General features: G+C 38.5%; 2 protein-coding genes across 8 annotated transcripts; one reads left to right on the plus strand and one right to left on the minus strand.

Annotated features, from left to right (window-relative positions):
• Positions 1-37357: 37357 nt before the first annotated feature.
• RAB27B (RAB27B, member RAS oncogene family) lies at positions 37358-50067 on the plus strand (the record flags this gene model as incomplete). The annotated part of the gene is made up of 6 exons (XM_082640911.1): positions 37358-37510; positions 39349-39434; positions 44050-44153; positions 46656-46779; positions 47879-48103; positions 48193-50067. 5 exons carry the CDS (start codon positions 37358-37360, stop codon positions 48066-48068), a joined length of 657 nt encoding a protein of 218 aa, XP_082497037.1. The 3' UTR covers positions 48069-48103; positions 48193-50067.
• Positions 50068-59275: 9208 nt separating this feature from the next.
• CCDC68 (coiled-coil domain containing 68) lies at positions 59276-110319 on the minus strand. 7 transcript variants are annotated; one of them, XM_082640152.1, is made up of 13 exons: positions 110181-110319; positions 104282-104426; positions 92897-93025; positions 91679-91765; positions 89972-90112; positions 88845-88970; positions 87175-87303; positions 81311-81393; positions 73383-73488; positions 71992-72075; positions 62664-62740; positions 60168-60246; positions 59276-60033 (listed from the first exon to the last, which is right to left on the minus strand). In XM_082640152.1, the coding sequence occupies exons 3-12, from the start codon at positions 93011-93013 to the stop codon at positions 60189-60191; spliced, it is 1008 nt and encodes a 335-aa protein (XP_082496278.1). In that variant the 5' UTR covers positions 93014-93025; positions 104282-104426; positions 110181-110319; the 3' UTR covers positions 59276-60033; positions 60168-60188. The 7 variants fall into 7 exon arrangements, with proteins under 7 accessions (XP_082496278.1, XP_082496276.1, XP_082496275.1 ...); XM_082640150.1 differs by having other exon boundaries at positions 59276-60246; positions 104282-104407; positions 110231-110319; XM_082640149.1 differs by having other exon boundaries at positions 59276-60246; positions 110231-110319.
• Positions 110320-144179: the final 33860 nt, after the last annotated feature.

The following is a 144179-nucleotide window of genomic DNA, read 5'->3' on the forward strand; positions in this document are numbered from 1 at the left end:
AATAGCTTTTTTCTAGCTCTGCTGTGTCTGATTTATGACGCTTTTAACCTCAAGATCTGCTTACGAAATCTCAACAAAATGTATCTCTATGTTCTAAAAGAATTAAAGAATAATTATCTAGTAATGATTACTTTTGAAATTTCCAACCTATATAAAATATTGTTAAGTAATTGACTTGTAAATATATGTCTAACTGACCAAGTTTACGGAAAGTTATTTTCCCTCTCCCACCTCCTCTTCCCCACCCTATCTCCATCCCCATGTTAATACTCTTTCCAGTTAATTGTTTGAAAAAGTTTGGGAAATATTTTATTACATTTAAGAACATTCCTTATACAACCATCTGGCTGCCTCTCACTCTCCATCAAAGTATTTCTGATTATTAGATTATCAACATGAGAATATTCCACATGAGTACTTGTCCAATTGAGACGTTTCTCTCTGTTCCTTCTGGATTCAGGTGTTTAAAGTCTTCTTTGTTATGGATGCATCATTTCAGACATCTAGTTCTGAACAAATGTGTTTTTCCATAAAAGCTTCTTGTAATATGCCAATAGCTCAGTTATTTGTGTTCTGATTATTATAGATGGAGAAGGAAAAATTCTAAACAACATATTTTAATGACTCATCTATGAGTTACACACATAATCCGTGTCTACAAATATCCCAGTCAAGATTTCTAATTAAAGCCATGTTGACTTTAGTCCTTTTTGTTCTCCAGCATTTGGTTACTTACATTATTTTTTTTAACAATTTTTAAAAATAATTTATTTTATTTATCTATTTATTTTTATTTTTGGCTGCGTTGGGTCTTTGTTGCTGCATGCGGGCTTTCTCTAGTTGCGGTGAGCGGGGCTACTCTTTTTTTTTTCTTTTAATTAGTTTCTGCTTTATAACAAAGTGAATCAGTTATACATATACATCTGTTCCCATGTCCCTTCCCTCTTGCGTCTCCCTCCCTCCCACCCTCCCTATCCCACCCCTCCAGTCGGTCACAAAGCACCGAGCTGATCTCCCTGTGCTCTGCGGCTGCTTCCCACTAGCTATCTACCTTACGTTTGGTAGTGTATATATGTCCATGCCTCTCTCTCGCTTTGTCACAGCTTACCCTTCCCCCTCCCCATATCCTCAAGTCCATTCTCAAGTAGGTCTGTGTCTTTATTACTGTTTTACCCCTAGGTTCTTCATGACATTTTTTTTTCTTAAATTCCATATATATGTGTTAGCATATGGTATTTGTCTTTCTCTTTCTGACTTATTTCACTCTGAATGACAGACTCTAGGTCTATCCACCTCATTACAAATAGCTCAATTTCATTTCTTTTTATGGCTGAGTAATATTCCATTGTATATATGTGCCACATCTTCTTTATCTATTCATTAGATGATGGACACTTAGGTTGTTTCCATCTCCAGGCTATTGTAAATAGAGCTGCAATGAACATTTTGGTACATGACTCTTTTTGAATTATGGTTTTCTCAGGGTATATGCCCAGTAGTGGGATTGCTGGGTCACTCTTTGTTGCAGTGCACGGGCTCCTCACTGTGGTGGCTTCTCTTTTTGTGGAGCACAGGCCCCAGGTGCACAGGCTTCAGTAGTTGCAGCTCATGGGCTCAGTAGTTGTGGCTCACTGGCTCTAGAGCACAGGCTCAGTAGTTGTGGTGCACGGGCTTAGTTGCTCCATGGCATGTGGGATCTTCCTGGACCAGGGCTTGAACCCATGTCCCCTGCATTGGCAGGCGGATACTTAACCACTGTGCCACCAGGGAAGCCCTACTTACATTATTTACTAAGCTATTATCCAACTGTGATTGTGAATCTTCTAGAATCTAGATTATTCCATTCTGTAAATTTATCAGTATTTCATAGTCTCTTGGGAAATATCAGTGTGTTTTTTTTCTTGTATGAGGTTTGAATATAGGTAAGCTAACATTAGGGACACAAATCTCTTGTTTTTGGCACTCCTACTTGTGTGGGAGTATAATAATAAATATGAAGAAAAGACAAATATCATTACTGCAAAAAATCCTTTGTATAACTTATGATGAACATTTGTATATCACTATAAATTATGACTGTTTGACATGGTTGTCAAGGGTAAAAATTTGCACTGATGTTTAACCTTGGATTAAAGACTGACAGCAAGCATCCTCATTTTCAGCTTTGAAATATCATCACCTGAAGAATGCATTCATTGAATGCACCTATTTCCAAGTCTAGGCCATTGTGGAAGAAAATCAAAAGTTTGGTAATTTTTATTTTAATGGGTACAGCTTTACAAATTCTACTTTCTCTTACAACTGCTTCCTGTTTGGAATAATTTTTTGCATGTAACTTGTTGAGATTTCAGGACACTAATACAGGCTACATGCCAAAGTATGAAAGAGATGAAAGAAGGTTAAACAAACGTTTTTCCCATTCTATCCATAATCTTTATGAGTCTAGTTTCTTTTAATATGATTGACAAATTTGGCCCCAGGCACATTTAAAGGCAAAATTGAACTGAGTGACCCAAGCAACAGGGACGTCTTCTCCAAATCACAGAGTCCCAATGAAAGGGGTATATATAGGCAGAAATAGAAGTTTTTATCTATTTAGGGCCTTTCCCTTGTCCTGATACTGAGAGCATATATAAAATCCAGTACTAATTAAGAAAAGCCTAAGGCGTAGACTATATCTTAAATAATATTTTTTGTTTGTTACAGCAAATATCACTTAATTCTGATTACTTTAAAAATATTCCTGTTTAACCGGATCTGAAATGAATTTATATTAGAATTAAATAGAGTGAATATTTTTATGATATCCATTCCAGGAGTAAGTTTCCAGAACTACATTTATACTGTAGCCATGATGTCTATGAGTAAATCTATAACATTCTTAACAATAGTAGGTTTTATCATGAAGCTTTATTAAGGGAGAAACAAAAGATGCTTTTCTGCAGACTTTTTGTAAACATGATATATCCTCAGCTTCTCCTATGTAATTGGAAATAATGAAGCTTTTTTTAAGGCCATATATTCCCTACAGCCCCTAAACTCCTGTCTAGGCAAATAATTTTATTACATGTCTATTATATCATGGAGGGAAGACTGTCTCCTTGAATCTTTTTTCTTTGACATTTATTGAAGGTGAAGCAAGGAATTTTCTCTTTAGTACAAGTCATGGGTAAAATTGATGTCTCTCAGAACTTTATCTCAGAGCCCCCTTTTATCTCTTTTGATACTTTTCTACAGTGCTAGTACCAATTTGTTGCTACCAATTTGTTGTAGCTGAAAACAGCTAATGAATCACTCTTCCTGGTAAGCATGTTTGCTTTAAAATGTAGCAAAAATCCAAAGGTATGCCTAATGTTAGGAGTTCCAGGCTTAAGAATAGAGTTGTAGGGGAACAATTTGGTGCAAAAAGAACTTTATCAGTAAAAGCTAATGTAGCCTATGTGGATGGTGACGCCCTGGCTGAGAATTTCTGGAGCAGCCACCATTTAAAATCTTCCATTACCAGGGCAGAATCATGGGTTAGCTAGATATTCAAATCCCTAGTTCTGAAAGTATGGTCCCTTTGTAGAAAGGATGGCCTTTCGGTAGAGCCTCTTAAGTCCATTCTCGGAAAGGTTCTTTCACAGAGTTTGAGACTTGATCACCAAAACTGTTCGAAACACTTAACTGTGTATCCTTGACAGTAAGTTCTTAGTTTCCTGTCTTCTGGGTGAACATGAAAAGTATATGTAAATAAACTCAGTTGATAAACTGGCAGACATCCTGGTTATCTGCAGGTTAAATTAATAGTAACTGCCTGAGTATTTTTCCATCAGGAATGGTGGCATTTTTCTTAGGTAACCTCAGCCAACTGCTAGTATAAGAGGTGGGCTCATAAAAAACTGTAGTTTCTCTAAATAGATTCAGATCCACAATGGCAAACTAAATAGCCAAACTTATAGACGCAAAAGATCTCTTTTTTTTTAAAATAGATCTCTATTGGAGTATAATTGCTTCACAATACTGTGTTAGTTTCTTTTGTACAGCAAAGTGAATCAGCCATATGCATACATATAGTTGTTTGCATCTTGGTAATTTTAGAGTAATCCTTAACACCATCACTGCCCTCAGAGTTGCTACCTTCAGAAATGGATACCCATCTACTGTTCAGTTCATTTTCTAGCCTACCAGCCTAGAAAAACAGACTTATTACATAGAATAAAATGGTTCAAAACTGAGGATTTCAACAATTCACAGGAACCACAAAGAGGTAACAATTTGATTTTCCTTAGAGACAGAAACATACGTTATGGATCACTGTAAGCAAAATGGAGTCCAGTATTTGCCACATAAAAATATTTGGAAGCACTGTCAAGTAACAAGAAAGGTCAAATGTCAGATGGCAGAAGACCTCTATGGAAGAAATAGCCCTAAAGTAAAATTACTTAGTTCATCATGGGAAAATTCAGCCCTGGTTTTCTGTCTGTACTTGGCTTATTTCCAAACAATAATTAATTTTAAGTCAGTGATATTTAGAAAACTGTCGTGAAAGTGGTTGACCCTCTTGTTTGAAAGAAGTGATATGTAAGCAGTTTCTCATTTATTCCACTATATGGAAAACCTATGTCGGATAGCTACTGAAATTTTTAGAAATATTTTATGGATTTTTCTTTGCAGAACTAATAGAACATGTAAACACACTGAAATAATTTCTAGTATCTTTTCAAGGACTTGAGGTTTGTGAGCTATTTTTCAGAAAGAGAGTTCTATAAAGCTTTATGTTTGAAAGGAAATTTATAGATATTTTCAAATAATTTTTAAGCGTAACACAGTTTATCGGGACATTATCAACTCCATCAAAGCTTAGATGATAATATCAAAAAACCAAAGAAAATATCCACTGAGAACATATCAATAGGCTAGGTAGAATTCCTTTGTCCTGTGGGTCAAAGCAGAATTCAAAACACTGACTGCAATATATGTTAAAACACCAATTACCATTAGGTTTTATCTGTCTCTACTTCTAAGAGCAAAAAGCCTATTTAAAAATATTCTTAGTTTGGGCTTCCCTGGTGGCGCAGTGGTTGAGAGTCCGCCGGCCGATGCAGGGGACATGGGTTCGTGCCCCGGTCCGGGAAGATCCCACATACCGCGGAGCGCCTGGGCCCGTGAGCCATGGCCGCTGAGCCTGAGCGTCCGGAGCCTGTGCTCCGCAACAGGAGAGGCCGCAACAGTGAGAGGCCCACCTACCACAAAAAAATATATATATATATTCTTAGTTCGGAGGGCTGCTGCGACCAAAAATTTCACCTTAGATTTTCTAGTTTCAGGCAAACATATCTTGAATTCATGCATTTATATTATCTTTTCATGAGCTGAAACTGTAAACTTCTATAAAGTCAGTCACTGTCCTTCAAATTTACTTGTACCCTTGTCACTGGGCATTGTGTCAGAAAGTAATATAACCCGATGAGAGTTTGTGGTTAAACTTTTTCTGGTGATTGAGGTTCAGGAAGGCATTAAAAGAATTAGCACCTCGTACCGTTGATATTTGTTAAAGCTTTGTGGTAATAGTGTACCTATAATTTTACATTTTCAACAAAATTCATTATTTTGTTTTAGCAGTGGTAAACTACCCTATATTAAGAAGATGTTTCTGACAGGAGAACTTGCACTTGTGGTTTTAGAAATAGCGTCAGGGATGTATTTGCACTCATCTTTCCTGTTTCCTCTCCTGATGTCCCAAGGGGCTAGGGGTTTGATATTAAACACATTAAACAACTGCCATGGCACCTGCTGACCAATAAGAATAACAGGAACATTTAAGCCACACTGCTCTGTACCTGGTGCATATCAGCTGGGCCGGGGGACCAATCTCAAACTATTATAAAATAAAGCAGAGCAAACTGGCTTATTTGGAAATAAAACACATTCAAACTTTTAGCTCAATCCACTTGATTCTAATGCTTTAAAATATTATGATAACAAGATGATTACTTCTATTCTCATGAAATATAAAATGTGAATGATAAAGTCTTCTTTGAAAGGTTTCTTCAAACTCTATAAAGTTTGGCCAAACTCTAGCTATACATTTTTCTCCCTTTTCTGATAATCAAGATTAAACTAATTTTTAAAAACATGAATATTAAAGAAACCATTCCTCATATACTGGATCTGTATGCCAGTTGCTCATCCAAATAGATTTAGGACCATAGTCCAAAGGAAGCACAGGAAGTATAAGTGTCCCAGAACTAGAAAAGCCCTTCCTTTACCCTGAGATGGCTTTAGTGAGCAGAGAAGGAGTATCACAGTAATCAGGGTGGGGTCTGAAATAACAAGGGCGTGACTTCAAGAACCAAGCCAAGTTCATGAATAAAGCACAGTGTACAATTATGGTTTATCTATGTATCAATATCTTCTACAGACAATAACTTTGTGAAAAAGGCATTCAATTAGCCATCAACCATGACAAATAGCCATGAGTTAAAATATCTACAGAGCCCTGTGGTGCTAACAATCTCAATAATTTTCGCTGAATGAAATATCCAAGAGGGTTAATTAGTGTTGGTGATAAGCCAAGTGCAGGCAGAAAACCAGGGTGAATTTTCACTTCATGAGCTAATAAGTTTTAATTCAGAGCTACTTCTTGCATAGTTGATCCCTGGAGGACTTCACTAGGTGCAACAGCGTAATTGAATGGACTGATCTGCTTTACTACTAGCCCTACAAAATTCAGAAGAATCTTTCCCAGTCAGCCTTTCTGCCAGTTTTTGCCTAGTATGTCTTTATGTTGGTGTCACTGGGAAAATGGAGGTTTGGGGGAGGGGAGTGGCTGTTCCCGGTTTAATTCTGTTTCTCATCATCAGCACTAGAAAGAGGGATCTTCCCTCTGAATCTGGTATTATGACTTTTACTAACAATTTGGCCAAAATTAACTAAGTACATATGAAGCTGCTTTTCCCTCAGACATTTTAACATTGCAATACTTGGTCATATAGTCTGATACATGTTTCTAACTTTAGGGTAGGAATCTATTGGGGAAGAAAAGAGGTTCCCCTGAACTCCCCTAGGTAGGCAAGAAGTTCCCCTGAATTCCCCAAGGTAGGCAATAACGGATATAAAAAAAGGATCACTGCAATAGGAAAAAAGTAAAATTGTGAAATAGGTTAATGCAATCTCCTTTTTAGCCTCATCTTGTTTCTCCTATACTTTTCCCAGAGACCTGAGTCCCTTGTGGGACTCTCTGGTTGCTCCCTTTGCATCCGCTCCTCTTGTCTTTACCCTTCTCATGTTTCCACAGGATCAACAAAAAGTACCTGTCCCTGGTTGCATTCCCTGAGGGCCCTCCTTTCTACTCAATCATTTAGTATTCTAATTGTTACTAATGTGCTAATTGGCCAAAATATAATAAGATGTTCACCTTGGGAAAGCATACAATCCATCCTCATGATTTACTGATTGTGTATTTGTGAATTTGCCTACTGGCTGAAATTCCTTTGTAACCCCCAACTCAGTACTCATGGTAGTTTTGCAGGCGTTCACAGACACGCATGGAGTGGGGAAAATTTCGTCCAAGTTTCCAGTTGAGGTCAAACAAGTTGACACTCTCCTTTCTTATTTCAACTCTCATACAGTAAACAAGTATCCTTTTCATGGTTTTTTTAGAGCCACATTTTTTGCATTTTTGTGCTTTTAGATGGTAGTTTTTCTGTTTAAAATGGCTTCCAAGGATATTGCCGAAGGGCTGTCTAATGTTCCTAAGCTCAAAAAACTGTGATGTGTCCTGTGAAGAATGTATGTGTGTTAGATGAACTTCATTCAGGCATGAGTTATGGCACTGTTAGCTGAGTTCAATGTTTTTGAATCAGCAATTTATATTAAATAAGGTCTCTTTAAACAGAAATACACATAAAACAAGGTGACGTATTGATCACTTGGTGAAACTATTGTGACCAGAGGCTCACGGGAACCTCACCCTGTATTTTCCCTAGAAGTAATTCTTCAGTGTTTGCTAATTCAGTGTTGGCAGTGACTTTATAGAATAAAATTACCATAAATAACAAGAATTGACTATGTTTACTTCTTCCCGTAAAAGGATTTGCAGTACTTAAGGGCTAGTGATAAAAATGCAGTCAAGTAGCTAAAGGAAGAATAAAAAACAAGCAAAACCTGAGTCCTGTAGTTCAGAATTAAAGAGAAGTAAAATAGCTTAAAAAAAGAGAAACTTGATGCTTATTGTATTTAAGCAAAAAAAACCTGAACTCTGATCTTCCAGGCAAAAAAGACAATGAGTACCACAGCTTTTCTTATCAGATTAAAGAAAGTATATCAATTTATTGAGAAGAGACTTTTTTTTCTATTATTATGTTCTAAGAGTAACTTTATGGCACAAGCACAGACTAGATAATGTTTCTAATGGTAGTTTTATAAGTGATGTAGAAAAGGACTTTATGTGATTGCTTTCATATTGACAGCAAAGCCCAAGGCACAAATACTATTTCATTGTCCTAGGAAGGATTTCTAAAGGGACCTGAATGTTCTGTATATTGCTGGGACACTGACATGGAATGCAGTACTATCACAGGTATTATGCTGACATTTACATTCTAAAGAGCTTCAGATGAAATGATTGTAATAGTGGATTTACCCAGTTCTCTGGTAAATTGGAGGAAGAGATATCTTTGAGCAGGTGGCTGTTTTGGTGCCTCTAAAATCACTGTAGAACAGGGTATCTTCATTTGCCTATGGATTAGAGAGTCAACAGGGGGAGGCCAGAAGAATGAGGAAGGCTATGGCCTCCAACCCACGCCAGACAACTCCAATTAGGAACATGATGTTAACTAGAAATATCATATTGATTGTGAGCATAAATATACCTGAAACTGTCCCCTCCAAGCTTTGACTCCTTTAAATAACAATGATCATTTTTATTTATTAATTAATACTACCACTGGTGCTAAGAATTTTTTGGTAAGATTTGGAGGAAGGTATAAATTATAGGCTTAAGTAGTGAGTAAAGAAATGTTAAGAAAAAAATTCAGCAAAAGCTTATAAACTCATTTAAACCTCCCAACACATATTTCATGATTGTTGATGTCCAAAATCTTGAGCTTGATTTGTCCTGATTTGAATATTAACCCAATTCTTGTCGGAATTTATAAAAATAGGTGTTTATGTCTGTTTCATAACCCTATATTATCAGCAATTTTTATATAGACTTTTTTTTAATTGAGTGTTGGCCTTCATATTATTAAAATATTAAATGGGAAAAACTCATAGAACTTATTCATACATAAATGTACAAATATTGCCCCAGACCCTAGATGAGGAGACATTTAAGGAGGAACAGGCTACTAACCTACAGAGAAAAAAAAGAAAGGCCTTCAGAAAACTGAGGGAAAAACATTTTTAAACCATTATGATTTATAAAAGATGTAAACCATTCAATTTCCCTATTTTTAAAATTAAGAAGAGTAAACAAAAAACTTGATTCAATTAGATGTAACAAATAGAATTAAATGGAGATGCGATTTGATTTGTTGGAAACTATATGAGTTTTTATGCAGGTTAATTCTTGGTAATGCCTTACCAGAATGTGATACGTTCTGGAAAATATCTACTAAATCAAATATGTGTAAATATGTTAAAAAGTAAATAAATTTCATGGTGCTGGCTGGGGTGGTAAAAAATAGGGAGATGGAGGGATATCTGTTTCCATGGAGTAAAAGTAATGTAAAATTCTCGATTACTCATGGCCTTTGAGACACAATCTTTGATGGTGTAGATCTAGCATTTTATACATATCCTTTAATTTTGTTCTTTCAAAGAAAATGCTCACTTTTTAAGGAATAAAGAAGAAAATAAATAGAATATTCAGATGATGGCACAAACATTGCTCTACAAAGATGGCGACCAACACTGACAAATGGAACCATTGCCCAGCCAACAGCACCTCTGGGGCATAGTCTTAAATGTTCAGTCCAGAGTTGATTTTTTTAAAGCCTGAATTTGGAATTGTAATACTGGCTGCTCAGAAGAGTAAATGTGTGATGGGAGAAAGCACAGTTTGAACAGGGGGACGTCAAATCTTTCCTAAACCTCAGCTGCCCTGCTCTGGTTGCACTTGGGCTGGAGAGGACGATTACCTGCCTCACCACCACTCCCATCCCAATATCTGACAAAAATCCCGACAACTATTTAAGGAGTCTGTGGCTCTTCTCTCAATGGAATGATAGTTTTTGGTCCACTGTTTTTAAAACTGCTAATTTTTTAAAGACTAAATGTTAGCTTTCAATTTAGCTTTTGGTCAACTGTTTTTAAAACTACTAATTTTTTAAAGACTAAATATTAGCTTTCAATTGTCATATCCAACAGATAGACTCCTTCATCCTGCTCACCACACCCTGCAATATAAAGAGGACAGATCATTGGGAAATGTACAGAGGGTGTAGACCAGAACAGATTTTGGAGAAGTCGTTTAGAAGACTTTCTAGTCATTCATGTTAGAAAATGAAATATTCCTGTGTCTGATAAGCTGCGAAGATAGTACAGGTTTGATAAGTGAAGTGATGTTCTGCTTCTCCCTGGCAAATATTTTTTTTTTTTGCAGTACACGGGCCTCTCACTGTTGTGGCCTCTCCCGTTGCGGAGCACAGGCTCCGGACACGCAGGCTCAGCGGCCATGGCTCACAGGCCCAGCCGCTCCGCGACATGTGGGATCTTCCCAGACCAGGGCACGAATCCGTGTCCCCTGCATCGGCAGGCGGACTCTCAACCACTGTGCCACCAGGGAAGCCTGCCCTGGCAAATATTTACTCATACTTTTTAGACATTAAATCTGCTAAAGGTAGGCTCCAGTTAGAAACTTAATTTAACTAGTTAAATCCTTTGTCATTTAGCAAAGTACCCTCTCCATACATAGACCATGCATCATGTTTTGTATTAGGACCCCTAACTCCAAAGGACAATTATCAAACTCCGAGAATATCCCATTCTGTACCTTGTCCAAAACCAACTGAATCTGGGTCAGCCATATTACAGAAATAGCTTCCCTTCTAAAAAAGAATTTAACAGTTTATCTAAAAAGTAGACTCCCAATTGCCCTCTAAATATGGTTACATTAGCATAAATGTCATTTATAAAAATGGCTGTCTTGGAACAGCAGGACGCATAAAGTGAAATGTACCTGCATATTTACTTAGAAACAAACATGATACTTGCCCGTGTGTCCTTTTTCATAGCTCAGTAACTGATGTTAACATATGAGAGTGCTCATTCATTGCTCTTCCTTTTTGCGTCAGTTTTCATGCCCAAGTACAAATGTCCTGACTTTAGGAATTCATATTCTTGAAGACAGTACAGTGATGTCTTGTGTTTAAAAGCAACAGGCTGTGGATACTGAAAAACCTGGATTCAAACTCCAGGCCTGCCAGTCATTAAATGTGTGGTTCTGGGCAAGTCCACTAATGTTTCTGTTTTTCAACATTTTCATTTGGAAAACCCCCAAAGATTATTGTGAGGATTAAATTAAATTAACATAATAGCAACTCAACAGGATGTTACTAATATTAATTCCCGTTATGGCCTGGCAACTCAGCAACTGGTTGTTAATATTCTACTTACATCTAACTACCAGAGTATAATAGAATAAAATATTGGGGTCAATTTCAGTCAGTTTTATGTTCTAAGTGTATCATGTGTATTAGTTTTGTCTCCCTATAATGAGTCTTCACTCCTTTTAGAACTTATTTACTTTTAAATTTTATAATTTTATGTTTTAAAAATATGTAATACATTCATATGTTTCAAAATTACAAAGGCACAAAAACTAAACAGTGAAAAGTATCTTTGCCTTCCTTGCCTCCTGTCTGGGTTTCCTCCCCAGAAGCAAATCTTCCAAATCCATTTTATGCATATCTAATTAAACAATTGGATTCACATATTCTTTTTTCTCTCTTTTTTTGCACAAAATTAGCATACTATTTAGCTTTGCCAAATGAAATACATGACATCCAGTTAAATGTGCAATATTTGAGACACACTTACACTAAAAAATTAACTGGTGTTGTATCTGAAATTCAAATTTAACAGTGTCCTGAATTTTATTTGCTAACTCTGGCATCCCTAAATCACTATTCACATTGTTTGGCATCTTGTTTGTCTACTTTTGTTTTTTTATTTTTTTCATGTTAGAATCATCTGGAATGGTTTTAAAACTTCCTGTATCCAAGTCATACACTTCAGACCAATTTCGTCAGAATCTCTAATGGTTGTACTTGGGCAACAGAATTTCTTTCAGTGATTGTCTTTAATTGAGTAATAATTTACACCCAAAAAATGCACCCATTTTAAGTGTACAGTTCAATGAGCGTTGACAAATACACACACCTGTTTTTACTTAACAATATATATTGGCAATCACCCAAAAATGATTTCTTAAAGTGTAAATGCTTTAGAGCAAGCATTGTATTTTATGCTACTTTTCTTCCTTAGCACTTGAGCATTCATACGTGTTTCAGATAAATGCAGGTTGATTAGCCACAAAGTCCTTTATTGCAATCATTATTTAGGTTTAATACACAAAATGAGAAATGTTATTAATGAGTGTTTGCAACGCTAATTACAAAGACACACAGAAATTGCAAAGAAATAGTTTCCCCGCAGTGCTTTATACAAAGAGATCAACTCCACCTGCTTGCTGTCTCCCCATTGGCTAGGTGGTGAGACAGGGGCTTTACGTATACTGTATGACGATGCCCACCGCCCGGCCCCCACCCTTACACTGGCGGGATCTGAGACCCAGGTTAAATAAAATAGAAGCCAGGTCGCTAGTAATTAGAGGAGCTGGGATTTGAGCCATGTCTGACCTCAAAGTCTTGCTCAGGTCACATCCCAATCTGGCCTAATTTTGAGATTCCAGCTCTCTTAACACTCTTCAAAAACTCCTATTTTTAATTTGGAAAAAGATCTAGAGCAGCAGTTTCTGTTTCTCAGTGGATGACTGTCTCAGCTAAAATACCTTCTTGAGAGAACCAGCCGGAGAGAAACCAAACAGGAAAAATTCCTTCAGGCTCAAGGCTCTTTCACGGCTATTAAATCCTTTAAGGTCGTTCTGGATTTTGTGTTTTTTGGTTCACCTGCCTTGTATCACTTGAGCGTGATGGACTTGTGAAAAAAGAGTTGAACAGACATAATGACAAGTTGTGAATTAGGGGGAAAGGAAGCAGTGTCTTTTGCTAATGAACCTTATCTTTCTGATCAAATTGGGTGTATGTCATATCCATGTCTGGATGTGTGACTAAATGAAGGAATTGAATTAAAACACTGGCAGTGTATATCTTGTCCTGCACATGGTGAGTGAATTCTATTCCTGGCTTAGCTGCTTTCATCTGTCTCCATATTTACGACACTTTTTTGTGGGAGGGGGGGAATGAATCTATTTATTTCAAAGGTTATAATAGTGTTGTGAGACGGAGGAGTTAAAAGATGAGGAAAACACGCCAAATAAGACTCATATGGAACTGATTATACAATGAACAGTTAGGTCATATCACACCACCAGTCTCTTCATTGGAGATTGATGGTGGGAAATTCCATCACAGTACAGATATTGGCACTTAATTTTCTTCATTTATTCCTTCATTTTTTTAATTATTTATTTTTGGCTGCGTTGGGTCTTCGTTGCTGTGCGTGGGCTTTCTCTAGTTGCAGCGGGGGCTGGGGGGGCGTCTACTCTTCGTTGCCATGCACGGGCTTCTCCTTGCGGTGGCTTCTCTTGTTGTGAAGCACGGGCTGTAGAGCACAGGCTCAGTAGTTGTGGCACACAGGCTTAGTTGCTCTGCAGGATGTGGGATCTTCCCGGAGCAGGGATCAAACCCGTGTCCCCTGCATTGGCAGGCGGATTCTTAACCACTGGGCCACCAAGGAAGTCTCTATTCTTTCCATTTTAATTGAAGCAAATCTTGCACACTATAATGTGAAGAGATCATGAATATACACAGATTAATGACTATTTCAATATATAAAAATGTAACCAATGTCCAAATCAAGATAGAAAAATCCTAATTCCCCAGAAGGTCCCCTCATGTATACTGTACAACCACCACTGCCTCCACCACTGCCCCACTCTCATTTCCTTCTTACTCCCCTCTCTTGTACAACCGTTCTGATCTCCATCACTACAGATGAGTGTTGCCTGGTCTTAACCTTCACATAACGTAAACGATAGAAGGGTTCTGTGACAGGCCCCCTCTCCTCGTGCGCCTTCATGAAGATTCACCCATTTTGTTGCCTGTAACAGTAGGTTTTTCTCCTCCCTAGTGTTTTAGTTTCCATTACATGAATAAACTACAGTGTCTATATGTACTTCAATATCGGTGGACTTTTGTTATTTCCAGTTTGGATACAGTTTATTTGTGGGCTAGCACAAGGGCTTCTGTATTAACTCTTGTTCATTATCTCTTGAGGGGATGTAAATACTTACATCAGGAGGAGAGGAGGAGAAACTTTAAATACAGTTCTGAATTTCTGAAGACACGCAAAAAACACACAGGACAATACAGACACTTTTGAAAGTCTCTTGCATGTAGCTGATGTCCAGTAAATGTTTGCTGAACTGTCTTGACGTTCTTTTTTAAAACTGAAGGTATACTATGTTCTGGGTATTTTGATACTGTGGAGACAACAGTGGGGTGGAATCTGAAAGCATAGTTATGGAATCAGAGACCATAAAGCTGCAATGGGATCTTAAATTCTTTTAATTTTGACAACTTCAATTCACCTAGAAGCGTCTTTAGAAGTTCAACTAAACTTGAAATCTTGACATTCAGCAAAGAGTAGATGAGAAAGAACTCTTTAAGGCCCAGTGAATTTCAGAGAAAACCTGATGCTTGGCAGTCTGTAGCAAGTGTGGATTTGCTTAAAAAAAAAAAAAAAAAAGACATCCATGAAGCCACAGTTTGAGTTATTCCAGTAGTTTGGAGTTGGGTCTCAGCCCAGAATCCAAAGGATAATGCTGTGATAGCATCAAAAGAAATTGTAAGTCGTTTTCTCTAAAGACTATGAAAGAAGAAAAAAAATGGAAACCAGATCAACTTCTTAATTTTTATTAATTCTCGTAGTGTTTTATTTTTTAAGTTTATTATTTTTTAAAATTTTTTATTTATTTATTTTGGCTGTGTGGGGTCTTCGTTGCTGTGCGTGGGCTTTCTCTAGTTGTTACTCTTGGTTGAGGTGCGCGGGCTTCTCATGGCGGTGGCTTCTCTTGCTGAAAAGCACCGCTTCTAGGCACGTGGGCTTCAGTAGTTGCAGTATGTGTGCTCAGTAGTTGTGGCGCACGGGCTTAGTTGCTCTGCAGCATGTGGGATCTTCCCAGACCAGGGATCGAACCCGTGTCCCCTGCATTGGCAGGCGGATTCTCAACCACTGCGCCACCAGAGAAGCCCCTCTCTTGGTGTTTTATTAATTTTATGAAGTGGCCTGAAGTCTCCTGACTCTTTTTCAGAAGTCACAATGGGTGCTTTGCCACACAGTGGGTTCTCTTCATGTGTATTACTGTTAGTGCACCTTCTTTTCGTTGAGGGACTAGCCTTTATAAGCTCAGAATGATATATAGCTCTTGCTGGAAGTTTATAAAATCTCTTTTGTCCAGGCCAGGCCTATCATTATCTCACATCTAACATTTTCACCTCTCTTTCTTCAGGCCACTTGCATTTGAATGTTTGGTAGCCTTTTGCCTGTGGCTTCTTTTGCTTCTGGAATCACATAATACACGTACGTCTTTATAAATTCTAGCTGTGAACGATTTGGTGTTTCCCTTTGACTCCTCTCCATTTTACTGCATCTTTTGTCAACACACAGCTTTAGACTTAGTATGTTAGTAAAAGTTCAGATTATTATAGATTTAATTAAATGCCACCAGTAAAGGGCAGAGTGGTTTTCCCAAGTTAATTATTTACAATAGCTTTTAGAATCCGAAGAGCTCAACAAATGTGGGCTGAGACCATTTACAGTACAGATATTTAGGATGTGTTATGACATCTTTACGGCCAACTAGGAGCAAAATTCCAAGTGGGGAGTGATGGGTCCTTGGCTTTGTCCCCTGTCCCCCATCCTTTTTAGTGTCCCTCCATCTGCCCGTGGACCTTATTCTACTAAGTTTCTTCTCTACATTCCCATTCAGGAATTTCATTAATACAAATATGTCCTGTTCTGATCTTGTCCACCTTTTCATTATCCATTCAACAAAGTCTGTTACATCTCTTTTTACCAGGTACACTGCTAATGAAAACTTGCATTGGTGACAGTGGGAGGTAATGAGTTTAATGAGTTAACTTAGTCAACACTAAGAAGGGAGCTAGTTAATATATTACTTCCTTGGTGACTTCCTGCCCTAATACAGTTAACATTACTTCTTTTACTAGACTCATTATGAATGTCTGTTTCACCCTGATTTCATGAGGATTTCAGTCACTGTGGCTGGGCAGATGCTGGGGTCCAGGACAGTCTCAGTATACCTCAAAAAACAAAAACAAAAACAAAACTGTCCACAGAGGCCACTTGTAGAGAACAACTATGGGAACGCACAAGATACAGTTTGCATTTGCATCGCACAAGGGAAGATCAACCGTAAACCTTATTTTAAAAATATGTGGAGGTTGAAAAATAAAACAGATAAATTAAGGAAAAAGTTTCCTAATCGTCCATAAGATGTCTATAATACAGGTTCTGAGGGTTTCAACGTAGCTGAAATTTGTCCACAGGCAGACCTGCCTCCAGAGTCTAGTCCCTTACTGAGCAATTAATTTATTCTCTTTCCAAGAATCAAGTCCAAAGTCAAAACGGTGGCTCAGTAGCAAACTTCATTCTTCAGTTTACATATAATATGAGTTATTTGCATGCTATGGTGATAATGTTTTCTTGAATTTTCCTGAAATACTAGCCATTTTTATACATTTAAAACATGGTCTTGGGCTTCCCTGGTGGCGCAGTGGTTGAGAGTCCGCCTGGCAATGCAGGGGACACGGGTTTGTGCCCCGGTCCGGGAGGATCCCACATGCCTCAGAGCGGCTGGGCCCGTGAGCCATGGCCGCTGAGCCTGCACGTCCGGAGCCTGTGCTCCGCAACGAGAGAGGCCACAACGGTGAGAGGCCCGCGTACCGCAAAAAAAAAAAAAAAAAAAAAAAAAAAGCATGGTCTTGCTTTTACTTGAAGTACAGACTACTTTTATCATATATCCTCAAACTTGGATATCCAAGGTAGTGTGTTGCTCCATTAAGAACCTTGCATATGGCATGGTAGAAATGAGGGCTTGAGCCAATGATTCTCTTGCATGAGATCCTGTGATATTGTGATTTGTAAGAAATGTATATATTTGGTCATTCAGATGATCAAAATATATTTCTCATATGTATTTGATGTTCATCCACAGTTCCTGGCCCACAACTCCCCGAACCCTTGAAATTTCCTAAGTGATAAGAACAGTGGGACATCTTTTATTTTAATATTTGGTCTCTTGTCCTCAGTTCCTGTGCTTCAGAGCCATAAGGGCAAAATGGGTGTCTTGTTATTCATAACAAACTCCTTTCCACCACAACTGAGTTTATGTGAATGAGGTGACTTTTGGAAAGCACCTAAGGATGGTGCTGGTTACCAAGGGGACCAACCATGAATAGGGGGTTACAACTTTCAGTCTCTCCCTTGATTTGGGGGGAGGGGGTAAGGGCTGGAGGTGAATCAATCACCAATGGCCAATGCGTTAGTCATTCATGTCCAAGCAATGAAACCTCCTTAAAAACCCAAAAGGAGGAGGTTTGGAGAGCTTCCAGGATAGGGAATCGTAATGGGCCCACATGCCACCATGCCTGGCCCCAAGCTCCATGAAGACAGAAGCTCCTTTGTTCAGGACCTCACCATATGTATCTCTTAGTCTGGTTGTTGGTTTTGTATCCTTTAATATTCTCTGTAATAAATCACTAATCTAGTGAATAAGTGGGTTTCTTGAGTTCTTTGACCTACCCTAACAAGTTAACTGAACTCCAAGAGGGGACTGTGGGAACCTCTGATTTACAGCCAGTTGGTCAGAAGTTCAGGTAACAACCTGGGTGTGAGATTGGCATCCTGAGTAGGAGGGGGTCGCTGGAACCTCCGATTTGTAGCTGGTTGGTCAGAAGCAAAGGGCTTGTGACTGGCCTCTGAAGTGGAGGGCAGCCTTGTGGGACTCAGCCCTTTACCTGTGGAATCTGATGGGTGGATAGTGTCAGAATTGAGTTGAGTTGAGTTGATTTCTCAGACACCTGCTCATGTCTGAGAATTGCTTGTTGGTGTGGGGAAGGCTTCACACACATAGACACACACGTTGGAATTAGGTCCGGAAACCCAAAGGAGATTCCCTCTTCCGTAATCTACCCTTGGAGCACTTAAATCAGACCCTTCCCAGCACCTCATCAAAATCCCCCATCACTTATTTTTCCTGGACATGGCTTTGAGAATCAAGGAAGCAGAGGTAGGTATTAAGCCTTTTACCCTCTTAAAAATAGGTATTAATAGAGTTGGAAACTATACATTCACCCGTCAGAGTCTTTAGTTCTGTAGCTTTATACTCAACTTGTAAGTTTTAGATTGGTTTCTTCTTAAGATACAAGGTAACTTTGTAGGTAAAGATACATTTTCTTATACAGAGTATTCAGGTTTTTTAGTGCACAACCTGAAGCTCTCCAAGACCAGCCATCTTTATAACAGAGCTACACTAAATGAGATCTAACAGGACATATATTAGTGCATCCAGCAAACATTTGTTGACGCCTATTTTTAGCTAGACCTCAAAGTGCACAAGGCCTGTAAGAATTACCCCACCCCACCCCCCGCAAGAGCTTGCATTCTAGAGGGGAAAGTGAGTGATAATAAACAGGAAGACAGATATCTGTGGGGCAGAAGCGCCATTCAACAAATTAAAATGGGGTGATGCCCTGGAAGGTGAATGGGAGCCTTCTACATTTGGGGGCCCTGCAAGATCTCTCTGACAAAGAAACATTTAAACTGAGAACTGAATGATAGTAAGGAGACAGCTTGTGAAAACCAGCAGGGGGAACAGCCAGTGTAAAGGTCCCGAGGCAGGATGAAACTTGACTCCTTCAAGGAAAAGAGAATCGGTAGAGAAGAGTCAGAGGCAGGTCACGCAGCACTTTGTAAGGCAGAAGAAGGACTTTGGATTTTTCGATTCAGTTTGATGCAATGCCATTGGCAAATATTAAGCGGAACAGTGACATGGCCTGTATTACATGTTTAAAAGATAACTCTGCCTGTTATGTGGAGGATGGGTGGGGGCAGGGCAGAACTGGAGGCATGGACACAAGTTTGGAGGCTCTTATTAGTTTCAGAGATCATACAGTTTGTTCAGACTAATATCCTTCTGAGAGTGAAAGGGGAGACTATTAATAGAATAGCGGGGAAAAACTGGGCCCTGCTGAGCCTACCGGGACCAGTGGTTGCTGTAGCTCTTACAGTTGTCCTGGGAGGGTGAGAGTAGCAGAACCTGTTAGGTAACTTCATTTGATCCCCACAGAAAACTCTCTGAGCCCAGCGCACAGTAGGTGCCCAAGAAATGTCTGTTGAGTGAGTGAGTAATTGACCGAATCTGGGAGAGATTAGTACCCTTTTCTTATAAATGTTGCTGTGCTACAAGTATATTGTGAAGTCTAATTTTGATTATAAAAACCACACTCTTTTTTTCAATTTTTTTACATAATACCTCACTGTTGCTGCTCTTTAAATATTTCTAAACCATCTCACACATACTTCCATTTTCTTCCTTCATCTCCTCCTCTCTCCTGGGTTTAGTGTCCTACATACAGAGGTTCTGTAAATGTATTTGCTGCAGTAGTTTTATCAAAGGCAGGAATCCGAGAGGCATGGACAGTCTAAGCATCCCCAGGCAACTTTTTGATCTTTTCTTTGAAGCATCCTGTGCCATTTTTAATGCCCAATCTCAGAAGGCCCCCACCTGGGCAGTCTGTCAGGGCTGGTTTACCAAGGCTGATTGTCCGTGGTGCCCTAACCTTCCACTCGCTCCTTTGACAGGGGACCCCGTCCTCCGTCCTATTCTGCTCCTCCAGGAAATTAGTACCACCTTTTTCCCAGATAAAGAAACCTAGGACTCATGTCCATAAGACCACCTCCCACTCTTTACAGGTAGAGACGCTTTTGCGCGCTGTATAACTTGCACCAAATTCTCAACATGAAATATTATCTTGCTCTCGTACTTTGATTTATGGACATAGAAAAAATTCAAACTGCCTTATTTTATAAAATTTGTATTATAAATTGTACATGTTTCTGGCTTACTCCATTAATATTCAAAGCAGGCATGTCTTCTGACAAGGTCAAGTTAAATAGAAGACTGACTTTAGAGGGTGTATACACAGTCGTAATGATTCCGTGCTTGATGTGCCTGCATGCATGTGTGTGTGTGTATGCATGCTTGAGCATCTGTGTGCATATGTGTTCATTACAACCCTGCCAATCCTTTATAATCAATACCTCATGTAACCCAATCAGTGCTGTTATGCTGGAGAAAAAATATTCCAGCTTGTATTCTTATACTCATTCCTCATATTTTATCCTACGTATTTGAGATAGACTATATCATTTGCTGACATTTCTGATTATTCAATGATGACACCTTACCTCTAGCTGGATTGATAAAACTAGTTTCTGTTTCAGATCCTAGGGAAATTCAGCTCCTTCAGATGACATTGGAAATTTCAAGGTGTATACTATCATAGTCCCACCCTTTGCTTAATTAGGGGAAAGACAAGGAACTTAGTATTAACCTCTGTTCGTCATTATGTAAATATGAACTAGAAGGTTAGCCACTGAGTAACATTATCCGAGTAGAACAGAGCCAACTTTATCCTAAAATATAAACCCCCGAATAGTCACCCACGGTGGTGTGTATATTCACCTTAATATATTCAACAGAAATATTTAGAAAGAACAAATGTGGAACTTCTCTCTTTTGCTATTCTATGTAACCAGAAGTGATACTCCTGAAATTTAATATGCAAGCGTTTAACTTTCATAATTTTGCCTCTTATTGTAATAATAAAATCTACCAAAATGGGCACAGATTTCAGCAGAAAAACCTTTAGTTTAACTGTAACAGAAGCCCCCGCTTGCAGTTAAAGCTACTGGAACCGTAAGAAACAAGACAGTGAAAGCAAGATATTTGAATTTTCCTTTTTAAAAACTTGATGGAAATGATACAGGAAGAACATTCTTTGATGTTGCAGAAATTGACTGATTGCCAAGGATTTCTTCAAGACACAGACCTTCTATAAACTAGAAAGTGTCAGATATAGCAAATGTATTCTTCATGTCAGATAGCTTACTGTGATGTTTTTCCACTAACATGCTAACATTTATCTTTCAGTATTTTGACTTACTGTAGTAGATTATGACATTTGTCCTTTTGGCCAAAAATACCAGAAAGTAGAATGTAAATCTTTAATGGAAAATATAATCATGTTTTTCCCTGGGCAGGAGTGGATATCAGGAAGGTGATTTTGCAGAAATGAGATACAACATAAGCCAGTCTGTGTCCTCCCAGCCTCCCATGAGCTTTCCTCTCATTTTAGGTCAAATCTGGAAAATACAGACCAAGCTAATTTCATAAGAGCTGTTTTATCACAAATGCTAGGTTATTAAAAGTCCAACTCTCCGCCCTTATTTCTTTGCTAAAACCGTGATCCTTTTACTGTGAGAACAGTTACTATGGCTAGGAGCTACGGAGAGAGTAAGTTTCCACACGAAAATCCCTTTTTCGGTTTAAGGAAAAGTTAACCAAAGGTATAAAGCAAAGTTCTGAGGAGCAACCTTTTCATAAGCGTCGTTTCAGCAAACCACTCACACTTTTGAACATTTCATACCTTTTCTCAGCCCCAAATTGTTATTAACCAAAAAATGTTCACCTACTGTAACGTTAAAGAATATTGTAGAAAGGAGAAGCACACGGCCCTGTTAGGACTCTCTCTGTTGTCAGAACCTTAGCGGGCTCTGAGCAAGGCACTAAATAAGCTGCCTTCTGCTCTATTCTGATTAGTCTTTAAAATGCACCAAACAGCAGGAAAAGGAGGGCATTGCTATAAATGTCTTTGTGCCCATGATGACTTTTCTTTTCACACCAGTAACAGCTGGGGGTAAAAGTTATCCAATTCAAAATTATAAATATTTGATATTGGAAAATGCTAGGTGAGTTTAAGACATGGTTAGTTGATTAGGTTACCGCCAAGAAGTAAACAATAGACTCATTAAAGTTGTAATTAGTCACTGTTGACATATTGTATTTTTAATCAGAGCTCCATCAGGGGATAAAGTGGCTGAAATAATCTAGTGCTTTGTTAAAGAGAAGTAAGACCGGCTTTTAAAAATGCAGCCATGCCTTTTCCTTGGGATTTCTACACCACCTTTGTTCTGAGAAATTTGGTGACTTCATGTTAGGCTATAAAGTGACCCATGTTAGTTGATTAATCATTTTGTGTTTTGTTACATTGTGTCATCAATCAAAACAATTTTTAAGGTTCTCTGCTTCTTGGCAAGTCCAGAGTGAAGGGGAATTCATGGTGACTGAATGCATCAAGCCAGGTATTTTTACCTACTTACAGCTGCAGATAAAGACCCTAAGAATAAGGGGTTAAGTAATTTGCCCATGGCCACATGGTTGGCAAATAGCTAAAACTGAACTTGTAAACAAGGGCTGTGGACTCCAACGCTTACCGTTATACCTCTTACAGTCAACACTTGATTCTGCACATCCCACCACATCAGCCAAGGCCCCCAGAAAGCTGCTTCTGCTTCCATCTGAGCCACGTTTCCTGTAGCCAGGGCTCCACGGTGCACATGCTGCTTCCAGGACCAGTGCGTGTTCTCCTCATCCCAATCACTCTCTCTCCCCTTTCCCCGTCAAACTCCAGCTCTCATCCCACCTCCTCTATGAAGCCCACCTGATTAATTCCGGCCCCACCTGCATATCCCTCTTAATGAGTTTTTCTCTCTCCTCCGAACACCTATCAGACTTAGAGCCCTAGATTTTCTGATGTAGACCTCATCTCAAATAACTTATCAGAGGAAAGGGCTGAACATTTGTTCATTTTTTCTCCCCAACCACATAAGTGTTAAGAACCACGTGGAATAGCTTTTTAAAAATTTTCTGTTCAGCCTCCGATCACATCTATTGCAGAAATAAAATTCCGATTTAGAAATTTCAATTAACATATGCATCTACATAATGTGTAAAGAGCCCTTGTGAGACAAATAAGCACTTTCTTTGGACTACCTCCATTCTTTGTATATACAATCTCTCTTTTCCCCGCATTTATTAAGCTAATAAAATGCATCTTGTTAAATATTGGCTCAAATAATGACCAGCCAACATTCTTTTCCTAAAGAGGCCTTGGACTTTTTATCTGTCTTATTCTTGGAATTGTGTGGCTCTGGGAGTTATCTAGAATTATGTTTAAGTGAGAAAATTGTAATAATATGGCCCTCATCTTATTTTCATAGATATTTGCCTGTGGACTCCTAGATGCTATCTAATTTGGCTTCCTCACATGTCAGAGAGGCAGACGTTGTGGGCAGATATTTTGATTAGTATGTCCTTTCTCAGATATTGAAGAAAAGCAGTAAAAGTGTGGCATGACTTTCTCAAAGCAGCAGCCAGCTGGAAAATGAACCCAATCTGCAAGATTATTAGGCCAAAGTCGGAAAACTTAGTAAAACATCTTATTCAACAAACATCTCTTTAACTTAAAATCATGTCTTTTGTAATGTGAAGACATGGTTTAAGAGTAGAGGGTTCAATTTACATATATACACTTAATGTCCTTTCATATATCACATAACTCTACAGAGAAAAGATATGGATTGACCGCTAACATAGAGGATGACATGTCCTTGTCGTGATAAGGGAAAGGAACACTCCTGTGACTGGTGCTGGTTGTCCCATTGAGCAGAGGCCTATAGTGGGAAAGGACCATCTTTCCAACAAGCCACTATCTTAGGGAAAGAGATGTCTTTATGAATGTGGTCCACTCTGCTCTTCTGTTAGCTATAGGATGGGGCTGAGGTTACTTCCAGATTAGAAATCACTCATTGGCAGTGAGGAGTCTCTGGACTAGGAGGTAGGGCAGTGGTTCTCAAAGGTGGCTGCATATTGGAACCATCTGGAGAGCATCAAAAACTACTAACACTTTTGTCTCACCATCAGGTTTCAGATTTACTTGGTTTGGGATGTGGCCTAGGCATCAGGGAATTTTAAATGCATCCAAGTTTGAGAACCACTAAGTTGGAAAAACCTATTTTCTGGTCTTGCTGATAGATTTTAGGAAGGCATTGACCTCTTTGGGTATACTTACTAATCTGATTTATTGCCTCACAAGATTTTCCAGCCTGGAAGAGATATATCAATAATATGTCAAAGATTCTTTCAATATAAGGCTTTGCAGAATTTTAGGGATTTACTTTTTTTTTCTTGCTCCTGGCTGAAGTTCTGGAGAAAAGAACCTAGGAAAGCATTTTTTAAAAAGTACGACTCTCTTAAAAAAACTAAGTCATGCAGTCCATTTATGAAGCCAAATAGAAAAGCTTTCCAGGTCAAATGTTAAATCTTGCAAAAAATTCTTGAAGCTTAATTTATTTAATCCAAATATTTATGTAACATCTCAGTGATATAGTGTATGTGTTTAGAGCAAGTAAAGTATTGATTTGGGGCTACTAATTTGTAGGGAAGCAAAATTTAGGATATGTGAGAGAACGAAAGTATGTAGCTGGGAAAGCATATTAAGGGCATTGTCATAATGGGTTTCAGCAAAAGAAGGAATCCACTATCTTTATACCGAGCTTTGCTGATGACAATCAGCAAGAGGAAATTGCTCTAAACTGTAACAGGATCAAATTAGATAAACTGACTCCTTTCCTGACCATTGAGTTTTTCTATACTAGAATCAGTTGCTGAAAGGGGTTACAGAGTCTCAGGAATATACTTCCTTGAGTATATACTACAGGCCCTTTCCCTTACGTTGTAAGAGGGTATTGTTTGAATACACAAGACACTTACTAGGAAGTGGCTCCATTGTAAACAAGTATTAATTAACACCTAGCTAGAGGAGCTAGGCCCAATCAATTATTTTTAATATAAAATATAGTATTCTTACACTGTTGGGTTTTTTAAATAGTAGCTTTATTGAGATATAATACATATACCATAAAATCCACCCTTTTAAAATGTATAATTCGGGGCTTCCCTGGTGGCGCAGTGGTTGCAAGTCTGCCTGCCGATGCAGGGGACACGGGTTTGTGCCCCGGTCTGGGAAGATCCCACATGCCGCAGAGCGGCTGGGCCCGTGAGCCATGGCCGCTGAGCCTGCACGTCCGGAGCCTGTGCTCCGCAACGGGAGAGGCCACAGCAGTGAGAGGCCCGCGTACCGCAAAAAAAATAAAAATAAAAAATAAAATAAAATGTATAATTCAGTGGGTTTTGATATATTCACAAAGTTGTGTCACCATTAATATCTAAATCCAGAACATTTTCATCATTTCTTTGAAGAAACCTCATGCCCATTAGCAGTCATTCCCCATTCTTCCTCTCTGCATCCCCTGGCACATGCTAATTTACATTCTGTCTCTACAGGTTTGCCTATTCTGGACACTTCATATAAATAAAATCATAAAATATGTAGCCTTTCTCTCCTGGCTTCTTTCACTTAAAATAATGTTTTCAAGGTCCATCTGTGTTGTAGCATGTATTTGTACTTCATTCCTCTTTATAGCTGAGGAATACTCCATTGTATGGATACATTCATCCACAGATGGACATTTGGGTTGTTTTCAATTTTTTGTGTGGATGAATGTTTTCATTTCTTTTGGATATAGAGCTAGGAGTAGAATTGATGGGTCTTAGGATCACTGTATGTTTAACTATTTGAGAAAGTGCTAACCTGTTTTTCAATGTGGCTGCACCATTTCACATCCCCACCAGTAATATGGGAGGGCTCCATTTCTCCACACCTCCACTAGCACTTGATGGTGTCCCTATTTTTATTATAGCCACCTAGTGCTTAGGAAGTGGTATTTCATTGTGGTTTTGCCTTGTACTTTTCTAATGATTGATGCTACCTTAGCATCTTTTCACATGCTTATTGGCCATGTGTATAAAATCTTTGGAGAAATATATTCAGATCCTCTGTCCATTTTTCTAAATTGGGTTATTAGTCTTTTTATTATTGAGTTGTAAGAATTCTTTACATAGTTTAGATTCAAGTCTCAAATATGACTTGCAATTATTTTCACCCCAACTGGGGGTTGTATTTTTACTTGTCTCATGGTGTCTTTTGAAGAAAAAGGTTTGAAATTGTGATGAAATCCATTTATCTATTTTTTGTTACTGGTACTTTTGGTGTTATATCTAATCACTGTCCAATTTAAGGTTATGAATATGTACTCCTATGTTTTGTTCTAGGAGTTTCATAGTTTTAGCTCTTACATTTAGGTCTATGATCCATTTTCTGTTAATTTTTATATATGGTATAAGGCAGCAGTCCAAATTCGTTCTTTCGAATGTGGCTGTCTAGTTGCCACAGCACCATTTGTTGAAAAAACTATTCCTTCCCCGTTGAATTGTCTTGGTTCCCTTATCACAAACGACCATAAATGCATAAGTTTATTTCTAGACTCTCAATTTTATTCCATTGATCTATATGGCTACTCTGAGGCCAGTGCCACACTGTATTGATTACTATAACTTTGTAGTTAGTTTTGAAATTGAGAAGTATGAATCTTCCAACTTTGTTCTCCTTTGATCAAAATTATTTTGGCTATTCTATGAATTTTAGGGTCGGCTTGTATTTTCTGCCAAAAGGCAGCTAGATTTTGATAGAGATTGAGTTGAATCTGTGTGTTATTGGGTTATGTTAAAGATTAAATGTGTTAATCCTTAGTACTTAGTCCTTAGAATAAGTGCCTGATATATAAGAAGGCAATATAACTTGTTAGATATCACTATGTTATCATTTGAATTGTCTCAAGTAATCCTTTCTGTTTGATACTTTTGTATTTTATACTGCAATTGTCTTCTGTGTGGCATTTTTCTCTTCATAGTCACAAATTGCTTTCCTTGGTAAAAATTATTATATTTATATGAAAATTATGTTAATTGGTAAAATCTATTAGAATTGCCTGAGTGTAATTCTTACCTGTCTGGAGAAGCAGTCATAAAATCCTACATTGTAACGTTGTAGAGAAGCATCTGTGAAGTTTCTCATTACTATTTCTGAATTTCACGAAGTCTTAAACTTAAGAATAATATCTACAAATGCTCTTATTCCAATCCATAAAATAATTATTTTCCCATTGGCTTAATACTCTGTAAATTGGGCTAGAAGCCAACTTCTGCCTATGTTTTCCTCTAGGAGTTTTATAGTGTCTGGTCTCACATTTAGGTCTTTAAACAATTTTGAGCTTATTTTTGTGTATGGTGTTAAAGAATAATCTAATTTCTTTTTTTTTTTTTTTTTTACATGTAGCTGTCCAATTTTCCCAGGACCATTTGTTGAAGAGACTGTCTTTCCACCATTGTGTAGTCTTACCTCCTTTGTCATAGATTAATTGACCATAGGTGTGTGGGTTTATTTCTGGGCTTTCTATCCTGTGCCATTGATCTATATTTCTATTTCTGTGCCAGTAACATACTGTTTTGATGAATATAGCTTTCTAGCATAGTCTGAAGTCAGGGAGCCTGATTCCTCCAGCTCCGTTTTTCTTTCTCAAGATTGCTTTGGCTAGAAGCCAACTTATTCCTTTAAATCACCAATGTGAGTTGAAGGCTAATGTGTACATTTAAAGTGAAGTTCGTCTTTGATTCACTTGCTCATTGATTACAGACATGTCAGAATCCACTGGGCTTTTTTTGGAGATTTTGGTGGGAATTGCCAAAACCATGTCTTAGAGTTGAGTAAGTTAACGTTAAAGCTAAAAACTATTTTGCGGTGGATATAGAAATACTGTAGGACAGTGCACTGAAAGACCCTCTCAGTTGTTTATCAGGATATCTAAGCAATGCTTAATGTGGTAATTATGTGGCTCTCTTTCAAAACTAGAATTTATGAGTTTGAAGTAAGTTATGCAGGAGATCTGATATGAAATAGGTATCCTTTCCATGCCACTATTTTGGTTATAACAATGTCCATTTAATTTTCTAAACCTTAAAAAATAAAGTGAAATGAGATTCTCAAGATTCTAGAATTTGGTATCAGTGAGGGTTTTATCAAAAAAGCAGAATCACTGTAAGTGATACAGAACATGCGATTTATTAATCAGATTGGCTTTTTCACAATTGTGGGGCTGGCTTGGCAGTCTATGTAAGCCTATTGCTTTTCTGTGTTGTGTTGTACCTGAAGTCATCCGAACCAGGGTCAGGAGAGAAAGATGGACATAAAGTCAGAGCAAGGTCAAACAGGAAAATCCGTGAGGACAGACTGGAATCCAGGAGGATGCCTGGAACTAGCCTGCATCTCTCACCACCTCTAACCTCAATGGTGCAGATGACCTGCCAAAGAGTGTGTGCCTTCTCTATGGAGCTGCACACACACCCAGCCTAGGATTCCGAGAAGCCAAACAAGGAGATCTTGTCAGAGCTAGAGAAACTGAATGCCCAGTTCTTTCCTGTGCCAACAAGGTGAAGTGACAGATCAGTGACAAATTATGTGAGCTTCAAGGCCTGTGCCCTCAGTATGACCCTGGACACACTTTGGGACTGCACACATTTAAGTTTCTAAGAAGACTGTGAGGTATTTCAGTTTATCAGCATTTATAAATATAAGTACAAGCCTTCAGAGGTTTCTCTGAATCTGAAACAGCAACTCTGTAAAGTACTATTTTGTTCCTGTTGATAATTGACTCATCTGAAGCCAAAAGCCTGAATTGCTTTAACTACCCTGAGATTTGAGTCATGTCTGCTAAACAGTGTTTTTAAGCACACATCAGTTAGGGGTTTCCTTTCTCTCCAGGGGTACATGTGAGCTTCAGAGATAATGCTAGACCATTGCTCTCATGTCCTTTTCAGAATGATTCCATAGAACATCTGTCAATATCATGCTGCAACTGGGGACAAAATACCTTTGTGTTTTGCTGCCTCCTGCTGAGTCATAATGATCCAATGTTAGGGAAACACATGAAAAGCATTGATTCTGAATGGATCTATATTAGTGAACCAAATGATTTAGAAGCTCTTTCAATTCAGGTAAAAATTTCTCGGATCAGGGAGCAGCCTTATCCTGACCCTGATTGTGAGAATTATTGGCAAGCTACAGTGTTCTCAGTAAGAATACTCATCGAGCAAAGTTGGGTTTTAGCAATTTCAAGTCCAGAATTTCAAGGTCTGCTAGATCTTGACCCCAGAGTACTATGCCCCTTATGCATACAGAAAAACTGGAATAAAATTGGAGAAGTGTAAGAACTCACGAACAAGGAAAGTGTGGATATGATTTGAGTTTAGAAGGTAAAGAGTAGGGGTAGAGAGGACATTCTAAGGGAAAAATTAATGATAGTAGAAAATAGGATTACTGGACTATGGGCTATAATATGAAAATTAAAATAAACTCTTGAGATAATAAGACTGGTACTCTCATTGATTTTCTAAAGCCTTACACAAATAAGTACAATACAATTATACAGAATTAGAAATGTCAGGTGGAAAAATAAGTATCAAAACAGCGGATTTAAAAAATCATATGAGAGTAGTTTGTACAACTCTATAAAGTACATTTGAATTTCTAGATGGGATGATTAATGTCCTACAAAAGTACAACTTTGCAAAACTGATCCTACTGGAGAGACAGGATTAAAGGGACCAATTACCAGAGAAGAAATAGAGAGCAATTTAATCCCCCCCAACAACACACACATATCACCTGGACAAGATGGTTTCATATAGAAATTCTTTCAAACATTTAAAGATCAGATAACCTCCATAATACTTAAACTACTCTAGCGCACAGAAAAAGAAGGAAACTTTTCATATCCTTTCAATGAAGTGATTATAATGTAAAGCTCAAAACCAAAGATTGTTGCAAAAGCAAGACAAATCTTACTTATTAATACTGATGAAAAAGTTAAATAAAATGTAAGTAACATAACCAATGGTACATTAAAAGATACTACATCATGAACAAGTGAAATTTATTTCAGAAACATAAAGATGTTGCTATGTAAGGAAATCTATTCATAAAATTAAGCTAAGGAGAAAAACCAGGAGATCATCTCAATAGAAGAGGAAAGAGAATTGACAAATTTAATATCCACTCATGTTAAAAGCAGCCAGCATCTTCCTTAATGGAAAACCGCTAGAGAATTTCCAACTAAAATCAGAAACAAGGATGTCCACTGTCTCTACTACTCTTTAATTTTATAGTAGAGGCATCAGCCATTGAAAGTAGACAAGAAAAAACAAGTAGAAACATAAAAATTTGAAAGGAAGAAATAAAGTATACCTATTAATCAAGGATATAATTGTACATCTGGAAAATTCAAAATATTTAATTGAAAAACCACTAAAAAAATAAGAAAATTTGGCAAAGCACTGAGTAATAAGCCAATATACAGAAGTCAATAATCTTCACATAAACAACAAAACAATAATAGGCCAAAGTTGACAGATGAACCCCAAGTTACAAAAGCAAATAAAGAAAATCATATACTTAGTTGTGAACTTAACAAAAATATCCAAAATCTGTATGAGGAAAACCATAAATTAATCCTGGAAGTCACAATAGATGACTTGAACACATGGAAGACATATGATTTTGGATTAGAAGACTCAATATTGTAAAGATGTTAAGAAAAGAACAATGAGGAGGGGATAACTTTTTCAGATATTAAACATTGTATACTTAACTGGTGCTGCATGAAGAGACAGTTAGACCAGGGGAACAGAAGAGAAGAATCCAGGAATAGGCACAACCATGTATGAAATTTTACTATATGATAGAGGTAGTATCTTAAATCAGTGATGAAAAGATGAATTTGTATGTAAGTTGTATTTGGACAGCTATCATGAGATAAGTTTGGATCAATTCTTCATAACATATTTATAGTAAATTCCAGGTGAGTTAGATTTTTAAATATAAGTTGAAACCATGTAAGTAGCAGAAGAACACATAAGTGAATTACTTTATTATCTGGCATGGGAAAACCTTCTTGTGATTCAGAATTTGATTTCTCCTCCCCCAGACATCAACAATAACAATAAAAGTCTTTGGGTGGCATAAATATCACAAGCAAAGAGACAAATGGGAAAAAGTATTTGCAACTTAAATAACAAGGTTTTAATGTCCCTAATACACAAAGAACTTCTAAAAATAGGAGAGATAAACCATTTTTTAAAACTGAACAAGAGATATGAGCCTTCCAGTCACACAAAAAAGGAATACAAATAACCCTTAAACATATGAAAATATGCTTGACCTTGATCATGGTAAAGGAAACACAGGCTAAAACAGTATTAAGATATGGCTTCAGACCTATCAAATAGAAAGCCAGATGTTTGACAGTCTTCTCTATAGGTAAGCACAATGTAAATGGTAAGTTGAGAAATCTTCAGAGATATATATTGAATTATTCATGAAAAAAATGTTATGATGCCTGGAATTTGCTTCAAAATAATCTGGTAAAGGGAGAGCTTTGGATACATGAAACAAAGTTGCCCATGTATTGGTAATTTAGAAGCTGGGCCATCAGTATATGGGTGTACACTACTATTCCCTCAAATTTTGTATATGTTTGAAAGTGCTCATAATAAAAAGGAAAAGGAAAAAGGGGAAAATTCATACAGTTTCAAAGGATACCACAAAATTAAGCTAAAGGGAAATTTTTACCTTATAGAAAAAAGAATTTTAGAGAAATAAAATTATACATTGGCTTAGAAGTTCACTTAATATGTGAGAATAATGATACATCAATGGAGAAAAAGCAATTTAAAGCTGACTTGTGTTGGAATTTTTACCCTTTATTTTCGGGGTGAGTAAGCTCAATGAATTCTTGGTCTATCTCTATTATATTATATCCCTTGACCATAAATTGAAACAAAATGAACACATTTAAAAATAGATTTGATTGCTCCAGTAGACACATTGACCACTGTCAACAAATAAAAGTTCAGTTAAGTTGATGTTGATTTCTATTTGCAGTTTAGTTTGAATGTTCCATATAGGCTCACATCCATTAATTCTAAATAGCATTTAGGAAGTATCGAAATAAAAATTATCTTTGATAAACTTTGCTAACCGAACAAAATGCTATGGAATACACTGAAGAGAATGTTTTTTTTTTTTTAATTTACACCCTCCCCCCCAACTTCCCTCCTTCCAGAAAATGCCTTCTGTTCTGATGCACAGGCTACAGGCCCCTAGAGTACTTCAGCCGTCCATGATTTAACTGTAACCTCCTGGACATGAATGTGGTGGTAGGAAGCCGTATTTCAAGGTCAGTTAATGAGAACCACCTTTAGGCTATCGTTCAGATAATGAAGTGCTTGCTGTGAGAATCCCAGACCTCAAATGCTCTTACTGGAGCCCATCACAAGCCAATCAAATAAAGATAAATGAGGAAATATTAAACATCTGTCCATTTTATGCTTGATAGTTTTATTTTATTGAAACCATCTACACTGAATGCAAAGTAGTATCAGTGATATTTTATTTGTCTACTATTTTAAGCTTTCTGAAGTACCTTAAGAATGGTTTTATGAATTTAATAAGTTCAAGTCACAAGGTCATAACTTGTCATGGCATCCTTAAGATTGTTACTTGGAGAACTAGCAAAGTTTGCATGGGTTAGTCCCTCTGTGTAGTAGTCATCCACACATATCTGTAGCATTTGTTAAGCTCCCTACTAGACAAATCGGAGTGTATCCTCAGAGCCATGCAAAATGTCATGCAAAACAGAAGGTGCCAATGAGTGTTAGATGGACAAATGGATGCTTTCATAGGGGATCCCAGTTCTCTGAGCTCTGACCTATTCAACTGACAAGTTTATATGCTCTCTGCCAGCACAAATCTCACTTGCAAAAATTATAGTCCCTCTGTACTTTCTCTTTTCCCAGGTTATTTGAAATTGCTCTTCTGAAGATATAAACATTCTGCTTTGAGGAAGTTTTTACACTCTTGTGCAACTTAAAATAGAAAAATGAGCTCAGGAAGCCAGACCTGGAAAGTACCAAGGTCATTATTTAGTCTAAACATTCACTTTACAGATGAGGAAGGAAGGAGAATCCAAGCTCTGAACTTGGAGAGACACCACTTCCACCAACTGCCCAAAGACAAATTTCATTAATCATGACATTTGCATGGCTCTGAGAATATTAAATATTAAATATACACTAACACATATGTATTGAGCTTCTCCTATATGCCAACCACTATACTGGGCTCTGTGGATCCAGCAGTGGACAAGGAAATTAAATTCCTGAGCTAATGGAATTTATGTTGAACAAGAATGAAACAAAGCAGGGTAAAAAAAAAAAAGAGAGAGAGACAGTATGGGCAACCTCATTTGAGATATTCTAACTATGAAAATCATGTTCCCAGAGAAATTCCCTTCCCTCATAGAATGAATATATTTCTACTTTCTACCTATCTAACCCAGATTCCATTTCAAATCATAATGAACACCAGTCTTGGGGTTTCCTCTATTAGAAATGTCACCCCATAAATTAGGTAACTTCCCTGCATGTGATTTCTCATCTGTAAACTAAGGGCTAGACCACATGATTACTTAGATTTCCTTCTACCTTTAAGATTCTTCATTAAACAGAGCCTCCTGGGCGTTGTGAATTCTTTTCCCTACTCTTTCCAGCCTCTTACCTTCCCACGAAAGGCTCTGAGGTCAATGCTGCGGTTTCTGTATCTAAAAGACCTTCTGGCTCTTGTGGTATAGTTTGTGACACAGTGATAATGGCAGAGAGTCAGACACATTTCCTGAAACATTTCCTGAAACATGGCAATCCTCTGGCTTTTTCTTCCCTTTTAGATTCATAGAACCAAGAACTAACAATCCCATCAATCATTGCGTGGGAATAAACAATACTGCTAAACTTGTCAGCTTTTTGATCCTTACCAGATCTTTTTTTTTAGCCCAGTTCTTGGAAAACAGCCTTTTTTACCAAGGCTTTTATTTTTCTTTGTGGTGGTGTATTTGCTGTGCCAAGGATAGACTATTGAGGTCACATGATTTTAGGACTCAGAAAATCACATAGTAATAAAAGAGGAACGAAGCTAAATACAGAAGAAATTTCTTTAAAAATTACATACTAAATGCAAAAGAATTGTATATATAAAATAATTCATTTTTAAAAGAAACTTGGAGGCAAACTATCTCATACCCAGCTTAATATGTCAATTTCTTTAAATAGTCTATTGAAGACACTAAATAAATGGTTTCCACAGTGCCAAGCTTGCATTCATTTCAGGTGGAATTTATGTTCAGTGCCACAAAATCTCCACCATCTTTCAGTTAAAGAAAAGACCCTGTGTGGGCTGCAGTAGAATTGATCCGTGTTAGCCAGGATTGTTGACTCCGGATTAGAGCCTGATTGGGAGGCAACCCCAGGCAGTTTATGTACTGCAGATTGGCTACAGGTCAGAAATACATGGTAGGGCATGTAGTTGGCAAGTAGTGATTGTCTCATTCTGTAAGTGACAATTAATCTCCCATGCGATGGTCCTGAATCTCCTCTTGTACCTAATTCCTCCCTATCCTGTAAGGTTAAATCCAAGTTCATCTTATTCTACAAAATCTGCTCTGACCATTGCATTCCATGAAGATTATTGTTTTGTTTGAACTAAAAGCACAACTCTTTGACTCATTTATCAGCTAATCATGTTCCATCTTGTAAAATTATGTTGTATTTTCTTTCATCCTTATTCAACTTTTAAGTGTATGCATGCCTTGACAGAAACTAGATTACAGATTACATTTTTGGAATTTTCATCTTGGGGCCTGATACTGTATATTGGAGGTATTTAACTAGATTTGCTCAAGACTTAGCCTTTTGTGACACTGTCATCAAAAATATTGCAAAAAGCATAGTTAACTGTAAGCAAAGTTTTAAAATGTGCTGATGTATCTTCTAGATTCTATTCTTTTCATTTTTCCAGAAAACCACAATATCCTCCAACTTTATCATGTAGTTAGGTAACCAGTAGCTTCAGTTTCTTCCCTCTGATTATCAAGGATTGTGTCCAGGGAAGAATTTTGCTTTAATTACTTAACTATCTTAGAATATTTAAATTTCATCTGTTTTGTTCACAAGAGAATTAACAGTTTTATCTGATTTTACTGGTGAAATGACAGACTTTATCACCCTTCAGAGGAGTTTCACATGAGCAAGTTTGGAAGGGAAAGAGAGATTAAGGTAGAGTGATGGTGGTGATGATAGACCTTAGATGGGGGAAACCTTACAACTTTGACAGCAATCTCCTCTAGCAACCCATTTGGCTCAAAGACTAGGAACAGCAACATCTTCAACCAAAAAGTCCTGGTAAGGTATTTGGCACCAACCCAGACGCAGAACTACTCACTGCCAGGGGGTTGATCAATGCAGACGTTTTCTAAGAAGAATTTCACATCAGTAGTGGAGATATCTGTATCCCTGCATTAAGGAAGGCTGGTTGTTGATGGTTGCTATGCACCTCTTCCTGAGCAATGGTTATACTTTGTATAGATCTTAAAAAAGAAAAAGAGTACATTCACAGTCAGCTAACATCTACCCTGAGAGTCCTACTCCGTGAAGAAAGGATGTTATAAGAGAGGAAAGCTTTCGTGCAAAAATATATATTGGCAGCTCTCAAAACACCTGACCTCAAAAACCATTCATTAATTAAAGAAATATACATCCATCGACCATAATACATTTAGGAGAATTTAGCATCAATAGGGTTCAAATTTTAGAAAATTCTAATGTAAAAACATTGTAAATCTTCCAAATGATGTAATAATACTGGCTGGCTAACTACCTAATCATCATCTTCATCATTATTTATCCAAAGACATGGAACCTTTTAGTTTAGACCCTGTACCAAAATGCCAATGTAAAAAATAAAGTTTTGTTTAAATTAATGAATATGTGCATCATTTTCTTACATGTAGAAAAATGATTAGAATTATGTAGCAGTTTTCAGATATGTCCATGGGGCAGCCTGTTGTTGACATTTAATTTTGATCACCACAGAACTCCTGAAGAGTACAATGTTTTCCAGATTGTAGAGGTGAGGAAATATTCCTCCTTCTCCCTAATAGGAGAGACATATTTCTATTCTAGGGATGTCTTCATAAGCCTTCCCTTATCCATCTGTATAACCCACAAATCAGAAAGTTGTACCAAAAGGCAAATCATTTTGCTAACCTCAAGGGTGGAAAGTACATCAAGTATTTAGTGGGTGATGGTGTAATTCAAAGGTATGTGGTGGTAGTTTTCATGTCATCACTGTTTTGGGCATTAGCCCTTGGCGTCACCCAGAAGAATTTAAAACCAACAAGAAATTAAAACCAAGGCAGGAGAGGTTAGGGCAGTGGGTGAAATGGCAAGTGATGTTCCTTCAGGAGAAATATTAGAAGAATTACCATAGTTATGCCTCTGAATAGCTCTTCCCTTTTTTCAAGGCCAAGAAAATATTCGGCAGATTTGCCAAATACAGCATATTTGCCGTTGGAGAACAGAGGGTTCACTATTTCAGAACGTAAGGTTTTAAAACATTGCTTTTGAAATGATTTCAAATCAGTGTTTTTAAAGGTTGTCATTTCAGCTGTGAAATTTTTTAAATTAAAAAGGAATACTTTGTATGCATATAATAGAAAGCTCATCCTGCAGGATTACATGCAGAATATTATTCCCGTGGGTTTTTCTCTTCCATTACTCATATATAATTTCAGTCTCCCTCTAGCACACCTGCAATCATCTTGGACAGTTTTTTTCTATTCCCTGTGACTCTTTCCGAGCACCACACTCCTGATTCCAACAGACACTGGCTTAAAAAAAAAAAAGGCTATAACTCTTTAAGTTCTACTATTGCTATGGCCATGGTGGGTATCACATAGCTTTTTGTTCCATATTACCTGACATGATATAAAAAGATAGGTACTAAGTGAAATCATAGAAGAGTCCTTACTTCTGAAGCTGCTCTGAACTAGTTAACTCACTGAGTTACAGAATAGAGGCATTCCAATTTTTTACCCTTGAAAGCTAAATTTACATTGCTTTGCAGGAAGGCAAAGGAAAACCAATTTTAATTATAAGTACTTATTTTTCCTCCTACACAGGCCCACCAAGACCATCACTATGACCGATGGGGACTATGATTATCTGATCAAACTCCTGGCCCTTGGAGATTCGGGGGTGGGGAAGACGACATTTCTTTATCGCTACACAGACAATAAATTCAATCCCAAGTTCATCACGACAGTAGGGATAGACTTTCGGGAAAAACGTGTGGTGAGTTTTTAACCAAACTGTTAACTGGTTGCTGATCCTACTATATAAGATAAGGATTAAGAAGCTATGTTTATTGCATTGCAAGGTGACTGTCTTTTATCACATGAAATTCATAACCTGTCACTTTAATCCAATTTAAATATTATTTTTTACTGTCTCAATTATAAATAACATTTTGCTTAGAAAAAAATTGAGTGGCACTATGGGTTTGTATAGTGTGTTTTCTATGAATTCTTAAGGAAACTTTCAAAACATGAATTAGTATCTAAAATCATTAACTCTTGATCTGAGTTCCTCAATAAAAACAAGTGTTCAGGGCTTCCCTGGTGGCGCAGTGGTTGAGAATCTGCCTGCTAATGCAGGGGACACAGGTTCGAGCCCTGGTCTGGGAAGATCCCACATGCCGCAGAGCGACCGGGCCCGTGAGCCACAACTACTGAGCCTGCGCGTCTGGAGCCTGTGCTCCGCAACGGGAGAGGCCGTGACAGTGAGAGGCCCACGCACCGCAATGAAGAGTGGCCTCCACTTGCCACAACTAGAGAAAGCCCTTGCACAGAAACAAAGATCCAACACAGCCAAAAAAAATAAATTAATTAATTAATAATAATTTTTAAAAAGTGTTCATTTCCCTATGCTTACAAGAAAAGTTAAAAGAATGATTGGCAAATAGCTGGACCATGAGCTTTGTGAGTTCTTGCTGCATTTTTATTTGTGTAGACTCCGCCATCAATCACTAGCTTCTTATGAGCAGAATGTGAGACCAATCCATGCTATTTTTCAAGATAAGGGATTTTAAGTGAGAATCACAACCACTTCCTTCTCCTATGCTAGACGCTAATGACAGGAATAAGGATATTGTGACATGTGAGACGTGTAACATAGGCACAGAAGCTTAGCCAGATTTACTGCCACCCAAGGTATTCTTGATTGCCAAGAGGGCAGTGGCTTCCAGTTGATATCACAAATCCAAAAAAAAAAAAACAAAGAAAATGATGTTGAGAAGTTAAATCATGGTTCCTTATAATGTCCTGTACCTTATCTGAAAGTCCAGTAGTATAGTCTTAGCAAACTTGCTCCCAACCCTTCCAGGGTTTTTCTGTGCCTTCTCCCCTCCCAATTCCCCACCCCCACCCCCAATCTAGGTATAAATCTTTGCAAAGTTTTTCCTTTAAAACATCTTCATTAAGCCATAAGTAAAAGAACTGAATAAATATTAAAATTGCTATGCTTTGTTTAAATAAGAAGTCAAAAGGAATTTAAACTTTTCTAAAAAGAGCCTTTGAAGGGACGACTAGTAAGGAAATACTTGAAATATCCTGTGTAAACTTATTGAGAAATTCCATGTGTTTTTCATTTTGAAAGTCCAGTTCACAGTAGAGGATATTCAGGTATTTGTAAAGCATTTTACTGTTTTAAAAATGCCTTCACATCTGCTATTTCATTTAAGTTTGCAGTAATTCTGTAAAGTAGGAGGAAATGATGGGTCTCAATTTGCTAAAGGAAAATAAGATTCTGTGAAGTTAAATGAAGAGTCTATATTTGAACCTAGAACTTGGGTCCTAAATCTAATGTTTGCTGCCTCCATGAGGAAATGACAGAAGGTGTCTAATTTAAGTTTGCAGGATGCCTAAATTGTTTTGAAAACCATACTTATACTTGACATTTAAAAGTGAGAGTATATGTGATACTTCTGGGGAAGAAAAACAGAGCAAATATTTATTTTGCACTATGAACTTTGATTATAATAATGAAGAAAAAATATGCTGAGTGAATGCAGAGAATTTGAATGCTGACAAAATCCAAAGCAGTATCAACTGATGACATTTGTATTTTTTCAGGTTTATAACACACAGGGACCAAATGGGTCAACAGGGAAAGCATTTAAGGTGCATCTTCAGCTTTGGGACACAGCAGGACAAGAGCGGTAACAGTGAATTACTTTGTTTCTAGCTACAAATATCTTAGGAAAACTTATTTTAATGTGAATGCTGTATGTGGTATGTGGACTTGTAAGGATATGCAACTCTCCTTCTGGTTTCAAAATAAACATTTGTATCAAAAAATAAATTATTTGTAGTTAATCGACCATAACTAGCACTGTGTATTTGGTACAGATTTCAAAAATCAGATTTTCAGAAATCTCTGTGAAAATTCTTATGCATTGTCTTTGTACTTTGTAATAGGGAAAAAAAAAACTTCTCCAGAATTTAATTAAATTGAGGTGGGAAATTGACATTGTTACAAGTACTACTTGAAGAGGAAGTTGAAGAAAAGGGTGTTAATAGCTTTCTCATCTCTTCCTGCCCTTACACACAGACTCTCATCCTGTGCCGTTTGACTGGCTTTACTCTGAGATTTTGGTCTCACCATCAACCTCCAGCTGGAATGTTTTACTCCCTTTCCACCTTCCCTGAGCCTCTCCTTTCACCAGGCCTGGCTCACATTACACCTGCTTGGTGGGGCTCTTCTGAACACCCCAAGTGAAACAAACTCCCTCTTTTCTTGAACTCCTACATCTATTCTTCCATCCCTTAAATTACTCAATTAATTATATACCACCTTGCAGTAAGGTGAATCTTTTATTTTTATCTCTAACTGCTGGTCTTTGATTCACTTGTGACCTTCTCACCCCAACACAATTGTGAGCTTTATAAGGACAGAGGCCATACTCGGTTTTCCAGCCTCGTCTCTGGTACAACGTCCAAGTCAAGAGACACTCAGTAGACAGTAGTGTGGATTGTTTAGAGCTGGAGGTGCTATGCCATTATTTGATGAAAATATATTTCTTTGAGATTCAAACTTCCGGAGTGCAAAAGACCCCAAGCTAGTGAAGCTTTTCAATATTAGATTAAACAAAAATTGGCAATAGATTGTCAGAGAAGATATTTAGAAGGCACATACCTCCCAATTCTACATCACATGTCTTACAATGTTTATGCTGGTAAACACTTCAGTCTTTGAAATGAATCCAAAACATTCTCACTTTCAGTGAGTGTAAACGCCAGGAGAGGTGCTGGGCCCTCTCTGTGAGCTTTTTTGACTGTGAATTCCATTTACACACATCCTTCAACACGGCTGGTTCTTCTGAAGTCATTCCTTACAAGAATCTCTGTTCATATGTCAGTTTTGTTGTCACAAAGATGTATGTTTTATAGACAGATTTAATTCATTTTTGAAGAAGAAATATGAGAAAATGTGGTTCCCATATGTCTTCGCACACGATATGTCAGCCTAGCATGATGGCAGGCTTCTCTCATCTGCCCCCTTAAGACAGCTGCTCCAGGAGTGAAATAGGAAATACTAAGGACAGTCTTAGTACATTAAAGTTATTCATTCCTTGAGAATTTTGCATTCTGTATACAAAAGATGCAGCTAAGCAGCAGGATAAACAATGCCTCACACCTCAACCCTATACCTGAGGATGGCTGGCAGTATAACCCATGTAAGATCATGATTATTGATAAAAGTCACATTATGGGAAGGAGGAAAAAAATCATACCACTTATGTAAACCTAAAGGATGCAGGGCACAGACTTAGTTCTCAGTGAGGGAGAAAGAGCTATAATGTGCCCTGGGATCTGTTTTCTCATGGGGTCCTAGCTTTCCCCACCCTGGGGACACAATGAGGTTGGTGGGTGAAGCTAGAAATCAATAAGCTTTCCCCTGGGGTAAACCCTGGAAAGTAAGGGGGTTAACAAGGGTACTGGGCTGAGTGGTCCAGGGTATGAAGCTGGTCCAGAGCAAGAGTATTTTACCCATGTTGCTGTGGATGCAGAAGTGTTTGCTCCAATGAGATCTTATCCAGCAAGTATGTTTTAAAGTAACCGTCATGTGCTGTGGACAATGAGAGGGGGATAAGGCACAGTCTTATCCTCAGATGAGACACACACACACACACACACACACACACACACACACACTCTTCAAGAGAGGACAGAGAGCAGACTGTTGTGGCTGAGTTAGCCACACTCTTGTGGTTTGAGCAGGAGACAGTTTTGGGAGTACAGCTAGTTCCCAAAGACAGAGAAAGAATCCTTCAATAAAAGCCCTGTAATCTCTGAGCTTTTAGTGACTGGTAGGAACAAATCCACAGGAAGAAAACTGAGTAAAACTTTTGGTATTTCATAATCATCATAAGTATGTCCTACCAAGGGAATCTTATTTTGGAAATAAAAAGTCATTAAAATATCTCTTCTCCCTGCTGTGGTATTGAAAGTATTGTTCTCTATTGAAGTCGTTTAACACTTTAATAATTTATATCCTTTGCTATTTTCTTTCTTTATTTCTTTATCTAAATTTGACAAGCATTTAGCAAGCCAAAAATATGCTCAGGGCCATAGAAACACAATGGGTAGCAAGTTAGAAACACAGCTCCTTGTTTCTTGGAGCTACCGGGGTAGAATTTGGACAAATAAACAACTGCAATAATAGCTTTAGGACAGTAACAGGAAGACAAAGAGTGGTTACCAGGTGCACCAAGAGGACCCCATAAGCTACATGAGGGTGTTGGGAAGTCAGCGTGGGGAGGTGATACTGTTATCTGTAAATACACATACTCATACACAATGTGTGAGTGAATCTTACCCAGGCTAAAAGGATAGAAGGTAAAGGAAGCATGAAGGTGAGGCTACCCACAGGAATAACAGCATGTGTGAAAGCCCAGGGGAGAGAGTGAACTTTCTAAGAACTAACAGAAGATCAGCATGCCTGTGGGTAGTCAAGAGATGAAGCTGGATAGATGAGCAAGAGTTAGTTCATGCAGAGCCTTGACGGACTGTTGAAAAGTTCAGTCATTATCTTAAGCAAAGTACCATCATTTAAATATTTGTAGCAGAGGATTTATATAATCAGTGGGAAGAAATCAGGGAAGGGGAGGGTCCCACACAACACTGGAGACGGGAAGCCTGAAGCCTGTTGAGAAGGCTGTTGAAATTATCCAGGTGGAAGATAATGGGTCCAAAACAACAGTAGTGGCAGGGTACGGGGACAGAAATGAGAAAGTCAGGAGATATTTGTTGATTGCTTGTGTATAGCAGGTGAAGTAGAAAGGCTGTGGTGACCAAGGAGGATGGTGATGTCATTGACAGAAAATCAGGAGGAGGGGCCAGTTTGGTTTTAAACACATGAAGTTGAGGGTACCTTCGTTTCCTCCAAGTGGAAATATCAAACAAGTAATTGGGCATACGGTGTGGAGGGCAGGAAAAATCTAGACCTATAAATTTGGGGTTCAACATATAGGTGATAATTGAGCCAGGGAAGTGAGTGAGATTAACCAGTGAATATATGTAGAGGAAGAAGGGGTCAAGAAGAGAACCCAGAGGAAACCCAAGAATCTACAAATAGGCCAAAATAGGAGATCAAAAGTTAGGAGGATGGGCTTCCCTGGTGGCGCAGTGGTTGAGAGTCCGCCTGCCGATGCAGGGGACACGGGTTCGTGCCCCGGTCCGGGAAGATCCCACATGCCGCGGAGAGGCTAGGCCCGTGAGCCATGGCCACTGAGCCTGCGCGTCTGGAGCCTGTGCTCCGCAACGGGAGAGGCCACAACAGTGAGATGCCCGTGTACTGCAAAAAAAAAAAAAAAGAAAAAAGAAAAATTAGGAGGACATTTAGGATAGGAAGTGATAAGCTTCTCTGTTTCAAAGTCATGTGCCTTTCTAAAAATCAATTGCCAAATTCACTTCTTTACCAGGATAACCCAAACCTTCTCTGGACCTTATGTGTGATCTCTTGTTTTGCCCATTGCTGACATTGAAGTGGACCTCAGAGCATCTTCAACTTCCCTGAGGATGTTGGGTAGAAGGGGTTGGAACAAGAGAAAGTCTTTACATCGCACGTGAAGGAGTGCATTCTTCAAAATCCTCCATTAAAGATGAGACTTCTTGCTTTCTCTCCTCAACTACCAAGTCTCTCTACCCTTCCGTCATTCCCCTAACCAATGTCCTCTTTTTCCTTTCTTCACTGTCTTCCTTCTCCTTAAGAGACATGCATGCCAGCCTAAAGCTCAGTTTTACCCCCGAAGAGTGCTTATAAAAGGGTTTTCTCACCAATGTTGTTCTTCCTTACAAGAGAACCCTAGTTCCAGCTGCTAGCAAGTTGTGATTTTCTGCATGTAATCACAGGCATTCATTTTCAGGCTACCATGTGCCAAGCTTCCTTCTGGGCACAGACAAGAAATTTGAAAAGTATAAGTTAAAGTCCCAACTCTAAAGTGGCTTCTATTTTAACTGTGGGCCACGAGATGCCCGTGAGCCAATGAGAGAAAGATTCCAAGGGGCTGTGTAAGCGAGCGTGTGGTTGAAGTTTACAAACTCTTGCACGCATACCTGCTATGGAACATGAAGCCGGGACGTGATCTTAAACAAATCTACAACCAGGTGTTCTCCCCGACCCTTCAGCAGTCTTTCTGCCCATTCGGCAGAATAATCCAGAGGGATGCCATGGAGAGTTCATATCTGAAAGGGAAATAGTGTTGTTTGTATTGTCATCAGAATTTGCATGTCTACTGACTTTCAGAACTATCCACTGTGCTTTTTTGGCAGATTCCGGAGCCTCACCACTGCGTTTTTCAGAGACGCCATGGGTTTCTTATTAATGTTTGACCTCACCAGTCAACAGAGCTTCTTAAATGTCAGAAACTGGATGAGTAAGTGGGACTGAGTAACTTCCGTTGGCCACGTTGCTTCTCTGCCTCACAAGATGAAACCAGATTGGGGACCACAGATTAACTCTGAAAAGTCACAGCTTTAGTGTTTCCTGTGTCACCTTCAAAGCGGTGGCTTTTATGTGGCTCATCCAAAGTGGCTTAAAATTGTGTTTTCCTTTGACACATTAGAAGAATCACCACCTATACGTAAGGACTTTATTGTTGCAATTGGCAGGCCATTAATTCCACTTATCCAGTAAGTCTTGAAGGACTTCTTAAAACTAAATGAGTGGTCACATCTGCTCCATCTAGCCTGGCGGGGACACAGAAAAACAGCAGCGTTTTCTGAGGGGGCAACTGGTACCTACAGTGTGTGCCCTTGCACGTGGGTTAACTAAAGTGTTCATTAACTAATGGGTTAATTAGGTGAGAAATTGTTTCAGAGAAGAGCAGCCACATGAAAATACGGTAGTGTGTCAGTCAACAAGCTCATGTTGAAATTTTACTTCTTTTTTGAAAAGTGTTCAAATGTGAGGAAGACTGGTATAGAAAAATCTCCAGCCTTCATGGCAATTTAAACATAATATAAAGTTTCAAAGTAGCCTAATCAGTTATTAAAGCCAGATTGATATGTCAGCACAGAAGTGTGGTATTTGATTTTTCCTTTATTTTTTAACTGATGTAGCACTAAAGACAATATTTCATTTGCATGTTTTAAATTACGAATACCAATTTTGATCCTAGTGGGACATACCAGCAGTTGCATGGGGCTGGTGCTACTTGTCATTTCTAGATTTGTCAGGGCTGTCTGTGGCCAGAGTGATATTTTTTAAAAGACTAGATCATATTATTCCTCTGCTCGAAGTCCTTTTGGGATTTCCCATCTCACTTGGAATTCCTCTTTAATTCACTTTTACTCTGCCCCAGCTCACTGGCCTCCAGCTAAAGGTCTCTCCCCTGAAAAGCACAATCCTGCCTTGGGGACTTTGATTTCTGTTCGCCTCTGCATTGATTTCTCTTTTCCCATTTATAGCGTGTGTTAGTTCTTTCATCTCCTTCAACTTCTTGTTCAAACCTTATTTATCTCTTGGGAGAAGCTTTCCCTGACAGCCCCATCTAAAACAGTGCTCTTTATCACTGTATATGCCCTCAATACACTTTCTATTTCATTTGGTCACTGCCACCACCTGACATATATTATATTATATTATATTATATTATATTATATTTATTATATTATATTATTTCTTTGTTTACTTGTGGTTTTGGTTCTTTCTACCACTACAATATAAGCTCTATAAAGGTGGAGACTTGGTCTGCTTTGTTCCACTGCAATACCCCAGATCACCTGGCTGAGTGTCTGGCTGTGTAGATTCTCAAATATATACATATCTTATTATTACATATTATATATAATTAATAATATATATAAATGCTTTAAATGTAAGTTCACTAACAGTGGGGAAAAATACCAACAAATTCTGACTTAACTGCTTCTCCAAATGAGTGTTTATCCTAGGATCTGTCTCCGTTTTCTTTTGCTATTACATTTCTTTTTCCAAGTTTTGGTGTTATTATTAGATTCTGTGGAGATAAGGAGATAATAAGATTATTCAATTCTTTCAGAGACTGATTCGTTCATCATTATTCAAGGTAGATGAGATGCTCCCTTATTACTAAAATTTCCAGAAAGATACAGTTGGGATTTAAGATAATTAATTGCCATATCTAATAAGGCTTTAATTTCTAACATCCAAATAATTGGTGTTATAGAGTAAGCCTTTGTATTCTTCCTCTGACTTCAGCAAGGTTGCACATAGCTTGCCTTGAGGTAGACCGTAAAATAGTCCCGTAACCTTGAAAACATAGATTGACAAGTTTTTTATCGTTTCCTTCCTTCCTCCCTCCCTCCCTCCCTTCCTTCTTCTTCTCCTCCTTCTTCTTATCTCCTCCTCCTCCCCCCACCCCCCTTCTCTTTTAAACAGTGTCTCCTGGAGAAAAGAGAAAAACAAGTGACCTATCTTAATATTGTTTCTACATGAATTGGTGGTGGTTCAAAAATGTTCTGCTCTTATGGATCATCACCTTGAACTTCAGGAAAGGGAAATGTAGCAGCCTCCTAAAGGAAAGAGCAAACCTATGTACTTTAAGATCACGTTCTATTATCTCCACTTATATTTGAAGAACAGATGGAATGAAAAACAGTATGTTCATCTCAAAGGGCATTTCCCCAGATATAGAGGAGCACTGATAGGTATTCCTACAAGTGCTCCATATACACTCTTATTAATCTTCACAACCTGCAACCTGTGAGGAATTATCTCCATTTTCTAGATGAGGAAACTGTGGCTGGGAAGAGTTAAGCAACTTGGCTAATATAACATAACTCGTAAGCAGCCAAGCTGCCGATGAACAATTAGATTAGGACTCTGAAGTATGAGCAGTCATTTGACATCACTTGTTTATAACTAACTTGCTGTTTCCATCTGTTTTCTTTCCAAGGCCAACTGCAAGCAAATGCTTATTGTGAAAATCCAGATATAGTCTTAATTGGCAACAAGGCAGACCTGCCAGACCAGAGAGAAGTCAACGAACGGCAAGCCCGGGACCTGGCTGACAAATACGGGTAAGTCAGTCACGTGGAGATGTCCTCTAAACTTGCACACTGCTGCTTAGTAATGGGGTAGGGTCACGAGATTGGTATTAGAAGGGATACCTTTGATTCAGGAATGTCGCATGAATGAAAAAGATCTTCCAGAGGAATAGATGTGATGTTTTTAAAGAACTATTTCATAATAATAGCAGCTAACATTTACTGAATGCTTATTATGTGCTAGCAACTGTTCCTAGGCTTTAACTCATCTAACCCCTCATAATCATATATAGGAAATCTAGAGTTATCCCATTTTATATATGAGTCATTGAGACGCAGAGAGATTGAGTAACTGATGGAAGGCCACATAGACAGTAAGTAGTAGAGCTAGAATTCAACCCAGGCAGACTGAGATCAGAGTCCATGCTTTTCAACACTGTACTCTACTGCCTCTCAATCAATAACTACAAAACTCTAAGGAATAATACCTGACCTGGACATAATATTGCAATCATTATCCTAGCTGAGCTTAAATGGCAGCTTTTAAAATTTTCTAAATATTCCGTGTAATTGTAAATTGACTCCCAAGGCAGAAATGGTCATTCTTTTTCAAATGTAAGCATCTTTGCCAAATCTGTCCATTTTTTACTGAAGGATTCTCCTTGAGAGCTTTATAAATGTACGTCTTTTTGAAACTTTGGATTCCAAATAAATATAGACTGTATTCACATAAATATCCTATACAGTGCCTGCTTAAATTCTAAATCAGACTTCTAGATAATTGATTGGAGGGAAGTAATAGTTTTAATGGTAACATTGATCACTAGTTTAGGCATTTTTACCCTCTTAATTTTTAAGAATCAGTGATGATGCTTTGGCTTCAAGTCCCTGATTACCTCCTGTATCAGTTTCCTTGCCCATAAAACTTCTTACACCCATACTAAAAAGAAACCCACCAGCTTTCACTCACTGAGGGAAAACAAGGATGTTTTCCAACTCAGCCAGCAAAATCGTGATTATTTCACAATCTCTCAGCCAGCCATGTTTTTGCATGTGTGACTCATTGGCACATCTTGTTGTATCTTTTCTGGTTCCTTCCTCTCAAAAATATTTGTCATCTCTTCCATGCTAGCATACCATATTTTGAAACAAGTGCAGCGACTGGCCAGAATGTGGAAAAGGCTGTAGAAACCCTTCTGGACTTAATAATGAAACGAATGGAACAGTGTGTAGAGAAGACCCAAGTCCCCGACACTGTCAATGGTTGTAGTTCTGGGAAGCTGGATGAGGACAAACCAGCAGAGAAGAAGTGTGCCTGCTAAACTTTACCCCACGAACTGATCATCCAGAACCCCACGTAAGCATCACTTCCAAAAAAGAGTGACAAACCACACAATTGTTGTTGAGTAGACCATGCATAATAGCATGTCTTTCTTTTTCTGCCAGAAAATCTATTTTAAGAAGTCAGAGTAGTCAACGGTGTTCAAAAGAGTTGACCAGTTGTCCCTAAGGCCCCTCCAAACAAGATCAAAGATTTTCCATTGTCATCATACCATCATGGATGCTCAATTTGTTTTCCTTATAAAGAAGATGAGTATATAAGAGTATACAAGAAGAAATATCAGGGAGTTTTCAGTCAGAACCAAAGGTACCTTGTCACATTGGGGACAAGAATAAGCTTCTAAAGGGATAACATAGAAAGATGACTTTTTTAAATAGTTGGATTTACTTCTTGTATAGAATCTGACTTGTACTTTTATAGGTTTGCATTGGGGGAAACATTAGCTAAAAATGCGTATACATAAAAAAGAATTCTCAGTGGTTCATTAAGAGTGACATTACTATGTACATCTTATAAGCTGTGCTAGAATGACTACCTTATGAGAGGATGAATGTCAGACTTCTGAGAAAATGTAGGAGACTGTGTAATAATGCCATTTGTATATTCTTAATAAATGGCAGATAGACAAGAATAGGACTGTGAATGACAGAGGACAAGAGAAATGCCCAGGGAGAAAAATGAAGGTATGGGAACATGGCATTTGGGCAACTGAAATTAAATGTATCTGTTACAGATGTCTGGGAGAGATACTTAGCCAAATTTCACTCAAGCCAATTAGAAGCTGACATTGTCAGTTGGGATTAAGAGAGTCTCCAGAGGTTTGCATTTCCAACAAAATTTTAGAAATTGGTGTAGTGTTCAGCTTCACATTTCATATTTCTTAGCAATCGTGATAAAAAGTCACAAAGAGAAACTGAAGATTGCTGTTTATTAACTATCTCTTTATGCACTCAAGAAAAACTATTTAGCCTTAATTTTTTTAGATAAAAAAATTTTTAGATAAAAATGTTGGTGATATGAAATAAAAAGTGACTATTAATTCTAGGTTTCTTTCTGATTTACAAAGTACTGGAAACTCTAAATCACATTACTCTCCTCCAACCCACACCCACCCCTGGCTTGGAATCAATTGTAAAAATAGAGGGATGTCACTTTGTAGATCAACAACTTCAGAATAATGATGGATCGATTTTATGGTCACTCTGAATTTTCATGTCGTTTATCACATAAAAATTGATGATACATCATGCCATATTAAGTGTATTTAGCATCTGTTTTTATTTTGCCTAAGGCAAAACACCTATGCTTGAACTATATTGCGGGGTTGACAGAGATGGAACTGTATTTTATCCAAGCAAAAATTTTGTTAATGGCTTTATTTTTCACATAATGCTGTCTTTTCTTTCTAAAAATGATCACAAAGGTATTTTCCATTGGCCTATTAGTATTGCATCTAAACATTGGCTTTTGATTTAGTTTCTGGTAAGCGTAAGCCACTCCTATTACTATTATTTATGTATTTCAGTCAATTTTGTCAATAACAAAGTCATCATACTTTAGGTTTTCTCTTTTTATTGTGAATATATGATTTTTCTACAGGATAGTTCCTCTTTGTAGAAAAATTTGCCAATTAAACTTCACTTTTCTAGACTCTCTGTATATTTTTTGTTAAGTTACAAACATAGGAAACTCTAAATCCCAGTCTCCCACCTTTAACCTCCATCTACCAACCTCCACTGGGTGTCAATCAGTTTTAGGAACACAGATCCAAGCGACTGTCTAGTTACAAGGCCCAGAAATGTGCCATAAATCCAGGTAATTTGGAAGCTTTAATGGAGTTAGTCCTTAACAGATTAACAAATTCTCACTGTCAGCTGCCCAGGTCCTCTGATTTCTGCAGCACAATGCCAACTTCTAAGGTTGGTCATGAGTGGGTATTCACTCCCAGGATGCTTTTCTCTATGATGCTATTCATGACCTCAGTGCCTGTGCCAGGAGGATAGAAAGCTATTAGCTATCGTCAAAGATGTTTCTTCTGAGACGAATATGAGCAAAAACAATGTAACCATTGGTGTGGCAAAATTTAGTGAACTTTTTGGTCATTAGGTCGATTTCTCCTTTGGATTCAAATTATGATGCCCCCTGCATTTCCACAACAGGGAATACTTAGCCTTTCTAAAACCTAAAAGCATTTTATTTTGGATATGCCTTTTTGTTTCTATTTATTTTCCAGTTACATGATTGATTTACTTATCCAAGATTCTGTCACTGTCAGTTATTTAACAAACCTTTATTCAGGGTCTATTTTAAGATCATTATTTGATAGCCATAGCATGAAGCAGAGGGTGATGATGTGTATAATTAAAGAACTATTCCTATAAAAATAACAATTATTGGGTAATAATCTCAAGAGGAATGAAATTTAAAACAGACAAGAAAATTAATTTAAAATAGTATTCTACTTATAAATAAACACTTAATCTAAAAAAAATGTTTTCTCTGTCAAGTTTGAGGTAAGACCCTGAAGTCTATGTAACCATTACTAGTAATCATTACTCTTTCGTTATTTCAGAATTAATTATTCTGTATAATTCATTTTACAATTTCAGATTGACTTGGGGTCACGAAGTATACAGACTGCTTTTAAAGAATTGCATACACCCTTTAATACACAGCAATATGTATTACTTATTTTGTCCCAAATTCTTTAGTTAACCATATCATATTTTGGAGAATTATTTAAAAGGTACACGAAGTTCCTTTCTGATATAGAAACCATTTTGGAAGTGTTTACACTGGTTTAATGTTTACATTGCTCTAACACAGTGCCTCAGAGACCTCCTTGACCAAATTTGTCTCCAGCCCCATAGCTTATTTCCTATAATACCATGTTGTAGGAAGGCCTCACAGAGACACTAGTGCAGCTAAAGGTATTCTGAGGTCTTCAGCAAAGGGTATAAGAATCTTATTCAAATCTGGAGATTATTACCACCATCTCCTGGTCACTTTTTGGGGAGTGGGCATTATTTGAGACTCTGTGATTAGGTACAAGGTTACCTTTTAATGTAAAAAAAAAAAAGTCCTTTGAAAAATGTATCAAATATAGTTGAGAGAACATGTTTGTCTTGGTGTGATGAGGGTAACAAGTCACAAATTGGCAGGAAAAAATGCTAAATGCTGGGAATTGAGCTTGTGGGTCTCTACATAAGAATTTCAAAACTCTGGCCAGTCCCACTCCAGCCAAGTTGCTATCATTTCCATATTATCAGCTAGCACGCTGCAAAAAATTTGAAACCAGCGTTTAATAAAGTAAATATTTTGTTGTTTTTAACCTGTTGTTTTTAACCAGATGGGACATTCTATGTATCAGTGGGTGTCTTTGTTATGCTTCTAGTATGTTATTCTCTGCCAATCTGTACAGATAAGAGGAACGGGGCAAGAGTTTTTATCAGGTGTTTCTTGTCTTCTTTATAAGAGAGAGAAACTTGACCATAGAGCAGGACTCACTACATTAAAAGATAGTTTAATAACAGCTGAAATATTCTTTAAAGTGTAAATTTTGTCCACTGGGAATCAACAAATTTGATGAAGCTCATATACATTCTCACCAATGGAGTGGGTGCATCGGTTGGAAGGAGAAGCAATATGTGTAAAGAGATACAGTGTATAACTAGGTGTAGTATATAACCTGGAACTAAAAATTTGAGGGAGAATCCTCATCCATAAGGAATTTTTGAGATTAAAATTCTAATTGTAAAGAGATAATGTTGAAGTTTCTGGTGTCCTAAGATACTTAATAACTCTTTAAAAGGAAGATCTGGGAGCTACATTAGCCATAGTGATAGAAAAGTTGTCTTTCACCTTCTACTCCCAAGCTTTAAAGCGTTAAAAGAAGTCTAGTGTATGTGAATATTTTAGGGAAAGCTTTATCATTTTTAAAGATTCCAAGATACTGTCTATATTTGAAAAGCTTGCCTAAGAATTCACCAAAAGCTGTATTTTCTTCTTGATCTTTGACCAAAGTGGTATAAGTTTATTTCTGGGGAGAGTGCTGAGCTCTTAAATATGGAAAGTAGATAGAGAGTATTCTCTGAGATGAGTGTTGTCTCAATGCTTTATAAATCTATGGAGATACTTGTCTCATAAAGTAGAACTGATAAAAATAAAACATTGTTAGCTGAATAGGGAATTTTATAAACTTATTGCCTTGGAGTTTTGGGGTAGAGACTCAACCACATTGACATTGTTGAGCAAGAACTATAGAGATTAAAGATTAAAGTTGTCTAAATAGAGTTTCTAACTATGGCAGAACATGGAGAAGACCATACTTACAAGGTTGATTTTTAGGCAGGAAAAAAAAAAGACTGACAGAACAATGTTTGTAACCAGATCTATGGCAAATATTTATCCATTATTTTTATCTACCAACTAGAGGTTTATGCCCTTAGAACTAAGCTAATAAAGATATTTAAACACTAAATATTTCATGATTGGCATCAAAATTTGGGAAAATTAGAAACATTTACTCTATCTGAATCAAATTTTCTCATAAATTGCACTTTAATTTTTTAAGAAGTAGCATCACAAAGATGTCTTTCTGCAGAGCTCTTTTTACCAATAGCCTATGATTGAGATATTTTCTAAATTCATATTTAGAGAGAATAACAAGCAAACAAACAAAACCGTAAGTACCAAAATAATGGGGTTATTTTAAAAGGTGTTATCTTTTGAAGAAAAAGAGTACAAAGAAGTTGTCTTTGAATTGAGTTATTTAAATCTGTTTCCGAGTTCATTTTCTTTCCAACTGGTCGTGGAAGTCATGGCTATTATCCCTCAGTCGACTTAGTCATTAGCAAGTTCTGTGGGAGCCGCATGTCTGTTCTTAACCTAATAGATCCCTTATTTAACCAATGGCTGTTGTCCTTATGTCTGTTGGCACGTCAAAATAGTATCTGTCCCTAGCAAAGTAATAACATATGCTTATCCTTACTCTTCTCCAGGTTATTTTTTCAAATGTTCTTTGAGAGGAAGCCTAGTATTATAGAAAGGAAAGTGGCCAAAAGAACAATTTGGGGGCCATGGGTATGTCATTAAATACGGCTTCTCCAAGTAGGAGGCTTCTAAATCCTACATGCCTCACAGGGTTCATGTCGGGCCCAAATGAGAACATATATAGAAGCTGGTTTGTAAATTATGTTCCATTTCATAAACTGACACTATTATCCCAAGCTAAGAATAATAAAATATCACAGTCATACTTTCACAACCATACTTTCACAAGTGTTATAGCAGGGACAAAACACTAATTTTAGTAGAGATATTGGAAACTTGAAATGGGTAGTCAGCTCACTGTCATTGTATTTGATTGAAAATGTTTAATATATCTCAAGTTATTGAAAAAATATGAGTTCTATTTCATTTTGTATGTCATCTTGTATTTCTTTCGAGGAATCCAATTACATTCTAGATAGTATATTACAATCTGGCCGAAATCCTCCTTGTATAAATAGGGCTTCTGTGTCCACAGCCTTATAAAAGATACTGACTGTATCTGAAATTATTTGGGGAAAATAAGTTATCCCACTTAATGTGTTAAAAGTAGACAACGTTCTGGCATAATACTGAAGTGCTGCACTGTACCCCAATGGTCTACATTTAAGTGATATTATCCTCATTTTTAGGCTAAGCACGTTCGATTGTTTTGTCTGTCATTTACTCAGATCTCTGTTTTGTCTAGTGCCATGAATGTAAATTAAAACCTTAAACATGGAGTTTTTATTCTCTGTGCCCCTGAATAGACTGTGGTGCCTGACAGACACTGTGAGGTCAGTATTTTGTTGTACCAAAGTTCTAGTAGCTTCAGAAATCAGAGCATCCAATGATTTTGTGGTGTGTGGGTTTCAAAACTATGGTTGAAAACTGTATTCAGTGATTGTTTCTGCACACTTTTCAAATAAAAATGCATTTTTATCAATTATTTTGTATATTCAAAACAATCTTATTTCTGTGCTGAAGTTGAATGAATGGTGGATGGGGAACATTAAATCAGTATCAGTATGGGAATTGTCATACTGATGTCATACTGATGTCATGGGAATTAAAAATGATATCCATCAAGAACTAGGAAAGAAGTGATTTGGATTTGGCCAAGTGGTTTTTATCCATCTCTCTAAACTTTCTAATTTATTATTTGTCTAAAGGCTGGAATTTTCAAGGGACCTTTTCTAATAATTTTAAATGATACATTTATAAAGTTAGCAGTTAGCATGTTACAGTATTCCATGGTATGTCAACACCTCAATGTATTATAACCTATTTCTTCACCATAATAAAATGCTGAGGCGGGTGGTAATATCTCCTTTAGTTACAGACTGGTGACAGGACCAATGTTCAAGGCCAATTCAAGACCACAACCATACAGCTTCCTCTTAAATGTTCATTTGCAAAGGCTGCCTTGTTCCCAGAGTTGTTCTCCCTCCATATGTTACTTAGATAGGCTTTGCCAAGATAATGATGAGTTTTTAATTTAAAGATAAACAACTCTCCCACTGCAAGCAAATAAATCCTTGGCACCGTTCTCTCAACTTTACTCCATGGTATCAGTAATGCTGTTTCACACAGGCAGAATCTTTTGCCTCCTGGATTCATCTTAAATAATTCAAGTCAGTAGAGACTTGCTTTTCCTAATGGTTTATAGGGTGTAAAAATAGTCATAACATGCCCCCTATTGAGGAAAAAATAAGGCCATCTTGTAATGGTAGGATTTCTCTTTTTAAAACTGTATGTAAGGTATTTGTATGATCACAGTTCTCTATACCAAGGAAAATTTCGTTTCTAATATGGATTACTACTTGTGGAGAAAGAATAGCTGTAATAAGAGTGTGAGCATTGCTCTTCTGTTAGAAACTCATTTAGGGGACTTGCATTATGGTTTAGGAGGCCAACACACTAATTATAATTTGACTGAGGCTATATTGTAAGTAATAGAAAAAATTTGTGATAAGAACCAGATTTTTGAAATTATCATCACTTTGGACCATTTCTGTAGGTCTCTGAGAGAATGACTCTCTTAAAAAAGACTCTCTTTTTTAAACCTTTAACCAGAAGGTTTAAAAAAAAAAAAAAAAAGCAGATTTCAGTCTCTTTCATTGATTCCCTAGAGAAACTTACATCATGAGTTCATTCACTCTCATGAAAAAATGAACCAGAAGGAGCAACTTGGCATCATGTTAGTCAACACACTGGATTATGAAACCATATCACCCAGCCTCACGGGCCCCCTTCTCCTCCCCTGACTCCCAAGAGCAGTTCTGCGTGAGTCCTCTAGGCCAACAGGGTAGGTCAAAACAAGACTTCTCAAATGAACCTTTTAAGGGCAGTTTTCTCTTCACTGCCCCTTCCACAGAACATGAGCTTGCTCAGTATGTCAGGGAAACATGGGCAAAGGAGAGGATTGAGATACAGATTCCTGAAAATCATTAGCTTACCACCACTAGGAAGTCAAAAAAGAACTTGAAGGATAACTTAACTAAACAAATACAAGGGATGAGTTATACAATGGAAATGTGAAGGAATACGTTGCGTGGAGAATAATTTAGACAGTACTGGGGCTTATTCTTTACATGCCCGTCCAGTTGATGTCCTGGCTATTCTGGAATACACCTGGCCTGCCTGCCCCTAGGGACACATGCACTTGTGCTTGCCTCTGCCTGGACCCCTCTTCCACCAAAAAACATCTCCTTCCAGTCACTTCCCTAGCATTCTTCCTATCTTTGCTTAAATATTACCTTCAAAGAGAGAGGTCTTATTTAAAATCAGTATCCTATGTAACTGACCAATCTATACACAGTTTAGTTTCAATTATCAGTCAGATAAAAATTGCTGCCACAGCCTTTCACCCCTGGTAACTCCTTTTCCCTATGTTCTGCTTCACTTTTCTTCATAGTCCATAGGACTTCCCTGAGTTTATCTGTTCCTCATCATTGGAAGATATTTCCATGAAGGTAGAGATTTTCCGCTTTTCTTTCTTCCCTGCCAGATGCACCTCTTCCCTCTCCCCACTGCTGTCGCCTTGGCATCTAGAACAGTGCCTGGCAAATAGAGAGCCCCAATAAATATTTGGTGAAAGAAGAAATGAATGAATCTTGTGTGAGAAACGAACTGGGTGGATTGTAGAATAACATAGTGTTAACTTAAATTTTTTATACTACTTTATTGAAGTAAATGTTTAAATTGTACAATTTATTGATTTTTTGTCATAAAACATACCCACGAAAATATGACCATTATCAACACACTGAACATGCTATTACTTCCCAATGTTTCCCTGTACTCCTTCACACTCTCTCCCTTTACTCCGGTCCCCAAATACTGATTTGCTCTCTGTCCCCATAAAATAATATGGTATATCCTCTGTTTTTCTTTTGGATTTTTTCAAGTGTAATAATTTGATATTTATCCATTGTTGTAATATTTGTGGTTTATTTTTATTGTTGAGTTATATTTCAAAATGAAGGAAGGAAGGAAGAGATGTAGGAAAGGAATTATAATGTTTATGATATTTGTTTAAAGAATTTTTAGTTATTGATAGGTTGAATTCCTACTCTGATATTGATAAAGATTCTATAATTATCTTCAGATCAGAAGATTTCAGGTTAGGTAAGAATTTTCAAAGTGAAGCAGTATGAAAGAATTCGATAAAGTGTGTGTTCTTAATTTTATAATGCTACCATTTTTTTCAAATTTAGAATAAAAACATAATAGATTACTTTCACTGTTAATTTGGATTCACAGAAAATTCGGAGAAAAATTCAAGGAGCTATCTAAATATCTGCTCACTGACAAAAACAATCTATTTATTATGGGTTATATTGTCATTAACAGTCAAATAACAACTACTTAATTCATTTATGCATAATAATTTTAATGTAAAAAGAAACAAAACCCGCAAAATATGGCATCAATTTTCTTTATTTTAAGGCATATCATAAGCAATTATTAAAATGGTATATATTATACCAATTGTTTAAACATTTCTTAATAATTTGTAACAATATATGTAATCAAAGTGAAACTAAGTTTCTTTTCATCTCCCACCTCCATGTAGTTACTTCATAGCCCACCTCAGACCTTCTTATCCAATATTTTGATTAGTATAATTGTAAGTACAAATACTTTGACTACAATTGAGGTTTTTGTTTTTGTATTTTCTGTGTGGTACTACTTTTAGACTCATAAATTTCATTCTCCATTGTAGTGATTTTTTTTATCACTGAAAAATGTTTATTTAAAGAAAGAATTCAAATGATGAAGCCGAAACGATGAGGAGATAGGAAATAATCCATACGTGACATATAAATTATCTACTGATGTTAGTAAAACAATACTCTTGTATTTGAAGAGTTCAGATCTTTTTAGGCTTCTGAAGCTGCTTATTCTTATTCTCAAGAGATCCAAACACCATCCCAAAGTGAAGCTGGAGACCACATGAGCAGGTCCTACCTGTATTACATTGAACTGTACTTCTGTGTTCAAAAATGAATATAGTGAAACCCAAATAAAATTCAACAGTGTCCTTCCATTTTTGATTTGAAAATACATTATTCTAATGGAAATCATCCAGGTTGTTAGGTCAGTTAGATGGGTCCATTCCAAAAGCTCACATTTATTACAACCCAGCATGATGGTTGGGGTATAAGAGGAATCTAAGTGATCTCTAAGTGAAAGGTGAAATCTCCTACCACACTGCAGATGCTTAAAGCAGAATTCATGATCCCAACACCCCTACAGATGTGCCAGGAAATGCATTACCAAAAATCTTCAATGTGGCATAAAGGCATGAATAATAAAGGTAAAATTAGCAGATTTTTAGCAGGAAGCTTTTCTGTACTAAGTACTCACGAGGGTAGACCAACAGTGAAAGGCCAACTCATCTCAGCAAAATATTTACCTGATTAGTAAGTGTTGTTTCTGACTGTCATCCACAGTGTGGTGCAGAAAGCCAACAAAAAAGCTGTGTTTGTTAAAGTAGCAAAAAGAGAGACATTTCTATAGCTGGGAGGTGTCTCAGACCACCAGGTAGGAGTATCAATAGCCAAGTCAAAGGTTCAAATGTTCGCTCCATAGTTAGCAGTTAGGAAAATTACTTAATCAATGACAGTATCCTCCTCTGAAGAATAGGGATAATAATATGACCTATTTCTGAGGGTTGTTGGGAGGATTAAAGCAATTAATACAGGTGAAGTACTTAGAACTGTTCCTGGCATAGGGTGACTGTGTCCTAAATATTATTAGATAACTACACCTTAAAAACTACAAAGCAATAGAAACAAGAAGTATGAAACTCACACACATAGTTACGCAACACTGCAAGGATTACAGTACTCTGCTGAATTTAGAAAGATATTACTTCATCTCATTTGTAAATACCTTTAAATATTTCATAGATCATACAGATGTTTCACATTCCACCTTGAAAGGCATGAAGCATCTTTCCTGAGAAAATGTTTAGAGTTATACACCAAAGAGAATGATCAAAAAGCCTACAGGTAATTCACCTTTTAGGATGACAAAGGTCTCCCATTATGCCTTTCGCTGAAGTGTGTTCTGCTTTCCTGAGTGTCAGTATGTTTGTATTTCTACAAGTTAGAGTTTTCTTTTACTTATAGCAATCACAAATTCCACCTGTAATTAATGCATTTATCAAAATTTAAGTCACTTTCATAAAATCACTAGACATATAATTCCAAGTTCATGAATTCAGATTCCTCCTGGCTGCAGACAGCAGCCACTGTTCCTTTGAACCCAGAATGAATACCTTTTTATGGAGGTATGAGCTAACAGCGCTGTGGTCTATACTTTCCCCTAAACATTCTACTTAGATAATATTAATAAAGATCAAGAAGAAAATCAGTCACAAAGGCAGAATCACAAAGTGTATTTCTTTGTGCCGATGTGTGGGTTGCCTCTAGCAACCGAAGTTCAATCCCAGCTGAAGAACAGCAGCCTCCTAAGGTGTTGTGAAGCAGCCAGAATTCTCGACTTTGGAGGGTTGTTTGGTTTGGGGAATTAGCTAAAAAGAATCTACTCCTTTTTCTGCCCTTAATTCAGTAGAGAATAACTCTCCCACTAACCATGGGTTAGGAGATGAATTTATATCATGGTAAGATATTTCTTATTATCCAAAAGTCAACTTTAAAATATATAATTTATTCACACACACACAGATATCGCAGGTTCAGTACCAGAGCACCAATCTAAAGAGAATATCACAATAAAGTGAGTCACATGAAATTTATGGTTTCCCAGTGAAACTAAAAGTCATGTTTACACTATATGGTAGCCTAAGTGTGCAATAGCATTATATCTAAAAATATATATACATACCTTAATTTAAAAACACTTTATTGCCAAAAAATGCTAACCATCATCTGACAATGCAAGGTTGCCACAAACCTTCAATTTGTAAAAAAAAAACCACAGAGTCTGTGAAGCACAGTAAAAGGAAGCATGCCTGTATATTCTTCCTTATATTTATGTACAGTCAGCCCTCTGTACCTGCAGGTTCCACACTGACAATTGATTGAATCCATGGATGTGGAAACCATGGATACAGAGGGCCAACTGCACTCTGCCATTTTATATATGGGACTGAGCATCTGAATGGGTTTTGGTACCCGAGGGGGCTCTTGGAACCAATCTCCTGTGGATACCTAGGGATGACTGTACATAAAAACCACTATCAAAAGATCAGAGTTGACAACCTTAACCAGTTCCTTCAGCAAAAATCTGCCAAAAAAAAAATTCAGTTTTTTTTTTAAAGTTTAAAGAAAAATTCATCTTCCATCATGGGAAACCATCTGGTTTCTTCATCCATTAGTAAGTTTTGAAGAAAGAGTTCCTTTCTTTGAACATATATTGGTTTGATTTTCTGAAATGTCATCTTCCTGAAAAGTTAGTGATGTATAAATTAAATATAATACAATATATTCCATTAAATACTGGCATTGAGCAGTTTTAATATGTAAATTTAGACTGTGTTTCAAGGAGTAAATAAGATGCAGGTAGTGATCTTTCTCACTCAGATCTTCAGCCAGGCGGCTCATTTCCGTAGCCTAACCAACATCAAATATGGGGTCACGCCTTCAGTCTTCAATTCACTGTAGAAAAGACCACACAATTATCAAAATCGAGCACATAAAGCTTTACTGACATAACTGCTGTACCACCTTCATTACCATCTCCACTACTGCTGTACTACCAAGTCTGAACGAATTGCTTTAACTGAATTGATGATGGTTAATCGATTGATTCTAATTCCCCATGAGGCACAGTAGAAGCACGTTAGGGCTGCATTAACCTTAGGTAAATGCATCTGGTTGTAAGAGGACAGGAGTGAGGAAGAGTGAGAGTGTGTCTGCCCTTCTACTCAGTGAAGACATGCACCAGAGTGACTTGGAGATGGGACACACAAATCAACTGTTCCGTCAGGATGTTTTAGTTCTGTGGGTTTCTCATAGCCTAAACTTCTCTCCTCACTGTGTGAGTCTAGTTAAAAAAATATGTACACACACACACACACAAATATACACACACACACATCAATATGTGTGTGCACACATATATGTATATATGTGTGTTTTATTGTTGCTGTTTTCTAACAACCTGATCCTTAATATCCAGCAAACCATTTCTCTGGTGTTCAACATAAGAAACATCTATACGTTCTAATGCTTGGGGGAAAAAAAACTTTTTTTTTTTTTTTGCATTGACTGAGAGAATTCTATTTTATGAGTGATTTAAGAGATTTGCCAAGATAATTTTTAAATATATGTGATGCTTGTTTTTCTTTGCATTAACAGCTACTTTTACATTCTAATTCCTCCCGGGAGTTATAATTCCATTCTACGTTGGTGAATCTAGACTTACCAAACCATACTACCACTTACATTCTCAAACGGCCAATTGGTCAGATTTCATTTTGCAAACATGAGACCTACCATTATAGATATATCATTACTATTGGAATTTCTACCAAAATCATAAAACAAAGGGCATATTCATTCCAGTTACCCTATTTCAGTTAGGAAAATTTCCCATTTGACCTTTCCTCAGTCATAGGGAGAAAAAAAGTCTTTAAAACTACCTTTATTAATGAACTGCAGCTAAAGAACTGGCCATAGAAGTCATTCTCTCAAACTCATCCCCTCTGTACCAGCCTGAGTCTCATCACGCAATACTGGAGTCAGTACAATATGGAGACCACGTGTTGCTCCTTCCTCTCCTCCACTCTGGCTCCATTCCCTCCAGGGTCAAAACAGCTGAAGTTGGCCATGATACCTCACTACCCCAAGAGGATGTAGCTGGTAAAGGAGCTAAAATCGACCATCCTCCCTTTCCTTGGAAAGTCATGCTTCCCTTTCTATTCTAAACGCTTCATCTCTTCCTGCTCTGAAGTGTCTGCTTCTCTTACTGCTTCTGAAATGTGGGCATTTCACTTCCTCTTTTAATACTTCTCGGGCTTAATTTTTCTTTATTAGACGTTGCAGGGCTATTGGCCAAAAAGTTAATGACTTAGCCTCTGGGGGCCCAAAGATTTTAGAAAACTTGATGCATAATGCTTCATCTCTAGTCTCTAATTACATACATCATTAGCAAAGTGAAGCATGGTTGCAGGGTGTCTTGAAGAGGGAGAAAGATCTACTTGAATCCCTAGACTGGGGCTAATCATAGGGGACCTGATTCTCCACGTCAGGCACTGTGCAGAAGAGAGTTTCAGAAAATGGGTTTCGGCCCTAGAGAGACTAGGCTGGAAATTTAAAAGTTGCTAGAACAGGAATTTTTTAATCACTTTCTAAATGATTCATGTAATTACAGACTATGTTTTCTTTTAAGTGATAATTTCATGGAATTTTATGGAAATGAGACTTGAGCCCAGAAGTCTTTTTTTTTTTTTTTAACAAACCTGTCACTTCTGATTCTGTCAACATTAGAAAGTGATTTGATGGTTTCAACTATTATTTCCATTGCTTTAGGGGTCATTATCATTGCTTCATTAATTCGTTATTAGGTAGTTGTTGAAGACACTTGTCCTTAACAATGCAGGAAATAAAGTGAAAAACAAGGAACTATTCCTGCCCCCTTGACATTTACAATTGACTTGAGAGACAGACATGGAAACTTAAATAAATACACATGATTTATGATTAAAATGCCCATCGGTAACACAGAAAATATGAGCAATGGAGGAACAAGGATGGTGGAGGAGATAATCTGTACTGTTTGGATTAAGCGTTGAAGCCAAGACTGGGCTTGTTTTATGCCAAAGAAGAGGAAAAAAATATCTAAATTTGTTCATTCATTTACTCATAAGGTAAGAATTCATATATCAGGCTTCAAGGATTCAGTGGTTAACAAGATTAATAGAGTTCCCACTCTCAAAGAACTGGGAGACAGACCGTAAACACGTGATTACGTAAGTATTAATTGAATGGATAATTTCTCAAGTGGTATAAATGTCAACCATGCTCAACAGGGGTCGTGAAGGCAGATGGTGGTGGGGGAAGAGAGGCCTTACCTTGTAGAGACGGCCTTGGATACCTTCGGCCTAGGAATTTCAGACCAAAGTGCCACCTTGGTTTTTAGTTCTTTGTTCTGAAATAGAAAACAAAAATTGTGCAGAGATCACATGTGTGTTAGCACATTTGCTAGCCATGTGCTTAGTGTTTCTGGACGACCCACCATCTACATCCCTCTTTAGCAGTAAGTCTGTTGTTCCAGTCACTGTATTAGAACACAGAATGTAGCCAGTTGCGAGTCCCCAAATATTACTTCTGAAAATACAAACACTCCTTGAAAAATGCATAATTTACCAAGGGATTCAAATTTAGTATTCTGACTTAGCCTCTGAAATTCAACAGCTGAACTCTCTGTTTCAATGTACAGTTTCTTTTATATGGACAGATGCGAAGAACTTCATGAAAGGACTCTATTAAAGAACCTTTTGAAAGACATGCACGATATTTATTACACATTTGTCTTTCTTGTGCAATCTCTTGATTAGAAACTCCATGAAAATAGGCACCATCTGTTCTTTTGGTTCACGGCATCCTTAGCCTCAGTTTTCTCATCGAAGCCTCAGTTTCTTCGTCTCTAGTAGTAGTGGTCCTGACTACCATATATAAGGTGGAAGAAACAGATATCATATGACCATAATATTTTAAATCTGGAAGCACCTTGGAATTCTGGCAGATAATGCAATGGCTAATAACAGGAAGGGAAAGCGTTTAAGTTTTCAGGTACAAATCCTAGCACAACCACTTGCTACCTGTGTGACCTCATTTAGTTTACTTATCCTCTGTGCCTAATTTCCACATCTGTATTAACAGATATGATCATAGTCCCTTCTTCACAGGTTCTGAAATGAAATAAAAGTACGTAAACTACTCAGCTCAGTGTCTGGCACAGATTTTAAGACTGAAAGGCAGTTGGTTATGACTTTCTAGTCCAAGGACCATTATTATATCTAAAAACTGAGGTCCAAAGAGTTTAAGTGCCCAACATCTTGTTCAGGGCAGAACTCAAGATTCAAAGTCAGGTCCTCCGATAAATGGGAAGGAAATCCAAAAAAGAGGGGATATATGTATAAGTATAGCTGATTCACTTTGCCATACAGTAGAAACTAACACAACATTGTAAAGCAACTCTATTCCAATAAAAATTAATAAAAAGAAAAAGTGAAAGAAAAAAACCTCACAAAGTCAGGGCCTCCCAGTCCAGAGACAATACTTTCTCTACAATGCAGCCAAGCCGAACAATTTCTTTTTACAGATCTGGAAAGTGAGACTTTCCAGCGAAGACTCATGCCCAAGGTTGACTTGCCAGTTGGCTGCATGGGCAGGCCAGAAGTCTTTCAAGGATACATCTGCACAGAAAGTTCTGGGCCTGAAAGGTAACCGTGGGAGGAAGGCAGAAGAGGAGCCATGGCTTTCAAAGAACAGCAACACACCAGCTCCCTTCCCTTGTAGGAAACGAAGGACTTAAAAAGTCATATAATTGAAGTTTAAAAGTTATTTTGTAAGACTCCAGCTGCTGGTTTGGAGTCAGCCAGCACCAGAATGCATGGTTTGGGGAAATAGACACCAGAATTTTGATGGAAGAAAAAGAGTTAATAATTCTGAGTACCTAGCAAATGTCAAGACTTTTGCCTGGTGTTTTCCAGACATTCTTTTCTTCGATAAAACTCATCTCTGAGGAGTAACTTTCATTGTTATGTGTGTGAAAGAAATAAGGCTGGCAAAACTCAAATTGACGAGGAATCTTGCCTCCAATGACCCACAGGTAGTGTATGCAGCATGGGTCTGCAAATGTGCAGCCCTTATGCAGGCCCGTCTGACTCCAAAGCTCATTCTCTTTTCCCTGCAAGATGTTATTTTTCTGTGACCAGAGTAATTTGCCCAGCCTCGTTATATTACAAATAAGCAATCGGTGGACCCCAGGAGATAAAGAGATTCAGTGATTTCTGAAAGGATTCCAGGTATGATATATAGGAAAGAGAAGACAGCAAACTGTCAGGGAATTAGTCAACAATGAATCTACCCCAAACATCCAGCCCCCTGCAATACACCCAGTTACTCAGTCCCTGCCATGTCTGCAGCACCATACCAGGAGCAGAGGGAATGTGACACAGCACAAGAAAGGATAGTATCTTCCCTTTTAGTACACGGGATGCACCGTATGGTGGAGGTGATAAATATGTGACCATTCAAAAATTAAAAATAAATAAATTAAATGCGATTCAAGAGATGCCATAAGGCAGCCAGTAATTCAAAGGTATAAACAGAAATCAGTGTGACTAGAATAATTTTCCTACACAAGGACGTTTAACCTGGACCTTGAAGACAAGGTGAAATGGGTTAGGTGGAAAATAGGGAGAGAAAAAAGATGACGGCACAGTTCTTAAAGTGTAGTCCTGGAATCAACAACTGGAACATCCCCTGGGAACTCATTAGAACTACAAATCCTCAATTCCCAACCAAGCCATTGGGCCAGAAACCCGGGGTGGCCGGGTGATGTGTTTTAAGATGTTCATCAGATGATTCTGATGTCTGCTCACATCGGAGAGCCACTGGACCAGAGTAGTTTTAAATGTTGGTTGTATATTGGAATGACCTGGGAGATTTACAATCTAGTGATGCCTGGGTCCTACCCCCAAAGGTTCCATTTAATTTGGTTGTAATCTAGGTTCAGGAGTTTTCAAAACTCCACAGGTGATACTAATGTACAGTTAAGATGAAGAACTACTGAACTAAGGAAAGCAGAGACAAGATGTGAATTTTGTACCTTCTTATCCCTCAGCATCTACACGGAATAATAACTAAAAGATGGAGCAAAAATCTTCACACATGAATCATTTCACTGTGATATTTCAAGAGTTAAGCACTTAAGTCTCACTCAGGAAATGTACTTCAGATTTGACAAATGGATGATATAGTTGTTCCTTGTATAATGGAGATATATCGAATATACACTCCAAACAAGTGCAGGCATATATCAGGGCCAAGTACGTGGCTAAGAAAAACTCCCCTCTGTACAGTACTTTACAAGTTATGAAGCACAACTTGAAACACAATATCATGATGACAACAAGCATTGGAATAAAAGTATTTTTGTGGCTGGACAAGTATGTAGAAGCTATTTGGAGTTTTTCCAAAATAAACTCCTACTTTCTCAAGTTGTTGCCTTCCAAACAATGCAGAAGCATAAGAGTTATCAGTTTAGACTATCTTTATTTTCATATATTTCAACTTCTGTGATGATTTATTTCATCTACTGGATTTAGGTCTTTATTTTTTTATTTTATTTTTTTGCAGTACACGGGCCTCTCACTGTTGTGGCCTCTCCCGTTGCGGAACACAGGCTCCAGACGCGCAGGCTCAGCAGCCATGGCTCACGGGCCCAGCCACTCCACGGCATGTGGGGTCTTCCCGGACAGGGGCACGAACCCGTGTCCCCTGCATCGGCAGGCAGACTCTCAACCACTGCACCACCAGGGAAGCCCTAGGTCTTTATTTTTGATTCATGGGCTTTCATATGCTTTTCTTTAACTAGAACAACCAAATGCATGAGTTTTCATCATTAGTTTACAAAATTACAAATCAATGACCAGACTCAGTCCACCATTATTATGATTCTATCCAAGGATAGTTCACTGACACAGTTTTCCAAAAGAACCTAATTTTTGCATACTTAAACTTCTAGCAACATGCTCTTGGAAGTATATTAAATTTTAGGGATGATGGTGATTACATAAAGTAGAATACTCTTCAAAGTCTAGAAAATGGAGTCATTTCTGAAGATGCATTTTCATATGAGCATGTCATTAGTGAAGAAGTTAGAAATGTGTGAAATGTGAGATGAATTTCAGAGCTGTAAATTAAGATGATGAAAGATATGCCAAAGTAGAAAGAAAAGTAAATAATTTTGGCAGAGTTAAGCAGAAATTTTCTGGTGATACTTAAAAGAGGTTTAAAATCCTGAAAGATTGAAAAGAAAAAAAAAAGGACAGAGTTAGATGAGTGAATTTTATCCCCTTGTGTGTGTGTAGTGGGGGGAAGTCCTTGGTAGGATAGAAAAGAATACACAGAAAAAAGTATTCATTTCCATGAGTCAAAAAACTGGAAAACAGAAAAACATTTAATGTAGTAACTGTGACAATGGCTAAAATATATACAAATGATCCTGCAAATTTAACATTATATCTGTTCATTTCTAAATATATATCTTTTTTTTTTTTTTTTTTTTTTTTTTTTTTGTGGTACGCGGGCCTCTCACTGTTGTGGCCTCTCCCGTTGCGGAGCATAGGCTCTGGACACGCAGGCTCAGTGGCCATGGCTCATGGGCCTAGCCGCTCCGCGGCATGTGGGATCTTCCCAGACCGGGGCACGAACCCGTGTCCCCTGCATTGGCAGGCGGACTCTCAACCACTGCGCCACCAGGGAAGCCTGAAATATATATCATTTTTAAATACAACTGTGTGTATATTGACACACATGCATATCTGCACATGCACACACTTATTTGATCACCTAGATAAGTAGATATTGGGGGATGAAAAGCATGTGCTTCAAAGTCAGGAAGACTCAAATGCAGCCGAGTGATTTTGGACAAGTGTCTTAACTTCTCTGAATCTCAGTTTAATCCCTGAGGGAATAAATAATAACCTTCTCCCAGAGTAGCTTTGAAGATTAAACAAAATGAAGTATGTAGCATGCCTTAAAAGAGATGAGTTATTATGGATGAGAAAACTATGCTGTCTGTATGGTTTAGAAAGTTGATGTCTTTAAAAGGGTTATGCAGCTCTGGTGACCAATTTTTCACAAACTGAATCGGCTCACACTGTTATTTCAAAATAGGATAGTCCTAAGTTTGTGTGCAAGGTAGTATACCCCTGCATATGTCCTCCCAGTTTAAGATCTTCATAACGAAGTATCGACTAGGGCTAGACTAGAAACAGGTTCACTCCAGCTCAAGCACTTACTAAATTCAGGTACCTGGTCCAAGATCACAGGCTCACAGATGCTCTCCCCGACTCCCATCACTTTATAACTGTCACATTGTTTTACTCTTCTCGGAGCAGTTACCCCTCCCTAATTAAGTTGTGTACTTACTTGTTTATGTATTTACTGTATGTATCTTCAATTAAAATAAAGCTAGATGAAGTCAGGACAGTGTGTCCTGTTCCTACCATGTACCTACCACTTAGAACATTTCCTGGTACATCATAAACACACAAAACTATTTGCTGAATAAATAAACTAATGTGGCTTGGCTGGGCTTTTTAAAGCTGAAAAGGGCATTGTAACATTCCCTGCAGTGAAGGAAATGATTTATCTATTGAAGACAATAAATTTTGAGGTCATAAAAGTCATTCATCAATACTGCTATTATTTGAAGACTTTTTTAAATAAAAGAGAATGTTAGAAAATAGTAGTTTGAATCAACTTCATACAGAGAATCTTAGGCAGTACTGAGAGATGCTGTCCCATCAACGTGGGCAGACTGCATCCAACCAAGAAGTTTCCATGAGGGGAACACAATCTATTGCTTCCTCCTATCACACTGAGTGGCTAGTCTGCAATTATTTGCTAAATTTGGGGATATAGAAGCAGTGCAATGGAAGCAATACATTATTCTGGTCTAGCTATTACACCAAAAGGCCAATTGGATAATGTAGTGTATAGGTTAAGTTGCCAGTTTACTTAGGACAATAAAATTACCTTTGGGGATGATATAAATAGAGACACAACTAAAAATATAAGATTGAATTAGAGGCAGTAGCACCATTGATGCCCTGACTCTGTGATGAGGGCTAACACTTAATTAGACATGACCAGAGCCTAGGATCATAACGAAAGATCAGAGAAAGACAACAACGTCTCCAATTAAAATGTATTATAGATGTATGATAATTAAAGCAGTAGGGCATTGGAGCCAGATAGGCAGATACACCATTGGAACAGATTTCCAGCATAAAAATTTAGTCTAGGATATATCGACATTTCAAATTCATGAAGGAAGGCCAGACTGCTCAATAAAGTGAGACAGCTAAAAAGTTAGGCCCCTACCTTACACCGGACTGCCTTGAATTACAGATAAACTTGAATCTAAATGAGAATTCCGCCTCAAAATAGGAATCTGAGCACGTGTGTTTTTCATCTCTACTTTCTTAGATTTCATTAGAATGATACCAAAGGATTTTTTTTTTTTTTTTTTTTTTTTTGCTGTACGCGGGCCTCTCACCGTTGTGGCCTATCCCGTTGTGGAGCACAGGCTCTGGACGCGCAGGCTCAGCGGCCATGGCTCAAGGGCCTAGCCGCTCCGTGGCATGTGGGATCCTCCCAGACCGGGGCACGAACCCGTGTCCCCTGCATCGACAGGCGGACTCTCAACCACTGTGCCACCAGGGAAGCCCCCTCAAAGGATTTTTAAATATTGAAATCCCTTAATAATAAAGAGGAAAAAAGAGGGCTATTAGCAGATCAGAAATGTCAGAACTGAAAGACCAAAAGTGAGTAAAGAGTTAACTGCAAGAGCAGAGGCAGCTGCAGGTGAAGCTGTGGCAGCTGAGGGAGATGTCTGATCCAGCAGACATGGAAATTCAGAGAACACAGATCAACAATCTTAAAGATGGATAGTCTTCGAGTTACCAATTCAACTTCTAAAAATGTATCTTAAGGGAGGAAGTAATTATACAAATAATCAGTAATGTTTGTAAAAGTCTGTTGAATTCATTGCTGTTTACAAAAGCTCTACTGGAAAACAATCCAACAGCAGGGATTAAGTTAACTAAATTATTTCATAGCAATACAGTGGAAACCTTGGTGGCTCTTTAAAAAGATAATGTAAATTTAATTTGCCTGGTAAGCAAAGACTTTCTTGTTATACTGTTCTATAGAGAAAAAGAGCCCTTAGCATGGCCTAAAGGCTTTTTATGATCTAGCACCTTCCTACATTTCCAATGTCATCCTACACTATTTATAGCTCTTTTAGATTAGAAGCACCCACAATGGCCTGTTGTCTGGCTACCTGACATGCCCTATGACCCAGTTTTCCACAAAGGTCATACTGAAATTCATTTTCTTAGAGAGATTGTTCCCACCCACCAATCTAAATGGTCCATATACATTTCTCCATCCAGGTATTATTGCCCAGAGTATTTTGTCCTTTTCCTGCAGAACCTTTCCAAGATATTATTAGTTACATATTAATATATTTGTATCTGTCTCCCTCACCAGTTAGTAAATTCCAGAGAGCAGGGCTCATGTCTATTTTGTTCAACATCGTTTATCCAAATTTAGTGCCTACACCATAGTAGCCACTCAATAAGTATTTACAGACTTAACGTAACTAGTGATATGAGAAAATTGTTGAAACAAATAAAAGTTTAAAAACACAATAAAATGATGCCATATATAGTCTGTATCTCTAATATATACACACAAGTATGTAACAGGCACAAAATTCCCACAGAAACAGAGATATACACAACTGTGCTGAATAATTGCCCTTGGATGGTATGTTTGAGTGGTTTTCTTGTTATATTTGTTCATCCATATTTCCTAATTTGTATGGGATGAATGACCATGTTAGTTATGTAAAAAAATAAAAAATAGTTATTAAAATATTATAAGAAAAATATTTATAAGAAAAAATATTTTATCAAGTAACATTTGTCAAAAGGCCACTACATAAGAAAAGTTGGGAGGAAATGCCTTTAAAGACATTTCTTAAGAGGAGGGGGCTCTAATGCGACATAAATCACATCACCTGATGTAAACTAACCAACTTACATCTTACTTAGGTGAGAACCTAAGGAAAACCCAAGATGCGACGAGCTTACCCTCTAAAATAAAGAGAACAGTGGTCCCAGGAAGGTAGAAACGGCAAAACTGGGGGATGGTTACACAACTTAAGTTGCAAAATATTTACAACCTCTTTATGTTATTATGACTTTTTTCTTCTGTTTGAGGAAAGCAGAAAGAATGTGGTGGTAGAAAGACTGGTGAGGCGTGTGCTGGGAGTCCGATCATGGAGCTCCGCTCTGGTCTGTCCTGGGGAAGAGAAGAGCTCCAAAAGATGAGCAGATTTCCATGGAAGACAGAGCATCTCTGTACTCCACAGGACAGGACAACGTGACACACAGAGAAGTCACAATGCTGAGGGATGAAGTAGAAAAGGTGACCCGGTCTAGGCAGTCTGTGATGAGCTATTCAACAGAGACAGAAGGGGTGACACTGAGCACAAAGCAGCACTGGGCTGGAGACACCTGGGGGTCATCAGGTGCTCCAATAACCACAGGGCTTCTCTGTACTTCCTGTGAGGCAGGGGTACCACCAGCCTAGGACTGCAGCTCAAGGCCTGAAAAGGGCTTCCCCAGTCAAGGCGGGGATGAGTGGGCACAAGTAAAGCACATCTTACCACAGTGTATTCTAAAGGTTGATGATAAGTTTTACAACACTGAAGCATAAGAAAATCTCAATTGGCTTCTTTTTTTTTTTTTTTTCTTTTGCGGTACGCAGGCCTCTCACTGCTGTGGTCTCTCCCGTTGCGGAGCACAGGCTCCGGACGCGCAGGCCCAGCGGCCATGGCTCACAGGCCCAGCCGCTCCGCGGCATGTGGGATCTTCCCGGACCGGGACATGAACCCGTGTCCCCTGCATCGGCAGGCGGACCCTCAACCACTGCGCCACCAGGGAAGCCCCTCAATTGGCTTCTTGAAGTAGGTGAGCCCTGAGGCAAAGCTTGGAGGCCCTGATAAGTATGGATGGAGAAAGAGGAGGAATAGGACGCCTCAGGACGGGGGAAAGAAACAAAGACAGGAGACAGCAAACCCGGCTATCTGGCTAGAGCTGAGTTCACGCAAGAGGGGCCTTGACCAAGCTTCTAACTCAAGTCCACATCGAGAGATAGTATCACTGGTCTCCCCAGTAGAGAAAGTATTCTGGAACATTTGAATAAACTTTCAACAATTATTTAATAATATTTAATATTAATAATTTAATAATATAAAATTATGTTTAATACTTAATATTTTAATAATTATTAAGAGTACCTCCCCCACAGAGCTATAATTCTTATACATAGAAGATGCACACACACACTCACAAAAAGACATTCATACCCACATAGAGACACATGCATGTCCTCACACATACACATAGACACAGTCACACACAGACACACACATTCACATACAGACATACTTGGACACAGTGTCACAATGGCACACCATTGCACACAAGCACTCACACACACACAGGACACATTCATACACAGGCTCACAGATATACTGAACACACACTCACTCACATTCATACTGAAATATAGAGCAGATTCCATCCTTACCTGGGCTTCAAGTATGTTAACTTTTTCTTTCAGATCTTCAATTCTTTTATCTTGTTCTTTTAAATTATTTTTTAAGCCTTCCATCTAAGATTTAAGAAACACAAATGCAAAAATCTTGTCAGGCAACAGAGAATAGTTCCTTAAGTCAGAGACTGTACAGGTTTCTGTGGTCAAGTAATGCTTATCAAATCAACAAAATTAAATCCCAAGCATTAGCGGACTCAGCAGGCTACAGAAAATAACAGGACAAATTGGCACCTGGGGACGAGAGCACACAGACAGTGCAATTAAACACTTTCATCTTTAGAAAACCTGTTTAAACCAAACTCAGCAGGAGTGCATCCTGTGGGAAGCAACACTGGTCCTTGCTGTGTGTCTCAGCCACTTAACGTTTTCATCCTGCACAGGCAGAGGCCAGGGGACATGATGCAAGGCCGTGGTCTGGTATGGGGAAGCTCCCTGCGGCAGAGATCTGGTCAACCAGCAGTATATTAAGGTGAGCCCACTTTGCTTTGGAAGAAAAGCATGTGTTAAGAGACAACGTGGAACTGGGGGATGTGGGGTGATATCCAGGACGGTGCCAGAAGAGAAGAAACACGTGGATTCCAAGGCTAGCTCTATCATTTAACTGCTGTGGGCCTCGGTTTTCTCATCTGTAAAATGAGGACACGGGATTCCCCCTGTCCTCCCTGACTCTCAAGGGCTATGACTCAATCCTCTGGCTGTTTGGTGAGGTCCTACTGCAGCAAGCATGAATGTTACATTTATGTCAAGAAGGCATTTGAGTTAGTTGGGAGGACTCCTTTTAGAAACAAATATTAGGTAGTTTTAAAAAAAAATGAATGGATGAAGTTCTGGTTTTAAGTCTAAACCAGATCAATACAAATCTTGATGTAAACTGTATGAGTATGCAATTCACCATCCATCTGGCTGCCATCGCGATGACCTCTTCTCTTTCACCTGCCAAGATGTTCCCAGCAAAGAAGGGCCAGGTTACAGCCCTGTGCTAACACACCCTCTACGTAAATTAACCACTTATGAGGTTATGAAAACAGATCATTTCTTCTTCAAGAAAGGGCTGAATCTCCTAATCTACAAAATCTGCTAAAGAACAGTGTGCAGTATCTGGCTCAGAACACTTAAAAAAAAAAACACCAAAACATCTAAAGAGCAAGCACAATTTCCCAAATATCTTCGTTGAGAACATCACAGGTGTCGGCATGGAGACAAAAGAGGACACTGAAAACAGAGCCTTGTCATATGGGGATAAAAAGGAAATGTCAATGAGGAGAAGAATCTCCGTGCTCGTAGAGTCCAGGCAAGCCACGCGTGTTTGGTCTTCTCACTGTAAACATACTAGCTACCAGAGAAACACACTTGATTAATCTGACCTCCTGGATGACACTGCGCAGGTTCTGATGCTGGGAGTGAATCACAAACTGCAGATGAGAGATCTGCTCCTGGAGGAGGGATATCTCCTTTTGAAGATCCTGGCAACTGGAAATGCAAAGGAAAAAAGAGAAAGATTTGCTAAAGCATTATACAGCTATTTTTACAGCTGTGCTACCAGGATCTCCTCACACATGACTCTGCTACTGGGCAACATGTGGGTAAGATGCCCAGGGTCCCTTATGCCAAACAAGACACACTGAAAATAAACAGTCATGAAGCATGCTCTGATTAGCTCAGACATGAACTTGAATGAGAGGATCAATTCATGTCAAAAGCTCCTCTCTGGCCACCCATGACTCCCTCCCTCCAGCAAGTAGTTGAGTCAAGTGGCATCAAATCAGTGATGCACTTATATATCTAGTCTGTCTCACCTAAGAGCATCCACAGACCTAGCATCCATCAGAACACACACGTATGGGATAGTAGGGTTAGAACATGGGGCCAGGAATGGAGACTTAACACACATATCAGAAACCAACTTCCAAGGATACAGGGGTTAGTATAGGTTGTGAATTGCCTGTTTTGTCTTTTTTTTTTTTTTTTTGGCTTCCTATTTTTGCTAATTCTACTACATGTAAATAAGGCAAGGAAAGAAAAATTAAATTCCAGCTAATATTTTGAGTCCACATTAACCATGGTGAAGAAAGATGAGTGAAGTTTGAATTTAGATTATTCATCCTTTCCCAAAGCTCCATTTAAGTAACTGGCATTGATTACATGGCTTTTGACTATTTCTCTTCTTGCCAATATTATTAGAGTTTGAGGCAAAATGCCTTGAGACAAGACCACTAAACTTGGGAGCATTGTAATTTTGGAGTCACATAACCTTTCTAAGCCTCAGTATAACAGGTATAACAATCCCTACCTTTACAGCATTAAAAGATTATACTGTACACTTAAAGAGATAAAGTGAACGTGCTTTCGGAAAATGAGCGTTTTATAAAGTAATATATTATTTTAGCTTATTAAGGTTTCACATTTGTAGCCAACATCCAATTCAATTGCAATTCTGATTTTCACAGTCTCTACAAATATTACAAAGGTCATAGAAATTCATGTGACACTACAGCGGAACTTGTTCTCATTTTTTTAAAAAGAGTCTCCATTTTGTTTTACATCATGTACTAAAACATTGCTTCTCAAACTTAATATGCATTGGAGGATCTTGTTAAATTGTCAGGGATCTTGTTAAGATGCACATTCTAATCCAATAGGCTGGGGAAGGGCTTGAGAGTCTGCATCTCCAACATGCTCCAGGTGTTCTAGTGATCTTGCTGGTCCATGAGCCAGGCTTTGAGTGCTTTGAGTAGCCCAGCACTAATCCACTACAGTTGTCTCAATAATGTTTAATATAAAGTCACTCAAAGCCGAGTAACTTTCAGGCAATTTGCAATATTTAAGACAGTCTTGATTTTTTCCCTTGTTCAGTTTTGTATGAGAGAGCTTTAAAAAAGAGTTTGGGGCTTCCCTGGTGGCGCAGTGGTTGAGAGTCCGCCTGCCGATGCAGGGGACACGGGTTCGTGCCTCGGTCCAGAAAGATTCCACATGCCGCGGAGCGGCTGGGCCCGTGAGCCATGGCCGTTGAGCCTGCGCATCCGGAGCCTGTGCTCCGCAACGGGAGAGGCTGCAACAGTGAGAGGCACGCATACCGCAAAAAAAAAAAAAAAAAAAAAAAGATGAGTTGTGGACATAAGGATCAAAGTGACACAGAAGGCAAACAGAAATCTGGCCCACAGCTGGTGCTAAGATTCAAAATTGCTCCAGAAAGAAGGGAAAAAAAGAGAAAAGAAAAGGAGGAAAGAGCAGTCAGACTCAGGACTTTCCTGGGGAATAATGAGAAAGAACTTGGGATGCTTTGCAGAGCCAGGTCAGCTTTGAAAATTCATAAAATATGAAAATACTGTATATTATTAAAGGTGAGTATTCAAAATGGTCCCATCGTGTCTTATGATGACCCAGAACTTGGGGACTGAAAGGAAAAAAAGTCTTTAGAAGGATGGGAGTGGGTAGATATGTTCTCCAAAATAGAAAATTCAGGAAATTTCCCCGTGTATTTCATGAGAATATTACCATCAAGCTCACCGTAAATAAATAAAAATCTGAAACAGGTCTTAAGATGGAAGAAAAGTATTTCTGGAAGCACTCTGGAAAGCGTAGGGGTTTCAGACTTATCTGCATTATACACTGGAACAGTGATTTAAGGAAGTCGCAAAAAAAAAATTCTCTTAGGTTTGTTCAATAAACAGAAAACCTAGTCATCCATTTAAGGTCTTTGAACGTGAGAATATAGCTAAATAAGCTGCATTTGAGCTCCCTTTAATCTCTGTTATTTATCTTTCAGTTGAAGCACTCAGTGCTTTCAGTTGAAGCAGTCAGTCTTAATGTACTAAAGCAAAACAGTAAGAAGAAACATAATGAAGGCCAGGCCTAAGAAAGGAGGCCAAACGTCTGTATCTAGGATTTATGCTTTGCTTCCTAATGCCTCAATATAAATACAAAGTCAATGTTGAAATTAAAATAGAATTGAAAACTGCTGCTTCCAGAAAGATGTAGAAGATGTGTTTTCCCCTATTCTTCCTATTAAGTCAACCCAAAACCTGAACATTATACGTCAACAAACACAAGAAGACTCCGAAAGGTGGAAAGAAGAAGGAACACTAGCTAGGGACCCTGGGATCCAGGGAACAACACAATGGTGACTTCCCTGGGTTTTCTTTTTGCTTTATAGATGCTAGGCTTGGCGCCGAGAAAGTCCACAGCCTAGAAACGGCAATGGGAGCACAGAAAAAGCCCAAACAAAGAGAGAGGAAAACCTTGGCTCCACCCTTTTGAGAAAGGGAACTGAAGATGCTCTCTCAAATCACCACAGATGGAGAGTGAACAGAGTACCATTTCTGGTCTTCTTCATGTTAGATTCCCTAGTGCTCAAGAGAGGAAGTCAATCTTATCTTTAACTTGCAGAAATGTGAAAGCAAATGGTTTGTCTTTAGTAACATAGGATAACGGTAGAATAAGTGCTAGGCGAGAAGCACATCCTCAATCTCTCTGCTGGCCAATGTCTGCCAAAGACTTGGTCAAAGGAAATCAAGATCATGGAGGACTGTCTCTCCATCCAATTGTCAGAATACTTTAAAATCTATTTGGGGGTTAACTTCCACCACCCGAGGTAGCATTATTGAGTCCTGCCACACTGCCCTCTGCTGCTCACTGTTCAAACGGCTTTGACTGAATTGTTCTTTGGCGGCATGGTATCCTTTTTTTTTTTTTTTTTTGCGGTACGCGGGCCTCTCACTGTTGTGGCCTCTCCCCTTGCGGAGCACAGGCTCCGGACGTGCAGGCTCAGCGGCCATGGCTCACGGGCCCAGCCGCTCCGCGGCATGTGGGGTCTTCCTGGACCGGGGCACGAACCCGTGTGCCCTGCATCGGCAGGCGGACTCTCAACCACTGCGCCACCAGGGAAGCCCATGGTATCCTTTTTAAAAGTATTTTCTGAGGGGCTTCCCTGGTGGCGCAGTGGTTGAGAGTCCGCCTGCCGATGCCACGGACACGGGTTCGTGCCCCGGTCCTGAAAGTATCCCACATGCCGCGGAGCGGCTGGGCCCGTGAGCCATGGCCGCTCAGCCTGCGCAACTAGAGCTTGTGCTTTGAAACGGGAGAGGCCACAGCAGTGAGAGGCCCGTGTACCGCAAAAAAAAAAGTTTTTTCTGAGGTACAGCTTCTGTGTTTACTATAATGATTTTGTTGAAGACATCGTTCACGGTACTTTTTACGAACATATCCTGGAAATTTTCCTCTCTGGCCTTATAGATACATTAAAAAGAACTGGATGTTTCCTAAAGAACTGGTTGGGTTTAGTCATTTGGACACTGTGAATCACAAAACTAATCATAATTTTCTCGTTGGGTTGGCTGCTAGAAAATTTAAAATTGAATCAGTGGTCCACTGTGAGCACGTGTACACATTTTGTGGGCCAGCCTCATTATATTACCTGTTCTTGTATCTCCTTGGCCTTCTCACCTAATCTATTTCCAGTTAAAGGATTATGTTACTTTTATGTAGTTTTTGTAAATGATCTTACATTTTCTTAGAACTCAGGGTACATAAATACATAATTGCAAAGGGTATGAAGAACATGAGGATGGCCATATTTGCACAATCCCAGAACATAACCCTTTTAAGTCTTTATAAATTGTACTTATTATCAGGGATTAATGCATTATGCTGTTTATAGGAATGAAAATTCCAGAAGAAATAAAAAGAACTAGATACTGAGAGACAAAATGAATGCAATAAAAGTGGCAACTGAAACTATGTTGCATGTACCAGATGCTGCTACTTCTGGGCACACTACTCATAGCCAGGCATTGGGCATATGAATAACCCCATATGGAATTCCCACTTGAGAGAGAAGTTAGTGAGATTGGTGGCATCCTGGAGCTTCTTTGAAGCTATGAAAATATCATACTAGAGTCTACAAGGACTCAGGTTTCCTGCTATTTAGGATTTGATGTTTCTTTGGACCTTTATGGTGGCCATTACTAAATGTGAGTCCCCAGTGGAAGAGAGGGAAACTGACGATCACAACCATAAGAATAGGAGATGCCAGGTCCTTACCTTTCCCAGGCCAGACCAAGGTGAAAGAATAAACAAGACGTAGGTATAGCTCTGTTCACATTTCAACCAAAACTCAGGAATGTGTATTATTATTGCCAGTCAAAATCTTCCCCATTGTTGTTTTCAGTGGTAGCACTAAATGGGCGGAGGATGGGGGGGGTTTAAGACAGCCCTCAAAACTACCAAAGATAAGTGTACAATGTAAGTAACAACAGTATGCTTTGACATGCAACCACATCTTCAAGATACCCTGTTTCTTCCTCTAAGGAATGTACCATCCCTAAGCAGCTTCTACAGGTACGCTGAAGCCAACACACTACTTGTCTTTACAAAGCTCAAATGTGTTCCCCAAGGGATAATTCTAAAACGGGCCTGTGTGTTTGTCTGTGACATCACAGGGCAGAGAGAGAAGTTGGAAAACTGCCTTCTGCTTGTAGCCACACAGGGGACTGAGGAAACCAGTCAGAGAAAAGGTCTCTGGAGTTTCCAGAAATAAGAGAAAAAAAAGTCAAGTCTCCTCTATAGAAGAACAAGCCCAGGCTTTGCTACGGCAATACTAGAGCCCAAACTCCCAGCCCTACAACTTCTGGAAAGCTGAGTGATCTTGACAAGTCACGTAACCAATTAGAAGCTCTGTTTCCTTCCTGGAAGGTCGATGGAAAGATTAAATTAGATAAGGTACCTCAGGTTATTTATAAACTGAAAGGCACTGTGCATGTGTCAGCTAGTACTGGTGGTGGTAGAAATATGGGTCAACCTTGTTTTTAAAAAAGATGCTTCTGCCTAACCTTTTTACTCCCATTAACAGTAATTGTGAGTTTCTGCTGTATAACAAAGTGAATCAGCTATACATATACATACACACCATTGTAAAGCAATTATACTCCAATAAAGATGTTAAAAAAAAAAGTAATTGTGAGGATTAGCTTAACATAATGGTACATACATATCCATATGCAAGAAGAAACTCTTTTTCTTCTGAATTATAAAAACTTAAAAGTTATCATCCTCAGAGATGTTTTCTAATATTAGAAATGCCAAGTTACAACATATTGAATTTTTTATCTCTTTATCAGAATTGTAGAATGAAACTCACTGCAACTCAAGAAAGTCATGGCACCTATCAAACTATCTATGTTTAAGGGAAATTAAATCACCCATAGCCCCCTGCTCAGGGAAGAAGCCCTAGGCTATTCTTTGAGTAAGGGGAGACCACCCACAAGGATGGGAGGGGACGCCTGCCAAAGGCTATTGGTTGGATGTCAATGCAGGGGGTGGTCAAGATGATCTATCTGTCCAATACAGGAAGTAGTATTAGGCCAGTCAGACTCTTCCCTCTGGAATCTGAAAGGAAAATACAGAGAATACAAACCAGCTGGTGAAAAATGGTGGGAAAAGGTAATGAATCATCCAGGAAGAACAAAGAACAAGAAAAGAGTGAAACTGCATAAACACGCATCACTAAGTGGATCAGCAAAATAATCTGGTTTTTCAAATCACATTAGGTGCTAAAGTGTTGTCCTCCTGTCTTCCCATGAGTACATCTTCTTTATGGCCATATCTATTCAGTCTTAGTCTAACAGAAATCCTATTTATGGTAGCTTAACCAAGTCTCTATTGCTTTAACTAAAAGAATCTGACTCATACTGATTTCATTTTCTTGTCACTTAGCAAAGTGAATACCTCTACACATGGATCAAAATAACAAGTAAAATAAATAATTGTGATACCTACAATTTATGAAAACTGCACAAGCCAGGATGTTCAAAACCTTTCTGGAAACACAGAAGCTCCATTTCCCTCAAGATAGTTCTAAAACCTCCTCAAGAGTTTTTTGAGAATTCTTTATCCTGACTGCTCATATATAGTAGAACTGAAAGAATAGATCAGTTTGGTTTTTAAAACCATTACATTTTTGGCTCAAAGACTGACAAAACCTCTATTATCAATAAAAAATCATGTTTTAAAGAATAAATCAAACTCATTGTCTGGACTCTTAATGCAAGGCACAGTGTACCAGCTGTAGTTCTGCTGCATGGAAAAGCTCTCTTTAGGGAAAAAAAAAAGAGGTAAGCCAAAAATTTACTTAGAGTTAAATTATGAGTATATACACGTAATTCCAAAGACTTATGGATATTTTCCATAGTATTTCCTTTATTCTCTACAGAGATGTACTGTGCTATGAAACTCAGAAATCCACCTTCTGGGGCTATATGCGTGTTCACAGGGAAGCATATGAGGAAATTAATATCAGTGGTATCCCAGTGTGTTTCAAATATGTTGGTACAATTGCCAGGGTCAGCCCAGTTCTGGACTTTGGCTTATGAGGTCCAATGAAGAGAAAGAGAGATAATGGGAAAGGAAAAGGAGATAGGAAAAAATCAAAAGACCAAGAGAAAGTGATGTCTGAGCATATGTTATTCAATAAATGAGAAGAAGAATGTGTACATTTTGAGATTCATAATAGTGCCTAGAGCAATAGCTCTAGATGGATGAACTAAGATCTTGAAATAGATTTGACTTTGAATGTTATATCAGAATATATAATGATTGTGGTAGGCTTAGAATTAAAAGAAAAGAAAAAAAAGGAAAGGAAAAGAAAAGAAAAAGTTCATGAAATTTCATATGATATGAGTTATTCTATGATATTCCAGAGAATTTTTCTAACAGAAGCTGAGTAGTCAAGCCATTCGATATCCATAAACCCATAAATCCATCCCTACCCCAGCACACAAGGACCAGGACTGCTTGTGGATTATGAGTATTTGTAAGTAAGTTCCAAGAACTAAGGATGATTTTCACAGTATTTCCTTCATTCTCTACAAAGTTGGGAGCACGACAAAACTATCTTACTATTCCACTTGCGGGCTAGCTAACTTAAGGCCAGATGTAGCAGAGATCCATCAACAAAATCAGAAGCATCAGGGGAATGGAGACCTCAACAGCATCCTCTTCAGCACCAAGGGTAAACAGGGAGGGGACAGGCTCATTCACTCTTCAAAAGAATTAACGAGCCACCACACACATATACACACACCAGTTTCCCTGTAACCCCAGTGACCTCTGCCCTGTCCAGATTCCCCAGTGGGTAGGGAGGGAGAGGCACATGGCTGTTAATGCTAAGAAATCTCCCTTCCTCCTGCACTTTCAGGCTTCCTTTCCCTTGGGGGATAGTTGCTTTCTATCCACTGGTCAGTGGACCGGAAGAGAGGAAAGATACCAGGAACTGCTTTTACTTAGGAGATTTGCAAACCTTTTAGCATATGTAGCGTTGGATTTGAGATGCAGCAGCTTGTTTTCCAAAGACAGTTTTTTTTCTAGCAGTGTCCTCTTTTCCTAGGAGAAAATAAAATACAATTTTTGCTCATTTCTTTTCCTTTATCTCTCTCTCTCTCTCTCTGTCTTTCTCTCTCTCATTCTCTTTCTATGTGCGTGTGTGTTCAGCAAGGAATTCTTGCAAACTGTTCGCAAAAGATGCTTCTTGTAATACTAGAAACATGTTTTGAGCTAAAGAACTAATTTCATATGGAGCTGTTACAACCCACCCCAGTGAAGTCCGGGGCAGGCATTCTCCAGCATGGTTTACAAGTGTAGCAGGGAAGAGCCAAATCTGACTCCATGTTGGATCTGTTTCTTTTACTTTAACCTTTGCTTCCCATTGCTTTGGTTCACTGAAAGGATACTGTCTCTACGTAACGGCCTGCCTCGGGGAGCCCTGCCCCTGTGCCTGACTGTTAAACCAAAGTGCCTTTGTTCAGGGAAACATCCAGACCCTGTTCCACCCGTGGATGGCTGCAAGAAAGAAGAAATTAACACATCCCCTCCCCGAGGCTGGCCATTCCAGGTGATATTTGCTAAACTATGGCCTTTTTACTTTACTTCCTCATCTCCTCCCCCTCTGTGCTATAAAAGAAACTGGCATCCAAACCCCGATGAGATGGTTATTTTGAGACTTTAGTCCGCCATCTTCTCCGTCTGCCGGCTTTGCCTCAACACCTCGTCTCTGATTTATTACCTGTCGTGTGGAGAGCAGAGCGGTTTTGGACTCGGTAACATAAGTCGCTCAAGGACAGGTCAAGACTAGTTGTCTTCACTGCCCTCGTTTGTCTGGAGAGCTTCGCTTTGGCCTCTCCCCCAGCCCACTGCTCAGTCAAACTTCTCTTCTGTCTCCCCATCCCGCCCTAAATGCTAACTGCCTGCCCATCTCTCTCTAGACACTGGCTCTCCCATCATTCCACCTGCTTCTCCTCCGGTAGTTTGAGTTGTTGGTATCCAAGGGTATTATTGCACTTGTCTTGATACCTACCTGCTTACATGGCATCTGTCAGAGGTAGAAAAGTAGTAAATGTATATTTAGTGAAGGATCAAGGCCATAAGTGATAAAGTCACTTCCTAATTAGGATATAACAGAAATGTTGACATTGTGAAAGAATCCCTAAAGAAATGCCTTATTGTCATCATTAAACCAAACTCTCTCCATCCAACAGGAAAATAGACAAGTCCATGAAAAACCAAGCTGGGATGATTGTGTTCTTTTTTATATCTGATGGAAATAGATGTTTTGACAGTATTTACAATGCTGTTTAAAATCATTCCTTCGGTAGTATTTATATGGGTAAAATACAAGACAGCGCCATTATAGCAAAAACCTCAGAATGTCTTTGGACATGGACAGGACTGGTTCTGAAACTTGGTGACTGTGTTAACTTTTGCCAAGGTTTTAACCCCTCTAGACCTTATCACTGTTAAGAAAAAATAGCCAAAACTTGTAAATCAAAATATATTATTTTAATGTCATATTGGGTCATTGTTTAATAACCTGACACAAGGGTTTTTTAATTCTCTTGGAGAATTTCTTTGTGTGTGACTTTATTATTTATTATTTGATTAGAGCCCTGACTTTGTGAAGTTGCATGATAATTTGTGGGTTTCTGCCTGGTAGAAAAGGTAATCCCAAAGGTTATGGTTTATTGCCTTAAAGAATATTAACTACCTTTGTATCTAACCTAGGAATCCTATTCTATATTCCTTTTTTCAAAATGCACGTAAATAGACAATTTCAAAAAATATTTTATTTAAACCAGCTTTACAATCTTACTGGTTCCCTCATTAATTAATGAGTTGACTAAAACATCTGACATGTATTCATTCTATATTTGTTTGAGTCATGTTTTGACTTTTTGTTTGTTTGTTTTTGTGGTACACGGGCCTCTCACTGTTGTGGCCTCTCCCGTTGCGGAGCACAGGCTATGGACGTGCAGGCTCAGCGGCCATGGCTCACGGGCCTAGCCGCTCCGCGGCATGTGGGACCTTCCCGGACCGGGGCACGAACCCACGTCCCCTGCATCGGCAGGCAGACTCTCAACCACTGCGCCACCAGGGAAGCCCTGTTTTTGACTTTTTGAACATCCCTAAGATGGGGATAATACTATCTATATTGAAATGTTGGGATGATTGGAGATGTATGAGAAAGGTCTACATGCTTCTCTGAAACATATTAGGACCTCAATATATAATAATTTGAAGGTGCGAAATACTTCTTATCTTATGTGCTCTGTTATTTTTTAAATTTATACTTTTTCAAAAATTTCCTGTAGCATTCTTGTCACATGTATTAGATATTATTCTGCTATTGTGTAGCCTTAGTTGATCTGAGGGATCAAGATACTCTTTGCAAGCTTCTTATGACACTTGGGTCATCAAAGAAACACATCGCTGATAATATATTTTGAATTTATAGGAGGCAAAATGGTGTTTAACGAACATTCTTTCTAATGGACTTACTCTCAATTCATGAATCTTTTATCACCAGGGTTCAAGGAGACCAGGCAGCTGGACAAGTAAACCTTCTGCCTTGGTCAAGCCTCCAGTATTTAGCTTGGACTCTTTTTTAAATTTAATTTTTATTTTATATTGGAGTATAGTTGATTTACAATGTTGTGTTAGTTTCAGGTGTACAGCAAAGTGGTTCATGTACACATACATGTATACCCATTCCTTTTCATATTCTTTCCTATATAGGTTATTACAGAATATAGAGTAGAGTTCCCCGTGCTCTACAGTAGGTCCCTGTAGCTTGGACTCTTAATGCTCCTTCTCTGACAGCACGGAAAAGCACACTACATCAGCTAGCACTTCTCAGGGACAGTGTCTTCTGGGAAGGGAAAGGCGTTCACAGCACCACCGAGTGGGCAATCCACTCTTGCCAAAACCACACCTCTGAAGAGCGTAAGAGTTCCCTCACCTTACTGATCAAGGGGGAGTGGACACCAACTTAAATCATTGCCATATGTTAACATCTAAATGATTGAGGAACCAATGGTGTCCTTTTTATCCCACATCAGAGAAGATGTGGGCATAATGGAAAGGATTGTGAACTGCTAATTGGAGGACTGTGGAATAGTCCCTCATTCACACTGTCCTCGTTTATAAAATGATGATGAGGAATTAGGTGGTCTCAAAAGAGCCTTTGAGCTCTAAAATTCTAATAGAGCTAAATCAATGACACTGGGAAAAAAATATGATGCAACAGAAGTGCACTGCCAGCCAAAGGAACATATGCCATATTAAAATGCTCTTATTGGGCGGTTTTGCTGGCTTATCACTGTGTTTATGGAATTCATTCTCACTGCATTCCTGATTAAAGTGGGACAGATGGTGAAGGTTTTAAGTAATGCGTTCATTACCAGACCTCATACCACTAATGGCTACTTACCAGAGCAGTGACTTGTGCAAGTGAGTAGAAAATGAATCCTTCTCCAGGGGGTACCCACCACCAGGGCAGTATTTATCAACCTTTGTTGTGGATGTTTATTTTTAATTTTCATTTCCTTTTTGAACTCATGGCCTTTTCTTATTAATACAAAGGTCTCAGTACCCCCTCCTCTCATTCCAATACACACTTCCCTCCTGAGAAACCCTTCATCACAGCCTTTATCCTCAGTATCTCCTTAGACCAAGATGTTACCAAGCTTTGCTTCTTATAGTTTTATTTATTTGCATGATCATTTTACAAATGTAATGTATCTTTAAACTAAATATGTTTTAAAAATAAAAATAAAACTCCTCCACATTTTCCTTCCACTGCATCCCCACCTACCTCCACCTCCCAGAGATTCCAAAAGACTCCACTCTAGGAAGTCACTGAACTAGAATGTTCTGGAAGGTTCCTGCGTGGCCTTGCTGAACCATGGGCATTCTGTCCACTTACTACGTCACAGAGCTCCTAGAGACAGCTCTCCACTATGGGTCAATATCAAGACAAATGCTAGGCCATCACTTCTCAAAAATGTCTGCCAGTCTCTAAGCCACTTAACCTTATTCTGGGGTCCATCCCTACCTTCAGTTGGATGTCAGCTTCCCTAAGGACCCCTGGAAGAATGAATGAAAGGAGATCTGGGCAGTTCCTTGAGTCTCACACAACCCAGATATATTACACTGCAATCTCCACAAAGAGACTGTATCTGGTTCATTCACAAATAGATATCTAGCTTGGAGCTCTGCCTGGTACACGGTAGGAGCTCAAATATTTGTTGAATAAATAGTCCAGTGACTATACCCCGGAATTCTGAGATGAACTCACATCCAGTACAGATTTCCTGGAGTTTCTAGAAGATAGAAATTACATTACACTATTTTTTTGGTTAATTTTCAGGGACTGACAGCTGACCAGTAAACATGACCCAGTGTTACTGGGTTTGAGGTGATCGCAAATCTAAATTTAAATGTCAAGCTGTCAAGTAGTTTGATTAAACAACCCTATTTGCATTCCAGAATTGTCTTCCTTTCCGAAATGCAAAGGTTCCTTGTGCTATCTTAGTTTGCTAAACTATTTATTACAGGATAAATATTCTAACATTGCAAAGTATTCATCCAAATGTTACAGTTTGTCCAAAACATCATAATTATAAACTGTTACATGAGGGCAAATCAGCTACTTGAGGACATTCTAGCCTTGTGATTTTGGCTAAAGTAGAACATTCAGCATCACCCACCGTACAACACAGATGTAGCTGTATATTATTATTATTAGATTCAGTTAAGGTTGGGCTTATTTAATTTTTGTGATTTCCTCATAGGACCTTCATTAAGATCACAAATTCAGCCAAACTCACAGTGTTATAAATTAAATTCTTGGGAAATATGTAAAAAATTAATCAAGGTTTCTCAGGCAAATATCTTGAATGTTGAAATGTGATGCTTTTGAAGTGATATTTCTGAAATAGCCTCAATATAAGGAGACTCATTAAAAAAAGTAAGACTGAGAAGACTGGAGGAAAATCAGGGAATTCGTGTAATAAATATTAAAATGTACTGGGCAGTATTTACTAGAAATTAAAGTCTGTATTCTTATCTACTCCAACTCAGTTTCAAAGATGCCAGTTTTCTATTGGTTTGTTTTACTATTTAAAAATATTGCTTGGTTTATCTGAATTCTAAATTCTAAGGCATGCAAAACGAAATGTATGTGCTCACCTTTTGTGTGTATTTGGAGGGGCAGTTACTTAAAGGAACACTGCATGAAACTTTTAATCATTTTTGTTCTATTATTACTCTTCCCTAAATTTGGCTGAGCCGTGCGGCGTGCCCCCTGCACTGGGAGCGTGGAGTCTTAACCACTGGACTGCCAGGGAAGTCCCAAGAATGTCTTTTCTTAATTGTGAACTATACCTGTCCTAGGGCAGCCATAGGTTTTTATAAATCTAAAGGGGACTTGGGTGGCCAAAAATAAACACTTCACTGACTCCAATACATAAAAATGCTACAATTACAGGGATTCGCTATATTATTGCTAGCAGTAGGTAGACTTTGTGATCTTTTCCATTATTTCTATTCATAGCCTCACATGTTTCCCCTTTCTAAGCCATATATTTAAGAGAAAAAAAAAAGTGACAGATAATGATTCGACTACAGTGTTTGTAAAGAGGTAAATCAGTAACTACAATATACATCATATTAAATGTGTAAGGGAAGAAATGAACATTACTGAGTACATCCTAAGATCTTAGGAGTTGCAAAGAGCACTTTCACTTAATGTTATTTATTTTCATATTATCTTCTTTAATTCTCACCCTAACCCTGTCAGGAAGAAATCCCTTTAATTCTCCAGAGGCCTACCTTTTGCATTCTCTGTACAAGATTCTCCAGTTCTGTGATTTGATTATGTTTTTCTTCAAGCTTTTCAGCAATTTGATTCAGATTTTCAACATGTTGCTTCAATTTCTGTTCTTTTTCAAGTGTGTTAACCTTTTGTCAGAAAAACAGTTATCAGACTATTGTTTTCATTAAACCTATACAGCTATTATCTCCCTCTAAAATTTTCTGAGTCGCCAAAAAACTTTAATAATTCACACTTGTTTAGAATTACTTCCTTGAATTCAGTCTTTCTTCAAAATAAACCTGATGGACTACAGCAACACTAAATCAATGGAGAATTAATGACATATAAATATTATTTCTAGAATGTTGACATTTGCTACCATAAAGCATACTCTGTGAACTGGTATAAGAAAGAGAGACAAAAATTTAAGAAAAGCAAAACTTTTGGCTTTTTCTCAACAAAGCTTATCTAGAACAAAAGTAAAATCTTATACATTCAAGTAAAAAGTGTTTTCTTTTTAACCAGAAAGTGTCATAAAAGCAGAATAATTATCCCCACTGTGTCAGGGCGTTATCTCCTAGGCGTATAGCAGGAGTTATACTAAAAGACATAGGAGAGAAGTCTTCAGCGGGCAGCCCATAGGCCACACTTGGGAGTGTTTCAACTGACTTGTAACTGACATGCGCACCCACATCTGCTTGTGTGTTTAATAGAAGTCAAGATTTTACGGTTAGAAAAAAAAAAGTGTCTTGACTTCCCTTGAATATACCAGGTGGGCATTCCTGCCCAGACACTCCCTTTGCTGGGACATGGGCACTCCCGTCCACACACACCTGCTCACTCTTTCACATAGGTACTTTATCTGCACCCTGCATGCCTAGGAGTTTGTGACCATCATCACCCCAACCTGAAGCTTGAGGGAGTGTCGCCTATGCAGTGGATTCCTACTGGGCTTCCCTGGGGACCCTCCTAGGGCCTGAGCTGGCAGAGACCCAGGCGCCCTACCCATGCCTGAATGAGCTTCCCTGTTTTGAGTTTTGGCAAACACACACATACACACGTTTCCCTCTTCCAGTCCTAGAATACATTCTCCAGATAAAGTTTTACTGGCCCTAGGACACATATTTCAGATTCAAAAACAAACAAAGTGTAGGTGTGTGTCTATGATATAGAGACACCCATATACACACACATATATATTTGTATGATTTTATATTTTAATTTATATATTAAATATAATTTTATATGAAATATATATATGTACATATACATACATGGTTTTGTTCATTTACTCTGAAGAATGTATTCCAGCAGTAAAAAAATTTTGAAACCATTTATGTAGCCCAACTCTTTCATTTTAGAGTCAAGTCAGAGAGACAGAGTGATTCAAACTGGGTCACCTAGTTAGTCAAAGGCAGAACCAGAAGAGAAGCCACTGGCCAGTGTCATGAGGCCAGCCCTGATTTCTAGGATGGGTGACAGGGCTCTGGGCAAGGGGGGCATAATATCTGGGTACCAGCCTAAACAGGGGTGGGGGGAGATCAGGGCAGAAGACGGGCAGCCTGCCTTTCCAGGGACTTGCCAAGTCACATGGCCATTGCTTGTTTCACATCTAACTCCTTCCCAAAAGAGAGACTTGAACAGCTTGGAGGTTAGTCCACCAGTATGCAAGCTGCTAGCTCGGTACCTGGAGTAAGTGTCTACTGTCCTCATGCTTCTTTCTAACTTCTTTAGACTGTGTTTGATAGTTTTCAAATAATCTCTGGGCCACATTTCTCAGAGCCACTGCTCCTGCTTCTCTGGAGGCTTCGAGCTAGAAACAAAAGGTCACTGTGCATGTTTTGACTTTTACAATAAAAAGGGTTAAAGACAGAATAGTTTGATGGGCAACCAAAAACACAGAGGCTGTAACCGTACCATTTGCACCTTCATAGACAATGGGTAAGAGGAAAGATGCTGTTATCTGGTAAGAAGAAAACATAAAATGAGAACTCCCTATTTATTGGGGCTGTCATGCAGGTGATTTGCACTGGCCAGGCCAAAGCGAACTCTATGAACATCAGTGCCCTGCATATATAGACCACACCTCTGCAAAGTGTTCCCCAGTGCCCCATCAGCTTATACACGTATTTGCAAGCGTTTTCGTATCATTGGCCACAACAGTACTAAAAGACATATTTCCTGAAGTAGAAGGAGGACAAGATTGAAGTATTAGGGGCAATATCGACAAAGTGTCACGAAGCTTTCAAAGATTTAACCTAAAGAAATAATCAAGGATGGCTGCAAAGATCTACCTACTAAATCACTGTAGGACTGTATATTAAATAAGCCAAAAAAGGAAAATATAAGGCACCCAACAATAGATTAGCTAAATAAAACAATGAGACTTTTGACTGAGTGCTCTAATTAATATGCAATTTTTAATATCTAATTATTACATATATAAAGACTTTTAAATTTTACTGTAGTAAAAACACTTAACATGAGACCTGCCCCATTGACAGATTTTTAAGTGTACAGTACAGTATTAAATATAGGCACAATACTGTACAGTGAATCTCTAGAACTTATTCATCTTGTACAACTGAAACTACTATACCCATTGAACTTTTGTAAAATCTTTTTAATAATAAAAATCGCCTTCAAAATAAAACAGTGAGATTTAATTGATCAAATATAAAAGTGCTTCTCTAAGTATGTGAGCACATGTGTGGATTTATGGATGTGTGTGGATGTCTATCTAATTTCACAGATCCACAAATCTATCCTATTGGCACAAAGTACAAAATTAGAAATTTCTCCTACTGCTCATACCTTGATTTTCAACACTTCATTCTCTTTGTTCATTTCTAAGAGCTGTAGGTCTTTTCCTTTTATCCTTTCCATGAGCAGATCCAAACTGCAGCAAGAGGGATCCATTTCAGAGTCAAAGCCATTTTGAACGTGTCGACAGTGCTGAAAAGAACAAACAAGAAAATCATTCACCTGACTTTTCCTTTTCTCTACTAACTTTGATAACAGTAATTATCACTCAGTATTACATATGTCAAGGAAGATTCAGATCAACACAAATAAATCTTTTGAATCTCAAATATCAATGGGAAGTTCCAGATGAAACGCAGCTGGCCTCTGTATTTGCTCAAATTTGAATAGATTCTTATATTAAAAGGAAGGTAGAAGTACATCTTTCATGCCTTTTATATTCCCTACAGTTTAAAATATACTATTAAGACCTTTTAAGGAGATTAAATGATATCCATAAAGCCAGTTGTTTGTGTTTTTTTTTATCTAACTTGTCTGCTGACCTTCTGTAGTTTGAGATGGCCGAGGCAGACATACTGGCAGCACAGTTCATCTGCATTCCCAGGAAGCTATTCCTATTAGGGTCTCCAAAAGTCTTCCCATTGTTATAGCCAATGGTCGATAACTAGCCCTCAATTTACTTAACCCACGGACACCATTTGACACAGCGGTCCCTCCTCACTTTCTGAAACCCATTTTTTTTCCTTGTCTTCAGTAGCTCCATTCTCTCCTGTTGATCCCCCTAATTCACTAGCCTCACTTCTCAGCCTCCTGTGATGGATTCTTCTTCTTCCCAACATCTAAATAGCATAAATCTCAGGACTAAATGCTTAGATTTTCTCTCCTTTCTATCCACACTGATATGTTTGGTGATCTCCTCCAGTTTCAGAACTTTAAATACCATCCTTACTCCCCAAATCTCTACCCCATAGCCTGGACCTTCTATATCAGACTTCTACCCTCAACTCTAGAATCAGATATCCAACCTCCATCAGAAACCTCCACTCTGATAGGCAGCTCAACATAGTCAGAACTGAATGTTTGATCTTTCTTATCATTCACAAACATTAAGCTTTTTTTCAGTTTCAGAGCACTTAAGAAAATAATTGGAGTGAGTTGTGTTAGTGTAGGAGCTGAGGATGTGTTATACATCTTACGCTATGTTCTAGTGTTCTCTGTGGCCATCCTGCAGAGTGGATAACACTGACATTGATGAGATGCATGTGGCTCAGGTGAGGTCTCACCTGGCATAATCCAGACAAGGCTAAGTGCACATTGATTGACCTTAAGAATAAAAGGCTGGTCACAGGGGAAGGGGTGTATTTAAGCTTATTGACTGATCATGCAGCCTAATGGCTTCAACTGGGTGTCCATTGGTGTGGCCCAGGTGAACCTAAAAGCTTGTACCTTTGTCTGTTATTGGAACATGTTGCTGCCATGTATCCCGGCTGAGCCAATATCTTCCCATACAATGTAGATAAGTAAGCCAAGTTTAAAATATTCAAGTAAGACCTGGCCATTCCAATCTGATCCTACTAATGACATCTGTAGTTAAATATACATATGCCCATTAACATCTTTAGATACCAAGAAAATATTTAATACTCATCATTCAAAGAATAATTTAATAATATCAAAAAGTTATTTAAAGGAAGTCTATATGGCTTTATGTTCATTTACTGAAGGAATAAAAGTGGTACATTTTGATAAATTCATTACCTTTGCATCTTGTTTGTGATTTGTACTATTATGTCTTACATCATCTTTAAATATTTGATTTCGGATCTTTTCCAGAGTAGTTCGAATCTAAAAGAAAAGAAAAATATTTTTTTCAAAGGCATTTAATACCAAATACTTTTTTTTTCTATACCAGTTACAGGGTACCAAATTTATCTAGAAAGTATTACATATATGTCAATCTCAGATTTAAATAACTGCCATCAATCTAACTTGTATTTAGGCCATTATTGTTTAGATTGCAGAAAATGAGCATTTGGTCTTTACAACTGTTTCTTAGGCAAACCTAAAATATAACCCAAATGAATATTATACCACAAAATAATTACTATTTAGTAATTAGTATTTAATACTAGTTAGTTCTGTTTTTTTCTATATAGTAATTTAGTACTAATTTGCTATTTGGTAATTACTATAAAACAATTACTATTTGGTAATCACTACAAAATAATTACTATCCAGTAATTACTGAAAAATAATTACTATCTAGTAATTACTAGAGAATAACTACTATTTAGTAATTACTAGAGAATAATTACTCAGAGGAGATCATACAAACTTATGCATGAAATACAAGCCCCGTGTCTTGGTGACCTATGGAATTGCAAGACACTCAAAGATGAATTAATCGCTCTAAGTCACAAACTAGCTATGTCCAAATTTTTCCATCTGTTCTAAAAAGTAGTTCATGAGAATGTATACCTTTGTCAGACATTATCATTGGATTCTCATAAGATTTCACATTTTTAATGAAGTGACATGCCAACATGTACAAGTCATTGGTGATAGTCGCTCTGAACTGCTTGAGAAGGAACAAGGTAAGGAGAGACAGAAACTCAGCAGGCATCATAAATATCTACTTGGCAAAAAAGTATCAATACTTATGAAAGAACTGAGAAATGATGTAAAACAGTAGGATGCAGTGGTGAATAGTGTGGGACAAATTAAGTGTTGATAGGTGCTCTGAACCCTCCTGGCCCTTTATTCAGTTTTAGTCCAAGTGTAGGAACAGAGGTTCATACCCTCAAGAGAAACGACAACGCATGTGTTTAAATTTCAGCTATCAAGGTTGTCCTTTGGCAAACTAGGTTTGTTCTTCCTCACATGTTCTAGGAAGGGAGAAACAAAGCCCAGTAATTCATATCAGACTTTATTGTAAAAAATCATACCATGGTAACATGATTTCCAGTGCCCACATACCTCTTTCACATATTCGGTTTCTTCAATAATGTGAGCTGATGTGGACTCATACGAGGCAGAATTATCTTCTATCTTCCCCTTCAGGGGAACTGTCGTGGTCACTGTTACTGCTGTCATTGTGAAGCCCAGCTTTAGAAAAACATAAATCAGTTGGACAAAACTAACCTCCTTGATGTTATAATTATGTGGTTTGTAAACTGAAAGGAGTTCTGTATTAGCACTGTAATCAAATATAGTAAAAAATATTATAAATTATGGAAATCTGTATATATCCAAAACCCAGGAATTAATTTAATATTAAAACAACACCAGTTGAAACAGTCATTGATTAGAAACTTAAAAATTAAACTGAGAATGAAAAATGGGAAAATTTTCTTTTCATTCAGTATCAATTAGACTATAAAACCTCAAGAGTAGAGACTATGCCTTATTCATATTCATATTCTAGCACACTGTAAGTGCTTAATAAATGTCTGTGGGGCTAATAATATAACAAAATCATATATATATATATATATATATATATATAATTTATATACATGTATGTATATCACTTTATACTTTACAGAGACCTCTAATGTGCTGCATTTTCTTTAATTCTCAGTAGGCTGTAAAGGCCATTTACTGAAGAACTATTTGTAGTAGTAAAAGATTTGGAAAAGCCCAAATGCCCACTAAAAGAGGACTGACTGAATGAACTACCTACTTCTATAGAGTTTTCTCTAGGATATATTTATTCACTGAAAAAGCATGGTGCAGAAAAGGATACATATAATTTCTCTAAGAAGAGAGAGTAGGATAGAAGGGGAAAATCTGTACTTTACAGTTTTGACACTGAAAAATGTAATTATTTTACCTAATTATAAAATAAAACTAAATTAAAAAGAAAAAAATAAAATCCTCAAAAATAAAAACAAATAAAACAAATGAATATATCTGCATACAAACTTGGTGGCATATCCTCATGAATTACTTGAAGTGACTTTAAAACATGCACCAGGGACTATTTTTCCCAGATGTGATATGTCCTAAGAACAAAAAGAATCCCAAAACAATCTTAAACCGTACTCACTAATAATACTTTTAGTGGAAATATTGCTATTGTTACTTTGAAACTATTATGTGTGTGTGCACACATTCACGTGACTCACACACATGAATGCATGATGTAGAATAAAGTCAAGAAGTCATTGTCTTAATGTCTTAAGAACCAAGATTTTTAACATAAGACAAAAAGAAATCCAAATTAGAACCAAAAATATTACGTAAAAACCTTACAATCCAAACTGGAACTGTGAGTAGAAAATAATGATTTATTTTCCTTTAAAAATGTATATTCCAAGTCTATCCACTGAAAATTTAGAAACAGAAGCAATTAACACTCCCAGTGCCCAGACTATGGTCTCAGTACACTATTTTCTACTAAAATGCAACCAGGGCTTCTTGAGTGATTTAGATCTGGAGCAAGAAGTATATAAGGTGAGCCTGAGATATCTTGTCATACCAGAAAGCAAAAAAGTAACCAAATACTACTTGAATAAGACACAAAAGCCAACCTGAAGAGGAATGACTGTGTTGGATTGGAACATATCAAAACTTTTTTAATTCCTGAAATTATGTTGACAAGAGAAAAACCACCACCAACAACAACAATCCTCAAACTCAATGGAGACGGGCCACGATTATACTAAAAATTAGCCCAGAAAAAGGGGTGAGGGGGACACCGACAAGCATTGGTCTTGCCTTTATGATATGAATTTACCATGTATTTCTTGGTAACCAAACAGTTGATTAGGAAAATTTTGCTACAGAATTTCTGCTAATAAACCCAAAAGGACTGATAGAATTAGAAAACCTACATTTTGCAACCCCTTGTGAAGTAATGGATCTAAGCCACAGTCATCAACGAGCTCTAAAAACATTAGGTGAGAGGTTGATGAAGAATGCATCAACTCGAGGGACCCCACTAATCAACCTTAACAGAAAACTAAAAAAGAGATAACCAGACACTATGTTCTCTAGATGTGGTACAATCGCAAGTAGAAAGCATCACCTATGAAGTGTGCAGTCCCTCTATCTACTGACGGTAATATCTGAGAAAGAGGAAACTGTTCAATGACTCTACAAAGGTGAAGGTTGCAAACAGCCAAATCCAGATTATGTAAAATTTTACAGGGCAAATAATTATTCTTTCCACAAATTAGTTATATGAAGAAAGATGGGGAGAAGAGAAGAGAAATTGCCAGAAATTATGAGACTTAAGAAACATATGACCAAATGCAATATGTGAATTTTCTTTGGCTCCTGATTCAAATAAACCAGCAATATAAAGACATTTTTGAAACAAGTAGGGGAATTTTAACACTGACTGGATAACGGATGATGTTAAAGAATTATTGCAATTTTGCAAAGCATTATTTGTAATTATTGTAATTTTAGGTGTGATAATGGAATTGATATTCCTTAGAAAGATCTTCTCTGTTAGTTATACATACTGAAATATTTGCAGGTGAGATAATATTACATTTGAAATTTTAAAGAGAGTATTTCACTCTAGTATTTAAAGAGAGGAAAAAATGGGGTTAGGTAAAAATGAAAGAAGTTTGATAAAATGCATGGAATTGTAGAAGCTGGGTGAGGGCACATGGGATCCCTACAGTCCTCTACTATTTTGTTTCTCTTTGAAATTTTCATAATAAATAGTAAAGGACTAAAAAAATAAGATAAAATAAAAGTCCTGTGAGGTAGGATTATTTATCTCATTTTACTGATAAGGAAGCCAAGAATCTAGTAGGTGCTATTAATTTACCCAAGATCACAGTAAAACTAACAGAGCTGAAACTCAAACCTTCGTCTTTTGGACACCAAGATCAAGAGTGTTTCTATCACATTAAGGTCAGATTCCCTAGTGAGAAAAAAATTAAAATTTAGCAATGACCTATGCTGTTAAAACACACAAAGAATTTTCATATTTGCTAGCATCACTTTAAAACTAAATAGCTTCTGGGGATGACTCAAAGTCCTGCATTTATCCTTTAATCTTCAATGAAATTGACAGAGTATGCCAAGAATTTTCCATTTTATGTCAAATCCTCTTAGACAGCAACCGTGGCTTCTATTTGTTTCAGGGGAACTTGATTTGGCTGTAGCAGCTCTGCAAGTCTGTTTTTTGCAGAATGTGAGCAGAACTACTTCTGTTACTTGGTCCTCTGAAGTCTCTTCCAGGATTAAGTTCTTAGTCCAAAACAACATTTAAATGCTGGAAGTAAAAGAAATGCCCACAGAGACCAGAAACGATGTGTTTGGAAATGAGAGAGGGGTGGTCAGGCTGGAGTGGTGGTCATCAAACCACGGCGGGGAGCTCAGTCTGGCTTCCAGCCTGTTAGGACAGCTTATGAATGGTCCTTACATCTTTTAATGGTTCAAAAAAAAAAAATCAAAAGAAGAATAACATTTTGGGACCCATGAAAATTATATGAAGTTCAAATTTAGTGTTCACAGATGAAGTCTTACTCTAAAATAACCATGGCCGTGCACTTACGTATTGTTTATGCTGCTTTTGCACTATAACAGCTCAGTTGAGTAGATTCAACACAGAAAATACATGGCAAACAATGTCTAAAATATTTTCTATCTAACAGGTCCTTTACAGAAAAAGTTTGCCCTCCCCTGGGGTAGAGTATGGCAACAGTTGGGAGCAAAATCAGGGGGAAAATAGAGGCAAGCAAAGCAATTGACTTGGTCTGAGTTGTTTTCTTGTTCTTCAGTTCAATCGCCCTTCATCTATAGTCGCATTTGTGTGATTTACCTTCTCTTTTCTTTTTAGTGTGTTATATAATTGTGTACATTACCAAATGATAAGGGGCATTTCATCATAGGAATTAATCACTCTTTAGAATGGATCCCACTGCATTCTCAGTCTTTCATAATTTGAAAATTGCATCAGGCCTCACATTATACATCCTAAAATATATTCTCTTACGTGACTTTTATTCTTGATATCAAAAACTTCTGCTCCGCAAATGAACCTATTTATGGAACAGAAATAGACTCACAGACATAGAAAACAAACTTATGGTTAGGGGGTAGTGGTAAGAGTAGGGGGAGATAAATTAGGAGTTTGGGATTAACATATACACACTACTGTATATAAAATAGATAAACAACAAGGACCTACTGTATAGCACAGGGGGGATCTACACTCACTATCTTGCAATAACCTTTTCTTTTCAGGAAAGAATCTGAAAAAGAATATCTATATCTATATGTATAACTAAATCACTTTTCTGTACACTTGAAACTAACACAACATTGTAAATTAACTATACTTCAATTAAAAAAAAATTCTGCTCCTTAACCACTGATATTTCTCAAAACATCCTCCCTCCTCCCCTCACTGGTTGGGCCAACTTAAACAAGTTACATAAAACCTGAGCCCCAACTTACATATCTGTAAAATAGGGGTGATAACACCTAGAGTTGTAAAAAATGAAGAGTTTTTGAAATCCCTGGTTGCAGAAGGTACTCAACGGACAGTAACTCTTAAAATTCTTGCTCCGATTATTTTATATTATGAATAACCACAGAAAATAAGCAGTCCGTAACAGAGAGGGTAGATCCTGCCTATCTGGTTGCAAAGTTTATATGCAACTCTATTTATAGGAAATCAAATCCCATTTCTCTTTTGGTTCAGGAAACTTTCACGATCACAGTCCTTCATTTGTATAAAGAAACCGAAGGGGAACTTAAGCCAGGAAAGTCCAAATTACCATATGGCGTTACCGTCCTGGGGCAAATCTATCTTAACATTTATTTCTGCCAGAAGTAGTTTAAGCAGATAAAATTTTCAAAATAAAACACAATCAGTTAATTAAAGTGAGAAAAGAATTTTATTTGTTTTATGCTAGAGTGGATTGAAGACAGCTTACAAGTGGCATCAAGCCAAGAGGTATTATTTCCTAGATCAGGGCTTTTCAAACAGGGCTCCCCAGGGAAAGGGAGGCGCTGCCCAGACAGGGCTTTGCCATCTGGACTTGAACCAAAGCAGCTCTGCTTTGTTCTGTCACACACTGAATTTTTCCATGAGACTTTCTGTGAACAAAGAATGTTCTACAGCTAAAAGGTTTGGAGGCAGACTGCCTAGTTTCATGGCCTGACTCTGCCACTCAGTAGCTGTGTGACCTTCAGCAATTCCTTAACTTCTCTGTGCCTCAGTTTCTTTATCGGTAAAATTCAGATAATATTATTATTAATAATAATAATATAAATGATAAACATGTGGTTGTTTGCGAGTTAACATTTGTCAAGCACTTATAATAGTGCTTAGCACATAATAAATGATTAGCAAATGTTTGTCAAATAAGTAAATAAAACATAAAGCCATTATCTACAATTACTGCTGACAAGTAGTCTGACTGGTAGAAAAAAGTCCGGTAATACTTTAAACAGTCTGCAGATCGAGCTGGGCTGTAAAGGAAAATCCATTTGGGGAGATTTTAAGACTAGCAAATCCATAGTATTGATTCTTTCTTGATAATGCATCCGTAATTTGTCAACATCCCCAGCTGATTATACTAACATCCAATGAATAGTTTACCATTTATGAAGCAATTCATACACATTATTGTGAATTATTATCCATGTGGTAAACCAGCACAGCACTGGGCACCCAGGATTATGGAACCAAACCTACTTTTCTGATTAATGACATAAGCATGGCTCAACCATTATACAATAAACACAAAGAAGGTGCCTGTTGTGGGTTGAATTTTGTCCCCCCTTCCATTTACATGTTGAAGCCCTAACCCCCAGTACCTCCGAATGTGACCTTATATAGAAACAGGGTTGTTGCAGATGTAATTAGTTAAGATGAGGTTACACTGGAGTATGGTGGACCCTAATCCAATATGACTGATGTCTTTATAAATAGGGAAAATTTGGGCTCCGATGCACAAGGAAAACTCCATGTAAAGTTGAAGGCAGAGATCAAGGTGATGATTCTACACACCAAGGAATGCCAGAAATTGCCAGGAAATCACCAGAAGGTGAAGGAGAGCCTGGAACAAATTCTTCCTTACAGTCTTCAGAAGAAACCAACCCTGCCAACACCTTGATCTTGAACTTTCAGCCTCCTGAACTGTGAGACAAGAAAATACTACGTTTAAGCCATTCAGTTTGTGGTACTTATAGTCTAGAGATTTTAACAAAGGAGTTCCCTTCCTTTATTTAACCCTTGATTCATTCATTCATGTATTAAATATTTATTGAATACAGCTGTGTTAGGAGCTGTGGCTACAGACATGAGTCAGAGACCCGGCTTTCACGGGACTTTCAGTACAGGGGGGAACAGACATGAAACAAAACAATAAATATATAGGGAACATAATCAGAGGTGGTGTCATGAAGAAAAGCAGAGGCAGGGTAACAGAATAAAATTTGGTGCTGTTTTGGATGGGTGCTGAGAGAAGGCTGATCTGAAGAGGTGGCATTTAAGCAAAAGACGTGAATAAAGGAGGTGAAGCCGTGTGGCCACCTGGGAGAAGAGGATTCCAGGCAAAGGGCAGAGCAAGAGCGGAGGCTGGAACTTGCTTGAAGTCATGTTCTAAGAACAAGGTATGCAGTGTCACCTACCTTTTTTTTTTTTTCTTTTTCTTTTAATGGGCAGGAATTTTTCTTTTAATAGACCAAAATTTGTTAAGACTTTCAATTTGCCTAAGGAGTTTTCTCCTTGGCCACTTAAAACAGGTCTAGCCCTGGCTGGTAAGGCTCCCTCAGAGTTGAAGGAAAGACAGGGACAGCAAAGTCTGGGATGCTGTCAGGTGCCACAGGGCACATGCAACTGAGTCCAGCTCCATGGAAGGAGTAGCAAAGGGCAGCTGACCACACGGCAGCATTCTCCACTCACTTCTGTGGGTGCTGATTGAAAAGCACCGTGGTGGACGCCTGGCTTGAATCTCCCTCCCAGGTATGTAGGGTCACCCTCTGCAGGAGTCTTTGCAGGAAAGATCCCTTACTTCTTCTTCACTCCCTGGGGCTGGAGCACAGGAACAACTCCTAGACTCAGCCAACTGAGCGCTCCCTCCTGGAAAGGCCAGCAAAGGATTGTCCCTCAGGCTTGTTAAGCTGGAGGCAGTGAAAATCCCGTCATTATTCTGGGCAGGAAGGAGTCTGGCACAGACGGTGCATTGCGTCCAGCGGCAGGGACACCAGCGTGGTATCTAGTGACCAGTGGCAATGCCAGAAGAAGTCTATCCCCTTCTTGTTACAGACAGATCTTTGCTGAGGTACCGGGACTGGATTCTCCCATTTCCATACCTAGTTTTCCCATCGATTCTGGAAGCTGAATTTACTTCCAGTAAATTCCTTTCCTACTTAGGTTAGTCAGAGTCAGTGACTCTGCTTAGTGACCGGGAGTCCTGTTTTCACACAGTTTCTGAGTTTTCACCTCCTCAGTTCTGAGCTAACAATATTGACAATTGTCTCATCGTTCTTGGTCACTGTGATAGAGAGCTTTGATATTAGAAACTGAAAGAGTAATTTACAATAAAAGTGCTACAAGGGTAATTAGGTTATGTGAGGGGGGAGAAAAACTAATACATCTCCAGACCCTTGAAGAGACTGGTCATGTACTGAATGCTGAATAGCACACCTGTTCTGCAGCGACATTACACAGCACAATGGTGACATCCAGTGTCAGCTGGCTAAATGTCAGGTGACTGTGCAGTTTACCTGAAAATGATGTACAGTATATCAAAAGACATGCATGTTAACACGGAGCCCAAGTAATTGCAATGTTGTTTGCAAGAAATAATCTAAGATTTTTAATGTAGAATTAATTTTTATTCATTTCTAAATGCTACTCATTTGTATTCACAAATATATGTATATCATAGCCAGTGCTATAGCAAGCTCTTAGATATGAAATAAAAGCTATTTAGTTTGGGGGGAAAAAAGGATTGAAATCCTAGTACAAACACAATGTAAAATATATACTATTGACAAAGCACTGTGCCATTTTACCAAAAATTATTTTCCATATATTGTCAGAATTAATCATCCAACACACTGTGCTATAATTATTACCTCTATATCTATATCTGTCTATATGTAGGTATAAGACAACCGAGTCACAGAAAAGTGACATGTTTTTCAAGATCATAAGTTAATCTTATCACCTGAACCCAGATAGACTGACCCCCAAATCCAAGTGTCTTTGTAATGAGAAAATCTATCTTCATAGTTCACTGGTATAATTTGAAACTTTGAAAAACAGCTGAAGGTTTCACCCAATGACCAGTATAGCAGCTTAACTGCAGAGGTGCAAATCACACGAATCCCTTCCCACCTGGGGAAGAGTGAGGGGATCGGGCTCTGATGATAGCCCACCACATGCAGACTGGGGTATGCTGCCTTTAATAATCCTCGTGAACACCTGAGGCTGTTAAGTGTTATTGTTCCCATTTTACAGATGAGAGAATGAGCTCCCCAAGGTTAAGCAAAGACAGCTCGTTAATGATGGTCATGGACCCCAGCCCACGGGCCTTGGGCTCTTTCCAAATTTCCACTTTGTCTCCTGCTGCATTCTGAATGGACTTCCAAGCCTAGTTTCTTGGGTCCAAGCTCATTTAGTAATGGGGGTTTTCCAAAGTAAGTGACTAAGTAACAGTCAAGTGACTCCTGCCATGAGGCCCCAGGTGCATCCTTCAGGAGCCTAAGCAGATGTTGTCGCAATAGATTTATTCCACAGACAGAGGCAGTGTGACTTCATGGTTTAAAGATGAGGGCTTCGGACTCAGTTGGTACTGCCCACAAGATCATTTTACTTCCCCACTAGCTGAGCAGCCTTGGAAAAGTTTTTTTTTTTCAATTCCTTTATCACCATTTATTGACATTATTAATTTTTACACGTTGAATTAAATTTTATCTTTATCAAAAATCAACTGACTTTTTTGGGTAAATTTCTGGATTCTCTTCTAATCTATTTCGGTATATGTCTGTTCTTTTTTTTCATCTTTTTTTATATTTAATTTTTCTTTTATATTGGAGTATAGTTGATTTACAATGTTGTGTTAGTTTCAGGTGTACAGCAAAGTGATTCAGTTATGCATATGCATCTATCCTTTTTCAGATTCTTTTCCCATACAGGTTCTGACAGAGTACTGAGTAGCATTCCTTGTGCTGTACAGTAGGTCCTTGTTGATTATCTATTTTATATATAGTGGTGTGTATCTGTTAATCCCAAACTCCTCCTTGGAAAAGTTTTTAAACTCCCTTAGGCTTTAGCTTCCTCAACTGAAAAATCCAGATGAAAATGTTAACTTCCTCATAGAGTTATATGACAACTAAATGGGATCAGCATCAAAAGTGCTTATGGCGTATCTGACCATAATACGCATTCAGAGAATATTAAGTAATTATCTTTATGTTCACAACTTACTGTAGACATTTACTTACAGGGCATCATTTGAAAGTGTCGACACCTAAGCCCAGTTGTCCCCCCTCTTCTCATCCCCCCCACCCCCATCAGTCAATTACTCCTCTTGCTTTGACCTTCTCAGTTAACAATCAACTTAAAAGCCACTTATGACTCATCAGTGAAAAACACATGAGAAGAAGCAGTTGTCACTGACATATATCTCAGTCATTTGTAACATTTATAAGGAAGGCGCCCTTTTGGAAAATTTTTGTGGCTTTATTAAATATTTTAAGAGCAAAAGGCTCAGGCATTTACAAAATATCTGTAGCTTCCTAAGCTGGTCTTGGGATATCTGAGCTTCAACATCATCTACTTCATTTTAAAAATTATCCGGTGAAGGAGGGAAAAACAGATGATACAACGTGTGGGTGAGGATGGAGAGTAGCTGAAACTCCTGTATGTTGCTGGTGGGAAAGCAAAATGTGCAGCCACACAGGACGGTAGCACTTAGGCAGTTTCCTATAAAACTAAGCACAGACTGTACAACCCAGCAACCTCTCTCCTAGGGGATTTTTATGTCCCGTAAAACACAAATGTTTATAATTGCCAAACACTGGAAAAAATTCAAATATTCATCAACAGGTGAATCCTACTCATCAATACAAAAGAATGACCTACTGATACCCACAACGATATAGATGAATCTCAAATGCATTATGCTGACTGAAAACAGCCAAATCCAAAAGGATGCATATTCCATATTTCCATTTATATGACATTCTAGAAAATTTGAAACTATAGGGCCAGAAATCTGAACTAGGGATTAAGAGTGGGGGAGGGATTGACTACAAAGGAGACACTGGGGAATATTTTGGGGGGTTAGAGAGTGGTGATGGAACTGTTCTAAATCTTGATGGTGATGTAGGTTCCATGATTGTAACCATTTGTCAAAACTTACAGAACTCTACACTAAAAAAGATGGATTTATATGCTTTTATTTTTTTTGCGGTACGCGGGCCTCTCACTGTTGTGGCCTCTCCCGCTGTGGAGCACCGGCTCTGGACGCGGGCCTAGCCGCTCCGCGGCATGTGGGATCCTCCCAGACCGGGGCACGAACCCGTGTCCCCTTCATCGGCAGGCGGACTCTCAACCACTGCGCCACCAGGGAAGCCCTATGCTTTTATTTTTTAAACAGTAATTCAACAGTACCCTAGAAAATGCAAAGTGCAATGGAGATTTCAAAATCCAAGGAACTTCACTGATTATACCAGAACTAACTGGAAGCCACAATTAGCTGAATTTTTTTTCCTTAATTCAAATTGTTAACCCCTCCATAAGTGTAAATGGCAAAAAAAAAAAAAAAAAAAAAATAGTGACGGAATCAGAATTGTTAAAAAGCAAGTAACTGAGTTGCTGACAGGTAGCTAGTGCTGTTGCTCCTAGAAGAATAGTCCATGAAGTCTGACATTCAATATTGTGACAAAAACAAGGGAAATCTTAAACATCTTAAGAAAGTTAATCATGATTATTATTTACTAAGGTGGAAAAGTAGGAGGAAATATCTAAAAATATATAAGAAGTATACAAGGATATTTGCAACAAGAAGATTTAAATCTAATTCATGAACCTAGAACTCCTTATCTCATCTACCCATTCCTTTTCTGATCATCGTCTAGATGCATGTTTTCATTCTTCACAGTAGAGCATAAACACATAGACCATTGAGGCAGTGACTACAAAGTCTATTAAGGCTGACCACCCCCTGAAGCAGCCTGGACCCTGTGCTTCACTGCCCCCTCTGCCCATCCTCCTATATCAGGAAGAGGTCAGACTGATCCCAGTGCGGCATCCTACCAAAGACCAGGGGCTAATAGAAAGATACAAGGCTGAGAAGCAGCTCCGGGCTCTGGGTGAAACCAAGTTCCTTACACCAGATCACGTGACCATTAGTGATGCGTGAGTGAACTCACCAAAATAATTAGAAGAAGTTTAGAGCGCAGTGCTTGAGCGAGCCTTCTTGCTGTTGGTGGACAGACACAACACAGGGAGCATGTCCACTCCAATTTCCAAAAGGTGAGAAGGATGAAGATGGATTCCTGTAATTGACATTTGACTCTCAAGAGACAATTGGAATGACATTGTCAGTGTAAGACTAGAAAAATACATTTGTTACAGAAAATTTTAAATTCTTACCAAGTTGAGAGAGGGAGAGAAAGAGAGAGAGAGAGACGTTGCCAACAGAGACTTAATTCATCTAACCACAGATCAGCAAAACATTAGTGTTATGAGCCAAGAGTTCAGCAAGTTGTTTTGATATTACCAGCAGACAAACTGAGCTACAAATGAGCACATCCAGCTTTGGAAAACTATACTATTTAACCTAGGCTACCTTATTTTCAAACTTTAGGAGCATAAAATTTAAATCCTTGCATTCCAAGTTGTCCATAAAATAGAACTTCAAGTTATCTGAATCCTCTTTTTTTCCCCATAGGATCCTGCCATTTTAGCAGTAACTTACAGGCATTCAGAGACATAGTGTCTTCTCTTTAGTTTCACAGAATCTGCCAACATTTTACAGAAGTTTCCACTCAACTGGAGAAATCTATGTTAGAGCATAAGTTGTCAAACGTAACTCACTAAAAATGCATTTGTCTTAAGACTTAGCACAAAGCAGGGTGAATGGGGGTAATTAAGAAAACAGCTCTGACTGAACTGTTGTTCAAGGTCCTGGCTTCCTAAGAGATGTATAACCAAAAGCCAATGTTTGTGTAGTGTTAGAGAGTTCTTATTTCATTTGTTCTGTAGACTACTCATAGAAGAAACACCACCATGTAATAGGAACCGGGAATAATTTATTACTTTGGTCTAGCTCCTCTAAAGGTCCTGGAGGAATAAGGAGTGGCATTTCTTCTGTTTTAGATTTTAAGAGTTCAAACTAGTGCCTGATTTGGTAAATCAACAAACAGCTGTATCAGGTTCATCCTTTAGCACAATCATAGAAACTACAGAATAATAAAATGAAAAGCACGTAAATCCAGACGCACTCCCTTCTACTTTTTGGCTTAAGGCTATAGATGACTCATGCTTTATGTTAAGTGTGCCACTAAAATATGTTATTAAGAAGTGCTCATATTTTTAAGAGTAGTTCAGTTATCACTGTTGGACCAAACACTCATCAAAATCCCCCACATTTAAATGCATATCATTTGTGAAGAAAACATAGCAAAGGAGACATAGGCTCTCTACGAAAGTTAACGTCAAGAGTTAAACGTCTTTCCATACAGATGGGCAAGAAACACATGAAAAGATGCTCAACGTCACTAATTATTAGAGAAATGCAAATCAAAACTACAATGAGGTATCACCTCACACTGGTCAGAGTGGCCATCATCAAAAAATCTACAAACAATAAGTGCTGGAGAGAAAAGGGAACCCTCATGCATTGTTGGTGGGAATGTAAGTTGATACAGCCACTATGGAGAACAGTATGGAGACTCCTTAAAAAACTAAAAATAGAACCACCATATGACCCAGCAACCTCACTACTGGGCATATACCCTTAGAAAACCATAATTCAAAAAGAGTCATGTACCACAATGTTCATTGCAGCACTATTTACAATAGCCAGGACATGGAAGCAACCTAAATGTCCATCAACAGAGGAATGGATAAAGATGTGGTAGATATATACAATGGAATATTACTCAGCCATAGAAAGGAACGAAATTAGGTCATTTGTAGAGACATGGATGGACTTAGAGACTGTCATACAAAGTGAAGTAAGTCAGAAAGAGAAAAACAAATACTGTATATTAACGCATAGATGTGGAATCTGAAAAAATTGATATAGATGATCTCATTTACAAAGCAGAAATAGAGACACAGTATGGATACCAAGGGGAAGAGGGGTGGTGGGATGAACTGGGAGATTGGGATTGACATATATACACTATTGATACTATGTATAAAATAGACAACTAATGAGAACCTACTGTATAGCACAGGGAACTCTACTCAATGCTCTGTGATGACCTAAATGAGAAAGAAATCCAAAAAAGAGGGGATACATGTATATGTATAGCTGATTCACTTTGCTGTACAGTAGGAAGTAACACAATATTGTAAAGCAACTATACTCCAATAAAAAAATTAAAAATTAAAAAAATAAAATAAAATAAAATTGAAGGTAGACCTCTCAAAGAAACAATGGAAGTCAGGAGATAGTGACATTACATGTGCTGAAGGGAAAAAAATGTCAACTAAGAATTTTATATCCAACAAAATTATCTATCAAAAATAAAGGCAAGGGCTTCCCTGGTGGCGCAGTGGTTGAGAGTCCGCCTGCCGATGCAGGGAACGCGGGTTTGTGCCCCGGTCCGGGAAGATCCCACATGCCGTGGAGCGGCTGGGCCCGTGAGCCATGGCCACTGAGCCTGTGCATCCGGAGCCTGTGCTCCGCAACGGGAGAGGCCACAACAGTGAGAGGCCCACGTACCACAAAAAAAAAAATAAAAAATAAAAAAATAAATAAAGGCAAAATAAATTCTCACATTAAAAAAAAAAAAAAGTTAAACATCTTCCAAGTCCAACCTAGAATATGAAATGACTGATGCTTCCTGCCACTGGCACAGGATTTATGATTTACTATTTTCATGGAATATCACAGAAAGATCACAGTTATGACATTTGGTAAATATCAGTAATCCATATCAGGAATATATTTTTCATAAATATAAATACAAGTTTGGCTCCTATCAGTTATTTTCAAATTATGCTACCATGGAAGCTGGACCAAAATATCTGTCGTACCACTGCAATGTGATTGCAGAAATGCCCATCACCTGGTAAGCAAAATGTGGCATAGCCATCCAATGGAATGAACATTAGTTAGCAATAAAAAGGAACCACTAGTGATACATGCCACAACCTGAATGCACCTTGGAAACATTATTCTATGTGAAAGAAGTCAGATGCTAAACACTGTATATTGTATGATCTCATTGTATGAAGTGTCCAGAAAAGTCAAATCTAAAGAAACAGAAGGTAGATTAGTGGTTGCCTGGCGCTGGGGGTGAGAATGGTGAGTGACTGAAAACAGGCCCTTGAGATTTGGGGAGGATGGGGATGATGAACATATTCTAAAATTGGATTGTGATAATGGTTGTGCACTTCCATAAATTTACTAAAAATCACTGAATTTGACACCTGGATGTATTTTATGGTATGTAAATTATACCTCCAATAGAGCTGTTTTTAAAAATAGCAAAATGAAAAAAAAACAGCAAGAATGCCTTACATAAAGTCACTCTTTTCCTCTGAGGTTAAAAAATAATTATAGTCATGTTTTTCTAATTTACAGGAAAAAAATAACTTGATGGGTAGAATTTTCTCGATTTGAATTTTTCACCCCCAAATGATTGCATCTGCTACTACAAGTTTAGTTTTTATTGAATTTGCATGAAATTGATATTTAGCTATTTCAGGTTTAAGATCTCAATATTTCATAATATTAAACCCAGAATACAGGATCCCTGAATTCTTTCCCAACCTAAACAGAAGAGAAAACTGACTTGAATAACATATAAGTTCCTTTACAATTTTTTAATCTATTTCAATCAGTGTAAAAGAGTCTGTGACTTGAAACTAATCTAGTTTCTAGTTTCGGTCACTGTCAAAAAGTGATAGATGGTGATTGCTGTGGTTCCTAATCTATGGCCTCGGGGTGTCCCGGAGGAGTCCAAAGTTGTGTAAATTCCATGAGGACAGGAATGTGTCTTATTTACACAAAGCTGTATCCCCCTGTGTCTCCTAGAAAGAACATAGTGCCCTACACAATAAATATTCGTTCAGTGAATATATGACTAGGCCCGAAAATCCACAGATGCACCAAATATTTTCTAAAATCGAGTGTACACACACACACACACACACACACACGTGCTTTTGTTTTCCAAATTCAGTGGGTGGTTGTTTTAACACTTAGTAAAATGTAAATTTACTTAAACATGCTATTAAATTGATAGTAACGTGTTGCCATTTTGAAATGCTTTTCTATCAATAAATGGCCATTTAATTTTTTTTTTTTCCTGCGGTACGCGGGCCTCTCACTGTTGTGGCCTCTCCCGTTGTGGAGCGCAGGCTCAGCGGCCATGGCTCACGGGCCCAGCCGCTCCGCGGCATGTAGGATCCTCCCAGACCGGGTCACGAACCCGTGTCCCCTGCATCGACAGGCAGACTCTCAACCACTGCGCCACCAGGGAAGCCCCTGGCCATTTAATTTTGATGTAAAACTCTCAAAGAGACAAAGCCACTACTTTAAAAGACTTTGACATTCCCTTCAGAAATCTTCGGTTGTTCCCTTTTACAGTCATTATTCTAAACAAATAAATGTACACCTCACTTTTCAGTTTTGGCCAAATCTAGCTTAGATTTTCCAGCTTTATCCAGATTTTGGATTACAGCTCAAGCCCACTGTCCAGCACGTTATAAATCAATACACTAACAAATAACATGCCTGTCATTCATTCTCAGAATCATAAAGGTGAATAGTACAACTGAAATAGTGTCTGTATTCATTTCAAAAATCTCTCTTTAGTTAGTGCAGGTTTAGTTCCTAAATTTATTTAGCAAATCACAAAGGTAAAAAACCTTGTGAAGTTTCCCTAGGTCACAGGAAGTGTAAGCCGTTTTCATTCTTTCTGTAAGTAGCTGAGAAGCCTCTGCTTAGGTGCAAATTCCTCTGTGTCAGGGCCCTTCATTCTCAAATTATCAGGGTAGGGTGAGAGCGAGGTGGGAGGGCCCAGCGCAAAGAAACAACAGTACCAATTGTGTGTGCTAGGGTACCTGAAACTCCAGCTCCGATCAGGTTTCTGAAAAGCCAGACTCCTGCAGAACTGAATATTTAATAGCATTAGGTAAAAAAGACAGATTATCTTTTCCCTGTTGCAAATGAGAAGTAATTCCCTTTTGGACACTTCATCTAGTCTATATATAACAAGAAGTAAAAAAGGTTTTGATTGTTAAATCAAACAACTATAGTGAAAATGGTAAACAGACACAGTTTCAGCTACATTTGGAGCTAACTGCTTCTTCTGATCATATATATATATATATATATATATATATATATATATATATACACATATACATATATATACATATATGTATGTATATATATGTATATGTGTATATATATGTATATGTATATATATGTATATATAAATTTATTTTCCCTTTCGAAGAACGTTGAAAAGTTACAGCCATGTCATCATCCAGTTTTGCACTGTCCTGTACTGTTCTTTCTGTAAGATGACACCGCCCCTTTGCAAAATTGCCTGGGGCTGAGTAACTTTCAGCTCTAAAATCCCATGACACTAGAAAACTGTCGACCAATAGGCTGTTCTCTTTTTGCTACACCTACAGCTACAGAAGCCAGCACGAATGAATGAAGGGTAAGACAACCACCTTCACTCGTTCATTTGTTTATGCTCTTAAAAATTTCGGGCACAGTAAGCTGTCAAAGTTGCCACACGGGGGTTCACAGGTGACAGCAAGTTTTCCAGAGGGCTTTCTCCACCGCCTGTGAATCGCGGGGACCCCTGAACCAAGGGACTGCGTAACAGCAATCTAAATAAATAATCAGGTGTGCGCAGGGCTATAGAGGGGGTAGGCTTCCTCGGGGAAGGCAACTCTGTTCCTGGAAGAGCACAAACTTCTCGCCCAGGGAATCTGAGCCCAGAAAAGAGGTTTACAGGGAGAATATGCTCCTTACCAAGGATCCGTTTACAGGAAAATGCCCTTGGTACAGTGGGAGGCGCTGGGGGGGGGGAGGGGGCGACCAGCTCCAAGGGCACCTGGACACCCACTCACCTGGGGGGCGGGAGGGTTCACCTGCCCGCAGATCGCCGGGGCTCGCCTACCTTGGAGGGCGCTCAGCTAGCGCAGGGTCCAGGCGCTGCTCCACCCCGCTGCTTGGATCTCAGGCCGGGGCGGCCCGGCCGGGCTTGGTGGCTCCGCCCCGCAGGGCGCGCCCAGGGCAGAGTCCGGCGCCCCAGCGGCTCCGGGGAGGAGCCTGGGCCCCCGCAGCGCCCGGACGCGCACGCCCGGCCCCAGGCGCCCCGGGGTGCCTTCTCTGCATCCCAACACACGAGTTCCCAGCACTGCACACCCCTCAGTAACTGAGTTATGTAAAGGGGAATAGTTGCTGCTGCTTTTTTTAAAAAGGTTGTGTTTGCACTCCAGGTTCATAAATGTTTGCTTTTGTTTTTTATAATAAGCCTTTTTATTTTGGAGTAATTTTAGATTTACAAAAAAGTTGCAGAGATAGTACAGAGTTGCTTAAACCCGCTCTGCCGCTGTCCCCTAATAGTCACATCTTACATCACCACGGTACACTTGTCAAAAATAAGAAATGAACACCGATCCGTTACTGTTGCCTAAACTAGACTTTACATAGATGTCACTAGTTTTCCGCTAAGATCTTTCTGTTCCAGGATCCCGTTCAGGACCCAACGCTCCATTTAGTGTTATGTCTCTTTAATCTCCTCTTGTCTGTGACAGTTTCTTGGTCTTCCCTTGTTTTTCTTAACTTTGACTGTTTTGAAAAATTCGGCTATTTTGTGGATATCTATCATTTGTTTTTTTCTGATGTTTTCCTCATGATTAGGCTGTGGTTATGGGTTTGGGGGAGGAAGACCACACAGGTAAAATGTCCTTCTCGTTATCACATCCTATCAGGAGCTACACGACAGCAACAGGACTTGTTACTGGTGATGTTGACCTTAATCGCTTAAAGTAGTGTCTGCCTGGCAGTTGCTACTTCTCTTTCCATACTTTTTTCTTTGGATGAGTGGCACCAAATTCAGCTCACACTCCAGAGAGGAGGGTTGGGGAAATGAAGCTCCACCTCCTGGAGCGGGGAGTATCTACTTTATTGTTTGGAATTATTCTGTAAGGAAGATGTGTTCCTTCCCTCTTAAATATTTATCTATTCAATCATTTATTTATAGCATATGTATTTAGTTTATTTAGTTTATAATTTGAGCTATAATTCAATACTACATTATTTATTTTGTTGCTCAAATTTTTACAGCTTTGGCTGGAACTCTTTCAGGTTGGCTCCTGTATCCCTTTGAAAGTTCATAAACTTTTAGACCTGGAGAGACAAGAAAACTCACTAATGATTTGCTCCACCCCCTCCCATGTAACAGATTTGGAGAACTGAAGCCCAAATCCCCCCCAATCCGAGGGCTTTTCAGTGTCTTCCTGGGAACCCTACAATTACTGATTCCCACTTCAGTAATAGAAAGTAAAAAGATTTTTTTTTTCCCCAACAGATAAACTTGTGCGTCGGGACCCAATTAGAGAAGTGAAAGTTGATAGTTCTTAGGTAAGTTTTGGTTAACCAATCCTTGTGGTTCTATTAAATAGATATATGTATATGTAGAGATAAATCATGTTCCAAAGATAGTCATGGATGTTTATTACTACTTTAAACATCAAAGAAATCCAGCTGTTGAGGATCCTTTGTTATATTGCTTTGGCTGACTCATGTTTGCATTTGCAGGTTGGTCCCATAAACGTCACATTTCCTCCCTCTGAGCTTGCATCTGGCTCAGCATTTGAGGCTGTCCTGCTTTTTGAGAGCCTCTCACCTCTCTTCCTGTCCTTAACTCTCCTTGGAGAACAAAATCTACTCCATTAGTCCAAGTTTTGCCTGCTAAACACAGGATGGATGGCCCAGTGCCTGGCACCACAGACCTAAGTGATTTTCTGTCTTTCATGTAGTTTTGACAAAGTTACTAGAAATAATAATAGTTAAGGGAAAATATTTTGTATTTAAAGCCCACTATATCCCAGAAGAAACTGACAAGATTGGAGGAGAAGGTGAGATTTTTGTGCACTTTTCTGGGAGGAGACTTCAACCGAAAGTACCAATTCTAATCAGTATGAAACACTGACTGTTTTTCATAGTTCTGCAAATGTACTATTCCCTAGGTAATTTTAATAAATCTTGTGTGGAGGGCAACAGGGAACCACTCATTAACAAGAATGTGGAATTAGAAAATATTGGCAACCTACATAATGCAGCTCAGGAGGATCTATAAACCACCCATAAATATAAAATGCCAGTGGTGTGTCTTAGAGGTTGGAAATTGGGAAAGGACGGATAGATATTTATGGATTTCTTTTATGGCTCAGCTGTTGGCTGCTATTTTGATGACAGAATATGTACAGATCATTTTAAATAGCCAAATATTCTAAAGCTTCTTTTCTTCACACCTTACCTGAGATTATTTATTTTTCTTTTTTGGAGGGGGGGAGGGGTGTCAACTGGCTTCACTTTAAATTTATTATCATTAACTTCAAGTGGGCCTTAATGCTGCCCAGTGATCATATGATACAGCCCCAGACCTGTTTCTCTCCTATTCCCCTACATGACTGTTTCAAGTTTCCTCCTCTCGTTCCAGATTTCCAGCAACAACTCCTCTCCAGCAAGCTCAGCTGATGACCTTGTTCTCTGCTTACCTGATAAGATCAATGAATCTGAAGATAAACTTTATCTGCTCTAACCTATTTGGAGTTCATTCCTCCAGCTCCAAAGTTCAAAGTTTCTTTCCAGATTTGTTTTTCTCCATCACACTAGTTACCATCTGCACATTAGTTAAAAGGAGAGAGAGAAAGAGAAAGAGAGAGAGAAATTTGTCTTTTTCACTTTTGTACCTCCATTGTCTGAAGCAGTTTTAGACACATGGTAGTTGCACAGTAACTGTGAAATGAATGAGGACAATGAGTGGTACTTTACTGACGATGGTGGAAGAATCCTTAGGGGCTTGATGAGGGTGCCGTGGACGGGGGGTAGAAAGCTGAGCAGGAGACAGTATGGCCTCCACACCTGCTCCAAGCAGAGCAGCTTCAAACCTATCTGCTTTATAAGATTATCCATATGTTTATAAAAGTATTAGTCTTATGTATTTTTTGGGAATAGCTTGGGTTGGTCCAATGGAGATTGTGTAGGGACTAAAGCATCCCCAAACCACCATCAGCACCCTCACTGGATAAATCCTCTGACAATGCCCCTGTGAAGGGGGACCTCTAAAGAGGAGGGATTTAGGGGCAGGAGAAAGTGCCTCGTGCAGTCTCCCCTCCTGGAGCACAGTGCACATTGTCGCCCAGGTGGGAAGAAGGATCTGACTGCAAATCCACTGCCCACATTCAGAGCCTGTGTCTCGTGACACAGCCACTGGGGTTTATATTTGAAATAACTGTTGTTTATTTCTATTTGGAAGTTATTTGCTAAAAGGAAGAATTACATATATACATATACATTATATGTATATACTATATATTATATATGTGTATATATGTGCACATATATATTTACATATATGTATATATGTCTATATATGTGTGTGTGTATACATTATATGTAAGATACATGTAAGATATATTCTATGTAAGATATATTTTTTAGTGCAAATCTTTACCATGTCATTCCAACCCCCCAGTACACATACATACACACATACACACCATCATTCATTCAAAGACTTCATTGCCTCCTCATGCACCCCTGTTTAAAGCCTAAGCCCCTCCCCAGGGCAGAGAAGTCCTCTCCATCCCTCCTGCTTCATCTCTTGCCATGTTGCTTGCTAGCAAGGTGGGATGGCTTGTAGTGTTCCAAACTCACTCTCATTTCTCACCTTGTTCCTTTTTGCTCATGTTTCTTCCACACACATCCTGACCCCACACACTATAATGCCCTTTCCCCTCCTCTTTGCCCTGAAAATTCCTTCTCCCTTTATTTGCTGCATACAGGGAAACCTTCCCTCAACTTTCCAGCTTACATGGGGCATCCCACTTAGGTCTTCCCATAAAATGCTTGATATGCTGCATTTGTTATTGTATCAGTTTCTTTGGCTGCTGTAACCAATTACCACACACTTGATTGCTTAAAAAATACATATTTATTATCTTCTAGTTCTGTAAATTAGAAGGCTGACATGGTCCTCACTGGGCCAAAATCAATGTATCAACAGGGTTGTGTTCCTTTCCAGAAGTTCTTGGGGATAATCTGTTCCTTGGACTTTTCCATCCTTTTCTAAAGGCTGCCTGCATTTCTTGGCTCGTGACCCCTTTCTCCATCTTCAAAAGCAGCCCCATCTCTTTCTCTCAGTCTGAATCTCCCTCTTTCACCTACAATTGGGTATTTTAGGATAATCCCCCCGTTTTAAGATCCTTAACTTAATCACACCTACAAAGTAAGATAACAGGTTTACAAGTCCCTGAGATTAGGACGTGGACATTTTTTTGAGGTCATGATTCTGCTAACCACAGCTGTGCTCCTAAATCACTATATAATTCAAACATCAATTAGACTTTGTTATTAAATATTTCATTTTTTAAACGCATAAGATCAAGAAGGCTTGGCTAGATTATGTAGGAGGCGTGCTCCCATCTCCTTTTCAGTGATGCCTCTGCTTGCCTTTCTCTTCTTTCCACTCCCTTTCGCACAGCCCTCCCACCATACCGCCCTAAGGAGGGCCTGGTGTTGGCAGATTTTCTAAGCTTTTCCTCCTACCCCATACCTACAGTCTTCCTGGGCTTTCTGGGACTTGTTGGATGGAGAAAGGAATGCAAACATGGCAATGAAGGCATTTGATGTTGACAAAATCAAACTCTGTGGATCCCCCCTGAGTCTTGCAGGCTGAAGTCTGAGCTTGGGAAAATGAGTAGTTAAATGTTTCTCACCAGCTTGGGGAAACAATCCTTCTACTCCATGCAAGCTGCTGTGCTGAGTGTTGGGGTCAATTTTTATCATTTAAAATTTTAATGAGTTTGTACTATAGGCGGATAAGTCACCCATGCACATGGAAAATAACTATAAATACAATTACATAATAAGTTAAAAGTGTCCCACACAAATCATCACTGGGTAGTAAGAGAGCTAAAAAGTACTAGAAGACTAAGAGAGAAAATTGACTTTAGTGAGCAATCAAGGGAAACCCTCAAGAGGAGGCAGGATTGGATCTGGGTCTTGAGTGTAAGTACCATGTTATACTGGAGAGAGGAGGAGTCTTTTGAAATCAGACAAAGGCAGAGGCACAAAAGCAAGTCAATGTTCAGGCAGATTTGGGAGCGACCCAGTAGACCAGTCCAGCTGGACCATGGGAGACTATGGGAGATAAATCAGAGAGGTGGAAACACATTGTGAGTAACAAACAAAAGCTCCAGATAATATATTTTTCTTGTTCATCCCTGCTAGGAGAGGAAAGAAAAAGTCACTGTAGGAAATGAAACTCTGGTGGCTTTGAGTTCATTAGTAAGTCACTTAGCAAATATTTATGAACAATATACGAGTGGCTACTTGTATCTACATATCTGTCTAAACAGGTAGATCTTTTTCTAAGATTCCTTTCATATAAAGGATACAAAAACCATGACATAACCAAGCTTGACATTCCAAATATGTGCCTACTGGTTGAGCGATGGCACCAACCAATCAGAAAAGCTGCCGGCCATGATGAACTGGTACAGATGAACCGATGTGGACCAGCTGGAGGTCAGCGCTAGACATCACTACTTAAAACTACTGCTGCTCGCTTAGCAAGACTAGGTGTTCTTTCATTTTCTTTCAGAGTACACAGTTGGGTATATTCTTTTGGACTTAACAAGCTGTGGTTTTTATAACCTTTCTTTCTATAATGAGCATAGTTCACTCTGCCTTAGCAGTAGGTGGAATAATCAATGTCACTTCCCTCTGTATTGTAAGGACAAGAAGACCACCCAGATCTCTAGAAAAGACCAATTGAACTTCAGGACATGTTTTCATATGCTGGGATGATAATCTAGGCCCCTGCTTCAGAGTCTAATACAAGAACAGATGGCCAGTTTGTTTTTGGTAATCACTGGGCCTGCAGTTGGCTGATGTATCTTTCCCAGATATTTAAATGCTACTCCACAGCCATTGTGATATCAGGGGTTTGAATAACTCATTCTGCAACAAAAAGAGCAGGAAACAGTAACCCTCCCTCAGCGACAGGCAACACACTCTGGACAAGCTCCTGATCAGTAAAATCATGGCAGTGGGAAAGAGCTGCATATCCTAGATCTGTACCCTGTGGCCTAACATTTTTAATATTTACTTTTGGCCAAAAGAGGAGACTAAGAAAGAGAAATTCAGACCCTGTCAGCCAAGAGACAGCATGGTACTATCAACTGGCCTTGATATTGCTAGGCAATGATCTGGCACTCACAGCTAGACCATCAGAGAATATAACAAGACCACTACAAGAAAGGAAGATGAAAGCCAATGTCCTTCATGACCATATACGTAAAGTGCTCAGACAAATATTATCAAATTGAATCCAGCAAAGTATAAAAAGTGTACTATACCCTAACCAAGTCGGGCTTATTCCAGGGTTGCAAGATTGGCTTCATTGTTAAAATCAATCAACATAATTCTCTACGTTAAGAAAGCAGAAAAATATCTGATAATTTTTTAAAATGGAGAAAAATAATTTGTTAAAGTTCAACACCTGTACATGATTTAAAAACAAACAAAACTCATAGAAAACTAAGAAGGAATCTTCCTTAATTTGATCAAAGAATATCCACAAAATTTATAGAAAATGTCATACTTTTGGTGAGAAATTGAAAGCACCTGATCTAAGATCAGGAAGTAAGGTAAGGATGCTTTCATCACAGTTTTTATGCAATATCATATTGGAGATACTAGACAGTGAACTAAGGCAAAAAAAGGAAATAAATTATACGAAGATTGAAAAGGAAAAAATATGTCCTTATTTACAGATAATGTGATGGTATATGAGGAATGTCCACAAGAATCTACACATAAACTATTAGAACTAAGAAGTGAATTCATCAGTGTTGCTAGATACATGGCTAATACATGAAGAAAATCAATCAATTCTATTTCTACATAAAAGCAACAGTCATCATAGAAAATGATGATTTTTAGAAAGATACCATTTACAGTAGCACCAGTGAACATAAAATAAATAAAACAAAAATGCAAGATCTCTACACAGAAAACTACAAAACAGACTGAGCCAAACTGAAGAAGGTTTGGAGGAAAAGGAGAGCCGTAATATGTTCATAGTTTGGGAGCCTAATTAGTAAAGTGGAAGATATACTAGAAAGATGTTAGCTGTTCTCATATTGATCTTTCTAGTTTTAAAGAAATCACAATCAAAATGATATTTTTAAATTTAAGTTGACAAGTTATTCATAAATTTATACAGAAATGTAAACGTCCAAAAATAGTAAAGATAAACTTGAACAAAATGAGCTGTGTTGGAGGACTTACACAATCAGATATCAAGACTGGGTAAAAAGCTATAGTTATTAGCTTTGCAAGTGGTCCAAAGATAAACAGTAACACAGACTGAATAGATTAGAAAGTCCAGAGACACATCACATATATCCAGTCACATAATTTATGAAATGAAAAAATTGGAAAAAATGTTTTTTAATAACAATTATCAATGATGAATCTTGTACTCTAACCTCACACCTCACATAAAATTAATCCAGGTGGATTTTAGATCGAAATTTAAAAGACAAAGTAAACAAACCTCTAGAATTTAACACAGGAGAATATCTTTATAACTTTGGCATGGGCAAACTTTCTTACACAGAACACAAAATCACACACCCTAAAGAATAAGATTGATAAATGACGCTACATTAAAATTAATAAATTATTTTCATTAAATTACATCATTAAGAGAGTGAAAAGCAAATCACAGAGTGATATGATACACAATTAAATACTGTACAGAAGTGAGAATAAATGCCCTCCTCCCGCATGAATAAATCTCACAAACATAAAGAAGGAAGCCCATCACAAAAGTGTGCACACTAAATGATTCCACTTATATAAAATTCAAAAACTGGAAAAATAAATTTGTGGAATCAGAAGTCAATGAAATCGTTACTCTTGGGTGCCTAGCATCTGGATTGGGGTACAAGGGCAGCTTCTGGGATGCTGGCATTATTATGTTTTCTGGTTTAGCTAGTGTTCACTTTATAAAAAATAATTCACAATCTACACTTAGAATTTTTGCACATTCTATGTGTTTTTGTACTTCAATTGAAATATTTAATAAAAACAAAGAAAAACATTGTCTTGATTCCATTTCCTCTGCCTGTTAGATTTCCATGCCTTTGGACCAACATATAGACGAACTCTTAAAAAGAGATATTCTCTCCAGTGTCTCTTTTCTAATCTCTTAAACCGATTCCCAATGCTGAACTCCCTCACCAGTTTCAAGTCTTTGCTCAAATGCCACCTTCTCGGTGACATCTCCCTCACCACCTTATTTAATGATGCTGGCCTCTTTCCAATGCACCCCGATCTAATTTTCTTTTTTCTTTATTTACAAAGCATTTATTTCCCTATGACACACTAGGTAATTTATTTAGGTGTTTTATTTGCTGCCTCTTTTCCACCCCTTCCATTTTTTGGTCCCTGATGAGTCTTGAGCAATATCTGGCATATAAGATGTACTCCATAATACTTGTTGCATAGCTAATTTGTGAGATTGGAGTAATGGAAGAAAGAACAAGCCTTAGAGAAAATGGAATGTTTTGTTCGAACTTTTATGACTAAAATGCCTATTAGATACCCAGTGAGGACAGATAACGCTGAAGTAGTTGAATATATGAGTCTGGAATTCAAAATTGGATATAAATATATATGAATTATTATAGCCATGGGAAAAATATAGAACTGGATGAAGGAACTGAGGAAATGAGAACAGAGAGTAAATATTGAGATGACAGGAATAGGAGGAAGTAGCAAAAACTGAGGAAAAACAGCCAATGAATTGGGAGAAAAACTGGATTTACGTAGCTTTGAAGTCTCAGATTTCTTTGTAAATTTCATGATGCCATGAAAAGAGAAGGATTCAATCACAAGTCCAATTAACGAATCAAAATGCCTAGTATGTAACCATTGAAAGCTTGTATGTGTATGTTATCATGATGACGAACTGGGAAATTTAAATTTTATTAAAAATAAAAAAGGAAGCTATTTAGGACTGCTCAAACAGGTGAATAAGTTTAAAATCTGGAAAGAAGTCTAATTTGCATCTTATTCCTGAAAACAGAGACTGGCCAAAGGTCACAGCTTATCTTTACTAGCAAATAAATGTCCCCTCTGTGTGCACACGATTTGTACATACGGTGTGAAGCAGTCACAGACACCTGGGGAGGAGCATGGCTTTAGTAACAAGCAGGCATTTGGGTCCCAAGTGTCCACAGATGATCCTGAAATTCTCCCCCTGTTACCTCACCTCCCCCTGCCCACATCACGGATTCTCCCTGGGCTTTTAGACTCAGACACTCCCACACTTCAGTCCTAAGAAGACACTGCTCCCCATTCTATGACCTTAAAGAGACCCTAAAGGAGTGGTATTCACTTTAAAATGTAGCTAAACCAAATAACTACTATTTGGTTTACTAACTTTTTGACCAAACCAATATACTGCTTGGAGAGAACTATCCTGCAAACTAAAGTAAAATATGGCTCCTGCAGACGTGAAGTGCCAGCATCATGGGTTTTAGGTGTGACAGGAGGTTCCATTAGTCCTAGAAACTGTTTCTTTTTGTTGGTTTGTTTGTTTAAATTGTTTTTCTTGTGGTAAAACATACAGAAAACTTACGTATCTTAATCGCTCTTAAGGGTACAGTTGAGTACATTCACACTGTGGTAGAAACGTCACCACCCTCCATCTTCAGAACTCTTTTCAACTTGCACAACTGAAGTTCTGTACCCATTAAACAGCAACACCTCATTCTCTCCCCACTCCCAGCCCCTGAAAACTACCATTCTAATTTCTGTCTCTATGATTATGATTGTCCTAAGTATCTCATATAAGTGGAATCATACAGTATCTGTCTTTTTGTGACTGGCTTATTTCACTCAGCATAATGTCCTCAAGGGTCATCCATGTTGTAGCAGGTGTCAGAATTTCTTTCTTTTTTAAGGCTGAATAATATTCCACTGCAATGGATAGACCATATTTTGCTTATCCTTTCTCCTGCTGATGGACATTTGGGTCACTTTCTATGTCTTAACTATTGTGAATAATGTTGCTACAAAACATTACAAATGCCTCTTTGAAATCCTGCTTTCAATTCTTTTGAATATATGCCCAGAAGTGGAGTTTCTGGATCATATGATAATTCTATTCTTAATTTTTTGAAGAATCTCACCATACTGTTTTGCACAGCAGTTATATCATTTTACCTTCCCACCAACAGTGTTCAGGCTGGGACCTGTTTCCTGACCATCGTTTCCCACAATCCTCTCTGGCCCTTTCAGAGCGGAGTCATTTCCTATCTGCTTTCTTCACTCTGCCCTTCCAGAGCCCTCAAGCTTTGCTCTAGCCCCTGGTTTAGCAAAAGGAAAAAGAAGATCCCCATCCCCTCACCCCTGAGTCCTCCCTGGGCTTCTGGGCTTCTAGTAGGTTCCACATTCCCTCTACAGGAATGTTCTTGAGCACCTTTTCCTCCAGAGGGCCAGCCCCCCCACCTTGTGCCATCTCCCTCTGCATTTCTGCCCTGCGCCATTGGTCAATACCGCATTCACTGCCGTCTTCCTCAGGGAAGCGAGCATCTTTATTTGTTCTGACCCCAACTTTGGATGGTCCAAGTGACCACCTCGCAGTTCAGTGCTCATCTTAAGCTACGTGGCAGGCATTGCCCCTCTTTCCCAGCTAGAGGGAGAATCCCAGCCCTTCCACTCTCCAACCTCTAAGCAATCTTTGGCTTCTCCCAGCACATTACTTTTCCAAGCTGAAGAAAATCTCCCATTCTTGTTTTATTTGCAGAATGGAGATTACTTCTAAGTCATGTGCCAAGGGAATGACCTCCTTTCTGTGGAGTCCCTGAGACTCACTCCAATATTTAAGGAAAAAATTCTCTAGGCTTTCACAATGGCAAAATGATTTAAATGTGCACTGAGCACAACACTGAGATAATTCCTACCAAAGGCAGGGCTGGGGCAGGGGAGATATTTTTCCACCATTTCTATATACCTCTTTGCTTTTAGCAATGTAGTTTAACATCCTGACAAGTACAAAAATAGAAATATGCTTTTGAAATTGAAGCTAGAATTTTCAAATATATTTATTTACACTTCACATCTTTCCAAAAATAGCTATCATAAATATTCCCAATTACCTTAATAGTTGGAAGCACATAACATTTACTAGGAACTGGGAATTTAAAGTGAGCTAAATATCTGAGTGAAATTATAACTCAGAGAAGGGGCTCCAAGTATTCAAATATTGATTTGCACTGCGAGGAAATACTGTTCCTTGCCTTACAAAATTAATTAAGCTCTGTGTTAATTAATCACTACGCCTCTATAATGAGAGGCTGCCAATCACCCTGTCAGATTGTTTACGGCTGAAATCCTAGCCGAAAATTCATCTAGTTAATCATCTAAGTTAAATTTAACCCATGTCTCAGGACCTCACACATAATTCTAGATCACAGCAGTGATTCTAGCTTTTGAATCCCCTGTCTACCTCTTTGCTTCTCCATGAAAGTAGCCAAGTTCCACATCTCACAGAACCTCGGACTGAAACTTATCTGAACCTTCCAAGGCTATGAAAGTAGAACTAATATACAGAAAATCTGTGCATCTGTCTGTTCTGTCTCATAGAGAAATAGTTTGATAAATAACTTCTTTTCGACTTGTAACTATAAAATGACTAAACTCTTTGACAAATTTGCAACTTAAAGAGTTTCAGATATGAGATCAATATGCCACTGATCTGTGAAAAAAATATAAACGATAGTCTCAGTTATAACACTCTGTTTATGTTTTATTCAGAACTTAAGACTTTTGGCCTATCACCTTTTCATGATTTTTCTTCTCTTTCACTTGTGCTATTTTTTTTTTTTTTTTTTTTTTTTTTTTTGTGGTACGTGGGCCTCTCACTGTTATGGCCTCTCCCGTTGCAGAGCACAGGCTCTGGATGCGCAGGCTCAGCGGCCACGGCTCACGGGCCCAGCCACTCTGCGGCATGTGGGATCTTCCCGGACCGGGGCATGAACCCGTGTCCCCTGCATCGGCAGGCGGACTCTCAACCACTGCACCACCAGGGAAGCCCTCACTTGTGTTATTTATATGGAGCCAACTTCCTTGAACAGGAAAGCTATAGGACTCAAGCCATCCCAGGGAAATATTCGTCTCTCTGGCACTTATGATTTTAAAACCAGATTAACAAGGGCTTCTTGGACTGAGACTCTGGTTAAGCTTCCTGGGTGATGGGTAAACCTTTCCAGAGCAAAGAAGCAATGGTCTCACGCAACATTTCAGCCACTTAGTGTGACACTGGATGGGCAACAAGGTCCCTTTAAGCCCCATTAGTTATTTTTGACATTGGAATTTTCATTCATGTGGTTTCCTCTCAAGCAAAGTCTCAGGAGTGAGGAGGGGAAGGGCAAGGGTAGGAATTTGGAAAAAGGAAAAATCACAGAATACAACTGGCCTGGAAACCAGCCCAAGTCTGTGGTCAGAGAAGAATGCGGTGGTTGGACCAGGTGATCAGTCCAAGGTCAAGTTGTGTCCTCAAGTTCAGAGTCAGGCAGTAGCTTCAAGCAGCACTGTTCAATAAGGCAGCCACCAGCCGCATATGGCCATTGAGCATTTGGGATGTGGCAGCTGGCCTTAACTGAGATGCGATTTAAGCATATACACCAGATTTCAAAGACTTACTATGAAAAAGAAGAATGTCAACGATCTTATTAATCGTTGATAATGATTACAGATTAAGATGAAGGAAATAATGGGTTAAATAAAATCTAGTATTAAAATTAGTTTCAGGCCTCCCTGGTGGCGCAGTGGTTGAGAGTCCGCCTGCCGATGCAGGGGATACGGGTTCGTGCCCCGGTCCGGGAGGATCCCATATGCCGCGGAGCGGCTGGGCCCGTGAGCCATGGCCGCTGAGCCTGCGCGTCCGGAGCCTGTGCTCCGCAACGGGAGAGGCCACAACAGTGAGAGGCCCGCGTACCGCAAAAAAAAAAAAAAAAAAAAAAAAAAAAAAAAAAATTAGTTTCATGTGTTCTTTTAATTATTTTCATGTAACTACTAAAATTTTAAAAATTGTATCTGTGGCTCACATTGTATTTCTATGGGATAGCTCTGGTTTAGAGCCGTCTTCTTAGAGAGAAGTCAAGCTTCCCATTGCCCTGGAGGGAGGGGCACACATAGGGACCCTGTTGGAACTTAAAGAGTCCAATAGGGAATGGATTTTCTTACCCACACACCTGACCTTTATATAATCCTCATCTCCATTATAAGATTTTTTCATGTTCAGCATTGCTGATGAAGATAATCATGGTATCTACCCAGAGGTTTTCTTCCAGTCACCGATTTGTATACATATAAGGCATCCATTCAGACAAATCTAATGCTAGATCAATGGTTCTTAAATGCAGTTCCCAGATCAACAGTTTCCCACAGGAAACTTGTTAGAAATACAAATTCTTCTTCCTCATCCCAAATCCACTGAATCAGAAACTCTGAGGATGGGGGCCTAGGACTCGATAAATCTCTCCAAGCGCTTCTGTTGCACTCTCATGTTTGAAAATCACTCGCTGCTCTGGAATAAACATTAGAGTAGGGCTGCCAGATAAAATTTAGGAAGCACCGTTAAATTTGAATTTCAAATCAAGAGCAAAGAATTTTTTAGTGTAAGTATGTCCCATGCAATATTTGAGACAGACTTATCCTAAAAGAAATCTTTACTTTTGTTCTAAAATCCTAATGTAACCGTGTTTCTGTATTTTTATTTGCTAAACCTGGCAATTCTGTTTTAGCATGGTGGGTGTCAACCCAGACTGTAAATTAATTCATCTGGTGTGGTCCCCACGCATTGGGATAGACTTTTTTATTTTTAATCCCCAAGGTATTCTAATGCACAGCTGCATACTTTTGCATTAAAGTAAAGCTTTTCAAACTTTAATATGCATTCAAGTTATCTAGAGATCTTGGTAAAACACAGATTCTGATACAGTATTTCTGGGGCGGGGCCTGAGATTTAGCGTTTCTGACAAACTCCCAAGTGATGTCATTGCTCCCGGTCTGGGGGCCACATTTTGAGGAACAGGGCTGCGGGAGTGCAGAGACAAGCGCTCTAACTTCTGGTAAATGCCACGCAGGGGGCCACCTGGAAGACAACCACAAGGCAGGAAAGAATACGATGCAAATTTTTAGTACCATGAGAGAAGTTCAAAGTTCCAGTACGGTGAGAGTTTCGAAAAGGGAGAAACCACATCTGGTACAGGAAGAAAGGCTTCATGGAAGAAGTGGCATTTTTAAAATGTTGTAATACATTAAAAAATATGACTTGCAATTTTGCAAGAGATAGAAACTGGTCATGCAGATGCTGCCACAAAAGTAAGCGAAAATATGTGGCTCTGACTTTGTGTCCAGGCAGCAGGCAGAGGCTGGAGCAGCAGCAAGGGCATTGTTGGTGGAATATAAAAAATTAATACTTATAAAATTAAAAAAATACATCTAATGAACTTATGACTCTGATTAAGGAGATGGGAACATTTTTGTCTCAGTTTTCTATTGCTCTGTGACAAGCTATCCTAACATTTAGTAGTTTAAAATAACCATCACTTATCAAATCTCACAACTGGATTCTGTGGTTTGCTCACTCATGAGTCTTCAGCAGGAGGATGCTGGGTGCTGGAACTGCCTGCTCTTTCACCCTCAAAAAGGCTAGACTGGATTTTGTCACCTGGTGGCAGCAATGTTTTAAGAGGACAAACCCCAATGCACAAGGGCTTTCTTTGAAAGACTCTGCTTCTGTGCATTTACTAATGTCCCATTGGCCAAAGCCAGTCATATGACCAAGCCCAGTGTCAATGCAGGAGGGACTCTGCAAAGGCATGGATACCCGGGGTTGTGATTCACTGTCGATCTTTATTATGACAGTTAACCCAGATGGCTAAGCTAATGTCAGGTAATTTATTGACTAGAGAGCAGAATGTAAATAGGAAAAATAGTAGGAAATAAAACTTGAGAAGTAGACCATTATTTTATTTGGGGAGGCCTGAAACTTCATGGAGAGGAATGTACACTTAATATGCCAGATCCTAGGGAACCATTGAATGTTTGGACAGAAAAGCCCCATTGGCATAGGCCAGGACAGTCCTTTAAGCTGAAGAATGTCAGTGCCTTTGGCAGCCTGCAACAGAAATTGGGCCCCTGATTAAATTATTTAATTGGAAGGAGGTCACAGAATCAAGGGAAAAGCTGAACAACCAAGTCTCAGGAAAAAGAGAAACCCAGATAGCTCTACTAGGCCAGGATTCAAGGGGCAGGACCCAGTAGGAAGTCCTTCCAAGACACTTCTATTAGAGTGAGTCAACGCCCAAAATTCTGTCCATCCAAGATTCAAATTTCCAAGACAGAGAATCTTATTGGTCTGTATGAGTCATTGCTCATTACTTGGCCAAAGTTAGGAAGAGAATCTTGGTCAACAGTCCCAACAAGAATGCAGGCAGTGGAGACAGATAGTTTTGCAAGGAATTTCTAAGGATAGGTATATAACTAAAAAGGCATCGCAGGGCTTCCCTGGTGGCGCAGTGGTTGGCAGTCCGCCTGCCGATGCAGGGGACACGGGTTCATGCCCCGGTCCGGGAAGATCCCACATGCCGCGGAGCGGCTGGGCCCGTGAGCCATGGCCGCTGGTCCTGCGCGTCCGGAGCCTGTGCTCCGCAGCGGGAGGGGCCCCAGCAGTGAGAGGCCCGCGTACCGCAAAAAAAAAAAAAGGCATCGCAGCTCTTAAACTCAACCCCAATCCTGAGATTGCTCAACAGCTCAAATATCAGGTAGCTCGGAGAAAGCCAACCCCACACCCCTTCTTACTTCAACGGCTTCCTGTTACTCAGACCACATTCAATATCTATTCCACGTTCCAGTTCCCCAATCCTATTTCCCTTTGTGGTTTCCCCCCTCAGTGTAACCCTTCAGCCCTCACATTTGATACAGTTTTCCTGGCTCTCCCTCAACCACAGTTTGGATTTTTTTTCTGTGAATTCCGCTGATTTGTTCTACGTGGTTCATTCAACTTGCCTCTGGAACACCTGCATGCATCCCCATTCCCCTCCCCCTCTCCCATGCCCACCCCGCTTTAGCAGACCTATTCCTGCCCAGCCCCACAGACCTTTCAAGTAGGACTTGGGCAACCTGAACAGAGCTGTATTTTAGGAAGATTAATCTGGCATCCATGTAGAGTGCCGGCTGGAGGGAGCGGGCTAGCTGGGAGTCTTCTACAAAATCTGAGCATCTGAATGTGGAATGAAAAAGGAATGGAGAGAGAATGAAAAGGAAATGAAAGACACAGCCCCTGGCTCTGGTGCTGGGCTGTCAGTGGACCTATTTAAGATCACTGAAAACTTGATTCAAGGGTTTAAGGGGGAAGAAAGGTAAAGAAATGGAAGCAGGGGCTGTCTGACTACACTTTAAAGAGTTTTTTGGTTAAAAAAATAATTGCAATGGGATCCAAATAGTTGGTTAAAGTGGTAGAATCATAAAAAATGGTATATAAATACTTTAAACATTTCACTTTAACTTCAAACGTAAGTGTACCTTTATTCATCAGTATTTTGAGGCAAGGCCCAAGTCTTTGAGTAAGTGGCTGACTTCTGTTGAATCATCTTTGGGCATCTTGATTCTAAATGCATACACCCAAAAGGGCATGTACTACAATGTCCAAATTCAGTTTCTTTAAAAAAGCAGAGACTTAAACACACTTATGAAGCCATCTAAGATGGCCCCTTCTAGATTTTTACTGTTTCTCCTAATCCGTTAACTTTCTTACCTATACCTATTTCAAAAGCAAAATTTTTTTTTAGCAATCTGTCTTTAAGCCTTCAAAGCATTCAACTTGTTTTTATAAAAACAACTACTCCTTTTCACACTATTTTATCAGTTTACATAATATTTAAGTAAATTAAAAAACTAAAATGTAGAGTAAAACCGGCATAAACAGGTCTGAGGAAAAATGTAATTGATACTTAATAAGCATATAGTTCACTTGTGTGAGCAGAAGTATCTGGGGGCTCTAGAGATATACCTTACCAGCTGCCCATATCCAGGGACAGTGAGTATCACTCACAGATTTTATCAATGGAATGGACACTGTTAGTTAAGTCCAGTGAGTCAGTGAGGTGGGGATCAGATAGAGTTTTGTAGATTCTGTGCTAGCTTGAAGGATTGCAGGGTACCAACGAAGTGGTAGTGTAACATGTCTACTGATTATTTGAAAGATCATTAATTAGTTACATTAAACAACATGGGGTTTTGTGGGGGTTTTTTGTTTTACATGTACAAATCACTGATTTAGTAGACTTAATTTCCAATATGCAGTCTAGGCAAACTTTCTTCTTTTATTTCAAATTTCCACTAGCCTGTTTTCCCATCATTGCTATATGTAATACAAATGTTTACTTATTGTCTGTTTCCTATTGAAATCTATGAGTAATTGTGAGGGCAGAGACTATGTCTATTTGGATCACCACTGAATTCCTGAGGTCTAAATCAAGGAGTCAGTAAATATTTGTTTAAGGAACAATGGTATACTTCTTTCTTGCTAAGGCTAAGTTTCCAGCGCTCAGCAACTACAACTTGCAATAATTCTAAACCATTCATGTATACCATTCATGTGCTTTTTGCAATACAAACAGGTGAAACAGCATTATACGACACTGGCGGATATTCATATTTTACCATCTAAAGGCCTACATCATGAAGTCAACAAATATTTGTTTGATGAACAATGATATACTTTATTCTTGCTCAGGCTAAGTTTCCAGCTCTCAGCAACTACAACTCTCAATAATTCTAAACCATTCAGATACTGACAGGGTATTCTTTACAAAACAAACAGATAAAACCCTACTATACAACATTTGCAACTATTTATATATTACCACAGGGTGACTTTCAATATAATTGGAAGTTTATGCTGGATGATCCTTCCTCAATAAGACATATTGTAATCAATGAGCCTCCTTTTCCACAACGGGCCCCAGTACCATCACTAATAACAGCAAAAGTAATTCTAAAATGTTGCTTAAAAATCTGAGTTTGAGAATGAGAATTTTATAATAGGCCAACAGATTCATTTTCAAGCAATAATTTGATCATGAATGACTTTTAATTAAAAAGTAAAGACTTAGCATGTGTATTGATCAAGCATATATTATTGTTTTATTCTAAGCAATGGGATTTCAGAAGCAATGCCTATAGAGAGCCCTTGTTCTGGAACTTCATTCATTAATATCAACTATTCCCCATCCATTTAATGCTTTACAGTAAAAGTAAGTAAGCAATTAATTGTGTCATGGCACTTTCAAAGCACTCTCAATAATGTACTCAAATATGTATTATGTAAAGTAACAAAGTTTCATCATACAAATATTTTCCAATTCATCTCCTTATAATGGTTTTGTTATATAATTGCGCTTTCCCTATAAACCTAAACCCTTCCTCAGGATGTAAATCTTTAATGTCGATTGGAATCACTAGGAATGTTTTCTACCTCATCCACACATTTTTTTATTTACTCCTTGGTCTCTCGTTGATAGCTGTTTCCCAAAGCTTCATGTCAGATTCATCAACTTCTTCTCCCCCGTGCCTTTTCTATGCCTCTCCAAAATAAACACGCTATAAAGGGAATAGCAGAAGAACGTAAAATAGAAGTTCACTTTGGAGAGATTACTTTGATATTTGTGAAAAAATGCCACCCTTGTTTTATCACACAATCAGCCCCATGTGCTGCTCCTTACTTTTTTCATCTGCATCAATACTTTGATCAAAGAACACAAAATCCCTGAGAAGAGAAAACTTTTTTATCCTTTGTCTCTCTAAGTTGTTAATATCGTGGCAAATGAAAAGAAGGGCAAGCAATGAAATTTTTTGAATCATGGATATGAACATCTAAATTATTCATCCTTCATCAGGAAACCAACAAGTCAGAACATTCAAAATTCAAATAAAGAAGAGCCCAAGAATAGGAAATAGACGAATCCTAGAGCATAATAGTTAGCATTACATTGTTCTTACGATACAAGGATAACCAATTCAAACATGTGAATAAAAAATGTTATTTTTTAAACAAGAAGCCACTAGTTGAATCATTTCCTTTCTTCAAATGATGAAAGTAGCCAGCGCATTTTTGTTTGAGATAACAAAATTCTTAATTATCAGTTGAGGGGAACGTAGTCTCTCAGGATTCTTGCTACAAATTTAGACAGTGAGGACAGTAAATATGACAATATGTTGCCACCTAGTGGACATTTCAGAAAATGTCTAGACATCCAGTTTCCTGATACTGTGTTTATACTTAGGATCATAAACCCCAGGACTTTGGGGTACCTTCCACACTGGCCTATACAGCCCTCTTGTTTCACATGGTCATCATAGGCTCTAGAATCATCAACATCTGCATTGCAAAATCAAGGCTCAAGACCAGAAGACAGAAATGAAAAAGGCCTAACATTTATTGAGCATCTACTTTGTGCCAAGGTTTACCTGGATTATCTTATATGATTGATATATCTCTGATGTATATATCTCCCTATTTTACAGATCAAGAAACCATGGCATAGGACAATTAAGTGACTCACTCAAGTCACTTTGTCCCAAGCTGTGCAGCTGAGGTTTGAATGCAGAGTCCAGGCTCTTAAGTGAGCAGACATCACTCAGTCCCTCAGTTTATCTTGTGCAAAAGATCAAGAACGGACATCATCTTATAAAATATGGCATTGGCTGGGGAGGCTGGTGACTTCATGTTTTTGTGTTGAGTGTATACGATACTTGATACTTGGAGTAGCTCTAGGCTTCCAAGAAAGAAAGCAAGAGGGCCTCAAGTAATGTGTCCCCTGGGCTGAAATAGATTAGGCAGTGCCACTGGAGTAGGATTGCAGTAGGTACATCCTCCTTACTCCTACATGACAAAGCATCTCCAGAATTCAAACTTGAGTGGTCCCGTTTTTTTAAAATTTATTTATTTATTTTTGACTGCGTTGGGTCTTCGGTGCTGCGCGCGGGCTTTCTCTAGTTGCAGCAAGCGGGGGCTACTCTTCATTGCGGTGCACGGGCTTCTAGGCACGCGGGCTTCAGTAGTTGTGACACAAGGGCTCAGTAGTTGTGGCTCGCAGGCTCTAGAGCGCAGCCTCAGTAGTTGTGACGCACGGGCTTAGTTGCTCCGTGGCATGTGGGATCTTCCCGGACTAGGGCTCAAACCCGTGTCCCCCGCATTAGCAGAGGGATTCTTAACCATTGTGCCACCATGGAAGTCCCTTGAGTGGTCACTTTTTAGGGGATAAAAGATTGTTATCTGGGAAGGTAACCCAGAATCTCTGAATTTTTGATCGAATTAACTTTGCCTGTTGTTTCTGAACTCGACCAGCCCCTCTTGCTGGGGTAGAAAGAAGGAAGGGTTGAATCTAAGAACTAAAAAGTCAAGGAATTGTCCGCATACTAGGGATGGAATTTGCATGTGGAATGGAGAGACAGTGTTTTCCTCTAGTGCACCCACACAATTTGTTCAAACTTTTTCTTTACAGCACTTGCTTCTGTTATAATGAATATTTCAGTCTACTCATTGACTCCTTATCACCTCCATCACCTGCACCTCTGCCTCATACAGAATCCTAAATGCAAAAAAAAAAAAAAGGAATTAAAAAAATCTCTGCACCCTCTGGTATCTAGCACAATGCCAGACTTTTGGTATTTATTTAATGTTTTTTGTGTGAATAAAATAAATTTAGGTATATCTAAAATTAAAACACTAAATATGCAATTGGACGGTATGCTAGTTTTCTCAGCTCTGTTGTTACATTGCACTGGAAATGATGTAAGGGATGGTTTGAGAGATTTTTTGTGATATTGATTGGTAATTTACGTCACCAAACAAAATTCATAATCTGGAAATAACATAACTGGGTCTGTCCTGATAAGGAATAATTAAATTGTGTGTGCAAAGGTTTAGGTCAAGTTATTTAGAAGGAAACTAAAGCAAACAGATATTAATAATCACCACCCTGCTAGAAAGTCAGGAATTTATGGCTTTCTGGTTTTGCTTGTATGATTTTAAAAGGAAAATGTAGTTTTTCCAATGAATCCAAAAAGTAATATCCTAGTTTTACTTCCTATAGGATGTCTCTATTTAAATGTCTAACAAATAGCTCACCGTTAACATGTCTAAGACAGAAATCCTAGTCTGTCCTCTAAACCCTTTTCCTCCCACTGTCTTCCCATCTCAGTGAAGTGCAACTCCATTCTTCCAGTTTCTCAAAGCCTGTAGCCTTCCTTGACTTCTCTCTTTTTCTCATACCCCTCATCCCACCCATCAACAAATTCTTTCCCCTCTACCTTGAATATATACCAAGAATCCACCCCCTTCTCACCACATTCTCTGCCAGCACTGTGTCAAGCCACTGCATGTCACCTGGATTTCTGTAGTGGCCTCTTAACTGATCTCCACCATACCCCAGGGCAGTGTAGCCTCACCCAGCAGGCAGTTGAGTCAGATTATGACCATCTCCGTGCTTAAAATCCTCCACGGGCTCCCATTTTCTCTCCGAGTACAAAGTAAAGTTCTCTTAACCGTCTTCGAGGTTTTAGACCATGTTGTTTCCTGCTCCCTCTCTGAGATTTTTTTTTTTTTTTTTTTTTTTTTTTGCGGTATGCGGGCCTCTCACTGTTGTGGCCTCTCCCATTGTGGAGCACAGGCTCCGGACGCGCAGGCTCAGTGGCCATGGCTCACGGGCCCAGCCGCTCCGCGGCACCTGGGATCTTCCCAGACCGGGGCACGAACCCGTGTCCCCTGCATCGGCAGGCGGACTCTCAACCACTGCGCCACCAGGGAAGCCCTGAGCTTTCTTATTACTCCTCCATTCCCGTTTGTTATTCAGCCTCACCAACTTCCTGCTTTGCTTTAACCATGAGGCCAGATCCTGCTTCAGGGCCTTTACTCCACCAGCTCCTTCTCTCTGGAGCCTCTTCCTCAGACCTCCACACACCTCACTTTTCTCTCCTCAAGTCTTTGCTTAAGTGTCACCTTTAAATTGTAACTGCCCTGAACCCTCCCTTGTGGCACTCCCAATGCCTCTTACTTTATTTTTTCTCTCTTTCCAATAGCCTATCTCACCTTTCAGCATATTATATGATTTACTTACTATGTTTATTGATTATTCTCTCTCTCCCTTCACTAGAACAGAAGCTCCACAAGTAGAGGAAGTTTTTATGATTTGTTCACCGATGTAGCTCCAATATCCAAAATCGTGTCTGGCATACGCAAGTTGCTGAATAAATATTTGTTGCATGAATGGCTAGATCAGTCTACCTATTCTGGACATTTTAATAGATCCAAATGTCACCATATCTCAGATAGGAATTGTACTACATTTAGTTGTTTTCTTTTTGTTCTATTTCTCCTAAGTTACCTGGAAATATAGTCTAACTGGCATGTCCTTCTTACAAAAGATGCTCATATCTCTTTTATATCACTTGAGTCTCCAAAAGAAGCCCCCTTTTTAGCAGGAAGTACAGCATCACCACCTGGAGGACTTTTGTGCCCTCCAATTGCCCAAGAACATCTCTGACTGTGTCCAAAAGAGACCAGTTCTGCTTCCAAATAAGAGACAGGACCAACAAGTCAGGAATATAAAGTCCAACAGCTCCTCCGTCACTAGAGCTGCAGCTGGACACCAGTCCCACATCCATGGCTGCCCTCCGTATCAGTTATCTATCGCCACAGTAAAGCTGCAGAACATACAACTTCAAAACCTTAGTGGTAGATAACGATAAACATTTTGGGGGCTCCCATGTTTTCAAGGTTCAGTCAACACAGGCTGGGCTCAGGTGACCTTGGCTGGGTTTACACATGCGTTTGGGGTTTTATGTTTAGTTTAGCTTTGGCTGGGATGGTGGGGCTCCGCTCCTACATCACAGCTTCCAGCAGCCTCCCCCAGGTGTGTTCTCATGGCCACCGCAGAGGAACAAGAGCAGAGCAAGGGTGAACATGCCTGGGCCCCTGAGGCCTGGACTTGGAACTGTCACACTGTGATTTCTGCTGTATTTAATTAACCAAAGCAAGTTACAAGTCGGGCCAAAACTCAAGGGGAGGGGAATAGAGTTCACCTCTTGACTAAAACTGCAAAATCACATGGCAGAGGGCACAAGTTCAGGAAGGAATGAGGACCGTTGGAGACCATTGACCCAGTCTACTACACCCCTCCTGACCCATATTCTACACAGAGCCTAAACATAAGCCATAGTCTAGCTCAAGTCCCCTAAGCCATCATGTCCCAAATTTCTACACTGTTCAGGCAGGTCTAGGTTCAATGGAGCCTCTAGCCTCAGCCAATTGTTACACCAGAATTAACCATGCCCTGAAATTTGACTCTAATTTAGTAAAGCAGAGAACATTCTGATTATCTAAGGAAAATTAAATATAAGGCATAAATAAACAGATGAAGAAACTGATGTCTTACAAAGCATCACTCTATGCCCAGCTCCATACTGGAGTCTGGGAGAGGGATACAGACACGGTTATCACTAGACTACAATTCTCTAATGACCTCAGCATGGGGTACCAATTTACATAGAGTGGAGGAAGGATTTTAAAAGACAACAAACAGGGTAGAAGAGAGTGGAGCTAAACACAAACAAGATACACCAAATAACCAAAAAAACTTGAGGTTCATATTCTTCAGCCCATGACCACAAAGGAATGATGTGCATATAGGCATATATATGTACTTTTGTGGTATGTATGTACCACACAAGTATCTGCCATCACCATCCCCTCCTCTGCAGGCTCCTCTGTTTTTCTTTAATAATTTCTTTTCCTTTGAAGCCTGTCTTTATTACACACTTTAAATTATTTCAATTCTATAAAAAGAGTTTAGAAAGGGTTGTGACTTAAAGAGCATAGGATTTACTTTGGTGTTGAACCAAGGAATCCATGAATCTGGATTCAGAAATGTAGAGCAGAGGCCTGGCTTTCAAAAGCCTTACAAGAGAGTTGGACTAGCATGCATGAGTCCACAGTAAACAGGACAAGATAGAATGGATTTAGAGCTAAATCCAATGGTGTAGACAAGAAGGTCTCAGGAGAAAAAGTACAACCATTAGGAAGACACAGTTCCTGCCTGGAAAATTAGCCACTGCCCCAGTGGATTTTGTAATTACAATGCTAATAAGTCACGTCTAAGACCCAGATGAAACGACCATTTCTCCATGAACCTTGACTTGCTTCTGCAACCTCAGAAACGACTGTGCACCCAAATCTTAGAATACTCAGAATCTGTACCACATAACTGAACACCTAATTGTATTTTTTTCTAGTAATGCTTACTGTTTTTTCAGGATGGTTAGTCTTCCACTCCTACCAGATTGCAAACCCGCTAAGGCCTGGGAACATATGTGTCTGCATAGAATTGAATGAGACCTTCGAGATCTTTCTGTATAATCTTTTGATTTCTATGGCTGGGAAAATCAAGGACTAACAAGTTGTGACTGGTCCAAGCTCATACAGCCCCTTCGTGTTTAGTAGACTCCTTAAAATTCTGTTTGTTTTCTCTTCCTTTGATTGGTTAGGAAAAAAGAGTGGGTGAAGCTTTTTCCAGGGACTTTGTTACATAATATAATGTTTTGTTTAGGATTTTGTCACCTTAAGAAGTAGATAGAGAGGTTAGGCTGTAGATTTTTTTTTTTTTAAGAATGTTGATTAGCTATCACTCTGTGCAAGACTTGAATGTAGCAATGATGGGATTCTACACACTGCTTAAATTCTTTCTCCCCACGCAGGGTAAGGAACTAGAACATATAGCTTTTCTATAAGTGAGTCAGCTGATGAGCTAAGCCCTGACTATGGGTAAGAAGGAGCAGTTAAAACTGGCCTGGGTTGGTAGGACCAGAGACAGAAAGGGAGCATTGTAATCAGCTGAATCTGGGTCTGGAAGTGGGAGTGCTGTGCTTTCTCTTCAAAGACCTAAAATGAGAGATGCTTTCTTTCCAGCTGGAGCCTTGAATGGTCCAAGGTGGCTAGCCATCACCAGTCCCATCCATTCTTGAGCTGAAGATGCCTGGAAGCTCAGTGTCTTCAGCCCTGATAGCAGAAGTGGGGAAAGCTCAGATAGATCATTGTACATTTGCCTTTTTCTCCACTATTGCCAATAAATAGCCCATTTTAATTTTTTCTTAAAAAATGATCAATATAGTTAGATCTGTTAGCTGAGTTAGACAGGATTACCATAGTTCATCTTTAACCTCCTCTCTGTTTAGAAACCATGCTTGAACACTAATACTCTTTCCTTGCATGAAACTGAACTATCCATCCAGTTGGATTCTCTCCAGAGGACTGAATCATTCTGTAAAGCTGATGATTTTTTTTTTTTTGGTATTGTAACAACCTTATGGAGGTATAACTAATATCCAGTAAGCTGAAAATATTTAAAATATACAACTTGCTACATCTTGACATATGAACACACCTGTGAAACACCAAAATTTCCTTGTCATTTTTCGTAATCTCTTTCTCTTATTCCTGCCCCATGGTCCCCAGGCAACCACGGATCTGCTTCTGTCACTCTAGATGGGTTTGCATTTTCTAGAATTTTATGTAAATGGAATCATACATTATATACTCTCCTTGCCTTGTTTCTTTCACTCAGCAAAATCATTTTAAAATTCCTTCACGTTCATCATGTAGTTCATTTCTTTTTGTTACTAACTAGTATTCCACTGTGTGGATACACCATAAGTGAATGTTTATCCATTCGCTTTTTTATGGATATTTTGGTTGTTTGCAGTATTTGGCTAGATAAATAAAGCTGCTTTACATGTACAAGGCTTCGTATGGATATTCACTTTTATTTCTCTTAGGTAAATACTTAGGAGCCAAATGGCTGAATCATATGATGGCTGTATGTTTAACTTTTTAAGAAACTACCAAATAGTTGCACCATCTTATATTCCCACCAAGAAGTCACATCTGGTTCCCCCCTACTCTTGGTATGGTGAGACTTTTTCCTTTTAGTCACTCCATTTGATGTGTAGTGGTATCTTATTATGGTTTCAATTTGAATTTCCTTAATGACTTAGGATGTTGAGCATCTTTCTATGAGTTTATTTTCCATTCATATGTCTTATTTGGTAAAAAGTGTGTTCAAATCTTTTGCCCATTTTTAAACTGAGGGTTTGTTTCCTATAATTAAGTTTTAAGAGTTCTTTATATAATTTGGGATAAAAATCCCTTATAGAACATCAGATATACAAATATTTTATCACAGACTCTAGCTTGGTTTTCATTCTCTTAACAGTGTCTTCCCAGAGCAGAAGTTTTTAAGTTTGATGATGCCCAATTTATCAACTTGTTCCTTTATGGATCATGCTTTTGGACATATATATATAAATTTTTGCCTTCCCCAAATTCACAGAGGTTTTCTCCTATAATTTTTTTCTAGTAGTTGTATAGTTCTGGGTTTTGTATTTAAGTCCATGACCCATTTAGAGTTAGATTTACATATGTATCTCTTATTATGATCATATGGTTTATCTTGTTTGGTCTGATAATATGGTTGATTACTATGATTGGCTTTTTATGCATTTTTTATGAAAAAAATGTGGCACCATTATAGGAAAAGATTCTGAAACCTCATTCAGCCTCAGCAGGAAACACTAGGGCAATTGATGAGTGATGCCTGATCTGAGTACAGGAAGTGGATGGCTGCTCCCGTGACATGAAGTTGCCATTTCGTCCCTCAATGGTGGCGTATTCACTAAGTGATGCTTTCACCTGTCTCCTTGCAGGCAGCTTGTTGGTCACCTCTGCTGATGAAATGCTTAGATCCAAATGCAACGGTGATCGGAAGGTAGCTTCTGAGACCCCAGTATTGTGGAGGTTGAATGTCATTACATTTTCAAGGTATTCAAAAAAAATGTTTACCCTCTTCTCAGCGGAAAAAAAAAAAAGAAAGAATCTGATAGACAAACACCAGGCCAATGAGTATACTGAAGAATAGAGCTCCCATTTCTTCTGGATACATTTATCCTTTTTTCCCTCCGTTTGGATCCGCCTGGGGTGTGAGTTATCTGGAGAAATGTGTTTCCTTTTGAAGCTGTGGAGTGTTAACAAGATATTGGCATAGGGATTATTTTCGCCTGTGTCACGCAATCCACCCTAACCTCACATGCCAGTTCTTCTGTCCCCTGCAGAGAAACCACCGAACGGGGAGAGATGTGTTTCTGGTATGTGTTACTGGAATTCAGAATGAATTTCTTATCATCACTGGTGGCTACATGCCATTAAAATATTGCTGAAAGTGCTTTATACTGTTGCATTATGGTTTAAATTATTTTTTGTTTTTCTTGGACTCTACCCTTTAATGCTACCACTGTTTCTCTAGGGAGATGTGTAACATGCTTTAAATGGATGATAAAAAGGTTTTTAGAACTTAACCCATTTGTAAATTGGAGACAGTCTGAATATTGTCCTATTCCATATTGTTAAAACATGTATGTCTTATGTGTGTTGAGCAATACATGAAAGCATTTGAGAAGGCATTGTAAAAGGAAACTTAGTTTTCTTGTGCAACAAAATGAAAATTGTAGGAAAAAGTTCTCAGACTGCTACTGAACTCTCTGAGACAGCTAAAGTTGAAATTGATTCTGGCAAGGCCATTACGGGGGTAATTGTCCAAGAGAATGTTTTCTTACACAAGAAATTAGAGACTGGGAAAACATTATTAAAAGCAAAAATTTGTAGATTTTTGAGTCTGCCAGCATGTGTAGCAGCTATTGTATCCCCTTATGGGATTAACAACTGAATTGAATTTTAGTTAGACTCAGATTTTGAGCTGAATTCCAACTTTGAAGAAGCTTCGAGGAGGAGGGGAAAAAAAGGCAGAGGGATTCAAGATGTTTTTTGACACAGTGAAACTCACCCTTACAGCCCCCCACCCAAATCACATGTTTTACAAAGTTACAAAACAAGGTCAAGCAAGGGGGTTTATTGCTTATATTAAATGAAAGATCAAAATGTTTTGATTTGTGCTTTAGAAAAAAATCTGCTCGTGATTCTGTACCAAAATTCACCATATGTACGTGATTCTACAAGTTAGATATGACAAGATATGAAAAATATCTGTCACTAAATCTTATGATTAAACTCAACAACAAAATGGAGAACTGGTTGACTAATCCAGGAATATGGATGTGTGTTTGTGACCAAGTGTGTGTGTTTGTTGTGTGTGCTTGTGTGTTATGTGTTGTACATGTTGGGTGAGTGTATGTATTTTGAAGGGGGAAGGAGTGGCAAGATTAAAAATGTTAATTTGAACATAAAAGTTCTTGAATATCTAAATCACAGTAATGATTCATATTAATTAATTTTGCCAAGTAGTCAATTTACTTTTTGTTTGGCTTATATATCTATAGTTCTCTGGATTTTCGTTTAAAAATGCACCTGTATTGATAAACAGCTTCTACCACTCTGCATTGATTTAAAGGAATAGTGATTATATTCTGTCATGTAGATAGACATTTTTGGACCAGACATGATGTGCATTCATTAACAGCTCATTTAGTTACCATTATAAGTTTGGCATAAGTGAATTTTCCAGATAACCAACATTAAACCCACAAAGTTTTTATTTTAACCATTCTAATAGAAAAGTCTTAACTTTCCTTCTTTTTTTTTTTTTTTTTTTGGCTGCATGGCTTGCAGGATCTTGGTTCCCCAGCCAGGGATTGAACCTGGCCCATGGCAGTGAAAACGCTGAGTCCTAACCACTGACTGGACTGCCAGGGAATTCCCATCCTTATTTCTTAAATAAACCATTCTGATGAGGATTCCAACTGAGTACCAGATAACTGTGAGAAGGAAATCCTGTTACCTGGTGAAGAGGAATTAGAATACAACGTATAATTTAAAAGATACTTTTGCATGATATTTAATGATATGGAAAAATCTCCCTCTGTAAAGTTGAATGGCAAAAAAGGAAGTAAAGCTATATTCTGTATTATCTCAATAATGAGCTACAGATAGAGTATGTACAGGGAAAAGTTGATCTTTTGATCTACTTTTAAAAAATGATCTACATGTAGAATATGGGCAGGAAGATAGGAAACACCACAAATTGGTACATGGTTCTCTTTGGGCAATTAAAGAGGATTTTAATTTTTTTCCTCATTCTTTTTTTTATTCTTCAGATTTTCAACACTGAATGGTTTTTTATAATCAGGTTTTCTTAACGTTGTTGGGAAGTTGGAACTTCCTTTCTGAATGCTGTTCTTAACGTTGTTTCTTAACGTTCTTAACGTTTTTTAAATTGTATGACAGGTACACTATTTACCCCCCTCTCAACAGAGCCTATAACATATTAAGTAATGAATACATATTTTATGTAATAGATGCTCAGAGAACATTCACTTATTAATTTTTACATAAAGACACTCTCACAAAAATTCTGAGGGCATTTCCATACACAAGCTGCTCTCGAACTATTTCACGTAAGAGAAAGATTTTTTTTAGCTTTCTTATATAGACTAAGATTTTTTTTAAAAAAATATGCACTCATTTATTACAGAGGCTAAGTGATATAACCAGAAGTTATAATATGGGTAATCCCTCACCTTGAACCTACGCTCTATGAAGCAAAGTAAGGATATGCTGTTTACGGGCTTCAGTCAGCGTAAACATTTAAGGATGTGCTACTCCATCCCCAAATTTTTGCCAAGCTAAAAGTTGTCTGACTTGCTGCTGCCATTAATCATGTGAAGGGAAATATAAGCAATGATGTCAGTGCACCATAGAATAAAGATGTTCTCCACCAACAGTTAAATCTCCCCTTCTATTCTCTGGGGATAATCAAAAGGCAGCAAGAAAAAGAGAAGGAAGTTACCATGGCTAAAATGCTTTAGAGTGGTTTCTGAGGTAATGATACTCAACCTTTAATATCATTGAGGGATGGGCAATCCCCAATGGTGCTGTTGTTATTTCTTTGGTTACAGCTGGTTAAAACACACTCAACAAGCCATTTTCACCGTGGTACCATTGGGCTTATAGTCCTCACACCTAGAATCACCTGAACAGTGGTAACTAGTGTGGGCTCTGGAGGCTAACCACTTGGGTATCTTTCAACCAATCTTGAGCAAGATACTCAACCTCCCTGTGCCTCAATATCCTCATCTTTAAAATAAGACTCATGTTAGAATCGACCTCATAAGGCCATGGAGCAAATTAAATGAGATAATTCATGTGCCATGCTTAACACAGTGCCTAGGACACATTAAGTATTCAAGAAATGTTGTTGTTCTTCTTATTATTATTACCTTTTTAACGGTTAACAATTAACATATCTGTGCCTGTAAATATTTATAAATTCTTAATGTGTCAAAAATGTGATAGGATACCAGCAAGTCTGACTTGGCAGGTGACAGTCCAGGACAGAGGCGGGCAAACTGTTGACCCAGAGGCTAAATCCAGTCTTCTGTCTCTTCTTATAAATAAAATATTATTGGACCACGGTTACAGCCATTTGTTTAAATATCGTCTGTGGTGCTTTTGTGCTGCAGCGACAGAGCTGAGTAGTTGCTACGGAGACAGCATAGTCAGCAAAGCCTAAAATATTTACTATCTGGCCCTCGACAGAAAAAGTTTGCCATCTCCCTATCCAGACCAAAAACTGAATACAAGAAATCTGGGAAGAATATTTTGGAGCTAAAGGAAATCCAATACTTAGAGAAATATCAAAGGAAGAGACTCCGAGAATGACCCTGGTTCACTAATCAGCAAGTAAAACAATAATAGTAACCATGGTAGAAGCAAGTGATGACGTGAGCAGAGCAACATCACGGAATAAATGGAAGTCGGTTTATCTGAGGACAACAGTAAAGATCCCCTTGAAGGGAGAGGGACTGGATGAGGAAGAGGGAGTAAAATAAAGTTTCGTGGGCTTCCCTGGTGGCACAGTGGTTGAGAGTCCGCCTGCCGATGCAGGGGACACGGGTTCGTGCCCCGGACCAGGAAGATCCCACATGCCGCGGAGCGGCTGGGCCCGTGAGCCATGGCCGCTGAGCCTGCACGTCCAGAGCCTGTGCTCTGCAATGGGAGAGGCCACAACAGTGAGAGGCCTGTGTACCGCAAAAAAAATAATAATAATTAAAATAAATAAATAAAATAAAGTTTCGTGTATCAATGAAGGAGAACAAGGAATACCATCTTCATGCCAAATAGCTCTGTATACCAAGGCAATAATAAAACACAGAGATGAGTCAGTGATGTATACAATTCCTAAAAATGTATGTGTGTGCACATCAACAACATTGACACTAACTATAACACGACTAAGGCAGAGAAAATAGAACCTAGAGAATTCTGCAAAATCCAGTTCTCTGATTCGCTAAAAGTAGGTGTCAACCTCTTGGGAAATATGTGAAGATAACACAAGAGCATCCAGCCTATCCAAAAATAACAACTGGATGATGTTCTGCATTGAGTTACATAGTCTTTGGAAAGATTAAGGCAACAGTGCCTTCCTGAGACAATAAGTCATAGAAAACATCAGACCAGAACTACTTTCCTGAGGAAGGAAGCACTGACTCTGGGAAAAAGTAGCCAAAGCTAGAAAACCTCCCATGATTCCTCTCACACAGAGCTGGCCCCTCATGCATGAAGGCACCAAATGCTAATACTCAAACATACATAATTTGAGTCTGTAATGTTTAGGTCTGTAAACCACATCAGTGGTAATTAATATCAAATCTCCATTCTCAGATTTAGAATAACTTCTCTTGTGCTTCCACTGGAGACAAGAGAATAAGGGTCAGCCTGCTGGGTGACTGATTGTCGCAGCTGAACTTCCAAGTCTCCTGAGTCCACATTCAAGCAGCCACACAGCAGTTCAAGTGGGGTAAGCATGGACATGCACAGTCAGATGCAAAGTCCACTCCTACAGAACCTGAATTTCCCACAGAATGATCAACATTTCCCTTCACTTGGACTATGTCGACTGTTTTCTCATCAATCTTTGGTAAAAGACTAAACAGTGCAGGGAGCAACTTACACTTTAAGCTAATGGAATCAAAACAGACCTATTACTGGCTAATGTCTTCAGGGAAAAAAATTCTTACCATGTATTATGTTCCAATTTTGGAACCAATGGATACCTCCTGAGACATTAAGTTCATTAGATTTATTCTACACTGACACTCTGAATGGTGCGATTTCTTCATTGATGCTGCTTTCATGGTTCCATCATCATTATGATGCACTTGGGGGAGAGACTTGGGAACAGTATATGGAGGCTCTGCTCTGTGGCACATATGGTTGGATACATCAAAAGCAGTGAGGGATGCAAGGTTGAAATTAACTCAGTGTAGACTAAAACATCATTTCTGTGGGACTCAGAGCAAGATGCACGAACTAAAGGTTCCTGAAGCATTTTGTTGCTTCTTTTCAATCTGGGACAAAATAATAAGAATGTATCAATAATTATTAAACTCTAGATATTTTAGTGGTTTGCAAAAATGTTGCTTTAAACCCGTAAGTGGTTATAAGAGGGAAAAAAAGACTGGAAGGAAGGAAATTCACTAAAATGTTAAGATTTGTTTTCTTTGGGTGGTTAAAAATAATGATTTTTCTCCTCTATTTTTCTTTATTTCAAAGTTTTCTAACAAGTATATTATTCTTAGACAGTGGAGAAAATATATGATAAATTACATTACGTTAGCTTATCTAATTTTTTCTAGCATATTTGAAAAAGAAAAAAACAGAAAATTAGCCTATTTCCTGATATGACAGATGGGTGTCTGGGAACTACACTTTTAAAATGATTTTAATAAATGAGAGTCGGCAAAATAATTACATTTTTCTGGCATTTAAGCCTAATATAAATGAGTAAAAAAGGCACAACCCTACCTTAATGAAATATTTCTGCCAAAAAATCATTTTTATTCATCATGTGGCTAAATAACTATTATTTCCCCAAACTCCCACCATTCTATTTCTGTTTTCTTCCTTTCTATTTTTCTTTCTCCCTATTTCCACCTTTATTGTTCAGATCTAGCAACAAGCCAAATTGTTCAAATACATAAAATAAAGGTGTTTGTCTTTTGAGGTAATGGACTTAGCATTTTGTACATTTCTTTTCCATCTTGCTTCCTACTTATAAATTACATATGTGTGAATTGCTTTATATTGGTCATTAAAATAAGGTAGGTATTATTCTAATTCAAGAAATAGAGAGTAACTGATTTATATTTGCAATTAATGAGAATGTTTGATATGTCTAAATCACAAGTCAACATTTAAAAAGACATTTCTCAGCAAATGTGTATTTTAGGCTGTTATAAGAACTCTAAGTACAAAAATTGCTCATGTCTAAAACAATTTGTACTTTTGCATTTGCAATTTTCTTGGTCTATTATAAACAAACGTGCATTTTGTAGAGCACATTTAAATGCATTATTTCCATGCTCAAAAATGTACTCTTTAAAAAAGAGCATTAAAAGAAATGTTAATGTAGCCATTTTACTAATTTCACGCGGGCAAAAGGTGAATCAGTTGAAGGTCGGGAATTCAGATCAAATATCCTGTGTTGACAAGATATGTGATCCTGTACTTTCAGTACAGCAGTGAATCCATCAGGATGAGCCTGATCCTACATGTAACAAACATTACCAGACCAAGGAGACATTCTATAGCATCTAGTACTGTAAGCTTCCAAGTCAGAGAAATCTGTGTGCAGGTTCTACCACTTACACTGGTAAAGAGAACCCATCTCAAAGGGCTCCTGTAA

The sequence above is a fragment of the Mesoplodon mirus genome, assembly GCF_964341445.2.
Source record: "Mesoplodon mirus genome assembly, chromosome: 13".
In the NCBI taxonomy this organism is placed as follows: domain Eukaryota; kingdom Metazoa; phylum Chordata; class Mammalia; order Artiodactyla; family Ziphiidae; genus Mesoplodon; species Mesoplodon mirus.

Coding starts and splice junctions, on each gene's coding strand:
- CCDC68 (XM_082640151.1), bottom strand. CDS start 93,013: ATGACAGCAGTAACAGTGACCACGACAGTTCCCCTGAAGGGGAAGATA. Junction 90,113..91,678: donor ATCACAAACAAGATGCAAAG/GTAATGAATTTA, acceptor TGTTCTTTTCAG/CACTGTCGACACGTTCAAAA. Junction 73,489..81,310: donor AACGCTACATATGCTAAAAG/GTTTGCAAATCT, acceptor TTGCATTTCCAG/TTGCCAGGATCTTCAAAAGG.